This window comes from Neolamprologus brichardi, chromosome 6, assembly GCF_056152115.1.
Source record: "Neolamprologus brichardi isolate AB-2024 chromosome 6, ASM5615211v1, whole genome shotgun sequence".
NCBI lineage: Eukaryota > Metazoa > Chordata > Actinopteri > Cichliformes > Cichlidae > Neolamprologus > Neolamprologus brichardi.
The window spans coordinates 36,525,632-36,641,482 of NC_142109.1; the positions used below are offsets into that span (position 1 = coordinate 36,525,632).

The 115,851-nt window shown below is 43.3% G+C and overlaps 7 protein-coding genes across 10 annotated transcripts; 4 read left to right on the plus strand and 3 right to left on the minus strand.

Moving 5' to 3' along the window:
* Positions 1 to 22,205: 22,205 nt before the first annotated feature.
* LOC148102647 (uncharacterized) lies at positions 22,206 to 32,405 on the plus strand. The gene is made up of 3 exons (XM_087842665.1): positions 22,206 to 22,518; positions 23,182 to 23,189; positions 30,005 to 32,405. Exons 1-3 carry the CDS (start codon positions 22,249 to 22,251, stop codon positions 32,307 to 32,309), a joined length of 2,583 nt encoding a protein of 860 aa, XP_087698791.1. The 5' UTR covers positions 22,206 to 22,248; the 3' UTR covers positions 32,310 to 32,405.
* On the plus strand, positions 23,559 to 29,491 carry LOC148102648 (uncharacterized). Of its 2 annotated transcripts, XM_087842281.1 has the most exons (7): positions 25,707 to 25,817; positions 26,544 to 26,747; positions 27,055 to 28,097; positions 28,173 to 28,242; positions 28,651 to 28,825; positions 28,970 to 29,135; positions 29,288 to 29,491. In XM_087842281.1, the coding sequence occupies exons 2-6, from the start codon at positions 26,546 to 26,548 to the stop codon at positions 29,133 to 29,135; spliced, it is 1,656 nt and encodes a 551-aa protein (XP_087698407.1). In that variant the 5' UTR covers positions 25,707 to 25,817; positions 26,544 to 26,545; the 3' UTR covers positions 29,288 to 29,491. The 2 variants fall into 2 exon arrangements, with proteins under 2 accessions (XP_087698408.1, XP_087698407.1); XM_087842282.1 differs by lacking the exons at positions 26,544 to 26,747; positions 27,055 to 28,097 and adding an exon at positions 23,559 to 23,762 and having other exon boundaries at positions 25,729 to 25,817.
* Positions 32,406 to 33,734: 1,329 nt separating the features above from the next.
* Positions 33,735 to 64,389, minus strand: LOC102792367 (NACHT, LRR and PYD domains-containing protein 12-like). 2 transcript variants are annotated; one of them, XM_087842235.1, is made up of 15 exons: positions 64,278 to 64,389; positions 60,949 to 61,064; positions 54,760 to 56,671; positions 53,566 to 53,742; positions 53,185 to 53,433; positions 52,931 to 53,101; positions 45,288 to 45,461; positions 38,042 to 38,091; positions 37,407 to 37,972; positions 37,264 to 37,319; positions 36,409 to 36,623; positions 36,031 to 36,290; positions 35,792 to 35,908; positions 35,571 to 35,712; positions 33,735 to 35,437 (listed from the first exon to the last, which is right to left on the minus strand). In XM_087842235.1, the coding sequence occupies exons 3-15, from the start codon at positions 56,580 to 56,582 to the stop codon at positions 35,118 to 35,120; spliced, it is 4,320 nt and encodes a 1,439-aa protein (XP_087698361.1). In that variant the 5' UTR covers positions 56,583 to 56,671; positions 60,949 to 61,064; positions 64,278 to 64,389; the 3' UTR covers positions 33,735 to 35,117. The 2 variants fall into 2 exon arrangements, with proteins under 2 accessions (XP_087698361.1, XP_087698362.1); XM_087842236.1 differs by lacking the exon at positions 64,278 to 64,389 and adding an exon at positions 61,300 to 61,595.
* A 2,974-nt stretch (positions 64,390 to 67,363) lies between these two features.
* On the plus strand, positions 67,364 to 70,072 carry LOC148102649 (uncharacterized). The gene is made up of 2 exons (XM_087842267.1): positions 67,364 to 69,140; positions 69,630 to 70,072. Exons 1-2 carry the CDS (start codon positions 67,364 to 67,366, stop codon positions 69,962 to 69,964), a joined length of 2,112 nt encoding a protein of 703 aa, XP_087698393.1. The 3' UTR covers positions 69,965 to 70,072.
* Positions 70,073 to 76,926: 6,854 nt separating this feature from the next.
* LOC102790354 (uncharacterized) lies at positions 76,927 to 81,067 on the minus strand. Of its 2 annotated transcripts, XM_035915839.2 has the most exons (5): positions 80,998 to 81,067; positions 79,331 to 79,561; positions 79,157 to 79,264; positions 78,434 to 78,905; positions 76,927 to 77,606 (listed from the first exon to the last, which is right to left on the minus strand). In XM_035915839.2, exons 2-5 carry the CDS (start codon positions 79,475 to 79,477, stop codon positions 77,383 to 77,385), a joined length of 951 nt encoding a protein of 316 aa, XP_035771732.2. In that variant the 5' UTR covers positions 79,478 to 79,561; positions 80,998 to 81,067; the 3' UTR covers positions 76,927 to 77,382. The 2 variants fall into 2 exon arrangements, with proteins under 2 accessions (XP_035771732.2, XP_006808827.3); XM_006808764.3 differs by lacking the exon at positions 80,998 to 81,067 and having other exon boundaries at positions 79,331 to 79,634.
* Positions 81,068 to 81,097: 30 nt separating this feature from the next.
* Positions 81,098 to 96,243, plus strand: patl1 (PAT1 homolog 1, processing body mRNA decay factor). The gene is made up of 20 exons (XM_087842268.1): positions 81,098 to 81,202; positions 84,359 to 84,464; positions 85,523 to 85,750; positions 85,826 to 86,080; positions 87,010 to 87,086; positions 87,272 to 87,352; positions 87,481 to 87,675; positions 87,831 to 87,932; positions 88,479 to 88,565; positions 91,404 to 91,621; positions 91,700 to 91,841; positions 91,955 to 92,072; positions 92,151 to 92,248; positions 93,695 to 93,754; positions 93,848 to 93,993; positions 94,078 to 94,237; positions 94,310 to 94,435; positions 94,901 to 94,992; positions 95,620 to 95,769; positions 95,851 to 96,243. The coding sequence occupies exons 1-20, from the start codon at positions 81,188 to 81,190 to the stop codon at positions 95,870 to 95,872; spliced, it is 2,478 nt and encodes an 825-aa protein (XP_087698394.1). The 5' UTR covers positions 81,098 to 81,187; the 3' UTR covers positions 95,873 to 96,243.
* LOC102792548 (scavenger receptor cysteine-rich type 1 protein M130-like) lies at positions 95,945 to 100,599 on the minus strand. The gene is made up of 5 exons (XM_087842306.1): positions 100,432 to 100,599; positions 99,381 to 99,683; positions 98,142 to 98,474; positions 97,380 to 97,703; positions 95,945 to 96,813 (listed from the first exon to the last, which is right to left on the minus strand). The coding sequence occupies exons 1-5, from the start codon at positions 100,532 to 100,534 to the stop codon at positions 96,800 to 96,802; spliced, it is 1,077 nt and encodes a 358-aa protein (XP_087698432.1). The 5' UTR covers positions 100,535 to 100,599; the 3' UTR covers positions 95,945 to 96,799.
* Positions 100,600 to 115,851: the final 15,252 nt, after the last annotated feature.

Genomic DNA, 115,851 nt, shown 5'->3' on the forward strand with positions numbered 1-115,851 from the left:
GTGAACTACAGTTGTTAGAATTTGGATTTGAGGGCCAATTTAAAAATCAGGGCTCGCAAAATCGCTAGCCCGACGTCCCGGGGCTAGCGATGTCTCCGGTCGGGCGACCAAAATCTATCTCAGCCCTGATGAGCTATCATATAGCCCGATGAGCTATCATATAGCCCGGTGAGCTATCATATAGCCCGACGAGCTATCATATAGCCCGGTGAGCTATCATATAGCCCGATGAGCTATCATATAGCCCGGTGAGCTATCATATAGCCCGATGAGCTATCATATAGCCCGATGGGCGGGGCTGAGATAGATTTTGGTCGCCCGACCGGAGACATCGCTAGCCCCGGGACGTGTTATGGTTTAAATTTTGATTTGGTGCTAAAATTCTGCCTCAAGATGTTAAAAGAAGCAGGGCAGTGGGGGAAAGCCAGGATGGTGATTTTAATCATCGTTGGCTTTAATGCACCACCTAAAGGGCTTTCGCAGAGCTTTTCCCACCGCTGAAAAGAACCTGGAAATTTTGGATTTCTTTGGAGGACTGGGGATGACTCCCAGGCTGATTTTTAGATGCCTTATCACAGCCTCATCAAAAGATGAATTACTTTCCATCGCAGCATGTAAGACACGTTCTGGGGAGCCAAACTCCCTGATGAGGGATTTGGCTATTTTCTTCATGAACTGTTTCTGGTCATTGATGAGACTCGTGGTGGACTCTGTGCTGCTGAGTTCAGGCTTGATCAGGTCTCTCAGACGGTTGATGGCCATGTCTAGTTCTGCTGACAGAGACACAGAATGTTTGGTCTTAGATTTAGATTTTATAAGAACGCTCGCGAAGAGGAAGAAGGCGAGGTCATCGGACGTTTTCTCAACCTCGGAAGACACAGAACCATTCTCTGACATTTTAGAGGAAACCATGAGAGAGCCTGAAACACCTGCAGAGCATTTTTCTGGATGCTCTGCAGGTGCAATGCCAGATTTTGGCGTTGCAGGTGACTTTTCAGATGCCAGAGAGCATTTTTCTGGAGAAATGCTCCCAGATTTTGGCCTTGGAGGTGACTTATCAGATGCCAAAGAGCATTTCTCCAGAGAAATCCCAGATTTTGGCCTTGGAGGGGACTTATCAGATGCCATAGAGCATTTTTCTGGAGAAATGCTCCCAGATTTTGGCCTTGGAGGGGACTTATCAGATGCCATAGAGCATTTTTCTGGAGAAATGCTCCCAGATTTTGGCCTTGGAAGGGACTTATCAGATGCCAGAGAGCATTTTTCTGGAGAAATGCTCCCAGGTTTTGACGTTGGAGGTGATGGTACAGATTCCTCACCACTGCTCGCTGAATCTGTTTCCTGCTTTGGGGTCTGTGTTCTTTTAATAAAGTTTCGGATGTCATTCACAGCCTCAGACACCTTGTCCATTTGAATCACTTGATCTTTGTCTTCGTTGTCCAGCCAGAGTAAAAGCTTCTGTAGAAACCTTTCTACTGTGTCTTCTACGAGGACATAGAGGACTTCAGCAGAATAGGGACGCTTTGAGCCTTGTGTTTGTCGTGGAGTCCTGGAGATGACGGTGTCTGAGAGGGATCTACCCATTAGAGGTTCGGGGATTTCATACATTCGATCCGTCATCAGTAGATCAAACACTTTTGCCGTTAAGTCCACAGTAAAGTCTCTGGTTGCCCCACTATTTCTAAAGTTTTCCAAGGTTTTTTCAATGGAGAGCTCTTCTTTCTTAGTTAGTTTGTCAAACAACCGATTAACGTGGGATCTAATGGCGCCAAAGTCGACTGGAGAAAAACGAATGTACCGTAGAAGCATATTTTGGGAAGGGGCTTGATTTGCGCTCTGGGGACGAGGACTATGAGGCTCTGATAAATTAAACATTTAGTCTAATTTGAGGTTTTACCTTAAATAAGTGTTTGTGTTTTTATCTGAAGAGTAAATATCTGGTTTCAACTGTATATTTGATGATGTTGGTGTTTGGCTTGATTGAGACGTTATCCCTGGAGGGCTTAACCCGGGGGTTGTGTTCATAACCTGGTTAGTGGCTCTGGTCGCTCTCAGAGGGTGTTCTCCTCGTGGCTGCGTGCAGCGGGGCTGGAGGATGGTCTGTGCTGGCGGACGTAGGTTACTGGCCTGGTGGCCTGGCTGCCCCTGAGTGGATCCGGGGCGGGCGTGGGGGTTTGGGGTTCGGGGGTGCTTCGCCTCCGTGCTGGGGCTCTGGCTGGGCCTTGGGGGCTTCGGTCCTCGTCGGTGTGTCGCCGAGGTTGTGGGCGGGTGGGTGCACGGGGGCTCAGCCCTGGCGCAGGGGGCCTCTTGTGCATCGGCCTAACCGGGGGGCTCTTCAACTGGCAGGGAGGTTGTTCCATCTTTGCAGGAGTCCACTCTGCAGGTGGGGGAGAGACATAGGAGAGGTGGAGAATAAACTTAACCTGGGTGTCTGTGTCTTGTGTAGTCTGGGAGATGATTGAATGTTGGGGTGGGTACAGTTTCCTCTGCGGTGGGGTGGGGTGGGCTGCCCCGGGTCCTGTGGGGCTTGGCGGTGCTGCTGCCGTAGGCCCCGGTCTGGATGGGCCTGGGCTCCCTTGCCTTGGTGGATACCAGAGGACGGGGGTGCCTATTGGGGTCAGCGGGGGAGCTGGCCCTAGGGAGGGACACCCTCCCCTCCCTTCTTTTCCTCCCCATCCCCGGCTGCCTCCCTCTTCCCGCTCCACCACACCCACCCACACAGGTAGGGCTTAGGGGTGCGCATGTGTCACCAGGGTGCAGGGGAGACATTCCCCCCCCCCTCTGTCCTCTTCTGGCCACCTGTGCCTCAATTTTATCTCACAACTTAGACATCCACATTACTTACACTCTCATAACACACACACACATATATATATATATAGGGCCTTGAGGGTGGGCACGTTAACGGCGTCCAGTAGACGGTCTGTGTATTCAAACCTACCTCTGGCGCCGGTGCCCACCTCTCAATTTTAAATCCATGTAGACATTGAGGGTTCTCGGGAGGGGCCGTGCTAACACCTGCTGCTCTCTGGCAGCAGCACCATGCTCTCCCTTGTTTTAAACACACTTTAGAGCAACACGCAGCAACACTACACTTGAGCGGGAGGAGGAGGGTATGGGGTCTTAACACACCCCCGTTCTCTGCTAGCCATCGAGGCGGGGGGGCTGGGAAGAGATGCTGGCTGTCCGATTGGCCTCCCTGCTGCTGCGGAGCCTGGGGCGGTCTGCTAGCCTCCACCCCGGAGGGAAGGGTAACATCTCTTGGGTCTGGGTGCCGTTTCCCCTTCTGGGGGCGAGGATACCTGGACCCGGGGTATAGAGTATGTTTGGGGAGTGTGATTGTGTGTACATGTCCATTTACGTTTATTCCTACGTTGGGTGAGTGCTGAGTGTTTGTATATGTGTGCATGAGGGTGGGAATGCATGTCTGTGTCTGTGTGTGCCTGTTTGTCTGTGTCTATATGTCAGGTCGGGTCTTAGACTCCACCTCTCTGGGAACTCCCAGGCCCTCCAAGTGTGGAGGCCTATCTCCCCTCACCACACTCCCTGCCGGTGACTGATGCCCTCAGGGGTCGGTGCATTGTTGGTTCTTGGTGTCCGGGGCTGGGCGCTCAGGTCATGTGCCAGCTCACTCCCAGTGGCTACTTGGCGGGGCCTGGCGCCTGCTGCTCAGTCAGGCCTCTTCCGGGGCGCGGAGGGCCCTCGGGCCTCTGGCCTCTGTGCCTGCGGCTCGGTTCACTCTGGCACAGCTGGCTGCCGGCGGAGCCGGCGGGCACGCCGGTGCAGCCCCCTCTAGTTTCTGCCCGGTGGCTACTGGGTGACCCCTCGTCTGGTTATCCTCAGCCCTTCCCATGAAGGTGGCACGGATGCCCCTCCGGTGGTCCTCCTTGGGCTCTTGCACTCTGGGACCTCTGGATGTCTGGGGCCTGGATCTCCTCCATGCCTGCTTCATGCCCTGAGGGACAGGGCTATGGCTCTCTACATCCTCTTGCAGACCATTACATGGGGAAACCATTTGAATACAAGCGCGCCGACCCACACAGGTGTGCACACAGGTGTTCACTGTTTGTAGACTTAAATCACACCTTTCTTGGCTGCTACTTCAAAGCACATTGTGCGCTGTCTGTCCTGCGTGCTGCACAACAACATTCAATATTTAGTATTTACTGCTGTTTACACTTAGCTAGATTAATGCGATGGTGTTGTGTATAGTATGTTGCTTTGTTTTGTTTTTTTGTTTTTTTTGCTTGTTTTCTATTCTTTTTCTCTCAACAGGTGATCCCGGAGATATTTTTTTTCCCCCCTTTCTCACTGTCCCTCTCCCCTTCTGTTTTTCTTTTCCTTCCTCTTTCTTTCTCCCTTTCCTATCCCTCACTCATGTCTGTCCCGTCTGTAACAACTGAAAATAAAATAAATAATAAAAACAAAGGTCGATCAAATGGACCAATACGGCAATGCCATGATGATCCATTTGGCAAAATAAATCCATTGGGTATCCTTGTTGGTCTTCAGACAACAATTCTGACGGCTAAAGAACCAAATGGGACAGGCAAAAAAAAAAAAAAAAAAAAATAATAAAAAAAAAAAAATAACATTAGTGATGGAAGTACCAGCGAGAAGCTTTGACCAATTTCTTGATCAATATTGTAGGGACCTGCTTCCTTCATCCAAACCGGGGGCTGGTCATGAATGAAAAAAGAACAAGAAAAAACAAAAAAAAACAAAAAAAAAAACTGTCCCACGTGACTGCTATCGAGGTGCATCATGGGGAATTGGCGGTTAACGACATGCTCACTTTACTTGGACGTTTTCTAATCGTCTTCTTTGGAATATGCTTTCAAGGTGAGTAACATTGGTTATGACCAGTGGCGGAGCGGGGGGAGGCGGCTTACTGGGCTTAAGCCCGGGTTGTTTTTTCAGAAGCCCGGGGTCTTTTGGAGTGTAATTTTTTCATAGTTAGATGCCTGGCTGACAACTGTATAAAACAAAAACTACACACAATATTCGAAGCACATAGTTCACACTGTGGGAATTTACGACTGTGCGTAAATCCCCCCTGATATTGGTATGATCCGAGCTCAGGCACTAAGGACTGAGCGAGGGGGCGGGGCAGCTGCTGCCTGCAAGTGCGCTGTTGGAGAAACGCAGCGAGGCAGAGAGAGGAGAACTGAAGTTTGACCAGGTACCAAAGCAAATCATTCGTACTGTACAAATAATGTAAATATGACGGTGTATCTCGAAAGATTGATGTCAAACTGATCACTTGACTAATATTACGTTACTTGTTCTTCAAGTGAATCAACAAATGGCGAAATGAAAAGCCGAACAAATGCTATTTTTTTTTAGAGTCTTAGGCTACGTCCACGCGTACCGGGTATTTTTGAAAAAGGTGTGCGCATTTTTGACGTCACACTGTGCGCCACGTTATTGTTTCGGTGAAATGAATTTCTACAATACTGTTACTGTTAATTGTTCTCTCTGCAGTGTTTAAATGCTTACATATACACACACAGTTACTGTCCCTCCACACATACGACTCGGTTCTGCTTCTATGCGCCATCTTTGTTTACTATTTCCCGCCGATGCTTCTAGACTTCTGATTGGCCAACATTTCTACACGGTTAGGAATATAGCGCCACCTGCTGCTTTGGCATGTTCCTAGCAGCGTTTTCCTTCATTTCTGCCTTTACGTGTGGACGAGATTATTTTTTAAAACGAAAATGGAAAATCTCCGTTTTCAAAAATACCCGTGTACGTGTGGACGTAGCCTAGCTTACGTGTGTTTATTTCATATTTTCAGTTCTTACCCTCCCCGACTAAATCGGTTTCAGTTATGTACTGAAATATAAAAATGGACATTAGAGGCTTCTTTCAAAGAAAAAACTCAGGTAAATGTTATTTTATATATTATGCTTTGTATGTTGTTTAGTATATTTCTATGCAAAACAAGAGGGATTTCAGTACACAGCAGTATATTCACATTTGTAACCAGATATTTACATACACTTTAGGGAGAAAACATAAAAACATTTTACTGTACAACATCAATTTAGAGTAAACTTTTGTTTTAGATAAATATTGAAATATCTTTTAACCCTTGGATGCACAACCTAATGTTTGAAATGCACAGAAAACTATAAACAGGGCTGCACATAAATGGTCCACTGGTGCGCATTCGCTGTCAAAATAAGAGACGCGCACCAGATAAATGGTAAATGGCCTGTATTTATATAGCGCTTTGCTAGTCCCTAAGGACCCCAAAGCGCTTTACATATCCAGTCATCCACCCATTCACACACTGAATGTGTGTGATAAGAAGTTGGAACGGTCGTTTGCGTACATAAGATGTTCTGGAGGAGGACAGACATTTGTTCAGAACTCTTAAAGATGTTGAAGAAGCAAGCTCCGTAAGCAATTACTTTGGTGTTCCTCCACCACAAAAGAAGCGCGTATTCTCTGAATTTCAGGGAATACTTTTTTTTGACAGCCAATGCGCACCTGCACACCACTTATGTGCAGCCCTGAGTATAAATCATATACGTTACTGTGTAAAAATTAATTCCTGATCCTTTAGAAGTGTAAGTGGGTCAGTCAGAGTTGCTAAGAATGAAAGTTTCATAGAAGATTCCACAGGAACTGCTTGGGGTCATTTTCGACCCCACTTGTGGAAGAGTGGGGTAGTGATACAAAAACAGCATTTTCTTTAAATTAATGAAAAAATAAATAAAAAATGCAAATGGCATCGTGTTACAAACATATTTTATGAGGAATATCTGGAATATGAATATATTACAACTTTTCATTTTAAAGATTTTGAAGAAAAACAACCCGTGGGGTCATTTTTGACGTCAGACGTGTGCATCTAACGGTTAAATGAGTTAAATGTCAGAATAAAGAGAGACAGAGCTTCTATTTTTATCACTTTAATCAAATTTAGGAGCACAAATACACTAAGTTTATTGTTAATTAATAAGAAAACTCCAGACGATTTCATTCTGAGCTGAAGAAGCTTCTGATTGGTTCGTAGAGTCCATGTGAGTAAATTGGTGGCACAGCTGTGGATGCATATAAGGCAAAACACAGAGTCTGTTTCTGTGACATGGGAAAATCAAGAGATGTCAACAAAACACCAGGAACAGAATTGTGGAGCTCCATAAGTGTGGCTCAGTTTGAATACAATTTGGTGCCATTTACAATTAAGAAATACAGACAGTTTCTCTCTTTACTCTTAAATTTACCAAATATAAATTAAACATTTAGTCTAATTTGAGGTTTTACCTTAAATAAGTTTTTGTGTTTTTATCTGAAGAGTAAATATCTAGTTTCAACTGTATATTTGATGATGTTGGTGTTTGGCTTGATTGTCAGCACAGAGAGGGAGAGAGAGGAACAGAGAGGGAGATGGAGAATGGGGATGAGGACAGAAGAGAAATGGAACAAGAACCAGGTGAGACACACATGTTAGTCAAATGGTTGTTTGCCAAAACATCAGAACATGTATCTTGTACCTAGTGTATCTTTTTAGGTTTGTTATTTTTCAAATTCTATATTTATTAAGTTCTGCAGACTTATTTGCACAACAAGGCTAATTAGTTATATAAACTTTTCTGAATCTAAATAGAGTACTTTGGTAGAATTAAAAATAATATGGCACAAACTTGTAACTCACAAAGACAAATACAGAGGGATCATTAATTAGTAATGATTCTCTTTCTGATCATTCAGAGAGGTCAGGGGAAATCAGGAAAGTGAGAGAAAACCAAACCACAACAGCATTGAGTTTGAGTTTGATATGTTTATTGATTAGCATTCAAATATCTCAGTGAAGACAGAACAAAGATTTACCACAAAGCAAGAAAGCATGAGACAAGGCTAATCAAAAGGTATTGGCTGAAGCATTTGCTTATTACGCCAACCCTTTTAACAAAAGATCTTTTAGCATGCAGCTCCTGTACACAGGGCTCGAAGCAAATAATAAAATTCAATTCAATTCAATTTCATTTATATAGCGCCAAATCACAACAAATGTCGCCTCAAGGCGCTTCATAGATACAGAGAGAAAAGCCCAACAATCATATGACCCCCTATGAGCAAGCACTTTGGCGACAGTGGGAAGGAAAAACTCCATTTTAACAGGAAGAAACCTCCGGCAGAACCCGGCTCAGGGAGGGGCGGCCATCTGCTGCGACCGGTTGGGGTGAGAGAAGGCAAACAAAGCAAAAACAAAACAAACAAACAAACAAACAAGAAAAAACACCACCACCTTAGTAAGTAACTACATCAAAGCAAAAGAATCAAGAGGTTTTCTGTTTTTTGTTTTTGGTTTTTTTGTTTTTGCTCTTTTCATTCTTGATATATATATTTTTCTAATACTCTATTTTTAAACATATTTTTAAACAAGGAAAATGAACTCCACCTTTTTAAATCACTGTCATAACTATTCCACAGGTTAACTCCTCTAACAGAAACACATCTCTGCTTTATATTTGTCCTTATCTTGTTTTTTTTAAAGAAATCTGTTCCCCTTAAGTCATATTGACTCTCTCTGACTTTGAACAGCTTCTGAGTACTGGGGCAAAGCAAGTTATTTTGTGCTTTATACATTATCTGTGCCATTTTATATTCAACTAAATCATAAAATTTCAGGGTATTCAGATTAATAAACAAAATGTTAGTTGGTTCTATATAGTTTGATTGGTTTATAATTCTTATAGCTCTTTTTTGCAACTTGAAAATAGGAAGAGTGTTCGTTTTATATGCATTACCCCATATCTCCAGACAGTAAGTCATATATGGAAGCAACAGAGTACAATAGAGTGTGTATAATGATTTTTTGTTCAGGACATGCTTTGTTTTATAGAGAATAGCAACGGTTTTTGACATTTTTGTTTTCACATGGTTTATATGAGACTTCCAACTCAGCTTATCATCAATTATCACTCCAAGAAATTTATTTTCGTTCACTCTTTCAATTTCAATTCCATTAACCCTGATTTTAGATACATTTTTCATTTGTCTAGTGCCAAAAATAATCAATTTTGTTTTCTTTATATTTAATGATAACTTATTTACATCAAACCAGTTTTTTAATATATTTAACTCCTTTTCCGCTGTAGTCAGAAGCTGTTCCAGGTTTTTACCTGAGCAATACAGAGTGGTATCATCAGCAAACAATACACATTTTAACAGTTTGGAAATGCTACATATGTCATTTATGTATAATATAAATAATTTAGGGCCCAGCACAGAGCCCTGAGGAACACCACAAGTTACCTTCAACTGCTTAGATTTTACATTATTGAATTCGACATATTGATATCTGTCATCCAGGTAACTTTTCATCCACTTGTATGCTAACCCTCTTATGCCATATCTCTCTAGTTTATTCATTAATATAGAATGATCAATCGTATCAAACGCCTTTTTTAAGTCTATAAAAACACCAACAGTATATTCCTTATTATCTATAGCATTAGATATCCCTTCTACAAGTTCCATCACTGCCATCGAAGTGGACCTTTTCACTCTAAAGCCATGTTGGTTATCACTTAGGAGATTATGCTTCTCAATATATTTATCAAGTCTATTAACAAATAACTTTTCTAAAATTTTTGAGAACTGTGGGAGCAGTGATATTGGCCTATAATTGGTAAACTGACTTCTCTCTCCGTTTTTATGGATTGGAATAACTTTTGCTATTTTCATTTGTGAGGGAAATACACCAGTTTGAGAGGACAGATTACAAATGTATGCGAAAGGTTGCACTATATATTCTATAATACTTTTAACTAATATCATGTCAATACCAAAACAGTCAGTGGACTTTTTATTTTTAAATGTCTTCACAATGTTAATTATTTCTCTATGAGTTACAGCACCAATAAACATGGAGGACACATTCTGAGTAATATGTTTATTTAGGTCGTTATTATTTCTTGTCTCTGGAATTTCTTTTGCTAAATTAAAGCCAACATTTACAAAGAAATCATTAAATTCATTTGCAATGTCTTTAGTTTTATCAAGCACAATATCTTTATCTTTTTTAAAATAATCTGGATAATTCTTATTTTTTGAGCCCTTTTTGATTATACTATTTAATATCCTCCATGTTTCTTGTGTGTTACTTCTACTTTGCTCCAATAATTTGTGGTAATATTCTTTCTTACTTGTTCTTATAATATTTACTAATCTATTTTTATATAACTTGTACTTTATTTCAGCATCTTTTGTCCTCTGTTTTATGAATCTCTTATATAGATTATTTTTCTTTTTACATGCATCTTCTATCCCCTTTGTGATCCATGGCTTATTTGATCTGTGATGCTTTCTAGTGATTTTCATTAAAGGACAATGTTTTTCATATAGTGAAATTACAGTTGATAAGAATGCATCATATGCACTATTTGAATCTTCATTTGCAAAAACCTCATTCCAATTGTGTTCCTTTAAGTCCACCTGGAGGGCAGCAATGGCTCCTGTTGTTCTAAGTCGTATCATATCAAATATTTGATTCTTTTGTTTAGTTTTAATCCCAAAATAATTTTGAAAAATTGCAAAAACAGGAAGATGATCGCTTATATCAGTTATAAGAAGTCCACCTACTATTTCATGGTCAATTTTATTTGTGAATATATTATCTATCAATGTAGTTGTATCAATTGTTATTCTACTTGGTTTTATAATTACAGGGAAAAGGGAGTTACTATACATTGTATTTATGAAATCTGTTGTTTTCTGATGTCCATTTGGGTTTAGCAAATCTATATTAAAATCACCACAAATTATTTGCACTTTTTTATCATTTAGGTTGCTAAACATAGCAGCAAGTTTTTCATTGAATGTCTCAAGGCATGAACCTGGTGTCCTATAGATGCAACTTATAATTATATTGTTAGCTTTTTCAACATGGATTTCAATAGTGACACATTCCAATACGTTATCTATGGTGCTTGACATACATTCAATCAGACTACATTTCAAAACTTTATCTACATATAAGGCAACACCGCCTCCTTTTTTATTCACCCTGTTCATTGTAAATAATTCGTATCCTTCCAGTCCCATTTCACTAACTTTCTCATTATCGAGCCATGTTTCTGATATTGCAATTATATTAAACTTTTTTAACTTACTTAAACATTCTGTAATTTTAGAAAAATTTTTATACAGGCTTCTACTATTGAAATGTATGACCGACAATGCATTTGCCATTTTAATATTCATATTGAATTGGTCATCCGTATAGTACTCACAAGTATTATTGGTGTTATTGTAGAAGTGGGTATCTGGGTCAATGTTACTTTCAGGTCATGCATGTTGTGCTCTGCATAGTTAAACGTTTTGAAGTTCGTTTTCTCAGCGTGTGTGGCAAAATAACCACCTTGACAGTCCTTTTCATAATCAAATTCTTCCTCTTCAGTATCTCTGAATGGAAACCTATAATCTGTGTCCAAACTTGTCATTTATGTGTTTTTGTTTTTGTTGTTGTTTTTTGAGCCGTAAGGCCAGAAACACTTTCCATACCCATTGTTCATTATCCAATCGTCACTTTTCCAATAGATTCCAGAGCAGATTCCTGATTATTTATATTGCTCTAAGTCTTTGAGTTCTCTTATCATCACAACTTTCGCTTCTTCGGGATTGCCATTTAGTCTTATCATTACTTTGCAGTTCCTCGTCCATGTCGCTTGTATCTTATTTTGTTTTCTCAGGCTGCGTGCCTGTCTTGCAATTTCAGCAGTCTCACAGCAGGAAGCAGCAGGTGGATCGTTAAGGACAGCTGAAGGAGGTTTACTGGAAGGAGCAGCAGGAGATGATTTAGGAACTCTAGAAAGTGATCCAAGAAAAAATGTCCTCCTACAATATCCGCTGAGCCAGTTTGGAGGCCAGCAGAGGGCGTTCAATCAGAGTTGGTTTGAACAGTTTACATGGCTGGAGTATTCTGTTGTGAGGAACTTGTTGTTTTTCATGTTGCATTTTTGGGAAGCAGAATACTTTAAAAAAAGATGGCCTCAATCATTCAGGGTTCTGCAATTGGAAGACGGCTTTAGATGCCTTTAGGGAGCACGAAAAGACTTCCAGCCATTCGTCTTCTATGATCTGCTGGCACAGCTTTAAGACCACAAAAAACCAAGGTGACGTTGTTGAGCAACTTAGATCAGCAAGCGCAGCAGAGATTTCAGAGAGACGACAGTATCTCCACAGGATCTTAGCTGTAACAAGTTTCCTTGGAAAACAAGGAATGCCATTCCGTGGCCACGATGAGCAGGAATCCACCAGTCATAATCTAGGAACTTCCTTGAGTGCATGAAGCTGCTGAAAACATTCGATCCATTATTGAAAAATTACAGTCCTGTCTCACATACTAACTGATAACCAGTACTTCACATGAAGTAACTGGAAATACAGTTAAAGAGATGAAGGAAGCTGAGATGTACTCTGTTGTGGCTGATGAGGCTGGAGATGGGCACACGGAGCAGCTTGTGTATGTTTTGTGTCATGTAAAGGTCATATCAAAGAGTGTTTTCTTGGTCTACGAAACTAGAAAGGTTTGATGCACAGTGCATTACAGACACTATTGAGGAGCTGTTGCAGTATCACACGCTCAGTGACTCTGTGTTGCTCAATCCAATGATGGGGCATCTGTCATGAGTGGTGCTGTGGGTGGTGTGCAGGCCCGTTTCAGACAGAGACACCCTGAAGCAGTATATGTGCACTGCTAGGGCTGGGCGATATATCGGGTTTTTAAAAAATATCGATATATTTTTATACGAGATATAAGATGTGACAATATCCTTTATATCGATATAGTCTATGTTACATTATAATTATACTTGTGGAGCCACAAGTTTCCCTCTCTTTCGTCCACTTTTGTCTCAGCGCAACGTTACTCGGCCTCGCCTCTCCTTCACTGAACACAACTCCCCCTCCTCCCCCATAGCTTCACCTGCAGGCAACGACAAGATGGACACGGCAAATCTCCGTCGTACTAAAACATTTTTTGACAGATTGCTGAGCGCCGTGTACCACCTAAAATCGGTTCGCGGTCCCCCTCCTCTTTCATTTTCTCAAAAGTTGACAGCGCGCCTTATGTATGAATTCTGGTTGTGCTTACTGACCGCGAACCGATTTTAGGTGGTACACGGCGCTCAGCAATCTGTCAAAAAATGTTTTAGTACGACTTTGCTAAGCTACGGAGCTGCAGCGCTTGATGGATTGTCGGAGCATTACGGCTATCGTAGTCTGGAGCCTCGCGGAGTGATACGTACTGTGCTTCAACGTAATATTACCGTATTGTGTGTGTATAAGGGCCATAAAGAGGATTTCAAACTCAAGGCTGTTAGTTAGTCACGCAGTAGAAGTTGGGAACAGAGCAGCTGTGAAATCTGTCTTTGTTATTATGCTCAGCGTCTGTTAGTTTACATTTTGACTGCACAATTATGAGCTTTTTGTTGTGCACAAAAACAACATTGTTTTCTTTTATTTATGGAGCATGATTATTTAATAAATGCTGATAATTTATTTTTGAGTAATTTCTTCATGTAAATTATGCTGTATGTAAATAAAAATGCCTGTGTGACATCTGGGACACAGTGTGACTAAGAACTCTCTTTTTGTTCTTAACATACGGCTTTAAAACAATATCGAGATATATATCTTATATCGCCACCCAGCTAAAAAATATCGAGATATGAATTTTAGGTCATATCGCCCAGTCCTATGCACTGCTATGCATATGAGCTCAACCTTGTCCTTTGCCATACATGCAGGGCTATCCCAGCTGCTTCTGACTTCTTTGGACTTTTGGAAAATGTCTACACATTTTTCAACACCTCCCTGGTAAAACACACAAAGTTTAAGGAACTGCAAAAGGACCTTGGACTGTTTGCATCTGAGCTTGTTCAGCTCTCTAACACAAGATGGGCCTGCCAAGGAAATTCCGTCAAAGCCCTTCTCAACAACATTTCTGCAGTTTTAGCAACTCCTGAGGCCACAAACACTCCTATTGCTAAAGAGATCTTGTCCAAGCTGTCAAAGCCCAAGACTGTGTACATGTTAATCATGTTCTCACAGCTGCCTGGCATCACTGAAGGCTGCACCGCTACCTGCAGGGAGAAAGGCTAGACATGCGCAAAGCTGTGGAGTACAAGATGTCGGTAGTTGATACCCTAAGTAATCTGCGCGCAGAGGCTGCTGCTGAGGAAATATTTGAGAAGGCCATGGACATTTGTGGAAGCTACAACATCCAGATTCCTCAGGGAGCACGACACAAACAGAAAAGACTCGAAGGATTTGTACTTGAGTCCAGCTGTGGTGCAACACCAAATCTCACAAGCTCAGCAGAGTTTAGGTGTGAGATATTCTTTCCTTGTTTGGACCGAATGCTGCAGGAGCTAGCAGACAGATTTTCTGGGGCAGGACAGAAAATAATGGAGGGCGTTCAGGCATGCACTCCATCCTCCCCAACATTCCTTTCCGAAGATGCCTTAAAACCCATTGCGGCACACCACCATGTGACGATAAAGCCTGAAGAACCTGTTGTGGCAAAAAACTTCATGGAAAAAAAATGGAAAAAGAGGACATTTGCGACATCACTACTGCCTTCCACTTGCTTGACGAGGACATGTTCCCAACTCTGAAGGTCATCTTTAGAATTGCAGTAACCATTCCTGTCAGTAGCTGCAGCTGTGAGCGCTCTGTTAGTGCCTTGCGTCGTCTCCACATGTGGCTGAGGAGAACCATGGGACAAGAGAGGCTGAATGATTTGGCCATATTATCTATTGAAAAGGAATACTTGGATAATGTTGACCCTGAAAATGTCATTGATAGGTTTGCAAAACTCAAGCCTCGAAGATGCAATCTCATGTTAGCACAATAAATTGGGGTTGTCAGTGTAGTGCAGGTCTGTGTTGATTTTCAGTGCTGCTGTCATCTAGTTTTGATTTTGGTTCTTTGTTAAGTCCTAAAGTAGTCCTGATTTTGTTATTCTACTGTTTTCATTCCGGATCAGTTCTGTGTGTGGTTGAATTGGGGTTTAGTCCCCGTATCTTGAAACAGCCTAATTTCGTTCTGCCTCGCTGTTTAAGTAAAAAAACTATTTTTAAGCTGCATATGTGATATTTTTTTTTTCTCATATTAAGTTTTTTTTTTTTTTTTTTTAAAGCTTACAACACAGCCTAATAAATCTTCAACTTCACAGCAGGTTTTTTGTCATTTCCAAACCCCCCCACCCCCACCCCCACCCCACATGCGTATTACCCTTTAGGGCTAAGCCCCGGGTGTATACCATGTCTGGCTCCGCCTCTGGTTATAACTATAAGGAAAGAGAGCTACAAAAGTTGGAACATGTTTTGAATTTATGGCATGACGTGGGTTTTCTCTTTTACCGAAATGTTTGCTTTAGCTAATGTAAATTTAGCCGACAAGGTCCAGCTTGTGTGTCGTGACCAAACTTGACCTAATAAACTGACATATGACCTTTTTATGGGTTTAATGTGGCACTGACCAAACCACAAGTATTGTGCTGCTAGCTTTAAGGTTGTGCACTCAACCACTGTTGCGATATTAGCAAGCTAACTCAGCTAACTAATAAAGCTTATTTCATATCGTCTCTGTACTTGTAAATTTCTTTCAAGTTCACAGGTTGTATTTTGGTGGAAGTTCATTTTGGCAATATTTCCAATAACTGACTGGGTTCAAAAAGAACTTTTTGGCAGGACTGCTATGCTTGTTGTCATCTGTTTACCCCACTGTAATCACTTAAGTTGTTATTAACTGCTGCAGGCTAAGCTGCAAGAGTGCACTGAGGATTGAGACAAAATACGGTCTACAAACCAGCATTATATTAGTTTTTATCAGATAGTCCTCCAGTGTGTTTATTCTTTGCTTTTATTATATTGTGCAGTTATTTGTTACCCTGCAATGCTTTATGCTTAACAACAGCTCACTATTTTAACTTATTTTTGAACTCTTGTGATCAGTATGACTAGATTGTGTGAGTTTCCATATTAAAAGAGCTGTAGTGATAAAATAATTGGCATAAGAGACACTGATTTTTGGCATAATATACTGCAGATACCGCATATACTGCAGAAGTTTGTTTTTTGCATAATTTACCTTTTAATTAAACTGCATTCCCTGTATTGTAACAAAACTTACATTGTTTATATGTCAGAAAATTAGAAAACATGAATAAATGGTGAAAACAATGTAATTATAACATATATTTTTATTTTATGTATTTTATGTATTTTTAACTTGATGCTGGTGATTTATTTTTGTCAGTGGAGTCAAATGGTAAGTTTCAGTTTGTGCATTTTGTCATATTGGAAACACCACAGATTATATTGTAACTTAATAGCTCTGCAGAACAAATGATATAAAGATTGTAGTGTCAGGGTACTTCTTAAGAAGTAATATTGCACCATTGATGATCGCATGCAGGTGGCATAAACTAAATATTCAGACATGCTACCAACAAATGATTCATTAACAGATTAACTTGTGGTTGTAATAACATCCATACCTGCAGGTTTGTCATTCATTTATTTTCACAGGTCTAGATGATCACATCTGACTTTGTCATTTAAATGAGGTGGACTTGCAAACTTTGCACTCTTTTGGGTAAATTGCTGTCCACTACATATACACAGAAGGTGCACAGTATTTCAGACATAAAAGGGAGTATGTAATAGACAAGGTTATTATCGTTAACGAAAACTAACGAAATAACAAAAATTAGAAGTGAAAAAACATTTTCGTTAACGGAAATAAAAATTAAAACAAAAACAAAAAAAGGAAAACTAACTAAAACTATAATGAGTGTTGACAAAACTAACTAAAATTAACTGAATTTATAGCAAAAATGTGTTTAGTTTTCATTGATGTGTGCGTGTCATACAATAGTCAAGGGTGAAAATGAAGTTTAGTTTCCAGATTTTTTTCTTGCTGTGTCTCATTATGCCAGCAGGTGGCAGCACGTTAGTCGAGTCGTCTGTGTCGCTGCTCCGTCCACGCGCAGAATCATGTCAGGAAAAGGCGAGAGCCAGAGTCCAATTTGGGATTACTTTGAATATGACTGTGTTTTGGATAAAGCAAGTGTCTTGTAGTGGAAAGAGACAAATTATGAGGGACATTTCTAAAGGGAAAAAATCCCACAAACCTTAAAGTGCACTTGAAAAGCTCACACAAGAAGGCTAACCTAGCTTAGCTTGAGAAGGTAAGGGAGCACACTCAACCCTCATCCCCAGAAACAGAAGCTAACCCCAGGCAAGGCAGCGTGATGCATCCCGAGACAACAGGACGGGGATATCTACACAACTGTGTGAGTCAATTACCTTCAAAACGTTTATCAATTCACTTGAACCAAAATTACGAACACCCGGTGCTGCGAGAGTTAATAGTCTCATTGGGGCCAAGATGTACATTTTATAGTTGCCTGGTATCAATGGTTGTTCATCTGCCTTTATTTATTTATTTAAAGAACCCATAGGTGGGAATGTGAGTTGTCTGTCTCTGCGTGTTAGCCCTGCGACAGACAGGCGACCTGTGCAGGGTGCAGTATGGTAGCTGGAATAGCAACATACCCAAGGATGAGCAGAATGACTGATATGATGAAACTGGGATTTTGTTACACTTAATTATTGCAAACACGACTAAAACTATAACTGAAACTAATCAAAACTAAACTGAAACTAAGGATTTTCAAAAAAATAAAAACTAAACTAAACTAGCAAACAATTGGTAAAAACTAATTAAAACTGATATAAAATTGAAAATCTGAAGTCAAAACTAAATAAAAGTAAAAACTAATGAAAATTGCAAAACTATTAAAACCCTGGTAATAGACTTGCTGGCTTTAATTTAAAAAGCCTGTTGTGTAACTTTAATGAGGCAGTTGGACTAAAACAGTGTTGCTCATCAAGCTAAACATCTGAGGAATAAGGAAACTGTTACTTGTCCTTTTACTCAGTGTTCTTTTAATCGCACATTTACTAAAGTTTTACATCACATAAGTCATTTTCACAATCATTCTACTTTAAAAGATTTCAAGACAGAGCTTATTGCTCTCTGAACTTCCTTTCCTGTCAGGTAAAGTGCATCTTTTTGTTTGCTTTTGTGTGTTTGTGTTTTCTCTAATGGGCCTCAGATGACGGTTTGCTTAAATTTGGGTCTCAAAGAATCTTTTCTGCCTGTACTCCTCACCCCTCTTCTTCTGTTGCTCAGGTTGAAGCAGAATTTGCCCGTCTTACATCTGTTGACCTGAAAGTTTTCCTTTTTGCTGTGCTTGACCATTATGGACAAAATCAAGAGCGGCATAGGAGGGTAACTAGGCTCATAAAATGCTTCGGTGATGATGTAAGTGTTCAACTGCGAAATCTAATCCTTTGTTTAAGTTTTAGGTTATCCAGTTCAACTGATGAACTCATTGAAAGAAAGCTGATAAGTAAAGTCTGTCATCATATTTCACAACTGGACATTTAGCGTGGTAACTTTTACTGTGTATATTGGTGGTAGGTTGGATATCATATTCTACTTGAATGTCCTGATAAGCCTGATTCAAAATCTCCAATGATAATCACATATTGATGGAATTATGTATCAAAAAGCTGTGAATTTGGAGCTGCTTCATAAACACTGTTTAAAAAGTGTTTTTGTTTTCTTTTTCCTACACAAAGGAAGAGGACAGAGGGCCTCATTTTCTAAAGGAAGATCCCTCACACACTCTCAAGACTGTGAAGGTTAGCATCGTTTCTTTTAGTAAATTTAATAATGACAGCACCACAGTGGATTTTAAATTAAACATGTGGCATCTATGAAACAATAGATGCCACGTGATGTGTACTTCTTCCTCACCAAATGTATTATTACAAGATCTTTGACACTGGATTTGGGTTTCAGAGAAACTAACTGGCAAGCTAGCATCGATATTATTAGTGTCTTGTGTTTATTCATGTCTTCACCAGGGTCTTTGACATTTCGCTGCTGTACTGTTCACTTCAGCTTTATGTTTGATTTCTCACATTGTATATTGTAATGGCAGAGATATTAGGATATTTAAGGGCCTGCAGTGACTGCTACAGCTGTGGGGGGCAATACTTTGGTGAAATGTCCTGGACCCTGGAAAAGAGACTGTAGACTGGGTAAGCAATTAAAGGTCACTGGCCCAGAGTCATTGGGCAGCTGGGTAAAGGTGGATGTTGATGCCAATTATGCAACCTGTTCAGCCCTGTCTATATGCTCTTTTTTATGCTGTTAATATGGGGAAAAATAAACTTTAATCAATAAACTGATTAAAGAAGCATTGTCTATGGAGCCACAATCTGATCCTGTAGTGTAGCTGCAGTTTGCACATTTCATGTATTCTCAGCCAGATTTGGTTTAGAGCCAATATTTAGATTTAAATTCACACACTGGTGATGGCAGCTACATTGTAGCCACAGCCACCCTGGGGCGCACTGACAGAGCGAGGCTGCCGGACACTGGCACCATGTGTGTGAATGACTGAATGTGTAAAGCGCTTTTGACCTTAGGGTACTAATAAAGCGCCATACAAATACAGGCCATTTACCATTTAAATTGAAAATTTTGTTTGAATTCTGCAATTGAAGACATGCTCAGTTATTTATGAACATGGTCTTTGTTTAAAGCAAGAAATGGATTTGTAACACAGGGGTGCATATCTCATTCTGAAAAAACTTTAACAACTAATAAGTGTTACCCAAAGCCAATGACCATCATCCAAGGCATCAGTGTGGCTCTTCTTTGGAAAGACGAGGGATATTGTGTAATTTTATTTATTTTTTGTCTTTGAACCCTTTTATAGCCGACAGATATTGAAGACACGTTTTCTAAGAGGATAAAAGTTGGCATTGTGATGGTGAAAGAAGAAGACATCATCGATGTGTTGGTTGTCCTTGAGGCGGCAGTAATCCTGTCTAATCTGAGGGATGTCAGTGCCATTTCCATGCTGATGGGTCTTCTTTTTGCCCTCAACATAGACTATCCAAAGGAACTTGAGGGCATCTTTGAAGTCATTCAGAACGTCCTAATGAACATTGGTGGAAGGCAGTGCGTCTCAGTAGTGCAGGGTCTAAGAAACAGACTCTTGCAGAACGCCATGCAGAACTGTAATTGTATGCTCACAGCATACGCCTGAGCGTTAAGGACAGTTTTTATTTTACTGTTTGTTTTTTTATTCTTGCAAGTTCTCATTCTCACTTTTGTATGTCACTAAATGACTACACTTTACATTCCAGATTAGACAATTACTCATTTGTTCATGGTTTAAGAAACTTATGTGAACAACAATGGTGGACTCTGCAGATGCTTATCTCATGCAAGTCAGTAGTTTTTCCTTTGTTTTGCAATTGAGCCGACTCAAACTAATGTTTCTGAAATATTCATATTATCAAATGTTTCAGAAGCATGCACTCATTTTCAGAGATGTTGGTTCTGTGGAATTTGTTGCAATTGTAAACGAAGACAAATACAAGAGTTTGATGTCTTAGTTGTTATAAACTGATCTTTACTGACACTTATCAAAGGTTTTGTACTATTTTAATATTTCAAGTTTTATGCTAACAGGTGTGACTGAGCACAATGAAGTTTAAAAATGTAAAGAATAACTTTTCTAAAATAGCAAGTGTCCCGTTGATACATTACATTAATGCAAACTTTATGTTGTTACTTCACAAGAATCACTACTGCTCCTGGAGTATTGGTCAGATTTAATCTTCACCCAAACTGGGCTCAAGACCAAGTTCAAATTTATTGTTTCACAGGGAGCAGCCTTTGAGTTTTGATGGATTGTGAGCCTGATGAGCTACGTCACTGATTTTTCTTTCTCAGATGAGTAAGATGGCACAATAAATGGTGAATGTTGCTCATGAGTAATTGTCTTCTCATGTTCTTAAAACAAACTTTCTGCCTGAAATGATCAGATACACTTTAATGGAATCTGTGGGTTTTTATTTTCTGTAAACAACAGAAAATTAATTTAAAGGAATGTAGATATTTAAACCTGAGATCTAAGATAAACCTAACAGGTAGTTTTGCTGAAATGGATGTTGGAAAGCTAAAAAAATACTTAAGATGTTCAATACACATTTTTCTTTACATCCAGTCCATCAACTCTGACAATTAAAATGAAACTGATTTACGAGTTCACTCAGCTACCTTAAGGAGCTCAGTTAATTAATAAACTTAAATCATCTTAGCTAACAGATTATGTTAGTTAAGCTAAAATAGATTCCTAAGTTAAAAGAACTACTAAAGTATTTTAATTAACTAAAAAACCCAAGTCAACTGAACTAGGACAAGAGTTTAAACAATAGATTGTTTTAATTTAACTGAAAGGGTTTTCCCAAGTAAAAATGACAATTAAAGGAGTTGAACTGACTAACAAATCTCAGTCAACTAAACTAAGACGAAAGTTTAGACAACGTGTGATTTTTCATCAACATAACATTTGGTTGTGTTACAAGAACAAACTATTTCTTGACTTAACTTAAAATTTTAAGGCAGCCCTTTACCTGATATTTGTAAGTTGAAACAACAAGTTATATTTTACAGTGTAGGTGGCAATATATCAAAAACCACTCAAAATAACATTGAAATTAATGCAAAAGCAAAAACTTTATTTTTCTGAAACAGCTACATTAATAATAATGAACATTTAAAATGGAAAAACAAACTCATAGAGACAAACTGGATATGTAAAAAAATAATAATTTAGGTATACATGAATCACGTCACATGTAACTGACCGTTTCCCACAGGAACATTTTTTAGCCTACTTTGTGTCCGTTTCTGACCTTTCCTGTGAATAACCTGGTTTACTAAACTAAATATGCAGCAAGCCTAAAAAAAGTGGAAGTCTTCTATAACAGTGCAAACTCCACAGCTGCTGACACTCAGACACTGTTATACAGCACAGGCCGTAACAATTAAAATCGTTATATCTCGGAAACCGTAGCAGCACAAATGATCATTTTACTGCACAAATCAGCGCAAACGAAGCACTAACAGCTCCGGATATTTGCCTTGACGTTTCAAGTCTCTCTGTGTGTGTGTATACTGCTCAAATCAGCAGCTGTGAGCGCGCGCCAGGGGCTTCTATCGCTGCGTCTGCGCGTGCGTTCTCTGTGACTCACGTTCTTTTGCTTTAATCTGTCAGCCACGTCACAGGCAGGGAAACCCTTAAGTAGGGGCTCTCACACAGAAACGTCACAGCTCATCTGTTTGCAAATGTTCAACAGTCGGCGTTCTCTAAAGCAAGAAAACTCGCACACTATTCACTTCAATCTAGAAAATCACAGTTGCGACACAACAATGGCTCCACCCAGCAAAGACGAAACTTCATTCGTGGTCACACCAGAACAGATTATGCCACCAATCAACCGGTGCTTTGAAAGGCTCTCTGAAGTTCAGTGGAGCGAGATAGAAAATGGCACGTGCGACTCGGGCGTCCAAGCGGTGCTCGCTGATATGATTTCTGAAATCATTCAGATCGCCTCTGTCAGGATCCTTCAAATAAACCTTCCTCACTGTTAACCTTTGCTGTATTTTTCACAGTAAAATACCACAAAATGCCCAGTAACTTACCTGAAAACATTTCTACAGTTAATTACTGTAATTTGCTTTGCATTATGGGTATATTAAGGTTATTTACATTTACTTACTGTATTTTTTAAAATTGCGGTAGTAGTTATACCTACCGTTAACACATTAGCAGTAGTGCTACTGTATTATGTGATTTGAATGGTTCATCCTACTGTTTGTGTATTTTTACTCTTTCAGTGGTTGGTTGCAATAGTGCATTACATTTTAACTCTTTCACTGCCAACCATTTCCAGATTTTCCTCCAACCTATGCCATTTGTCAGTATGATACCAGTGAAAGTATTATGGTTTTGACTTTTTAGGGGACTTGCCTGTGTGTAAGGTTCAAGAATTCTGATCATCTAATCTACTGCATGCAGTTGTATGCACATGCACAGCTGCTGCAAATGTGTGCTTGCCACTGCGTTGCCACAGAGATCAATTCAAGTGACAGCTGCTCCTGGGGAGAGGGAAAAGAATGCAGAAAGGCCTCCTTGCAGGGAAATTTTATAAAGCAAGGTTCTCCAAATCTCTCCCAAAATTCTGTGTTTTCTTAATTGACTTCCATTCATATGTAAAGACTATAAGGTTAACTACAAATAAAAAAAGCAGAATTCACATTGCTGCATCTCCATCACTTATCTCTGATTAACCCTGAACAAGATTCACACTTCCTTTTGTTAATTTTTTTACTTGCTACTATTCTGTTGTTGGATTTCACTTAGGTTGTTGCTGCTGTCTGTTTTTGTGTAATTTTGTACTTGTGACAAGTAGTGAATAAAGTTATTTAAAAAAGACGCAGAAAGGCGAACTTCAGTCAGTGGAGAATATTGTAATAATTTGGCGGAGGCTTCTCAGTCGAGCAGTAACTGAATTGCTCATTTACTGAACGTGCAACATGTACAGAACTCTTCTGGGAACTAGTCAACCCAACTTAGTCAAACACACACTGAATGCATGCTGGCCCCTCCCACCCACCTACCTCTACCAACCACCACTCCATATCCTGACTGACATGACCTGTGATCCAGTGATTGACAGGAGAGGAAAGACAGGCCAACTTTGTTAACTCTTCGTTACGATATGCTCGAGAGGACAAAAGATTTTGCACCTCGTTATTGTTGGACCTCTGTGTGGAAACTGCAAACGGGACGTCATAAGGTAATGCAAAGGACTCTCCTACCTAACATACTCGTTTATTAATTTTTAAGAGCATATATATATTTTGTGTGTGGGGGGGGGGAGGGGGGGCTTAAAATCGGTGTTAGCTTGGTCGAAATAGCACATTAGCTGAATTATTCTGGAAAAAATAGGTTGTGTGTGTTTTTTTCTTTTCTTATTTAAATATATATTTAGATATATATTTTCCACGGGGAGGGGCGAGGAACACAGGCGCAACGACAGTCTTTGTCTTTTTCCCGCCGAGTGTGGTGCATTGTCCTCCTGCGCTTCTGTTCTATGACTATAGAGATTGACAGACCACGTGACTTTCGCGCATTGCATGCCGGTAACTCGTGGCAAAACAATCCAAGTACCGCATCAAATGCAAGCATTTGCAGCACCGCAAAACGTTCATTCTTCGGTTCCAATACCTTCTTGCTTTTTCTTTGCCCCCCAGAAAAGTTATGTACAAAACGAAGGAGAACAATGCCGGTCCGTACAAAGACGGACTTGATGAAAAGTCAAAGAAAAGATACGAGGAAAAAATCAAAGGAGTGAAAGGGTTAGACCCTTACGAGCACACAGAGTGGACAAAATACGTTAGCGTGCTGCCCAACTTTCACCGCGCTCATATTTATAATCATACGGTTCTTGGAGTGAGTGCATACACTCATGAAGTTTAGTAACTTCAGGTCACTGCAACAAGCCCAGGAACAGTTTACCGACGGATGGGTACAGGACCATGAAATGCACCGTGTAGAACGAAAGACCATCGTACGTATCATAAGTTTACCAGTCTCACAAATCGTCTTCATAAATACACATTCGTTGACCGTTTATTAATAGGACCTTTGAGCTCAACGGTAATTAATTAGTAGTGGAAATAATTTCTGGTTCGCATTACAGAAATGTAGCAGTGACAATAATATTGTATGCTGTAATCGTACTGGGCAATTAGTGATAGCATAGCGCCACAATTTCTGTTCAGCGCCAGACTTGCTTGTAACCTATATCACCAATTATGTTATGAAAAATGACTATTAACTACTGCAAAACACTGACCATTGTGGAAATGCTTGGAGCAGACTAACCTGTGAGCTGGAGTGTTCTGGGACGTTATATTTGGTCTTTGAATGGCTGCAATCCAGGCCATCTGTCGCCTCTTTTTACTTCGGAAACATGGCTCGAATAATTTCTCTTCAACGACGTAATCCGATAAAAAAAAAAACGATCTCTTTACCCGTCGGCTTCCCGTGGCTGTCATGCGACCGGCTATTGCAGTTAATAATACAACAGCTTCTTGACAGTTTTTTGTGTTTCTTTTTATCGCTGTGTAACTGATTTCAATTGAAAGCCTGCGTGCGCTAGTACCTCTTGCCACGAGTTCCCAGAATTCTTTGCGGTTTTACCCTTGAATGACGTCACATTTTCAATCTCTATTGAGAAGCTGGCCACGCTAACAGTGGGACATTTAGCTTCAGCTCTTTGAAAGACAAGACAAAGCAGCAGGTAAAAATACACATTTAACGATAATAAAGAAAGACAACTTTTTTTTTGGAAATTTAGAGACTGCTAAAACAATCTTATCCAGTTCTGAGCTTGCTCATGTAGGTTAGCCTGCTTTATTTAATTTTGTGTGAGCTGCAGTACACAACATTAAAAAGTTAATATAACATTAGGTTGGTGGCGCGAGGAACTCCAACCTAAGTTTAATATTTATTATTTTTTTAAGTGGGAAGGGGAGCATGTTTTTTTTCCTTTAATACAACGTCTTCCAGGGTCTTTTTCATAGGAAAACCATGTAACGTCTGTGTTAGGTTGGTCAAAAGAGCAATTAGTTGAATTATTCTGGAAAAGATGGGTTGTGTGTTTTTTTTCTTTTATTTAATTATGTAAATATATTTTTCAAGGGTTAAATAAATGCAACATTAAATTAACAATTGTCTCTCTGTCTTTTCCCGCCCAGTGTGGTGCATTGCTGTCCTCCTGCCCTTGCTGGCCGCGCTGACAGTGTGATGTAGCCTCAGTTCTTTGAGAGACAAGACAAAACAGCAGGTAAAAAGACATATTTAGTGAGAATAAAGGTAGACAACACTTTTTTGGAAATTTAAAGACAGCTAAAACAATCTAACCTAGTTTTGAAGTTTCTGATGCAGGTTAGCCTGCTCTAATCTCAACTGTGGTTTATTGTTTCATAGGTTCCATTTAAAAAGCAAGACCGTGTAGTGGTCTGTAAATTAGTCACAGTTAGTTGCAGTGCCATTGTTAAGGGGTTTAACGTCAGCTTGACAGACCCTCCAAAATTTTTCCTCCAGTGTTTCAGGGTCTGCATGGTTTAAGTTAATAACATTGATCTATAGATAGTTTTTCTTTTAACTTTTTCCCATTTTTTGATATAACCCAAGCAATGTAGATCCCTTCTTTAATAATAGAACAAACAGATAATAGATTGAGATGTTTTTCAGTTACTGTTGTGTTGTTGCCATGCTCTTTGCAAATTAAAAGTTAAGTCAAATTCAGACACATGCAGCCATGTACAGGTGTAAATTTTGTGGTGTTTGTAGTTCAGAATTAAGACAATTTTGTTATCATACAAAGAAACATCAGCACACAGCTAATTATCGATTCACATGTGGAATAGAGCAATGTCCTTCTTCCTATCGAACATTTTCTGCATTCAGATCTCATATGCACAGGAACCACCGCTATCAGTGTATATCGCTTCAGGTTTAACCGTTGTATCTTTGCATCATTCAATATCATCCTCTTAATTCATTGCAGATATGGACAGTGGCAGCCTACATCATGAAATTAACCTGGCATTACCTGACCTGCATGAAGAGACAAAGAGGGCAGTTATTGAGCACCTGACAGACATTATTGGTGTCAGAAACAGAGAAGATCTCCTGTTTGTTGAGCCTGATGATATCAAGCCTTTCTTGACACCAATTCAAAGTCGAAGACTTGTTCAAGTATTCAGAAAAGGTGAGAATGCATTAATGTCATAAATGGTTGCAGACCTATCTTGAAAATAGTTGTAAATTAGTTATTTTGAGAGTTATTTTGAAATTGTACTTTAATTTTCAATTCATAGTTCATAAAAAATCTAGCTTTCAAAACTAAAACTAGCTTTCATTGCCATTGGTATTATTTCTCCAACACTCTTGCTTTTGTGTCTCATATAAGAGTATTACTCAATAAATACTCAAAAAAAACCCATCTGTACATAGTTAATGTGGAATTGTTCTGCTGTGTTTATGTGTGTGTGTGTGTGTGAATATCGACAACCAAGTGGAGTCTGGCTCTTCAAACAACCCAAAGGAACCTGAAACCACCTGCTCAACAACTGTGCAAGTGCCACTACAGGGTAATTCACTCTGTTCTGCACAAGCATCAGGTCAACTCCCTTCCACACAACCAAATGTAAGCAACACCTCCTGGATCAGCAATTTTTCAGTTCCCTGGGAGAAGATGCCAACAAGACTTTCACAGGCCTTGGCATCTGGTGGAATGGCTCACCCAGAAGACAGGAGAATAATGATTAGGACTGTTGTAGAAGGAATGCGAGTACACTGCCCCAACCCTAACAGAGCTGCTTGTGGGGAGGTAGCTAGAGCTATTGTATCTAAGTATCCCGCTACCTTTGCAGATAAGACTGCAGAAGGTGAGCAATTAGGCTGTGGTTATTATTCCCTACTCAAACAGCTTAAAACAAGAGTTGAACATGTAAATAGAGACAATGTCAGCAGCAGAATCCAGCAGCCAAGGAAAAGGTCTACCAGGGAAAACAATGAGGGTGATGTTGCCATCAAAAGGGGGAGATCTGAACTTGATAGCTATGGTTGCATCAACTGGCAACCCACAACCCTACCAGAAGGAGAAACGACTGAAACTTTGGAGACAAAAAGACAGACTATGTCAACTGTCTTCAGATCAGCAGGTCCTCAAGCAATTGAAACAACAGATGTAAATACTTATATGTCTTTGACTTATATTTACCAGAGGCACATGCTTAATTCTTGGCCTGCCCCCACCTTATGTGAGGTTCAAGAGCATTGGCCATTTCTTTTTACTAAAAGAGGCCTCTGCACTCACTTCCACACACTCACAGATATTGAGGTAGAGACACGTCTCAGTGAAGCCCTTCTTACGAAAGGAAGGAGAATTTTGAACTTCTTTCAAAGCCAGAGACTTCAGTGGAACAAGGAGATTGAACATCTGCTACGTGAGTGCAACAGTGCAAAGCTGAACCACAACCAGATCGCCACAGCAGCCATCCTTCTTCTGATGAAGTACTTCCAAGAAAAAGAGGACTCAATCTTCATCTTGGCTGACGTAATTATATTTAAAATTTTACACATGCACTCTCAATACTGTCAACATAAACAAAGGAAAAATAATGTTTTAAAGGCTTTTTCCACCAAGATGTCTGTTGAGAGAGAGATGACCTTACCCATCACACCAAGGGTAATAGCGCTTGGTAAGTAAATAGTTTCAATCCTCTTGTAATATTTTTGTAAAAAATCTATGTAATTATTGTGGTATTTGTACCCACAACAACTTACTTAACAGGGGTTTGTCTGTTTTATATTGTATAAAAATAGAATACACACAGTTTGCTGCTGTTTCTCTTATTATTTATTATACACAATGACCAACAGGAAAAAACAGCCTAACATTTCAGCACAGGCCAAAATGCCAAAACATTAGGCAGTTTTTTCCTGTAATTGATCATAATTTTCATTACATAATAAATAATAAGAGAAATAGCAGCAAACCGTGTGGATTCTATTTTTGTACAGTGTGAGGCCTGCTATCCAGCATTCTTGTGGAAACCTTATTTGTAAGGGTGAGCACATTGTCTTATTGGACTCTTGTCTGTTTTTAGGGAATAATTTCATGTCTGCAAGCCGCTGGATGATCAGTTTGGAGGGCAAGGTATTTTATGAGCCTGAGCAGATGCATGACTTTGCCAGCACCCTTGCTGTCTTCTTTGCGTCATACTACGTTTTCAACCTTGAGTATCAGGAGTCAGCGTCCATCACACTGGAGATGATACAGAGGTAAATACTTTACACCATTAAAGCTTACACCATTTAAGAATGAAATATATGTGATAGCTTGACTACAGTTGCAGAAACATATAGGTGATTGCTGTAATGTATGTTTTAATTTTGAAATTAAAGCAGCCTTTTTTCCGTTAAAAGGTTCTTTGTGAGGATCAATCCAGACATGGGAACAAAATGCCCTGCAAAACTTGGTACAAGCCGCAAGACAGATCGTGTCGTAAAGAGGAAGGTTACAAGCATCAGCCCTCGGATCACCACCTTCCTCCAGCGGCTCTCTGAGTTTGAATGGAGGACTTCCAACTAGGTAAGAATACAGAGATGATAATATTTTTTACATAGCTGATAATTATATACATACCGTACACACATCCATACAACAGTATGAATGATCCCAGACAGATGTGAACAAGTGAATAACCTGAGCAAACATGAATATTGATGATGTGTCTTTGACAGGTGGTGATAAAGACTATGCTGAACCTGACCATCCTGGTAACGGAAATCTAAATCCCATGTCACATTCTATTTCCTGGGACCCACTGATAATTATTACATTTTGTAAATGATTTTTGTTTTACAATTGTAATAGTTTATTTAATGTTCATGCTGGTGGGTTTGTCCTGTTTTTAGTGGAATGAAAAACTGTTTTCCTTAAAAAAATCAGACACAGAATGGTGAAGGACTGTAGTTTTCATGTACGCTTCTATTTATTTTGGTTATTGACATTGTTTTTATTCAGTTGAAAAATGTTTTTCTTGTTAAAAAAAATTTATCAACAATAAATGTTGGTTTAATTCACTATTCTGAGACTACTTTATTGAATTATATTGTTTTTTGTAAATGTTCTTATATTGAATATGAATGTTAATATTATTTTATATGCTGTAAAACACAATTACAGTCTACACAAATTATACTGTACACAATTACAGTGTTATACCATAAACCACATTTGCAGTACAGTGATACTATAAAACTTAATCACGGTAAGTCTTTCTAACTGTAAACAACATTTACAGTAAAGCTGTTATACTGTAATATATGTTTACAGTAAAGTGGTTGAACTGTAAAACATCACAACAGTAAAGATACTGTAGATCAGTAATTACAGTAACTTACTGGCAATAGTGTTGCCAGTAAGTTAATGTAAAAATACAATAAAATGTCTAACAGTGCTGTTATTCAGGATCACATGACGAAGGAAGATCCGAAGCCTTTAGGTGCGGGGAAAATAAGCCCGTCCCTCGGAGACTCGATCTCAGCCGCCATCGCCAGCGCTCTTAACGTCCCGGAACAGCGACATGAGAGCGCTGACGAGCTGACACGGATGGTTGAGGAAGAGATCTCCGAAAAGGTCAGCTCAACAATTGCCCTGATCGCAGAAAGCCCTGATTTGCCGCAAGACCCCGCCGTTTATGTTAGCGGCAAATTGAGTAATATTAAAAAGCTGCGCCGCATGGTTTGCCACGCTGCCTCGTGCCTTAAAAGGCACGCACGTAAGCTGCGCTGCCGGTGCGTGTCAAGGGGGTCTGATTCCGGTTCAGAAAGCACGGATTCAAAGGTGTCAGTGCAATCAGCAATCACAGAGATTTCTGTGATTCTGTCATCAAGGAGCTCAGATGGAGAGATGACAGAAGGAGATAAAGGTTCAGATGATGAGGAGAAAGAAATTGAGCTCCCAGACCAATCAGCTCTAACAGAACAAGGCGAAATCAAACCCACTGCAGAGAGCCACAGTATCCGAGCTGCAACCCCAGTAGAACAGGTTGCAGCTGACATTGTAAATGAGATACTTGGAAACCTGGATTCAAGCAGTGAAGAGCTCTGTGACAGCTGTAGCTTACCCAAACCTGCCTTTAATGCAGGATTCATTATCAACAAAGTGAGAGACTTCTTTTCCAAATGTGTGCCGTCCACCTCTCACTCCGGCCTCAAAGCACGCAAACATCGCTTTTGCATGTTTGCAAAAACACAATTTGAAAAGATGAAAAACGAGCTGAGACAAGAAATAAAGACAAACAGGAAATATTTTGTTTGTCTAAAAAACGTTTGCAAGCAGCCCAAGAGTGACACGGTGCCCTCCGATGAAAGCATAGCTGTCAGCCTCTCAGGGTCAGAGCCTCATAGTCCTCGTCCCCAGAGCGCAAATCAAGCCCCTTCCCAAAATATGCTTCTACGGTACATTCGTTTTTCTCCACTCGACTTTGGCGCCATTAGATCCCACGTTAATCGGTTGTTTGACAAACTAACTAAGAAAGAAGAGCTCTCCATTGAAAAAACCTTGGGAAACTTTAGAAATAGTGGGGCAACCAGAGACTTTACTGTGGACTTAACGGCAAAAGTGTTTGATCTACTGATGACGGATCGAATGTATGAAATCCCCGAACCTCTAATGGGTAGATCCCTCTCAGACACCGTCATCTCCAGGACTCCACGACAAACACAAGGCTCAAAGCGTCCCTATTCTGCTGAAGTCCTCTATGTCCTCGTAGAAGACGCAGTAGAAAGGTTTCTACAGAAGCTTTTACTCTGGCTGGACAACGAAGACAAAGATCAAGTGATTCAAATGGACAAGGTGTCTGAGGCTGTGAATGACATCCGAAACTTTATTAAACGAACACAGACCCCAGAGCAGGAAACAGATTCAGCGAGCAGTGGTGAGGAATCTGTACCATCACCTCCAACGTCAAAACCTGGGAGCATTTCTCCAGAAAAATGCTCTCTGGCATCTGATAAGTCACCTGCAACGCCAAATCCTGGGAGCATTTCTCCAGAAAAATGCTCTCTGGAATCTGATATGTCCCCTCCAAGACCAAAATCTGGGAGCATTTCTCCAGAGAAAACCTCTCTGGCATCTAATATGTCCCCTCCAAGGCCAAAATCTGGGAGCATTTCTCCAGAGAAATGCTCTCTGGCATCTGAAAAGTCACCTCCAAGGCCAAAATCTGGCATTGCACCTACAGAGCATCCAGAAAAAAGCTCTGCAGGTGTTTCAGGCTCTCTCATGGTTTCCTCTAAAATGTCAGAGAATGGTTCTGTGTCTTCCGAGGTTGAGAAAACGTCCGATGACCTCGCCTTCTTCCTCTTCGCGAGCGTTCTTATAAAATCTAAATCTAAGACCAAACATTCTGTGTCTCTGTCAGCAGAACTAGACATGGCCATCAACCGTCTGAGAGACCTGATCAAGCCTGAACTCAGCAGCACAGAGTCCACCACGAGTCTCATCAATGACCAGAAACAGTTCATGAAGAAAATAGCCAAATCCCTCATCAGGGAGTTTGGCTCCCCAGAACGTGTCTTACATGCTGCGATGGAAAGTAATTCATCTTTTGATGAGGCTGTGATAAGGCATCTAAAAATCAGCCTGGGAGTCATCCCCAGTCCTCCAAAGAAATCCAAAATTTCCAGGTTCTTTTCAGCGGTGGGAAAAGCTCTGCGAAAGCCCTTTAGGTGGTGCATTAAAGCAAACGAGGATTAAAATCACCATCCTGGCTTTCCCCCACTGCCCTGCTTCTTTTAACATCTTGAGGCAGAATTTTAGCACCAAATCAAAATTTAAACCATAACACGTCCCGGGGCTAGTGATGTCTCCGGTCGGGCGACCAAAGTCTATCTCAGCCCCGCCCGTCGGGCTATATGATAGCTCATCGGGCTATATGATAGCTCGTCGGGCTATATGATAGCTCGTCGGGCAGGGCTGAGATAGATTTTGGTCGCCCGACCGGAGACATCACTAGCCCCGGGACGTCGGGCTAGCGATTTTGCGAGCCCTGATTCTTAAATTGGCCCTCAAATCCAAATTCTAACAACTGTAGTTCACGCCATCTCGTCTCCTTTTTGATTTCCATCCCCCCAACCGGTCGCAGCGGATGGCCGTCCCTTCTGAGCCCGGTTCCGTTGGAAGTTTCTTCCTGTTAAAGGGAGTTTTTCTTCCCCACACTCGCCTCGTGCTTGCTCAGAGGGGAATCATTTGATTGTTGGGGTTCTCTGTAGTACTGTAGGGTTTTGACCTTACAGTACAAACAGGGAGGAGACTTTGTGATTTGGCGCTTTTAAAATATCTAATTCGGCATGAAATAAAAAAAGAAATCTAAATGAAAATACATTCCAACTTTGTTTGTGTTTTTCTTCTGTTGTCAAATATGTAGAAAGTGTTGCACGTGTGATTTCAGTCATTTTGCATCAACATGTAGCCAACATGTGTCTGTTTGTGATCATGTTGCATCTGTTTTTGTCTGATTTGTGTCGTAGTTTAGTCAGTTTACATCTATTTTGGACCAATTTAGTTGTCTTGCATGTATTTGTGGCAGAATGTGTGGATCCTGTTGGACAGTTTTGTCTTAATGCTTCACTTTGGTTGTTGGTGTTTGTGCTCATTTTGCTTCTAGATGTAGACCTGCCATCTGAAAATCAGCACCTCGCCCACTTGGACCATTTGCTTTTGGTCCAGGGGTTAGCACCTTTGTTCTTTCACTGACCTTGTGGAGTAACATGAAAACAAGCACAAAGCAGTAAAAGCATCGTCAGTTTCATTGACCTGTAGACCCTTCTGCCCCCGCTCTTTTATTGCCAACATGAATTTATGGAAACTAAAAATAAATAAAAGTAGATGAATGATATAAATGTTTTGCCATTTTTAGTGACACTCATGAATTTTGAAGATGCTTCGTGGAGAAAAGGAGAGAGAGAAACATTAAACATAAATAAGTCAAATCAATTAATTATATACAAAGAGCAGTTTACGGCAGGATTGTTTGACCACTAGGGGGCGATAACAGACTACAGAAAGAGGTTGAACCTAATGCAGGTTCTTTCATTGACTGCACTGTTTGAATTCATTTTTAAAGGAAATAATCAGAGTTAGCGCCTCTGAACTTACACTTCTGTGTATAAAACCTGGCCATAATAATAATCAGCTCAATTATATATACTTTATCAGACTTCGTTTTTAGATGTGTACAGTTTTGCATCTTAAGGGGTCTAAGATGAGGGGAGAGGAGGTGAGGAAAGGAAACTCACCTGTCCTGAAGCTTAGCAATAAGTAAAAAACAAGCCTATAGACACAAGCTGCAGCGGGTGATAAACATGTGGCTTCTTCTGCTTCATGAAGCTGAAGTTGTTGCCATGACATCGAGAACAGAACATCCCAGCGTCTAACATCAGCGTGCAGGAAATAAACGCTTAAACCACAGAAACAGCAAACAAACACAATCAAAGCATTTTTATTGGAACTCGTGTGTTTAAATGTTCATATGAAATGTCTGGATTCTGTTATTGCGTCAGTTTACAGAGCACAGCTCACAGCTATACAAACATTTGCATATATGTTTGCATACATTTGCAAACTCCCGATACCTCAGCAGAGCTGGCAATATCATTAAGGACTACTCTCACCCCAGTAATCAACTGTTTGAACTGTTACCGTCAGGCCGACGGTACAGGTCACATAAAACCAGGACAAACAGATTCAGGGATAGCTTCTTTCCCAGAGCTATCACCGTAGTAAATAAGCACAAAACTATTAAACCTGCTTAACTATACTTGCCATTGTCACTATATTATGCTGCTATCCTGTATATATTGTACTTATTATTGTCTGAGTACTACGGTTGTTTTATTGTACTTTTTATATTTTACATTTATATTTATTTTGCATTTTGCACCAAGGGAGTGGCACTCCAATTTTGTTGTACTTTGTACAATGACAATAAAGGCTATTCTATTCTATTCTATATAGTGTTACGAGTCTTAATACTTCAATGATAAACACGATGAAAAACACTTCCTGCATCGTCCTGTTCATTCAGACTGAAAGTCCCAAAAACTCAGCTGATGGTTTTTTCTTTTCATCCACCTGCTGCACAAATAACTGAAGAACCTTTATAACACAAGTAATAACACGTTGCACTCAACACTGCAGGCATTCGCTGCATTTTATTAACCTTTGTGTTGTATTTCTATAAACATGGTTCACGAGCACAGGAGGAGCTCTGCTGGCTTCACTGATCTGAGTCCAGCTCACATTATTCACCAGTGCAGGTGTGTCTCACTCTTTACTCTCTCTGTCCTTTTGTCTAACAAACACTAACATTTAGAAAATACATTTCAGACATTTTTTGCAGAATTTTCTTCTCAGAACTGGAAATTGAATTTTTCTTTTCTGGATATTTACTGGACGTCTCCCCTCACGTCTAAGCTCATCTCCTTTCTAAGAAGTGTGATCAGTGGAAACATAATCGTGATTTTAAGAAGAAAGAAAGAACATTTGATTTCACAGATTTGTGCTTCACATTAAGCCGAGCTCTTTGCACATATACGGATCGTTGGCATAAAAGACGGCGATCATTTTTGAACTTGCTTCAGCTCCTTTCTTTCGCACCGTGTCGATCAGGTCTCGAGCTTTCTCGTCTCTCCGTTTGGCTCTGGCCGCTTCGCCCTCAGCATCAGTTAGCACGGTGACGCGCTGCAGCTCGTCCAGCAGCTTGTTCAGAACAGGATCCGACACTTTATCGACGAAGTTTGCGCGAGCGAGTCGCAGCTTCTCTGCTGAGGCGCTGTTCCCCATCTGAAGAGGACTTCCACCTGGAGAATCAGCCGAGGATGAAGCTGAAAAAGTACGTTTAGAGTCAGAAACACAGTGAGCACATTTCAGAGCAACATTTCTACAGATCAGTGAATCGAACCAGGACAGCAGCTTGGATCTCTGTCAGGTTTCAGTTTGTGCTGAGTTAAGGCTCACCGGGCAGATGAAGGTCGTGCTCCCACACTCGTGTCTCCTCGGGATCTTGCACCATCAGCATCACTTCCTCTGCGTTCGTTGTCAGGATGATCTCAAAGGTCGGGTGGTAATTTGGTCCGTAATTTTCAAAAAACTCTGCACGCTGAAGCGAAATGGAAACGCACAATTGAAAACAGCTTTGTGGACAAAGCGTCTGCTGACACTCAGCGACTGATACTCACTGCAGGCTGTATTTTAAAGTCGTGCGGGGCGCTGCTCAGACTGTACTTTTGACCTTTGTGGAAATAACAGAAGGACGGCGCTTCGATGTACTCTGAAGCAGTGTGCTGCACTTTCACCTTCAGAGACATCACAACATTTTCTTAGTGCATGAATCGTTTCAGAAAAGCAAACAGATGCAGAACAATCAGAGGATTTATTCATGCAGAAGCCATTTAATGATTTCATGATAAAGTCATACGTCGTGCAGAGGGACGTTTCCTGGCAGCAGCATCACACTGAGGATGGGGCGTGGCCTGTTTCTCAGGAAGAGCAGGACTTGGCCACGAATGGGTTTCGTCATGTAATTGAAAAAACGCTCAACGAGATCCCAGACGAGGCCAAAGGCGGAGAGGTGAGGGACGTCCACGACCACGTGAGTCTCAGTGATCTCCAGAGGCTGTATGATGCTCATGCCATCATCCGTGATGTGGACCACAGAGATGCTGTCAGAGACCAGTGCTGGGAAAACACACAGCTTCGTTCACTGCAACAGCCTCCAGAAACTTTCCATGGAAAGCAAATCAAAGCATTTTCTGCAGGTTTGATTCTCCTTCAGGTGTTTCAGTGGCGTCCTTACCCGGCTCAGGTTCACAGTGTGGGAGGTGCAGCTGACGTATAGAGTCCTGAGGACACTCGATGCCGAACAGCGGGCCTCCGGCCACTTTGTGCGCTGGTTGGAGAACCAGAGGATCCCAGATCAGAGTCTTGTAGGTGACCTCACTCTCACGAGTCACATCAAAGACCAGACCAGTCGAAGAACACTGGAACAACCCTGGACCGGGAAACAGGAACCTGAACGACACAACGGTTCAACATGGAGCTCATTTATGTAGCTGTTAAATTCAGTCTAATTTAATTTATAGACTGCAAGACTGTCATCACAATAGAATTAAATCCAAGGCTTTATGTTATTATATTAGTGAGAGAATCCTAAAAGAGGAAGAAACATCTATGGCAACATCCTCCTTCAACGTTAGATGATCACATTCTTCTCTTTTAATTAAAACTGCAACTTTACTTACTCGTGTGTAGGAGTTGATGGTCTGCCACTGCCTCTATTCACCATGACTTTGGTATTTTAACCAGTTAAGGTATAACTAACCAAGGCATCGTTAAAGTCTAAAGCAACATTTTAACAAATGTGTGTGTTGGGAAGTTGCAAAAATATAAGATATAAAACACTCAAACTGACATTGAACCTTGTAAACAGCCGTATATTAATTGGTTTCCAGTACTCCATCAATTGGTGACCACCATCTACTGTCATACACAATCTGACATTCAGACTCAACCACACATTTTAACACATTTGTTAAAAACAGTTTTTAATTGTTCCCACATTCTTCTTTGCACATGTAAAGCACTCTGAGCACCTCTGTGTTTGCAGAGGACATAATCTCACAGTGGCAACATCGAGGCTTGCGTGTCGTACCTGTATGAAATGCCTGTTCTTTCTTTTCTCATCTCAGGTGTGAAGCTTGATCGAGTCTAAAAATCCAGAAAAGGCAAGTAAAATATTTTTCCAGTCACACAAACTTGTGATGTTGGTGCTACTGAAGAACTAGAAATACTCACAGTTTCCATTTCCAGCTTCACCACCCTGCACAGGGTCAAAGTTCCATCATCAACATTGAATGCTGGGTAGAGAGGCTCGCTGAAAGTGGTGTGGAAGGTATGAATGAGAGTTTTTTTGTCACCAGAAAGTGAATAAAAGGACAGAACGCCGGCTGGCCAGTCCAGAAACAGTCCCAGTCTCTTGCGTCTGGTCAGGAAGGCTTGGACGTCGATGTGTGGGACCGGTATAAAAGTTTCCCTCAACCCGTGTCGGAAGGAGTAACCCTTTGAATTGGTGATACTGAAACACCAGCTCTTGTCAGTCCTGTCAATTTCCGTGTCCCAGTGTCCCTTCCTCGGCAGGCTCTTATATGCAACACCAATATTCACTAATCCTTCCCAGTCCACCTCCCAGTAGCAGCGCCCAGTCAGAGCCTCTCGACACAGCACCTGACTCACTTGGTCAAATCTCTCTGGATGATCAGGATACGACTGCTTTTCCTGAGTGTAGCTCACTTTCCTGTCACATTCAGACAGGACGAGGTTTTCATTCACCGTGTTGGGGTCGAATGTGAGATCACAGGCATCTATGAAAGAGATGCAGTGAGTTAAGCTTCAGCTCAGTCGATGTTATAGAGAAACTCAGTGACACTTACACTTGTTCAGAAGCTGTGGGTCGACCCAGTGCTCTTCATTGTGGTCCACACTGAGGCAGAAGAAGTCAGGCTGTTAATTATTAGTAAATAAACATGAAATAATCTAATATGATAAACACAGGTTTCGTCAAGGCACTCTGACAGGAAATTATTGCCTTGAGTTGATAAAATTAGTTCACAGATGGAGAGAAAACAACCTTATCAGAGGTACGAAACTCAATGAAAAAATGGTCAGAGGACAAGTAATGTGTTTTAGCGCCAGAAAGCAAACAACTCCTGTATGACAAAGGTGAAGCAGCACTCAGAGACATGCTCCACCCTGTGGGTTTGATCTGTGTGGAGAAGGATTCGGTCTTCTTTCATCGAGCAGTGTTGTCAAACTTTACTCCAGATAAGCATTTATAGGAGCAGGTAAACACTGATAAAGCCAAACATTTCTAACAGGAAAAGACGTTTGTTTCTGTATCCAATCATGGATTTCAGCTTTTAGCACTGCTGTGAGGTACATTTCTCAAATCTCACTTTGACCAACTCTCCAACTTCTGTCAGTACATGCGTGATGTCATGTGGTTGGTTGGCACTTACATTAGTTTATGTTAGCCAACTAGTGACAAGATCGATACCTCAGAGGAAAATAAGGACACTGAAACTAAACATCAGTGTAAGAGGATCACTTTAGTGTTGCAACAATGAGTTTAAACTCAGGATGTGCTGTCCACTTTACTGTCTGTCTTTAGCAGGAAGTGACTGTTCGGTATTTGGCTAGCTGCACTCAAACGGGCAAATCCAGCTGTTAGCCGTGATGGTGGGGTTTGTAAAGCACTTTATAAACGAGGACTGTGTGGAGGAGAGTCTGTTTGAGTCACCGGACTAACAAACTGGAGTCCGACACCCCAGCTTTTCCTCATCAGAAAGAATCAGAATCAGCATACTTTATTAATCCCTAGGGAAATTATGTGGGTTACAGTTGCTCCACCACAGTAACATTAACAAAAACAGACTAGACTATTTGACAGTACTATATGTTAAAACATGAGAAATAGCACAATATATACAAATCACCAAATAATAAATATCCAGGGTTGACAGATGTGATTATAAATAATCATCAAGAATAATGACAGCAACATTATCGAGTAAGAAAAGAGTGTGTGTAAAAAGGATGTAACTATTGCAGTGATTACAGAGTGTTAGATAGAGGAGTTGTACAGGGAGATGGCCACAGGAAGGAATGATTTCCTGTGTTGGTCAGTGGTGCTTTTTGGTAATCTAAAGCATGCAACAGCATAGAGGATAGCACTGACCACAACAGACTCATAGAAAATCCTCAGCATTGTCTGACGTTGAAGAACCTCAGTCGACTCAGAAAACAGATGACTCTGGCCCTGTAAAGTGCTGTAGTGTTTTTAGCCCAGTCCAGTTTATTGCCTATGTATACTCCAAGGTATTTATAGTCCTCCACAATGTCCAAAGCAGGTGTTTGCAAGATGCAATCAGCAATCAGCAATAAAATATTCTCTCTTTTCCCAAACACAACCAAACAGAACTTGCAATCCTCTGCTCCAAAGGCGTGTAGTCTAACCACTACGCTATCCAGCTGCATGGCTATATAGCCATATATATAGCCATGCAGCTGGATAGCGTAGTGGACTACACGCAAGTTCGATTCCCGCCTGGGGCGTCTGTATCTAGTAAGGGTCCTAAGGCTAGACCCCCTATGCTAAGCAAGCCTACCGCAGACATGAGCGAAACAGATATATATGAAGGCATGCCGGCTTGGATGTCGCCCGGATCAACAAGGTCCGCGTCAGATGTTGAGGAACCAGGGCACCCTGACGAGAAGTGGGCTACTGGAACAAGAAGGCGAGAGGAACTGACATGAAAGATAGGATCATGGCCAAGCTTGAAACCTAGACCCCCTGTAGCCGGTTACCAAGATTACGTGAAGTACCCTCAGAAGGTCTGCTAGATGATGTTAATGCAGCACTACGGACGATACCTACAGCCACGATTACCGACACTAACAAGCTGATCTACAATACGGCAGCAGTGATCAGTGAGATGCTTGGCTACAAGTTGAACAGTCACAAGGGGCAGTACCCTCCATGGAGAAGGAGGCTAGAGGCTAAGATGGGCAAGAATACCAGAGGCGCAAAACACCAGCTATTGGCAGACCAAGCAGTCAGCTGAGACTGCAGGACCAGACTGACCAACCTGTGCACTGCCTGGATTGATTACAAGAAGGCCTATGACTCAATGCCCCACACCTGGATCCTGGAATGCCTAGAACTATATAAGATCAACAGGACCCTGAGAGCCTTCATCAGGAACTCAATGGGGATGTGGCGGGCAAGACTGGAAGCCAACCTCAAGCCCATAGCACAAGTCACCATCAAGTGCGGGATCTACCAAGGAGATGCTCTGTCCCCACTGCTGTTCTGCATAGGCCTGAACCCCCTCAGTGAGATCATTGACAAGACTGGCTATGGATACCGACTACGGAGTGGAGCAGTTGTCAGCCACCTCCTGTACATGGATGACATCGAGCTGTATGCCAAGATCGAACGAGACATCGATTCACTGATCCACACCACCAGGCTATACAGCAATGACATCGGTATGTCGTTCGGGCTGGAGAAGTGTAGTCGGATGGTAACAAAGAGAGGGAAGGTAGTCAGAACTGAGGGGATTGAACTACCAGAAGGCAATATTGCAGACATAGAGGACAGTTACAAGTACCTGGGGATCCCGCAGGCGAATGGGAACCATGAAGAGGCCGCTAGGAAAGCTGCAACCACCAAGTACCTGCAGAGGGTCAGGCAAGTCCTGAGGAGTCAGCTGAACGGTAAGAACAAGATCCGGGCTATCAACACGTACGCCCTGCCCGTGATCAGGTACCCTGCTGGGGTAATAGGCTGGCCAAAGGAGGAGAAAGAAGCCACTGACATCAAGACAAGAAAGCTCCTTACCATGCATGGAGGGTTTCACCCCAAGTCCAGCACCCTGAGGTTGTACGCTAAGCAGAAGGAAGGGGGCCGGAGACTGGTGAGTGTCAGCACCACAATCCAGGATGAGACAAGGAACATCCACAAATACATCACAAAGATGGCCCCAACTGACAGCGTGCTCAGTGAATACCTCAGGCAGCAGAAACCCAATAAAGTGGAGGAAGGCGAGGAACCATCATGGAAGGACAGGCCCCTGCACGGTATGTACCACCGGCAGATAGAGGAGGTGGCTGATATCCAGAAATCCTACCAGTGGCTGGACAAAGCTGGACTGAAAGATAGCACAGAGGCACTAATCATGGCAGCACAAGAACAAGCTCTGAGTACAAGATCCATAGAGGCTGGGGTCTATCACACCAGGCAAGACCCCAGGTGCAGGCTGTGTAAAGATGCCCCAGAGACAATCCAGCACATAACAGCAGGGTGCAAGATGCTAGCAGGCAAGGCATACATGGAACGCCATAACCAAGTGGCCGGCATAGTGTACAGGAACATCTGTGCCGAGTATAACCTGGAAGTCCCGAGGTCAAAATGGGAAATGCTCCCAAGGGTGGTGGAGAATGACCGAGCTAAGATCCTGTGGGACTTCCAGATACAGACGGACAAAATGGTGATGGTTAACCAACCGGACATAGTGGTGGTAGACAAACAGAAGAAGACGGCCGTAGTGATCGATGTAGCGGTTCCGAATGACAGCAATATCAGGAAGAAGGAACACGAAAAGCTGGAGAAATACCAAGGGCTCAGAGAAGAGCTCGAGAGGATGTGGAGGGTGAAGGTAACGGTGGTCCCCGTGGTAATCGGAGCACTCGGTGCGGTGACTCCCAAACTAGGCGAGTGGCTCCAGCAGATCCCGGGAATAACTTCGGAGATCTCTGTCCAGAAGAGCGCAGTCCTGGGAGCAGCTAAGATACTGCGCAGGACCCTCTGGTAGAGGACCCGAGCTTGAAGGATAAAACCGCCCGCAGGCGCGTGCTGGGTAATATATATATGTATATGTATGTATGTATGTATGTATGTATATATATATATATATACGTATATACAGTGGGGCAAAAAAGTATTTAGTCAGCCACCGATTGTGCAAGTTCCCCCACTTAAAATGATGACAGAGGTCAGTAATTTGCACCAGAGGTACACTTCAACTGTGAGAGACAGAATGTGAAAAAAAATTCCATGAATTCACATGGTAGGATTTGTAAAGAATTTATTCGTAAATCAGGGTGGAAAATAAGTATTTGGTCAATAATTCAATTCAATTTTATTTATATAGCGCCAAATCACAACAAAAGTCGCCTCAAGGCGCTTCATAGATACAGAGAAAAACCCAACAATCATATGACCCCCTATGAGCAAGCACTTTGGCGACAGTGGGAAGGAAAAACTCCCTTTTAACAGGAAGAAACCTCCGGCAGAACCAGGCTCAGGGAGGGGCGGCCATCTGCTGCGACCGGTTGGGGTGAGAGAAGGAAGACAGGATGAAAGACATGCTGTGGAAGAGAGACAGAGATTAATAACAGATACGATTCAATACAGAGAGGTCTGTTAACACATAGTGAGTGAGAAAGGTGACTGGAAAGGAAAAACTCAATGCATCATGGGAATCCCCCGGCAGCCTACATCTATTGCAGCATAACTAAGGGAGGATTCAGGGTCACCTGGTCCAGCCCTAACTATATGCCTTAGCAAAAAGGAAAGTTTTAAGCCTAATCTTAAAAGTAGAGATAGTAACAAAATAACAGAGGAAATAACAAAAATACAACTCAATACTTTGTAACATAACCTTTGTTGGCAATAACAGAGGTCAAACGTTTACTATAGGCCTTTACCAGGTTTGCACACACAGTAGCTGGTATTTTGGCCCATTCCTCCATGCAGATCTTCTCAAGAGCAGTGATGTTTTGGGGCTGTCGCCGAGCAACACGGACTTTCAACTCCCGCCACAGATTTTCTATGGGGTTGAGGTCTGGAGACTGGCTAGGCCACTCCAGGACTTTCAAATGCTTCTTACAGAGCCACTCCTTTGTTGCCCGGGCGGTGTGTTTTGGATCATTGTCATGTTGGAAGACCCAGCCTCGTTTCATCTTCAAAGTTCTCACTGATGGAAGGAGGTTTTGGCTCAAAATCTCACGATACTTGGCCCCATTCATTCTGTCCTTAACACGGATCAGTCGTCCTGTCCCCTTGGCAGAAAAACAGCCCCATAGCATGATGTTTCCACCCCCATGCTTCACAGTAGGTATGGTGTTCTTGGGATGCAACTCAGTATTCTTCTTCCTCCAAACACGAAGAGTTGAGTTTATACCAAAAAGTTCTACTTTGGTTTCATCTGACCACATGACATTCTCCCAATCCTCTGCTGTATCATCCATGTGCTCTCTGGCAAACTTCAGACGGGCCTGGACATGCACTGGCTTCAGCAGCGGAACACGTCTGGCACTGCGGGATTTGATTCCCTGCCGTTGTAGTGTGTTACTGATGGTGACCTTTGTTACTTTGGTCCCAGCTCTCTGCAGGTCATTCACCAGGTCCCCCCGTGTGGTTCTGGGATCTTTGCTCACCGTTCTCATGATCATTTTGACCCCACGGGATGAGATCTTGCGTGGAGCCCCAGATCGAGGGAGATTATCAGTGGTCTTGTATGTCTTCCATTTTCTGATGATTGCTCCCACAGTTGATTTTTTCACACCAAGCTGCTTGCCTATTGTAGATTCACTCTTCCCAGTCTGGTGCAGGTCTACAATTCTTTTCCTGGTGTCCTTCGAAAGCTCTTTGGTCTTGGCCATGGCGGAGTTTGGAGTCTGAGTGGTTGAGGCTGTGGACAGGTGTCTTTTATACAGATGATGAGGTCAAACAGGTGCCATTCATACAGGTAACGAGTGGGGGACAGAAAAGCTTCTTACAGAAGACGTTACAGGTCTGTGAGAGCCAGGGATTTTCCTTGTTTGAGGTGACCAAATACTTATTTTCCACCCTGATTTACGAATAAATTCTTTACAAATCCTACCATGTGAATTCATGGATTTTTTTTTCACATTCTGTCTCTCACAGTTGAAGTGTACCTCTGGTGCAAATTACTGACCTCTGTCATCATTTTAAGTGGGGGAACTTGCACAATCGGTGGCTGACTAAATACTTTTTTGCCCCACTGTATATATACGTATATATACATATAGCGCAGTCCTGGGAGCAGCTAAGATACTGCGCAGGACCCTCTGGTAGAGGACCCGAGCTTGAAGGATAAAACCGCCCGCAGGGGCGTGCTGGGTAATATATATATATATGTATATGTATATATACATACATATATATATATATATATATATATATATGTGTTTATATACATATATATATATATGTGTTTATATATATACATATATATATACACATATATACATATAAACATATATACATATATATACATATACATATACATATATATATATATTACCCAGCACGCCCCTGCGGGCGGTTTTATCCTTCAAGCTCGGGTCCTCTACCAGAGGGTCCTGCGCAGTATCTTAGCTGCTCCCAGGACTGCGCTCTTCTGGACAGAGATCTCCGAATATATATATATATATATATATATATATATATATATATATATATATGTGTATATATATGTATATATATATATACATATATATATATATATATATATATATATATATATATATATATATATATGAAGGACGCGGCCCTTCTAACAAGAAGAAGGGCCGCGTCCTTCAGATTCTCACAATACACACACATACACACGCACATACATACGCACCAACATTCCTCTGTCTATGAACAGACGTATTCACTATTGTATTACTTTTGTATATAAATAAAGACAAGTGCAAGAACAGGGCGCACATCACAGGGCCCCCCACTCTGGTGTGAGCGCTCTGTGGCCGCCCTTGCAAGTAAAAACTGCAGCGTGTGTGTTTCTACTCTCTGACTCTCAGCTGAAGAAGTGTCTTTAGAATAAATCTCATGACAGACTGTTAAAGACAACCAAGAAAGTGAGAGAGAGTCTATTTTTTGAGTTAAACTACAAAACAATTCAGACTATTTAAGACAATTTAAAAGCATTTAATACATCAAAATCACAATTTAGTTCATTTTCAGAAAGGTTAAGCAGTTCTAGCTCTGTAGTTCAATATTTTGATGGTCAAGATGAAGAAAAACTTTATAGGGAAGTTATGAAATCATTTTCATAACTTAGTGTGGAAGCTACACAGTGTACTGACTTGAGTTTTTCCAGTCTACATTCTGGGTCTTCCAGTCGCTCAAACAGCAGTTTCTCTCCTGACACCCCAGGATGGTTGTAGCTCAGGTCCAACTCTCTCAGGTGGGATGGGTTGGACTTCAGAGCTGAGGCCAGAAAGACACAACCTTCCTCTGTGATCCCACAACATGACAGCCTGGAGAGAAAATAGCTCTTACTGAAGCAACTTTGAACTTGTTTTGCACATGCAAAAACAAGTATTGATAAAAATAAACTACATCCTTATTATTTTCTTTGGTTTAAACATAAGAGCATAATAATAATAACAATAATAATAATAATGTCCTGCAGTTTAACTAATTGGTGTGTGTTATCTGGCTTCATGGATAGATAGAGTTGGGTATCCTCAATGGTCTTTCAACAGTTTGAACTTGTATCTTTTCTGACACTTAGGGAAATAATAGGCCAACTGAAAAGCTCTAATTCTCGTCACGATGTGCTTCCCTCTCGCATTATCAATAATGCCCTGAACACTATTGGACCCTGCATCTTCTTCTAATGAATTCATCACTCTTATCAGGCTGCGTCCCTACTGCTTTCAAACATGCAATGGTGTAACCTGTTATCAAGAAAAGTAATCTCGATCCTAATGTCCTTTCAAACTACAGACTGGTCTCTAAACTTCCTTTTATGTCTAAAATCTTAGAAAAATATTTCTTAAGCAATTACAATCCTTCTTGGAGACAAATGGAATCAAGGAAAAATTCCAGTCCGGTTTCAAATCTCACCACAGCACAGAGACAGCTCTACTGAGAGTTTTTAATGATCTCCTTGTAACTGCTGATGCAGGGCGTCCTGTGGTTTTAGTTCTACTAGACTTGACTTCTGCCTTTGATACTGTTGACCTCAACATCCTCCTTTCAAGGCTAGAACATGTAGTTGGCCTTAAAGGCAAATTGTTTTCATGGTCCAAATCATATTTATCTGAGAGGACTTTCTCTGTCTCTATGGGCAATTATTCTTCCTCATTCGCACCCCTCTGCTGTGGTGTGCTCCATGGGGTCTGTGTTAAGTCTTACGCTGTTCTCTCTGTATCTGTTACCCCTAGGACAAATTTTCACAAACATAATATTTCCTTCCATTGCTATGCAGATGATATCCACATCTATTTCCCCCTGAATTTGGATCTTCAGTCCCCTTTATTGCCTTTGCTCAACCGCCTGTATGAGGTTAAACACTGGCTACTGAACAACTCTCTCACCCGTAATGAAAACAAAACAGAAATTATCATCTTTGACAGTCACATCCCCGTGGAACAGCTATCAGATACCCTGGGATCCTATGCCAGTCGTAGTAGTAGTAGTAGTGCTGGATAGTTCCCCTCATATTAGAAAAGCAAGTGGCTGCAGTGGTGAAATTCAGCTTTTACCAATTACGCCAAATTTCCAAGGCAAAGCCATGTATACGACGTACAGACCTAGAAAAGCTCATCCATGCTCTTATTACTTCGAGATTGGACTATTGCAATTCTCTTTATCTAGGCCTCCAACTTTCCCTCATCCAACACCTGCAACTAGTCCAAAAGGCCGTAGCACATCTTCTAAGCGGCACCAGAAGACATGATCATATTACACCTGTCCTAGCTAACCTTCACTGGCTCCCCGTCAAATACCGCATCGTTTTTAAAATCCTTTTGTACAATTTTAAAATTTTAAATAACTTGGCACCCAGCTACTTAATTGACCTCCTTGACCTATACATCCCCAAGAGAGCACTTAGATCCTCTAATCAGTGGCTATTAGTGCAACAAATGTCCCGACGGAAGACTAGGAGGGATCGTGCTTTTCCTTTTGCTGCTCCTAAACTTTGCCTGCTGATTGATGTCCGTGCGTCGGAATCCATTCAATCCTTCAAATCACATTTAAAAACCCACCTGTTTAAGCTAGCCGTTGAAATTTTTACCCGGTTCAGGTTTGTGCCATGCCACTTATCTGAAACCTTTCCGTAATTGATAACTGTATTTTCTTCGTCCCTCTATTGAAACTGAAACTGAAAACTGAATAAAACATTTGATTCTTAGAAACTGTCAAAATGAAGTAAATACAACATCAGATGAACAACATAACATATTACACTGATTTGTTATTTACTTTAAAAAATGAAGCAAAATGCAGAAGCAGTGTGAAAAATTGATTGATTGATTGATCATACTTTATTCATCCCAAGGGAAATTGGGTTAAGGCTGCCAGCTGTGCCAGCGCCGTCTTACCCTCCGACCATACATACATTACACAAACATCACATGGGGAAGACAGGTCAGAGAGGTATAACAATGGAAAATGCACGACATGAGGAAAGATAAGGAGAAAAAAATAACTCCCCCCAGACTGAGCTCCAACAGGGAGATCAGTTTGAGAACAGAAAAAAAACACCTCAGCACATGAAAAAACTCTTAATACACCAAAGAAACACATGACAAGCAACAGGGGTGGGTAAAGGGTGAGAGACAGCCGATTTAGACAGTACATCCGGGCCTGCATGCGCTAGTCTCCTTGATCTACTGTCAGCATCGGAGGGGAATAAGCGTCGAAGGCGTTTGGAGGTGGAGGGGGGGATGAGTGTATGTCTGCATGTGTATATATATGTCTGTGTATGTGTGTCCAGAGTTCAGCTGAGACAGTGTCCTTCGCCCTGCCAGGCTAAGTAAACAGTCTTCCAGCCAACCCAGGTGGCCTTGCATGGAATGGGAGGAACAGACTAAACACAGTCGTTATCAGGGTGTTGTTGTTCAGCTCCAGCCTTGAGACCGCAGCTGGCGCCGAGGGGGTACCCGCATAAGTGATGGTGCTTTTTACTTTAGTGCGAACAACTCATATGAATTTCAAAGCTGTTCTTACAGTCCACACTGGTCTCTCAATCTCCCGTTGGAGAGCCGCGAGCTTCTCCATGATGTTATCAAACTTACGCTCCGTGATGTTGTCATTCTTGTGCTCAAAGAGCCGATTCGGAGAACTCACGACTGCAGTGAGCTTCTCCAAGATGTGATCCAACTTGCACTCAGAGGTCTTATTCTGAGTATTCACGGCAGCTGTAAGCTTCTCCAAGATCTTAACCATGCTGCACTCAATGAGCCCATTTTGAAAACTCACGCCTCGTCCCATCGTTTCAATCCCAGCGGGCAGCCTTGTGGGGGTTTGAACAGCCGGTCACGCTTTCTTAATTCTTCGATAAGTCAGGGCCAAGCCAGCTCCGATCAGCAAGAACCCTGTTACCATGGTTCCGAATAGGTAGATATCTTCAGCACTCAGACTCACCCAAGCCCAAACCTCTCGTTGAGAAAAGGGGTGTCAATTGCATTTATGGACCAGTTGATCCAATCCATAATTCCTCTTTTAGATTTTAGAGAACAGACTGTGAGAGAGTGTTCCAGGGAAAAGTAATAGAAAAAACACGAGACTAGACAAGGACACAAGAGGCTAAGCAGGGAAGCTAAGGGAGAGGAGGAGGAGGAGAGGAGAAAAGTGCGACCGCCTTCGTCAAGAGCAAGAGAGAAAGAGGAAATCAAGTATAGCCTTACTGATTCTATTAGAATTAAGAAGGTAAGTAGCAGCCAGCTACTGATTATCAAATGCACTTGATTAACTGATCATCAGGAAATGTCACAATTTACAAAAGCAAATGTTTTGTCAGTTTCCTGGTCTAGAGCATTTAGGTGCATGTTCATGCAGTGCTATGGAGAAAAGACACCAGCATTTATCTTTAACAAGGAACTGTTTCCACCTATCAGTCTGGGATGAGTTAAAGGCCAATTCTGAAGTCCATCATTCTCAAGTGGAAGACACTGAAGACAGCTGCCATGCAGTGCTCTGATAAATTGCTTGCATCTGAGTTACCCCTCAGATGCAACAGGCTCAGTTAACATTTTTGAGAAGTTGCATCTGAAACCATAAGACTTCTGGATAATAAGTAATGAGTAAATGCAGAGAGGTGTATAAACATATAGTGAGTTAAGAACAAACACCCAGCGCATCATGGGAATCCTCCTGCAGCCTACGTCTATTGCAGCATAACTAAGGGAGGATTCAGGGTCACCTGGTCCAGCCCTAACTATATGCTTTAGCAAAAAGGAAAGTTTGAATCTTAAAAGTAGAGATAGTGTCTGTCTCCAAACTGGAAGCTGGTTCCACAGAAGAGGGGCCTGAAAACTGAAGGCTCTGCCTTATGGTGGACCACAAGATTTGGTGGTACATACCATACAGGGGCCTGCCCTTTTATTATAGTTCCTCTTCTTCCTCCTCTTTGTTGGGTTTCTGCTGCCTGAGATTGTCACAAATCCCCAAGCAGATAGAGCCCGAATCCCAAAAATTTCAAAGTCAGACCGCACGCCCAGCAGCGGTTTCAAAACAGTCCCCCTGTTGAGTGGTAACAGTGGTAAAACAGTTCAGGTGGCCTGCCACGGGCCCAATGGAGCAACATGGCAGCTCTGGTGGGCAGCCAGGGATCCGGTGGTGGCGAAACGGTTCAGGTGGGGGACTGTGGACCTGGCAGCGTCGACGCTGCAATTCTGGTGTCCAACCACGGGTCCAGTGGCGCCAGAGGGACCTGGCTGAGCGGGTCCCTCCGGTGGTGCCACAGCTGCAGACGGTTGAGCTGATGGTGATGGTGGTGTAACAGCCACTGGCGGTAGATTGGGCGATGATACAGCAGCAACAGGTGAAGTGATGGTGGTGTGGTTATAGCACGCAGTGAAGCGGGGGGCTCATTGTGAAACCTAACCCCACCCTATCATGTGATTGCCTGAGGTCAAGAAAGGTTTCACAGAAATGAAGAAGCTTCTTGGATGAGAGGTGAAACGTCTTCAAGCAACTTACAGAAGTCCAGACGCTTTTCTTTCCAAGCTCCTTAGACTACGAATACCTGGATGACTGAGAACCTTCACAGACAACGAGGCTTGATCCAATCTAGGTATGCGTGATGATCTTCAGGTGTGGCTAGCCAGCTGGCAGGGCCACACCCACCAGGCCTAAAGGTGCCTTTCACAGCCGCACCCATACACGCACACACACCTGCCTATACACACAAGCATGGACACAAGAACAGCAGCACAGTGCAGAACAACACATAATATAAAATTAGTCTGCAACTGTTCATGGACCCTGGGTCGCTCAGACCCAGGTCACTGACAGAGGTATTCACTGAGCATGACATTCCTGCTCATACATGCTTGGAACAATCTTGTCACTGAAGTGGATGCGCAATGAGATATCATAGAGTGGCTCAAGCACGTTCATCATATGTTTAAACCTCTTGTTTTGCACAACTGAATATGAATAAGCCTCATGTCTGCAGCTATAAACACCCCAATAGCTTTTGTAATGGCTTTAGCCCGGTCAGACTGGGCAGCAAGGGCTGCTTAAATGCCGCAAACGCCTCTGCTCCTCAACTTGGACCGCTAATGCTGGCCATGACTATCGCTTGACAGACTGACCACACGCACCATAAACATACTTTTTTTTTTCTTTCTCGAATCTTCGGATCACGTTTGTGCCAAACCGTGGGGTGGGATCGGTTCGGATCACGAATCAACAGCAATACTTGCACCACTAGTTCTAGGCATTACCAGGATCCATGTGTGGGGCACTGAGTCATAGGCGTTCTTGTAGTCAATACAGGTTGGTCAGCCTAGTCTTGCAGTCTCAGCTAACCGCTCAGTCTAAAAATAGCTGGTGTTTTGCGCCTCTTGTATTCTTGCCAATTCCTTTCTGTGCCCCACTCCTGTATTGAGCTATATGCCTGTCCATCTTAGCCGCTATGATGCCTGACAGGAGCTTCCATGTGATACTCAGGCAGGTTATTGGCTGGTAGTTGAATGGGACCAATGGGACCTTGAGGATCAGGAGTGTCTGGCTTTGGTTAGCCATCTCTCGTGGACTAGCAGCCGGTTCATTTGTGCTGCCAGACGCTCATGAAGTGCAGTCAGCTTCTTCAGCCAGTAGGCATGAACCATGTCAGAGCCTGGTGCTGTCCAACTCTTCATACTCGAGACCCTTTCATGGATGTCTGCCACTGTGATGGTTATTGGTAACTGTTCCCATATGCTCTTCCACCATTTCAGAAATTTGTGGGTGTGTGTTTTTGTTTGTTTGGCTGGGGTTTTTTTGTACTACTTGAACACTAAAGTGCCCCTCAAATGAGATGACAGTGCCAGCTGTTGCCCACAGCACATTTAAGTTTGTAATGGAATCCTGGCTCCATCGGCAAATCCTCAATGCCTGGGTGGAGCTACTGGGCAAAACATTACACCGTCAGGACTTCAGTAATGACTCTGATGAGGGAACAGGCGGTGGGCTCTGTGCTATTTAGTTATTCGGGCATGTGTGTGAATTGCAGAGTGAGTAGAGGTGAGCTGCCGATTATTTTGGGAAGTTTTGTTTTCTCCTGTGTTGTTAGACCAGGGATGTTAGACTTTGTCATTTCTTTTGTTGCTTTCTTGAAGAGGTCAAAGGGGGACCGAAGTTTAGATTTGGGTTTTGTTTGTTGTGTTGGCCTTGGCTCACCCTGAAGCCGTACACTCCCTCTATCGTTGTTCTGAATGCCATTCGTGTAAATAAATTGTTATAATAAGCCCGATGCTATGGCTGTGTCTGTTTGAGCATGGGGAGTTGCAGGACACCCTCCTCTTGTTATGGTCGTTCCGAGCCAGGTCATAACAAGGGGCTTTAAACAAGCCAACAAGGTCTGATATTTAAAAAAATCTTTACCTAAATGAGTATTATGCTTTTCTGAACAAGCTGTATGCTTACTTTTAGATTTTACACCTTAATTTAGAACTTAACTCTCTTTGAAGTGGCAGCCCAGTGGGGTTAGGTTGCAACCACTGGGCTGCCACTTCAAAGAGCTGGCTGGCATAAGCAAAAGGCGGTTCCCATGCCCCATCTGTCTCTCCCGGAAATGCCAGCAATACTCGGCACAATGGTACAAACCATACAACTAGCCCAATGAATGCGCCCTCCACCTCTCCTCCGCAGCTGAGCCAAAACCACACCCCAAGCCAAATCAATCTCTGGTTGCTGGTACTGCTGCTTACGCCAGCTTTCTGTAACTTTTGCACCCCAGAAATTCTACAACAGAATGACTGAAAAGAAAATAATCAAGATGCTACAATGGTCAGACTGAAATACTATATCGTGTCCTTAAGAGAACTGTGCATACAAAAATTCCTGCCAACCTCAATTAACTGAAGCATTGGTGTAAAGAAGGGTGTACCAAAATTACTTCAGAATGATGTGAGAGATGATAAATTAATACAGAAAATAGTTACCTAACGTTATTGCTGCTGAAAGTGGTTCTCCAAGCTAATGAATGAAGCCCCATTTACTTTTGGCACACTGCATCTGCACTTTGGGTCAATTAAAATTAAATTAAATTATTAAATTATTCATCCAGGTTGGTTTTTTTATTATTAATAATGCAACAATACCTGCCACCATGACGTGCTGGCCAGTAACAGGAGCACATTTAGGGAGAGTCTAAGATTACCCAAATGCACTACTGAACGATAATTCCTGCCTGTGGATATCTCTGTACAAAGAATTGAGTGTGCATTTTCTTTTTTACCATGACTATATCTGAACTACATTATGAGACCAGAGGGCGTATCAGTACCTCAGTGTTTCCAGCCTACATTTTGAACTCCCAAGTCCAACAGAGAGCAGTTGCACACCTGAATCCTGCAAGTCATTGCAACTGAGGTCAAGCTGCCTCAACTGGGAGTTGGAGCTGAGAACTGAAGCAAACACTTGACAGCACTTATTTTTCAGGTAACAGCCAGGCATGCTGCAGAGAGAACAAAATCATTTGAACATCATATATGCAAGAGAGCAAAATGTGCAGATGATCCCATCATTAATTGTATTTACCTGAACTGCTCCAGTTTGCAGATTGGACCGATCAAAGCAGAAGGAATCACAGTCAACAGAGTCAATTCATCAATGAATTCTTCATAGTTTTCATTTATTTTCAACTCTCTTGTATAATATCCACTGTAATCCTTTGGATAACTGTACATGCAGTTAGTGAAGCTCAGGACCTTCAGAGGTGATTGTTTTGATTGAAGGATTGAGGCCAGAATGTGACAATTCCTAAAGTCTAGAGAAAACCCAGATAACCTGTGCAAAACATATCAGGTATAAACAAAGGATACCAAGGATAATTTACTGCAATTCAGTTACTGCACATATTTTATCTCATGTTTTAACAATTTAACTAAAAAGCTTAGAGAAACAGTTATTTACACTGACCTCAGTATCTCCAGTTTACACTCAGGAAATCCCAGTACATCAATGAGAGCATGAGGAAAACCATCACTGACGTTAGAAAAACATACCAGGCACAACTCTCTTAAGCAAGAGTCTGCTGACTGAAGAATGGGCAGTAGTACACCCAGGCAATCATTGCTTATATGCTCACTCTTTAGTCTGTTGAATCAGAAGAAAAGTGGAGAATGGCATGTCATGGTGGGTTTCTTATTTTCCTGGGCAATGAGAAAACATAAGTAGCAATGAACACTGTATTAGCTAACATCGTATAATAGTTATCATAACATGTATGCAGCAACCAATACTATTGTTCAATTTCATACCAGGACGAACATAGGTTTAGATATAACACACCGATCTGGACAAGACAGAAAAGGAAGTGGATGATCCAGTCGGTATACTCAGACTTAAGATCAACAGAAATGCCTAAAAGTTCTTTGCACAATTCGCACCATGCACTGTTGTGTTTTTGGCACAATGTATATTTCACTAGCTGGGCCCACGTCCTCATTTTAGGTTTGACAGCGTTTTAGTAGGCAAAAGTGATGCTTTGACATGAATTGAGCTGCGGTTTGGGGAAGGCCTCGAAGGGGACTGGCGATGGCTCCTGGGCCTGGCAGATCCTCATGTACTAAATAGAAATGAAGAAGTTAGAAAATTGAGAACAAGGAGGGAGGGAGGGTGGGGCACGTAAACGAGAATGAACAGCTTGCAGAACTAGGGGAACCTATATAGATGACAACCGGAAGGAGAGTGTTTGGAGGCGTGGTCCTGCTCCTGACATTCCGATAGATAATCTCCAAAACATTTATATAATCCAAAATACTTCATTCACTTTAGTCATTAAAGAGTTCAAAGTCAGCAGAGTATATTACAATTTACCAGATTTTAACTAGGCCACTAGTATCTTCCAGATCCTCTCCTTGTTCCCTAGAAATCCCATTATGACTACTTGCAGGTGCACATTTGCATGCACACTTCATATAGCGTCTCTGATGTATCAAAATTGGAAACTTTCAACTAGATTATGTTTTGTTCTTCATATGTACTATCACTCACCAGTTATCCACAGCTGGGCTCACTTAATCTTGGCTATTTGGCTAAAAGAATTTTCTTCCCATTCTATCTAAACAAACTTTTATTCACCTACTAAATCGGAATATTTGTACTACTTACACAGCCTTCTTGCAGTTCTTCATTTGCTGGACAAGTTTTTGAGTCCCAGTAAACGGTGTGACAGAATTTGTCAGATCAAGTTCCTCGAGCACTTCCCCTGATATCTGCATCATGGTCGACAGTACTGCACAGTCAATAGGTGAGAGTCTTGCTCCTGAATCCAGATACATTCTGATATCATCCTGAAATCTCTCTTCCTTCAGCTCAAACTTGCAGAGGAAAAGGTTCATGTACCTCTCTCGTGGGATGTCTTTGACATGGAAATTCTTCAGGTATCCCTTCATCTCTTCGGTGGTGTCCGAGCTGCTCTTTACCTGTGGCAGTAAACTCTGCAGCACTGTTTGATTGGACTCCAGAGAAAATCCAAGGAAGAAACACAGAAACAGATCTAACTGACCTTTCTCACTTTGCAAGGCTTTATCCACAACCTTTTTCTGCAAATCCAGAAAGCTCAGATCTGTCGGGTCGACACCCAGGAAAGACTTCAAAGTACTGAAGTTGTCCGTCAGGATGCAGTGGTGCATGTAGAGAGCTGCAAGAAACTCCTGAAAGCTCAAATGCACAAAGCTGAACATCTTTTTCTTGTACAGGCCTCGTTCTTCCTTAAGAATCTCTGAGCAAAATCCACAAAACACTGACGCTTCATCAACATCGATGCCACTTTCTGTGAGGTCGTCTTCATAGAATATGATGTTTCCTTTCTGCAGCTGTTCAAATGCCAACTTGGACAGGTTTAAAAGCATGGCAGAGTTCTGGGCTTGAGACTTCTTCTGTTTGGACCTCTTCTTGGAGCTTTTCCCTGCATATTTCTGTCTTGTTCTTTGTGTTTGAATTAGTAAGTAATAAATGTACAGCTCTGTCATCGTTGTGATGCCGCGGCTCCTCTCATCACTCCATCCTTTCCTAAACACCTCAGCGATGATCCAGCAAAACACTGGGATATGGCCCATGAAATAGAAGCTGATCATTCCTCTAAGACGAGACAGGATTTCTTCTGCCTGATCAGCAGTGCTGAATCTCTTCCTAAAGTATGACTCTTTCTGTTGCTCAGTGAAACCTTGGACTTCTGTCATCTGGTCAATGCATTTAGAAGGTATCTGACTGGCAGCTGCAGGTCTGGATGTTACCCAGAGCAGAGCGCGAGGCAGCAGGTTGCCTTGGATGAGGTTGGTCAGCAGCACATCGACTGTTGATCTTTGATCTGTTTCACTTATTCTCACAGCTCCATCAAAGTCCAGTGGAAATCTGCTTTCATCCAAACCATCAAAGATGAACAGCACCTGCTTGTGAACAAGCTGCTGTGTACCTTCTAGGGGTTTTATTTCAGGGTAGAAGTGAAGGAGAAGCTGCAGCAGACTGTAGTCGGCATCTCTGAGCATGTTCAGCTCTCTAAAGGGGAGCACAAAGATGAAATCAATGTGCTGGTTAGATTTTCCTTCTGCCCAATTTAGAGCAAAGTTTTGGACAGCAAATGTCTTTCCAATGCCAGCGATGCCTTTCGTCATCACTCTTTGGATTGTCTTGTCTCTTGCTGGTTGTTGCTGAACATGAATTCTTCCCGGTTTAAAGATATTTAAGAAATCGATCTGTTGATAAAACACCTGTGAAAACGATGACTGCTGATCTGGGACATTAAAGTGATCTAGAATCTCATGTGGTCTGGAACCAAAATCCTGAACCTGCTGAGTGACGTAGAGCTTTGTGTAGATGCTGTCAAGTCGAGAGCGATTATCCGATGTGCCCTCATTTATCCAGGTAAACTTTTCCTGGAGATGGTCTTTAAGCTTTTGTTTAACACTCCCCACGACTTTATCCTGCTCCATGTTTGCAGCTCTGTCTTCTCCACACTGAACCTAGTTCTGCTGTCACTTGTTCTCTTTATAGGTGGAATCCTTCTGAAGGGATTAAACACCTGAAAGCAAGAAAATAAATAAAATGTCCCTTTTCTTGTAGTATTACAGTGCAGTGATATTCATAAGCATTTGCTTTTTTAAATCTTTTTGTCTAAATAGATTTTCCATTTTTACATCCACACTCAACACTTTCGCACTACAAGTGAAGAAAATGATTTCAGACTAGGACTGGGCGATATATCAAGTTTCTTAAATATATCGATATATTTTTATACGAGATATAAGATGTGACAATATAGTTTATATCGATATAGTATATGTTACGTTATAATTATACTTGTGGACCCACAAGTTTCCCTCTCTTTCGTCCACTTTTGCCTCTACGCAACGTTACTCGGCCTCACCTCTCCTTCACTGAACACAACTCCCCCTCCTCCCCCATTGCTTCACCTGCAGGCAACGACAAGATGGACACGGCAAATCTCCGTTAACGAGTTACCGCGCATCGCCCCGTGCGTGGGGCTGGACAGCGTCAACGTGTTAGCGAGCTAACTGCGCTAACAAGCTAACCACGCTAACGCCATGCAGCCCACAGGGGCTGCACAGCCTAAAATCCTTTCATTTTCTCAAAAGTTGACAGCGCGCCTTTCTGTGTGAATTCTGGTTGTGCTTGATGACCGCGAAGCGATTTTATGTGGTACACAGCGCTCAGCAATCTGTCAAAAAATGTTTTAGTACGACTTTGGTAAGCTACGGAGCTGCACCGCTTGATGGATTGTTAGAGCATTACGGCTAGTGATGTTCGATTCGTGAACGAATCGTTCAATACTCGAGAATCACTTTACTGACTCGTGAATCATGATTCACAAGCCCAACTGACTCACTGACTCATCCCTGTTGCTGTTAGCAAACTAATTCCATTAGTACAAATATATCTAGCTTATAATTAAAATTGTGTGTGGGGGGGAACAACAGCCAGTTTCTTAACAAAAGCATTTCTGCTCTGAACTGGAAGAAAAAACCCTGAGTAGAAGCTCACATCAAGAAAATAGCTCCTCGGTTCACAGTAGCATCGCTCTGCTAACATGCTAACAGCACATTTGAGCTACTCACCCCCTCCCTCCTGTGCTGAATCATAGAGCAAACGAATCACTCACTCACTCACCCCCTCCCTCCTGGCTCACAGCTTCTTCTTCTTCTTGGTTGGCAACCAATGTGAAGGCGCATTACCGCCCCCTGGCTCACAGCTCAGTGGACATTTAGATGAGAAAATATATATTTAACACATTTAAGGAAAATACTAATAAAATACAAATAAACAAAATAAATGTTTATTAAGCAATTTCGATAGGAAATTGCTTAATTTTAGAAATGTTTTTGCTCTTTTTTTGCTCTATAAAATAGAAATTAAGTTTGAGTGAAAATGTAAATTTTTTGCACTCTCTGGTCAACTGACTCAGTGAATCAAATGACTCAAAAAACCAGATTCACTTTGGTGAGTGACTCATTAAAACTTGATTCAGTAAAAAGAATCAAATTTACCATCACTAATTACGGCTACTGAGGAGCCTCGCGGAGTGATACGTAAAACTCCAAGCTGTCAGTCACGCAGTAGAACTTGGGAGCAGAGCAGCTGTGAAATCTGTCTCTTTGTTATTATGCTCAGCGTCTTTTAGTTTACATTTTGACTGCACAATTGTGAGCTTTTTGTTATGCACAAAAACAACATTGTTTTATTTATGAAGCATAATAAATGCTCATAATTTATTTTTGAGCAATTTCTTCATGTACATCTACGCTGTATGTTAATAAAAGTGCCTGTGTGACATCTGGGAAACAGCTTTGACTAAGAACTCTTTTTGTTCTTACTTTATGGCTTTAAAAATAATATCGAGATATATATCGTATATCGCCAACCAGCTAAAAAATATCGAGATATGAATTTTGGGTCATATCGCCCAGTCCTATTTCAGACAATGTTATAAATGCATAAAAATGACACAAGCCTTACCCTTTGACAAGACAGTTAAAATTTAGCTAAGGTGCCTTATAAAGTTTCTCTGAACTTAAAGACATTTCTACAAAATGTGTTAGTCCAGTTGTGGCAAACTCAGCTGACTGGACATGATTTAAAAAGCAATATGACAGTCTATGTAACATCTCCCAGATGACTGCACAGAACAGCGTAAAGAACCACACCCAAACTTTGTTAAAGACACATGAAAGCTAGTTTAGTTTCATTGTCTTATGCACCATAAAGATACCTCAAGCACTCTGTTCTCAAGAATTATCCATCAAAAAAACAATTTCTGCTTGTGGCTGGAAGGAGGCATGACGCAACCACGATTTTGGTAACATTTGACTTTATTTTGGTTGCTGCACCCTAGCTGCCAGCGACACAAATCCATAACAACAACCCAGTTCAGTCTTTTAACCCAGCGAGGTGTCATTGTGGATGCCCTGCAGGTATGTTTGCCAACCCTGCAGCGGCGCCACTGACCATGCCCTGCCACATACCCCCATCGCCCAACTGAGGCCGGGGAGCCATCTGGCCAAACCTACTCCCCTACAGAGAACGGGAGAGGGAATCAAACCGAACAGTCGGCACCCCCGGCCCCTGGCCCAGAGACGGTGAGTTCAGCTAGCTAGCCGCTCCCACCCGAGGAGTGGGGATGAGTGCAACGGCAGGCTGCGTCTTGGCTGATCGCACCCTGCAGGCAGTACGGGTGCATGAGCAGTTTGGACCTCTGCCACCACCATTTGGGCCACCAGGGCTTAGCCAGAGCTACAGCAGGGAGACGGAGCGCCCCCAGAACCCCAAGCCCATCCTGGACCAGATCAGCAAAGAGGCACAGAAAAGAAGATCAGACACCAGCGAGGGAGGATAAGAAGGACAGGCGCAACAACATTGTCATCCCCTATGTAGCCGGTGTATCAGAGAAACTCAGGAGGGTTTTCTCCAAGCATGACATCCCGGAGCATTTCAGACCCAGCAACACACTCAGACAAAAACTGGTTCACCCGAAAGACAAAACGCCAAAACACAGACTTAACAATGTGGTGTTTGCTGTACAGCAGCGAGGAATGCCCAGACCTCTACATTGGAGAGACCAAACAGCCACTTCACAAGCGCATGGCACAACACAGAAGAGCGACCTCCACAGGACAAGACTCAGCTGTCCATCTGCATCTAAAGGTCAAAGGTCACTCTTTCGAGGATGCCAATGTTCACATTTTGGACAGAGAGGACAGATGGTTTGAAAGAGGAGTGAAAGAAGCCATCTATGTCCACTGTGAGCGACCATCTTTGAACAGAGGCGGTGGTTTACGACACCAACTCTCTGCCATCTATAATCCAGTTTTGAGATCCCTTCCCAGACGCCTTAACGCCCACTCACATCCTGGACCATCTGACCTCAGGAATTCGCATGATAAGGTGGGGCCAGGTTTCACAATGAACCCACCCGAAACTCTGGCTGATTGGGACCCACACCCAGTTTCACACCTTGGCTCAGGCGATTAGAGGATCATCAGTGGTCCTTTTGTCCCTCTGTGGGGGGAAACTCCCACTAGGTTTATATCTGGGACTCTCCACCATTTGACCTTAGAACTGAAGAAGCTTCTCGGATGAAGGTGAAACGTCTTCAAGTAACTTAAAGAAGTCCAGACGCTTTTCTTTGCAAGCTCCTTTGACTACGATGACCTGGATGACTGAGAACCTTCACAGACATCCTGGACCCACCCAGGGGCAGCCAGGCCACCAGGGCAGTAACCTACATCTGCCAGCACAGACCCTCCACCAACCCTCCTGTACACAGCCACTAGGAAAACACCACCCAAGATCCACCACAGCCCCAACCAGGTTATGACCACAGCCCCCGGGTTGAGCCCCCCAGGAAAACCCCAGACACTCCAACCTCTAACCCCAAACCAACCACAATATCAAAGGAAGGACAAAACCACAATTTTTGAATTGTATTAATTGCAGACTAGGATTTCTAATCACTGTCACATGCAGGGCAAATCTGTGCGATATCTGAGACCAGAAGTTTCGGTCTAAGCTGACTGAGCTGAACAATTTTCATCAAAAACACACAAATCGTGGAGGACTGTGTCTAACAAGAGATCAGATCATCCGCCATTAGTCACTGTAACCGGTGAATAAGTAAGGCTGTTGAAATAAAACCTCTACAGGGCAAAGGTGCGTTAGACAGCACGCGCACTTATGAGTTTATGAATCTGGGTGTTGCTTCTTTTTAGCAGCAGTTCAACATTAAGGCTGTTTAGAAGCAGCTATTTTCATATAAAACTACATATAGATTTATCACAAGCTTACCTTTGCTTTCACAGGCTCTCAAATTCGCCATTATGAACTCCACGCTACTGGGTGGATGTTTGGATTGGGCTGATGCAATACAGTCCACTTCCTTGTTTCTGTACCTCTGTATGAGCCTGTGGAAGTAAAAAAGAAAAAGAAAAAAGAAGTTCATGCTAGAAAAAGATCCCAACCAGCAGATGTAACTATATAAAAGAACTGCTGTCAGCATAATAGGTAAATTACAGTAAGGTAACTTTGAAGAAGACAGTTTGTGCAGGAGCTGTGTGGATTGTAGCGTCAGGGTCAAGCAACACTGTAGACATGCCTGTCTGCACAGAAGAATAATCAGACATGAGAGAAAGATCATACCTGATCCAAAAAGCACTTCCTGTCTGAGCCAGCTCCTCACTGTGGACCACTGAGCTAACCATTCAATCTAATGCATTATTTCTATGCGCGCAGCGATGTTCCTGTTGAAGGCTGGAATTAGAAAAAATTATCTCCCCTGTATCCGGTTGTTCCTGTTAATGTTTAACCAGGCTGCCTCTGACAGGTGACAGTTCACCGACCCATAAAGCAGCACAGCGGGCCTCGCTGCTCAGATCCATCTGTAGGATGTGTGCAGATCCACTAAAACAGAACCAAACTACAGTTACTGACTCATTAACCTGCAGCGTCTACAACCTTCATCCCTCCAGCTCATTGTATTGACAGTAGGTCAGCCGGCAGCACAGCGCCCTCTTGTGTCTGCTGTCTGTATTACAGTATAATACTGTGTATGTGGAAACTGACAATTTAAATGCAGGGAATAAATGATTGAGCCAAAAAACATCCAGGAGTTCTGTTTATTGGAAGTTCAAGTATTAGTGTCAACTGCTGAAGCAAATGAAATCTTTTTTTTTCTCCCCTCTTTATTTATAAAGTTTTGCACATGTACTTTGACATATCAGGCCCAATACAGCAAGTACCAACCGATATAATGACATATGTCAAAACAAATTAGGCCATTAAAATTCAGATGATAACAATAAAACAGAAAAAAGAAAGAAAAACAAAAAAAACAACAACCCACGCACAGAAAACAAAACAAAAAAAAATTAAAAAAATCAACTGCCTCCCAAAACCATAACAAAAGGGAACCCTGTGGTACAAAAGTTTAGTCTGTTGTAAGTGTTTTCAGTTAAAGTAAATGATAAAAAGCTGCCACATCTGTGAGAACTTAACATTTCCTCTGAGTCTAAATTTTATTTTCTCCACTTTTAAAAAGAACATAACATCTTCCAGCCAACGTGATCAGGCTGGAGGGTGAGGAGCTTTCCAAGACAGCAAAATTCGACGCCGTGCCAGCAGTGAAGTGAAAGCAATAATATCCAGTTGCTTACGACTAAGGTTCAGGGTGGCGTCCTCAGAAACACCAAAAATGGCAACTAGTGGACATGGTTTGAGAGTAACGCTCAAAACATGAGAGAGCACTTCAGAGTAAAAAGTCCAGTATAATTGAAGTGACGGGCAGGCAAAAAACATATGAGTTAAATCACAGGGGGACGTGTTGCATCTGTTGCACAGGTCAGGTATGCTGGGGTATATTTTAGATAGTCTAGATCTTTAGAAATGTAATCTGTATACTGTATAAATTAAATCTTTTTAAATGACAGATATTTCTCCTGAATTCCTTCTGAAGATTTGGAACACGACAGACTCGTGGATGCACCACAGGCTAAACAGATCTGTTATAGAGCCTGTGGTGCACACTCGGGTAAATCTGCTCCAGAGTCACTTTGCTATCTGGGGAGAACCGAGAGAACCTAACAGCTGAAAAGCATGTATGTTAGCTGTGCCACTGCAGCTGCTCCCAGATAAAGATGATAACACTGCTACAAAACAGCACAAGAGAAGCACAATACGGGAAGTAATAGTCTTATTACGTCCCGTATTGATTACTGTAATTCCCTCCTATTTAGTCTCCCTAAAAGGTCCCTTCATAAACTCCAACTTCTTCTAAATTCTGCAGCTCGGGTCATAACTCTACTCCGTTAAGTGCTCATATTACAACAGTTCTTCAGCAGCTTCACTGGTTGCCCAGAGAAGCCAGGATAAATTTTAAAATCTTACTTCTTACATACAAGTGTGTCCATAAATCTGCTCCCTCATATTTGTGTGACCTGCTCCATATCACCACTGTTTCCCTCTCAGATCATCATCTGCTGTTCATCTTACTGTTCAGTCCTCACATCTCATCACTGTGGGGAACAGAGCTTTCAGTCGCTCTGGAGCTCTCTTCCTCCAGCCATAAGAAATATTGTCTCCCTCTCCGTATTTAAGACACAGCTCAAAACATCTGTTTAAACTGGCTTATTCGCTTTAATGCTGATTTTATCTGTTGGGGTTTACAATGAAAGTTAATCATACAGTTTTCAGGCAGTTGGATAATATTATTTGTTCTCTGTTTTGTAATTTTAACTTATTTCATGTATTTTATGACTACTGTTCCTTTTATTAATTGTGTTTTTTGTAAGGTGACCTTGGGTTTCTGAAAGGCGCCCTCAAATAAAATGTATTATTATTATTATTATTATTATTATAACACTACAAACATTTGTATAGTTCTGTTTTATCCTTGTTATTGTGGCATATTAAGTGTAGGTCCACTATGCAAACTTAGACAACAAAACACGTTAAAATGCATTTACCAACAAACATGACAGTGACTGTATCTCTCTGTAGGACCACCAGTGGGAAATTACAAGCTTCCCCTCATCATAAAATACATTTTAAAACAAAGTGTATTCCTATAAAAACTCCTGCTCCCACATGTAGACTATATCAGCTCCACATCTGTGAGGCCGAGTTAAAAACTTGAAGCCCCATTTTTGTGGAGAAAAGAGTTTGTGTCCACATCACGAGACCAGAGAAAAATCTTTTACTTCTGCAAACTTCTAAATGAGAGATCAAACCGTGAGCCGGCTGAGCCATCTTCACCACAAACACACTAATTGTGGAGGACTGTGTGTAATACAATACAAGTGTTATTTGTCACACACACAGTACCGGATATAACGAAATGCTTGGACAGGCTGCGGACGTAGCTGTGCCGCGTAAGAGCTTGTTTTTGTTTTTTTAGCATGGGGGGGTTGACTTGTGACACCCGATCCAAAGGTCGCGCCACTACACTATCCGGTGAGATCAGATTATCCACCATTAGTCACTGTGACTTGTGCACAAATGAAGCTGTTGAAATAAAAGCTGCACAGGGCAAAGTTAGACAGCAGGCGCACTTATGACTTTATGAATCTGGTGTTGCTTCTTTTTAGCAGCAGTTACGTGATTTAGAAATATCACAAGCTTACCTTTGCTTTCACACACTCTTCAAACTCTCAGATTTGTCATTATGAACTCCACGCTGCTCCACGTTTGGGTTGAGCCGATGCAATACAGTCCACTCCCTTGTTTTTGTAGCTCTGTACGAGCGGTGGAAAATAAAGTTGGGGGGGGGGAGTTGTAGAAACAGGAAGTGATGTTATAGTTACATTCAAACTTGGCGATGGAAGAATTTTACTCTGCTCTGTGGTGTGGCCAGGTGTTGGTGCTACTGTGACTGTTGTTGAATCAAGAGTGAAGATAAGATAACTTATTTTAGCGAAACATCTGTAGGATGTGTGCAGATCCACTAAAACTGAACCAAACTACAGTGACTGACTCATTAACCTGCAGCGTCTACAACCTTCATCCCTCCAGCTCATTGACTGTAGAAAACATGGACGACGCGACCCCGCCTCCTACCATTGTGGAAAAATGAAGCCAAAATACCCCGCTTGTGGAGGCTGCCATCTTGCAAATTTGGAGCCAGAGTCTGCGCAGTAGTGACTTGAGGTGGAGCGACTGTGTAACGCTCCCGCCCAAACACCCGCTGGACGTGACCGCAAACACGCCCCCCTACGCTTTTTACGTAGCCCGGCTGCTCGAGTTTTTTTGCTGGTTTACCGCGACTGACGACTCGTTTAATTAAGGTAAATACAACCATGTCACTGTTATAAAAAGACACACAGCTCATCATCTTATAGTTCTAAAATCACTCTGTTGTTAATTCGTTAGTTAGATTAGCCGCTAGCATACACACTGTGTTGGAGGCTTGTTGCTAGCTAGTTAGCGATGCTACACACCTGCTACTCTTAATAGTCTTCAACACTTATGTTTTTTTATCCATTTTTAGACAGCGACGAGATCAGCTGCACACTCTACAGAGGCCCAGAGTTACTGTTAATATCAAAAATATAATCTGTCCTTTGAGATTTTAACATAAGACTGTGAGTGTCATGGATCTAAAACTGTTTAAATCTCTACAGCCTGGTAACATGGAGACTTTAAAAACAGCAGCAGGTTTCAGTAGTGTAGTCTAATTTGTTCTTTTCATTTAATAATAGAGTCCATATTATATCAACAGCTACATTCACCCTGGAGAGAAACTAGTGAGGGAGACCATCAGGACCAAGCTGGGTTTCTGGGTCCAGAGGTTTGGAGAAACTTCTTCCCTTTCTTTCATCACAGCTGTCCTGTGCCAGATGTTCTGTTGACCCGCTGTAAGAGGCATCATTTAAGAAACAGCAGGAAGACTGAAGCTCATGGCATTGATCAAGCAGGACTCATGATCTTCACCAGCAGCTCCCTCACAGGGAAATCTTCAGCACTCCTCCGTAGGCCCGCCCCAGGAGATGGATAAACCCAGCATTTCATCAACACTGTGATGAGACCTTTGCTTTGTGTAATGTTATAAATACTCAGATACTCCCCAGAGGCTCCAGACTTTTACATAAAGATATTATATTCAGTCCTGTAGAAAGTTATATATTTAAAAATATGTGATCCTCTCTGGTTACTCTGGTATGAATAACTCTGAATCACTTTATGGTAAATAACACACTATGTGTAAAAAACTGTGAAAGAACTCCAGATGACAAGTTTGTAGTTCAACATACAAGTGATGACCTTTGACCTTCATCAGCTTTTATTTAATTGTGTTAGAAAAAATCTCATATGCTCTTCATGCAGCTGAGTACATCAAGTGTTTAAAACGGAAGCTGTGCAGGTCTGAGATACAAACTGAGGTCCTGTTAATGCTGATATATAGTGACACAGTTACATGAGTGATTAATCCTTTTGTTCTTTTGTCTTTAACTTTATCAATAAAGCTGCAGCCTTCACTACAGCACATGTGGTACTCTAACCTTTGTACTGTTTCCATCAGTTCATTTTGCAGTTAACATGTGAACATGTTGGATGATCTGTCTGCTGTCACTGGGTGGTGCTGAGGTCTGAATCTGAGGGCAGCTCCTGTAATCACAAAGACAACAGAACCATCAAACTCACATATAAATTTTATCCCTCAACATTGAAATAAAGCTGATTCTTCTGTCCTCACACACTCAGGATCTGAAGTTCTTCTCTTACATTTTTTCAGTATTACAGTACACTACAGTACTTTAATCCATAGTTCCTGATTAATGAGGAGTTACTGAAGTACAAGCTTTTAAAAAAATGTTACTGTCTTTACAGATGTGGCAAGAGACTGAAAACATGCTGTTTGCACATCTTTAATATTCAGCTCTGCACAGGAGCTGCAGCAGGGTGCAGCCTGTTGCTTTTACAGTATAATACTTGTAATAAAAGTACAGTAACAGTAATTAGTGACTGAGCAGCCCGGAGCGTTTCTCTTGATTTCTTTAGTAAATGCATTCACCTGCACAGATTAGCTAAACGAACCCTGACATCTTAGCTAGCTAGGTCTCAGGAGCTAGCTAAGGACGGTAGTTACGGAGTAGCTTACAAACACGTTTAACTTACCGAAACAGTGCAGCGGGGCCTCGGGTCCTTCTGTCGGGTAGTCCAGTTTACTGAAGAACACCTCAGGCTGTCAGGTTAAAACACTCGGTCGTGTTTTCGTAGCGTAAACGCTGGCCCTCCTCTCAGAGCCTACGCTCTATCTGCTATTCCCGAACAGAGATACGCAAGTTTCTCCGTGACTGCAGCTGTCACTACAGTCATTGGTGGGACATGACAACAGCGCCACCTGCAGGAAGATTTTCTCTCTGTCTGATAGCTCGTGTTCTGAGACCTGACGATGTCCTGAAATGTACACCGTACTGCGCTTACGTTGAAGACTTTATTTCTGCACCGCTTCACTTCCGCCATTTTTCTTCAAACTTTGACTCGCAATGAATCCTGGGATATGGAGGGTCACGAACGGTTTACCCGAGGCGTCATTCAAATCTGCTGCTGCGCAGTTGTGAGCGCGCGCCAGGGGCTTCTATCTCCGCGTCTGCGCGTGCGTTCTCTGTGACTCACGTTCTTTTGCTTTGATCTGTCAGCCACGTCACAGGCAGGGAAACCCTTAAGTAGGGGCTCTCACACAGAAACGTCACAGCTCATCTGTTTGCAAATGTTCAACAGTCGGCGTTCTCTAAAGCAAGAAAACTCGCACACTATTCACCTAAATCTAGAAAATCACAGTTGCGACACAACAATGGCTCCACCCAGCAAAGACGAAACTTCATTCGTGGTCACACCAGAACAGATTATGCCACCAATCAACCGGTGCTTTGAAAGGCTCTCTGAAGTTCAGTGGAGCGAGATAGAAAATGGCACGTGCGACTCGGGCGTCCAAGCGGTGCTCGCTGATATGATTTCTGAAATCATTCAGATCGCCTCTGTCAGAATCCTTGAAATAAACCTTCCTGTTATTCAGGATCACATGACGAAGGAAGATCCGGAGCCTTTAGGTGCGGGGAAAATAAGCCCGTCCCTCGGAGACTCGATCTCAGCCGCCATCGCCAGCGCTCTTAACGTCCCGGAACAGCGACATGAGAGCGCTGACGAGCTGACACGGATGGTTGAGGAAGAGATCTCCGAAAAGGTCAGCTCAACAATTGCCCTGATCGCAGAAAGCCCTGATTTGCCGCAAGACCCCGCCGTTTATGTTAGCGGCAAATTGAGTAATATTAAAAAGCTGCGCCGCATGGTTTGCCACGCTGCCTCGTGCCTTAAAAGGCACGCACGTAAGCTGCGCTGCCGGTGCGTGTCAAGGGGGTCTGATTCCGGTTCAGAAAGCACGGATTCAAAGGTGTCAGTGCAATCAGCAATCACAGAGATTTCTGTGATTCTGTCATCAAGGAGCTCAGATGGAGAGATGACAGAAGGAGATAAAGGTTCAGATGATGAGGAGAAAGAAATTGAGCTCCCAGACCAATCAGCTCTAACAGAACAAGGCCAAATCAAACCCACTGCAGAGAGCCACAGTATCCGAGCTGCAACCCCAGTAGAACAGGTTGCAGCTGACATTGTAAATGAGATACTTGGAAACCTGGATTCAAGCAGTGAAGAGCTCTGTGACAGCTGTAGCTTACCCAAACCTGCCTTTAATGCAGGATTCATTATCAACAAGGTGAGAGACTTCTTTTCCAAATGTGTGCCGTCCACCTCTCACTCCGGCCTCAAAGCACGCAAACATCGCTTTTGCATGTTTGCGAAAAAACAATTTGAAAAGATGAAAAACGAGCTGAGACAAGAAATAAAGACAAACAGGAAATATTTTGTTTGTCTAAAAAACGTTTGCAAGCAGCCCAAGAGTGACACGGTGCCCTCCGATGAAAGCATAGCTGTCAGCCTCTCAGGGTCAGAGCCTCATAGTCCTCGTCCCCAGAGCGCAAATCAAGCCCCTTCCCAAAATATGCTTCTACGGTACATTCGTTTTTCTCCAGTCGACTTTGGCGCCATTAGATCCCACGTTAATCGGTTGTTTGACAAACTAACTAAGAAAGAAGAGCTCTCCATTGAAAAAACCTTGGGAAACTTTAGAAATAGTGGGGCAACCAGAGACTTTACTGTGGACTTAACGGCAAAAGTGTTTGATCTACTGATGACGGATCGAATGTATGAAATCCCCGAACCTCTAATGGGTAGATCCCTCTCAGACACCGTCATCTCCAGGACTCCACGACAAACACAAGGCTCAAAGCGTCCCTATTCTGCTGAAGTCCTCTATGTCCTCGTAGAAGACGCAGTAGAAAGGTTTCTACAGAAGCTTTTACTCTGGCTGGACAACGAAGACAAAGATCAAGTGATTCAAATGGACAAGGTGTCTGAGGCTGTGAATGACATCCGAAACTTTATTAAAAGAACACAGACCCCAAAGCAGGAAACAGATTCAGCGAGCAGTGGTGAGGAATCTGTACCATCACCTCCAACGTCAAAACCTGGGAGCATTTCTCCAGAAAAATGCTCTCTGGGATCTGATAAGTCACCTCCAAGGCCAAAATCTGGGATTTCTCTGGAGAAATGCTCTCTGGGATCTGATAAGTCACCTCCAAGGCCAAAATCTGGGATTTCTCTGGAGAAATGCTCTTTGGCATCTGATAAGTCACCTCCAAGGCCAAAATCTGGGAGCATTTCTCCAGAAAAATGCTCTCTGGCATCTGATAAGTCACCTCCAACGCCAAAATCTTGCATTGCACCTGCAGAGCATCCAGAAAAAAGCTCTGCAGGTGTTTCAGGCTCTCTCATGGTTTCCTCTAAAATGTCAGAGAATGGTTCTGTGTCAGCGCCATCTTCCGAGGTTGAGAAAACGTCCGATGACCTCGCCTTCTTCCTCTTCGCGAGCGTTCTTGTAAAATCTAAATCTAAGACCAAACATTCTGTGTCTCTGTCAGCAGAACTAGACATGGCCATCAACCATCTGAGAGACCTGATCAAGCCTGAACTCAGCAGCACAGAGTCCACCACGAGTCTCATCAATGACCAGAAACAGTTCATGAAGAAAATAGCCAAATCCCTCATCAGGGAGTTTGGCTCCCCAGAACGTGTCTTACATGCTGCGATGGAAAGTAATTCATCTTTTGATGAGGCTGTGATAAGGCATCTAAAAATCAGCCTGGGAGTCATCCCCAGTCCTCCAAAGAAATCCAAAATTTCCAGGTTCTTTTCAGCGGTGGGAAAAGCTCTGCGAAAGCCCTTTAGGTGGTGCATTAAAGCCAACGATGATTAAAATCACCATCCTGGCTTTCCCCCACTGCCCTGCTTCTTTTAACATCTTGAGGCAGAATTTTAGCACCAAATCAAAATTTAAACCATAACACGTCCCGGGGCTAGCGATGTCTCCGGTCGGACGACCAAAATCTATCTCAGCCCCGCCCGTCGGGCTACATGATAGCTCATCGGGCTATATGATAGCTCATCGGGCTATATGATAGCTCATCGGGCTGAGATAGATTTTGGTCGCCCGACCGGAGACATCGCTAGCCCCGGGACGTCGGGCTAGCGATTTTGCGAGCCCTGATTTTTAAATTGGCCCTCAAATCCAAATTCTAACAACTATAGTTCAATTCAATTCAATTCAATTTTATTTATATAGCGCCAAATCACAACAAATGTCGCCTCAAGGCGCTTCATAGATACAGAGAAAAGCCCAACAATCATATGACCCCCTATGAGCAAGCACTTTGGCGACAGTGGGAAGGAAAAACTCCCTTTTAACAGGAAGAAACCTCCGGCAGAACCAGGCTCAGGGAGGGGCGGCCATCTGCTGCGACCGGTTGGGGTGAGAGAAGGAAGACAGGATAAAGACATGCTGTGGAAGAGAGACAGAGATTAATAACAGATACGATTCAATACAGAGAGGTCTGTTAATACATAGTGAGTGAGAAAGGTGACTGGAAAGGAAAAACTCAATGCATCATGGGAATCCCCCGGCAGCCTACATCTATTGCAGCATAACTAAGGGAGGATTCAGGGTCACCTGGTCCAGCCCTAACTATATGCTTTAGCAAAAAGGAAAGTTTTAAGCCTAATCTTAAAAGTAGAGATAGTGTCTGTCTCCCGAATCCAAACTGGAAGCTGGTTCCACAGAAGAGGGGCCTGAAAACTGAAGGCTCTCCCTCCCATTCTACTTTTAAATACTCTAGGAACAACAAGTAGGCCTGCAGAGCGAGAGCGAAGTGCTCTAATAGGGTGATATGGTACTACAAGGTCATTAAGATAAGATGGGGCCTGATTATTTAAGACCTTGTATGTGAGGAGCAGGATTTTGAATTCAATTCTGGATTTAACAGGAAGCCAATGAAGGGAAGCCAAAACAGGAGAAATATGCTCTCTCTTTCTAGTCCCTGTCAGTACTCTTGCTGCAGCATTTTGGATTAACTGAAGGCTTTTCAGTGAGTTTTTTGGACATCCTGATAATAATGAATTGCAGTAGTCCAGCCTGGAAGTAATAAATGCATGAACTAGTTTTTCAGCGTCACTCTGAGACAGGATATTTCTAATTTTAGAGATGTTGCGCAAATGGAAGAACGCAGTCTTACATATTTGTTTAATATGTGCGTTGAAGGACATATCCTGGTCAAAAATGACTCCAAGGTTCCTCACAGTGTTACTGGAGGCCAAGGTAATGCCATCCAGAGTAAGAATCTGGTTAGATACCAAATTTCTAAGCTTTTCAGCGCCGAGTACAATGACCTCAGTTTTATCTGAGTTGAGAAGCAGAAAGTTAGTGGCCATCCAAGTCTTTATGTCTTTAAGACATTCCTGCAGTTTAACTAATTGGTGTGTGTTATCTGGCTTCATGGACAGATAGAGCTGGGTGTCATCTGCATAGCAGTGAAAATGTATGCTATGTCTTCTAATGATGCTGCCTAGGGGAAGCATGTATAATGTAAACAGAATTGGTCCTAGCACTGAACCCTGTGGAACTCCATAATTAACCTCAGTGTGTGAAGAGGACTCTCCATTTACATGCACAAATTGGAGTCTATTAGATAGATATGATACAAACCACTGCAGTGCAATACCTGTAATACCTACAGCATGTTCTAATCGCTCTAATAGAATATTATGGTCAACAGTATCGAATGCTGCACTAAGGTCAAGAAGGACAAGCACAGAGATGAGTCCACTGTCAGAGGCCATAAGAAGATCATTTGTAACCTTCACTAAAGCTGTTTCTGTGCTGTGATGAGCTCTGAAACCTGACTGAAACTCTTCAAATAAACCATTCCTCTGCAGATGATCTGTTAGCTGTTTGACAACTACTCTTTCAAGGATTTTTGATATGAAAGGAAGGTTGGAGATTGGCCTATAATTAGCTAAGACTGCTGGGTCTAGAGATGGCTTTTTGAGTAAAGGTTTAACTGCAGCCACCTTGAAGGCCTGTGGTACATAGCCGATTATTAGAGATAGGTTGATCATATATAAGATCGAAGAATTAATCAATGGCAGAACTTCTTTGAGCAGTTTTGTAGGAATGGGGTCTAAAAGACACGTTGATGGTTTGGAGGAAGTAATTATTGACGTTAACTCAGAAAGATCAATTGGAAAAAAAGAGTCTAACTTAACATCAATGGAACTACAAGTAGCTGTAGATAATATTACATCTGTGGGATGATTATTGGTAATTTTTTCTCTAATGATAAAAATTTTATTTGTGAAGAAGTTCATGAAGTCATCACTAGTTAACGTTAAAGGGATGGTTGGCTCAAAAGAGCTCTGGCTTTTTGTCAGCCTGGCTACAGTGCTGAAGAGAAACCTGGGGTTGTTCTTATTTTCTTCAATCAGTGACGAATAGTAAGCTGTTCTGGCTTTGCGGAGGGCTTTCTTATAAAGCAACAAACTATTTCTCCAGGCTAAATGATGATCCTCTAAATTTGTGACACGCCATTTCCTCTCCAGATTACGAGTCGTCTGCTTGAGGGTACGTGTTTGAGAATTATACCACGGGGTCATGTACTTCTGATTAGAGACCTTAGTTTTCACTGGAGCTACAGTATCCAGAGTCGTACGTAGTGAGGAGGTGAAATTATTAACAAGATAATCGACCTCTGTTGGGGTAGCGTTCAGATAGCTGCTCTGCTCTGTGTTGGTACAGGGCATTGACGATGATAACAGTGGCTGGATTATATTCTTAAACTTAGTTACAGCGCTTTCAGAAAGACATCTACTTTGATAAAGTCCACTCTCCACTGCTGCGTAATCAATTATTGTAAATGTAAATGTTATCAAGAAATGATCAGACAGGAGAGGGTTTTCAGGAAACACTGTTAAATGTTCAGTTTCTATGCCATATGTTAAAACAAGATCTAGAGTGTGATTAAAGTGGTGGGTGGGTTCTTTTACATTTTGAGAGAAACCAATTGAGTCTAACAACAGATTAAATGCCATGTTGAGGCTGTCATTTTTAGCATCTACATGGATGTTAAAATCACCCACAATAATTATTTTATCTGAGCTCAGAACTAAATCAGATATAAAGTCTGAGAAATCAGACAGAAACTCTGTGTAAGGCCCAGGTGGACGATAGATGATAACAAGTAAGACTGGTTTCTGAGTTTCACAGCTGGGGTGGATAATGTTAAGCATCAGGCTTTCAAATGAATTAAAAGTCTGTCTTGGTCTTTCATTAATTAATAGACTGGTGTGAAAAATTGCTGCCACACCGCCCCCTCGACCTGTGCTTCGAGATTTCTGGTAGTTAGAATGACTCGGGGGTGTTGATTCATTTAAACTAACATAATCATCCTGCTGCAACCAGGTTTCTGTAAGGCAGAGTAAATCAATTTGTTGATCATTTATTAAGTCATGTACTAACAGAGACTTGGAAGAGAGAGACCTAATATTTAATAATCCACATTTCACTGTTTTACTCTTTGGTTCAGATGTGGATACTGTATTGTTCTTTCTTTGTAAATGTTTAAGTTGTTTGTTGCTGGTTTTTAGTTTGTTTTTTGTCTTTTTGGAAGCAGACACAGTCTCTATGGAGATGGGTTTTTGGGGGGGTAGCAGGAGGAGAGAAGCTGCAGAGAGGCGTGTAAGACTGCAACTCTGCTTCCTGGTCCCCTAGTTCACGCCATCTCGTCTCCTTTTTGATTTCCATCCCCCCAACCGGTCGCAGCGGATGGCCGTCCCTTCTGAGCCCGGTTCCGTTGGAAGTTTCTTCCTGTTAAAGGGAGTTTTTCTTCCCCACAGTCGCCTCGTGCTTGCTCAGAGGGGAATCATTTGATTGTTGGGGTTCTCTGTAGTACTGTAGGGTTTTGACCTTACAGTACAAACAGGGAGGAGACTTTGTGATTTGGCGCTTTTAAAATATCTAATTCGGCATGAAATAAAAAAAGAAATCTAAATGAAAATACATTCCAACTTTGTTTGTGTTTTTCTTCTGTTGTCAAATATGTAGAAAGTGTTGCACGTGTGATTTCAGTCATTTTGCATCAACATGTAGCCAACATGTGTCTGTTTGTGATCATGTTGCATCTGTTTTTGTCTGATTTGTGTCGTAGTTTAGTCAGTTTACATCTATTTGTGGACCAATTTAGTTGTCTTGCATGTATTTGTGGCAGAATGTGTGGATCCTGTTGGACAGTTTTGTCTTAATGCTTCACTTTGGTTGTTGGTGTTTGTGCTCATTTTGCTTCTAGATGTAGACCTGCCATCTGAAAATCAGCACCTCGCCCACTTGGACCATTTGCTTTTGGTCCAGGGGTTAGCACCTTTGTTCTTTCACTGACCTTGTGGAGTAACATGAAAACAAGCACAAAGCAGTAAAAGCATCGTCAGTTTCATTGACCTGTAGACCCTTCTGCCCCCGCTCTTTTATTGCCAACATGAATTTATGGAAACTAAAAATAAATAAAAGTAGATGAATGATATAAATGTTTTGCCATTTTTAGTGATACTCATGAATTTTGAAAATGCTTCGTGGAGAAAAGGAGAGAGAGAAACATTAAACATAAATAAGTCAAATCAATTAATTATATACAAAGAGCAGTTTACGGCAGGATTGTTTGACCACTAGGGGGCGATAACAGACTACAGAAAGAGGTTGAACCTAATGCAGGTTCTTTCATTGACTGCACTGTTTGAATTCATTTTTAAAGGAAATAATCAGAGTTAGTGCCTCTGAACTTACACTTCTGTGTATAAAACCTGGCCATGATAATAATCAGCTCAATTATATATACTTTATCAGACTTCTTTTTTAGATGTGTACAGTTTTCTGTAAGGCCAAACAGAACATCCTTCCAAAATAAGAGAAAATCTTCAGCAGTTTGTTTTGAAATCAGATCACAAATCTGACAGCGCGATTCAATTCAATTTTATTTATACAGCGCCAAATCACAACAACAGTCGCCTCAAGGTGCTTTATATTGTACAGTAGATCGCACAATAATACATACAGAGTAAAACCCAACAATCATAAGACCACCTATGAGCAGCACTTTGGCGACAGTGGGAAGGAAAAATGCATCATGGGAATCCCCCGGCAGCCTACATCTATTGCAGCATAACTAAGGGAGGATTCAGGGTCACCTGGTCCAGCCCTAACTATATGCTTTAGCAAACAGGAAAGTTTGTTCTTATTTTCTTCAATCAGTGATGAATTGTAAGATGTTCTGGCTTTGTTGAGGGCTTTCTTATAAAGCAACAAACTATTTCTCCAGGCTAAATGATGATCCTCTAAATTTCTGACACGCCATTTCCTCTCCAGCTTACAAGTCATCTGCTTTAGGCTACGTGTTTGAGAATTATACCATGGAGTCAGGTACTTCTGATTAGAGACCTTAGTTTTCACAGGAGCTACAGTATCCAGAGTCGTACGTAGTGAGGAGGTAAAATTAGTCTTGGTTGTTGTGTCCTTGGGCAAGACACTTCACCTACCGCCTACTGGTGTTGGCCAGAGGGGCCGATGGCGTGATATGGCAGCCTCGCCTCCGTCAGTCTGCCCCAGGGCAGCTGTGGCTACAACTGTAGCTGCCTCCACCAGTGTGTGAATGTGAGAGTGGATGAATAGTGGCATTGTAAAGCGCTTTGAGGGCCCCGAAAAGCGCCATATAAATGCAATCTATCATTATTATTTCTCCACACAAAGTTACAGAGCATCTTGTCGATGTTGTTTGAAGGATTTTTCTCTACACGGAGCGACGCTTTGGCGAACAGAACTCTTCCTCAGAGATCTCTCAGGAGACACTGTTTAGTCTGCGTTGGGTTTTCTGAATGATAGCTTCCAGATTTAAGGATGTTGTAGCCATACGTTCACACCTGTTAATATTCAGATCTAAGATCCAGGGAACAAATTTACTGAATCCAGAGCGGCAGAAATTTGGTTTTCGTTCTTAGGAAAAAAAGAGTGATGATTAGATTTCTGTCCAGCAGAGAAATACCTCGAGGTTTACTCGACCTGCTAAAAGTTGGGCGACCAGTAAAAAGAGGTACAGATATACAGAGCACCAGGAGTGACAAAATGAATTAATGAATCGTGTCAATAATTAATTAAAATTTGAAATAAATATATAATTAAACGAATGGTCATTTAATTACTTCTCAAAATATGTTTCATTAATTAATTAAACATTTAATCAATTATTTAATGGTGTATTACATTACTTCATTTAGTCACTCCTGGCCCTCCGTATATCTGTGTCAAACAGCTAACGCACTTTTATCCATGTTTGTGTGACCTGCCTTAAAGTTCTGCTCATCTCCGGCTCTCTGCTTCATTCTTGGACTTTACTGGAGTTACTGGTTTCAAAGCATCTCCATTTGTGTCGGCCATTCTCCGACACGATCGACAGAATCTAAATGTTCAACACTCGTGCTCTACGAGTCCTCGCACCTGGAGGCTGTGGGCAGTGAACTCACCTGTGTTAGTGTGTGCGCTCTGGTGCTGTGGTCAGAGCTGCTTAACTCACTGCTCTCTGCGCTTCCAGCCTCGGGAGTCAAACCTGTGGAGAGAAATCTGTGGACTTCCCAGCCCACGCCTCATTCCCAAGACCCAATGTGAATATTTAGTCTCAAACATGACTAAAATAACCTACAGACAGTCTGTAATCTGATTACATTTCATGCTGAAATTTTGAGCTCTAGTTTTTAAATTATGTCAAACAATATTTGATTCAAAGTTTGAGTTTATTTTCCACTAAAAACGACCAAAACCAGTCTCACTGCGAGCGTGTGATCCCCGTCCTGACACGCGCTCATATTGCTTCGTCTTCTGGATTAAAATCGCTGCCCTGCTCTTTGTTTTTCCGTTGCCGTGGCGAATCGTGGTATCGGAGCTCGATTGGTGATGGCTTTCTTTCTCCACTCGTGCTGATCTCAGGGTGAAAATAATCAGAGCTCACTTTGTGGAAGTGGAAACTGAATCATCTGGAGCTGAAGCTGCTTCCTGGAACAGGAACCATCACATGAATCCTGCACTGATTTTTAAAATGTAAGATTTCAGAGATCAGCACTTCAGTGTTTACAGATTCAGCTGGATGCATGATGCATAATGTGATTTTGGTCCAGTCTGTGTCAAACATAAAGCAAAAACACCTTAAAATCGTTTAAAATAATCATTTTTCCTCCAGTGTGGAAACAGCACAGGCTGGAGTCCAGGAAGTCCACAGCTTTGTGTGACATTTGATACCATGTGTGAGTTTAGAAGACGTAATCCAGCATGACGTGCGCGTGCCGATCGCTGGGAGCGCGGCGCCAAAACGTCGGAGTCCACTGTGGCTTCAGCTCCACGTCTTCGCTCCACCAGCTGCCGAGTAACCAGAACAGACACTTGGCTGCTAAGTAGAGCGCTCCAGCGCCGAGAAGAAGCTTCAGGAAGCCAAAGTCCTCGCCTCCATCCCGCTTCTTTGGTTTTCCACTGAAAGCTGAAGACAGAAATTCAGAAAGTCTTTAAAATGTTAATCTTACAAAGGAGAGACGGTTTATCAAGAATTCGATCACACAGTCAGAAACGATCCCCGTCACCTGCCAGGCACCGAACTGCTCACGTTTGAGTCTCTTTATTCTTTTTTCTTTCATGATGTTTGCTGATGTCTCAAAAACACGAATCACCAAAACAGAAGGAGGTGAACTGTCCCTTTAATTATCTAAAGCGTGAATGGGATCTGGCTCGCGATGCTAGCAGCTCTGAACACGTCTAAATATGAGAGCTTCATTTCACGTCCAGAACTTTTACAGGAGCCAATTCTTCAGCCGACCCTACAGGTGATACAAAAAGCTAAAGTAAAAGCACAGATATGACACCAGCTCGTTGTCTGTAGCGAAACATGACACACATGGTTTGATTTTAAATAAATAGTAGAGGTTAAAGGTCACATTACATCATAAAGTCCTGGTGTTTTATCAGGTGTGTACACGTTGTAGTTGCTGCTACAGCTCATGATCATCTGAAGCAGTTAAGTGGAAAACGACTGGACGTCTTTTTTTAGATGTTTCACCTCATCACTGAGACTTCTGCACATCTGGATAAGACGTCCAGTTGCTTCCAACTCGAGTGCTTCTTGTGAAAGAAAACAAAACGACAAATCATAAAAACAATGAAAATCTGGGGAAATAAAACCTCAAACGAAGCGCACATCTCAGCTTGAACTCGGGCGACCTGACCAAAGACGCCAGTCGGACATATTCCACATTTTCTGCCATTAAAAACGTTTACATCTGAAGCTAAACTGAACCCTGACTGCAGGTTTACCTTCACGAGGCAGCTTCCAGTAACTGTACGCCGGCAGTTTCCTGTAGTTAGCTGCAGGCCTGCTCTGTGCTGATGTGTTGTAGCTGTAGTGCCGCACCACGCTGCAGGTTTGCTGAGCTGATGGATCCGAGTAGGGGATCTCTCCTAAGCCCTGGAGCACATTTACGTAGTAGCCCATCTGGATGAGGAAGCCGGTGAGGTCCAGCTGGGGGTTCTGCAGGGCCTGGATCAGTTCACAGCTGATTTCAAAAGTCCTGTCGAATCTGAACCTCCCAAAGGCGGCGGGGTCGTGCTCAGTGATGTACACCGTCTCCACCACCCGGGTCCTCACCCGGTAACCAATGATGATGCGATCGATGTTGGAGTTGTTGCTTCTGACACCCGACCGATAGTTTTCCCTCACGTACGCCGGCAGGTTTGCAGAAGCAGGATACGTTTCTGTGCTCAGGTTGCCAACCTCAAAGTACGTGACCTGGAAAGAGAGTAAAGATGGAGGGCAGAGGCTGTTACAGTCGGAGTCCTACTCCCACCTGCACGCTCCCGCCTTTCCTCTTCTTCTCATTTCACTTATAATGAAATGTTTGCCCATTCAGAGTCCAGCTGAGAGCATGAAACCTCAAAGTGAAGCGAGTGTTTTCACTGAACCACAACCAGCTGAGCGGTTCCCCTAACAGGAAGCAGCCTGATCTCTACCTGTGAAACTACCAAACAAACACGGCACACCTGACTCCTGCTCCTCCTGGGCCTGCTCAGAACAGGAAGGAGCTCCTCCATGTTTCCAAACAGGTGGAAGCCGAAGTTCCCGATCTCCGGCTGACAGTCCGACACCAGCTGTGGAAACACATCAGGTGTTAGTCTGATTCACACACACACAGACACACACAGACCTGATCTTACCTTCATGGTGACCACCAGCTGGACCACGTCGCAGGTCACACACTGGTTGGAAAACCAAAAGAGCAGCTGGAGGCCGTGTCGTGGAAAAGGACGGCCGAACCCTGAATACATCAGGTTCTCCGGAGTGCAGAGCTGCCACTGGACCATGGTGGAGCTCAGCACGCAACACACTCACACACATGCAAGTATTCAGGAGCTCTGCTTTCACTGCGAGGAGGCACTGCGCTGTTTCTGGTAAAAATGCAAAAACTGCACTTTGATGTATTGTTTCAATCCCATGTGTGCATCAGTGCACAGCTGTTATTATGTAGAGACGCACTCGGACAGTTATAACTAAAAAAATAACAAAATAATCAGAGTTAAAGATAAAAAATGTATTTCAGTAAAATATTACAGCTCTACTGTGGGATAAAACACACACACAACAGCATCTCATTTTTGCACATTTACAATTTTACTTTTTCACTCAGAAACACACACACGTGTAAAACTGCAGATACAGTACTGTGCAAAAGTCATGAGCCACTCATTTCTTTATATTCTGCTGAGAAAATATAAATATTTTATTATATTATTATATTTTAATAATATCAGACTATTAATAATAATGTAATATAATATTATTATATATTAGTGAATTATTTAAAATAGGCAATTTACTGCAAAGTGCACATAAATGGATGAAAATTATTATACATAAAGCTAAAACAGAGTTTGTACAACTCTAATGAGGCTGGAGGTGTTATTGCATGAAGGATCAAACTCTGATTGTACGATTCTATTCTCATAATTCCAACAATTCAAAAAAATTTAAATGCACATTTCTATGAGCTCAACAAACATAACAAACACACAAACTGTTTGTCTCACAGTGTGTTGCAGCTAAAGGTCCAGCTGCTTATTTCACAGGGAGAGAAAAGAAAGAGCTAACATCACTCAGAGATGGAGAAAGATAAGAAAGAAGGACAGGAGAGCTTATAAGGAAGGATGCTCATTTAAAGCTCACATGGAAGTCCTCGTGTTGTTAAATCTGTACGTGTCACATTATGTTTGTTCATATAAACTGAGGCAGACTAAATGTTTCACTTTTACTCGAGTAAAGAATTTGAATCAGTATTTGAACTTTTGGTACAAATGACACTAAACAACTAAACAAATGGGAATGAATGATCTGTCAGGCTGCTGGTAACAAAGTGCCTAAAGAAGCAACTTAAAATGCATTTTCTGCTGAGCTGGCTGTGATGAGGCAGAGTTGGGCGGCTTAACAAGCCAAGAATAAAAAAATCATTCCTCTGAAAATGCTCAGGCACAAGCACAAGTGCAAAGTCTGTCTCGCAGGGAATAATCTAAAGGAAAAAGGGGTGGCTCGGGACTTTCGCACAGCACTGTATAGTTGTAATATTATTAATGTAATCATTCACATTATTCGCGTATTATGGCTTGTTTTCGATCACTGAGTTCATTGAAACATTTATTCCAACAACACAACACTGAGCTGAGCCATTATAATGCAGTTCCTTATTTCTAAAAAAAAGCTTTATGATAGTCATAGAATCGTGGTCTAGTCCAATGAAGCTCTTAAATAATGATTTTAAGCGAACGGCGAGCTGCAGTGCAGAGAAAATCGCTGCTGTAAAGTCTGATGTGCTGTTTTCTTCTTTATTTACCGTTTTTGTTGTTTTCTCGCTCTGTTTCCTCATTTTCAGGAGGCGCGCTACAGCCCGGAGCGCGAACGTCAAATGCGCGCTCGTTCACGTCGTTCCGTAACGTGGTTCCTAGAGGACGTCCTCTGCTGGCGTCATTTGCGCGCCGCCTAGCTTCCCATGCACTCTCCTTCTCCCGAAAGCCTGCGGATAGATGTTTCGATTTCAGGTGAGTGTAGCTTTGTGGAAATAATCAGGTGTGTTTTCCCGAGGAAGAGTTCCGGTGAGTCCCGGAGAGCTCACGGTGACCACAGAGCGCGCGCTGTACGTGCTCGGCGTTCACTATTGTTTATGCGGCTGAACTCGGTGCGGCCTGCGAGGCAGCCCGCTTTCCTGTGCTGAACCGGGGACGGCGAGCCCTGTCTCGGCCCGTGTGGGTTACAGTACTGTAAAGTAAACCAGCGTCCGCTGTGACAGTCCGGAGTGTCGCAGCGGCCCTGACTGTGTCGTATTCGGCCTCTGAGGACAGCAGCTAATCGACGCGAGTCATACGCGATATCACGTCAGCATTAGCATTGCGGCTAACAGGCGCCTCTGCTAGCTGCAGGGTGCCAGAGTGCTGTGATAAGAAACGTTATTGTTCCCAGCAGGTAGTTTAAAAATGGAAGGCTGCTAATGGCTTCTCTTGTCAGTACCGTAGTGTTCCTGTTTTGAGTTAATCTCTTCTGCGTTTCATGTTTTTCCCAGTGAAAGCAGGGTCATTGTCTCAGCTAGCTACTGCTAGCATTTGGCCAGTGGTCAATGCTACTCCTAGTATTTACTTACATGCTATAAATGCCAACTCAGGCTGAGGCATTTATTTTGCAGCTCAGTTTAGCACACTTTGACCACTCCAAGGCCCAGTGTCGGTTTGAATCAGACTTTCTGGCACCTTCTGGATGGGTTAAATAAAAGTAACTGTCATCACAGGTCCATGTGGCCCTGACAGCACACCGATGATCAGCCAGTTTATACAAGATAATGACGGTGCTGTAAGCTCCAGCAATTAGTCAGCATTTTATTCATAAAATGAACCGTCGTATAACAAATCTGTCAGTTGCTCGACAAGAGTGAATTTACTGCTGCCTCTGAGGACATGCGCAGTGTTTGGTAGGCGTGGATCCAGCTTTTTCCAGCTCCGTTTGGATCCAGATACCAACACTGCAGCTTAAGGTATCTGCTAGCTATCCACTGATCTGATACCAGTGCTAAAGGAAGTTGTGTTTCTCACTGCGAGGAAGAGACTGGGCATCACTCTCTATGCTTAAGACATCTGGATTAATTTTAAAATTATATCCTGACCTTTGTAAAGTGACATGGCCACCGTGATCACACCTATTGATTTTCAATCCTCGAAGTGAAGATTTTCACCGTGGGCTGTCTGTCACAGGTCCTTAAACAATAAGTTTGCCCCGAGTACTCCTCGTTCCTGACACCTAGAATGACCACATTTAAAAAGTAAACTTAACAGTGGGAACATAACCTCCTCCCTCACACGGTCCCAAGCTACTACACTTCCCAGCACAGTTCCTGAGCCTGGATAAAGTGGAGGGTTTCATCAGGAAACGTAGCACAAGACAGCAAAAAAATATAAAGAAATATTTCATCATTTACTTAGATTCAGAGTAAAGCGTGCAAGGCTGCTGCACCTGCATTGTTTGGTGCAATCGTTGCCGTTTCTGTGAATGTATTTTTGAGACCTGTGGGCCATCTTTGATACGTTTTTCTATATTAAGTGCAATCAAGCCTCTGCTGAGAAATTTGTGAAGCTCTTTCAGTTCCTGCGGTAAAGAGTAACGATGCACCCGGATCAATAACAAGATTTATTTGGCAGTATGGATGCTGCTGTTTACTTTCGGCTGCTCCATTAGTTGCCAAGAGGAAGCACAGATTTATGCCGAATGTCCTTCCTGGCACAGCTCTCTCGTTTATCCCAGCTGAGGACGGACACGAGGAGACCCCGAGCAGACCCAGAACGTCATGACAAATGAAGTCTTTTGGCTGCTTTGGGAGGATGTAGGTGTCCTCCAGAAGACTGGAGGAGGTTACAGTGGAGAGAGGAGTCTGGGAGTCTTTGTTTAGCTCCTGAGAACCCGTCTGGATAAGCATCGGAAAATTATGAACATTTTTAAAGGTCTTGATGCATCTCAATCATCCAGGAAAGTAAATCCCAAAAAGTTGATTCTGTTCATCTGGACGTAGCGTTTTGTTGGAGAAACATTTCATCATCATCAGGTGACGTCTTCAGTCTCAGCTGACTGCAGGTTTCAATCTTATAAACAGAACATTTGCATAATGATCCATTGTTCCTTCAGTGGGCTGAAACCAGCCCACTGAAGGAACAATGGGCTGGGAGGTCAGTTCCTTAGTCTTAATTATGCAAAATCTCATGACCATTGATCAACCACCACTGATCAATGGCCATGAGTACCATTCACAGATATGTACTGTTTATAAGATTGAAACCTGCAGTCAGCTGAGACTGAAGAAGTCACCTGGATGATGACGAAACGTTTCTCCCACAAAACGCTACGTCCAGATGAACAGAATCAACTTTTTGGAAACATTTTTAAATATCATTTTATTTCCCAATAGCAATATTCAGCCAATCAATCAATCAGCAAATGAGACGATGTTTAACAGTGTCAGCTTGTGTTTAATGTCTCATCAGTTCTACAGCAGCTGAATCAGGATCATCCCTCACATGGAGGAATGGCCCTGAAGCAGCAGCAGGACATATTTTAAGCAATAATATTTATGTGTCACTAGTAAAAACACGTCAGCTTTTTTGACTTGATTGTCGACTAATCTCTGATGAGACTCACTGAACTGGTTGTGTGTCAGATCGGACACACCCGGAGGATGCTTTTGATTGCAGAGCTCTGAGAATGAATACGATCGTGGATCTGATTTATTATAAATGTCTGATGGAGCCGTGTGTCGAGCAGGACCATCCATAGAGAGAGGGCTTTGGATGACAAAATATCTGCAGCTGTAGGAATTATAATAATATTAATAATAATACATTTTATTTATAGGCACCTTTAAGACCCTCCAGCTCACCTTACAATAGTACGATAACAGTAGCAATATTATAAAACATAGCAAAATACAAATTAAACATAAGGTTAAAAAAAGCATGAAAGTATAAAAGCTAAGCAAGATCAACACTAAGACAGAGTCATGGTGAAGGCTTTGCAGCTCTGAGTTTTCAGACGTGAGTTAAAAGTGTTGAGACATTATTTTATAGTCACAGATTATTCTGACGTCCCAGTCGCAGCTGTTCGGTCACCTCGTCTTTCACATCTGTAGATCTTTTCATCCCTCTTGTCCTCCTTTATTTCAGTCCCTGGATGAAGACTGTATGCTGGAGGAGGAAGATGATGGATTGATAGAAGACGAAGATGAAATCGATCAATTCAACGATGACACTTTTGGAGCCGGGGCCATCGGTAAGAAAGAAACATCTTTTTTTTTCCAGTCTGACTCTGTCGTCTAGACGAGGTGAGGTTGTACTGTGGATCTGTCCCGTCAGATCTCCTGGATGTTCGTATCAAACACACCTGGCTAGTTTTTTCCTGCTCTCAGGCCTGTTGGACACGTCGTGCACTGAGGCCTCGTGTAAGAAACACTTTGTGAACAAATTGCTCAAACACAGTCTAACAATAACAAAATGGAGTAAACCAATGAGCAACATCGGTTCTCACAATGACTGATAAAAGTTTCTTTGCTGTTGTGGAGCACACAGTGAAATGTTTGAACCATAAACTGAGTTAGCTCTGCATTAGCCGCATCAGCGCGTCAGGAACAGGGTCAGCTCCTCCACTTAGCTCGTAGCGTTTCTCTGACTCTGTTTGCTCTGACAGGCTGATGACTGAGAGGGTGACTTATACCCTGATTATCTTTGAGTATCTGCAACAACATCTGCTTTTTATTAGCGCAGAGGCTCAGCTGTTCTCACCTCCTCTCATTCAGTGAGAAAAGACTGAATGTGCTGCTGAAGCATTTAACCACGAACAAGTGAACCAAAGATGACATGTAGGCCACAGTTTTACTGGAGAGAAACTCATAATTATTTTATATATTACTGTGGAGCTAAATCTGTAGTTTATTGGTAGATTTGTATCACTAAGCTTTAAAATAAATGTTAAATCATTTAGACTCAAATCGGTTTCTGCTGTCAGCCTGGTTCTTTATTATAAGGAGCGCGGTGCTGCAGAGAAACCTTATTTTAGATCACATGAGCTCAGCGCTGCCGCTCGTTTACAGCCGTTTACGTTTATACTCTGACATTTTCAGAGAGGCCCCATAAATGAGGAGGTCACGTGTACGTGGGACCTCTGAGGGTTTGAAGGCACTCTGTGTGTTTATGAACACGGATTCTCATCCTCACATCTCTGCTTTTATTTTGTAGGACGGTTTGTGTCTTTGCATATTTGTCTGTGGTGACCTTTGACCTTTCACGTGTGATTTGGGGCTGTGCAGATTTGATGTTGCTTGTTTGTTCCAGATGACGACTGGCAGGAGGAACACAAGCGCCTCGCCGAGCTCGATGAACGGGACGAGTTAGGGGCGGGGCTGGGGTTCGGAGGAGGGGGGATGGGCGGGGACTCGGACTTGAGCACAAGCGAGCGCCCCTCCTCCACCCGAATCCCTTCTTCTGTAGTCCATCCCCCTCCACCATCATCCCTCGCTTCCCTCAGCTTCTCCTCTTCATCGTCTAGACTGCCGCCGTCAGGTAGGTGATGTCATCAGACGCTGAAGCATCAAGTGGAGGTCGGCATGTTTTAAAGTCTGTAACCTCCCACTTCAGATGTGGAGGATCGAGTGGGGGAGGGGGATTTGGCCGAGTCTCTGGCCAGGCTGATCCTGGACGCCGACCCGGCCATCGCTGGAGTCGGGGCAGCCGAGAGACCCGGTCTGCCCCCCGGCTCTGCAGGATCCGGCCTCTCCGCTCTGCGGGGGCTGGACCAGCCCAGAGTCCTGCCGCAGCCCTCCCCCATCCTCCCTCCCACCCAGCCACACCAGCATCCCCAGCACCAGCTGCCTCCCGGGCTCCCTGCGTCAGGTGAGAATGAGTCGACCGCTTCGCAGCACTGAGCTCAGTGGGTTTTATTTTTATAGATGTCACCAAGATTTTAAGTGTGTGTGTTAGTGTGCGCGCTCTGACTGTGGATCTGTTGTCACATGACTGTTGGTCACAGTTGATTCGTAGCGTCTGTCGTTTGGTCTCTTTTATATGAGCTGGTTCGTGTGAGCAGCTTCATTTTGGGGAATTTAAATGTTGAATAAGTCGATGAAATTTCATATTTTTAAAGATGCACTTGGTTGTTTTCTTCGATCGATCTGTTGTTCATCAAAGAGTCGTTGTAAGGAAGCTTGGCTTCTTAACCCACCGGCAGATTTTGGAGCCTAAAGGGTTGATTTTGAATTTGTGGCTGCGACGCTCAGAGCAGACCTACCTGCTGTTTGCTTTCTGCATGTCGGGAACTTAGCAGGTAAAACCAGGAGTCATTTTCTGCCTCATGAGGAACGCCGGTGTCCGAAATTTGGCCTTTCACACACTTGGAGCAAGAAAGTATTTGTCTTCCACAGCATGTCTGTATCCCGTCTTCCTTCTCTCACCAATCACAGCAGATGGCCCCGCCCCTCCCTGAGCCTGGTTCTGCTGGAGGTTTCTTCCTGTTAAAAGGGAGTTTTTCCTTCCCATTGTCGCCAGAGTGCTGCTCATAGGGGGTCATATGATTGTTGGGCTTTTCTCTGTATCTACTGTTGTGACATATAAATAAAATTGAACTGAATTAATGTTTGACAGTAAAACTGAACAGAAGCAGATCAAGTGAACGCCTCGTGTGAGGCTGCAGCGCTGCCTAGATTCCCGCTCTAGGATCAGGCCGGCGATGACTCCGTGTTTCTGCTGTTCGTTCAGTCTGCAGCTTAAGTTCACATTATCTGCAGAAGCTGTGTTTGTAACTGAAACCTGCTGTTGTGCTTCAGGCCTTCCTCCCTCGTCCATGCTCAGCTACCAACAGCAGCAGCACTTGCTGCGCAGAGGCACCGCCCCCATGGGCCAGGTCAGTGTTTTTACCTTCATGTGCTGTATCAGACTTTGCAGCGTGCCAAAATGTTTTTGAGGAAATTAAATTGAATCATCCACCAAAAAGCTACGAACAGGTGGATTTAAGGTTTCCTGTGTTTAGTCTGAACCAGTTTCAGCCTGATGTGCATGAACTGTTTGTTTCTTGAATCTGTCTCATAGATGAGCTCTCACAGCATTTGGGAGAACAGCATGGGCTTTGGCCCCGTGAGCGTCGCCCCGGGATTGGTCACACACATGGAGGTTAACCTTTACTCTTCTTATTGGATAGCTAACCGTTCATCACCAGTTTAGTTAATTCTAGGATCAAAAATAAAGAAACGAACGACTAAATACATGAATGTAGTTATTGTTCATATTTCTGTCTTCAGGATAATCCACTCATGTCGATAATCAAAGAGGTGGGCCATCCCAAACGAGCTCCTCAGGGCAGGAACGATGAGGATCTGTCAGAGAGGGCTCCTCCTCCACGCTCTTCTTCCCCTGTGATTGGCTCCCCTCCGGTGAGGGCGGTGCCAATCGGGACTCCACCCAAACAGCCGATGAGCCACGCGCTGAATCACCAGGTCAGAAACAGGAAGTCCCTCCCTGCTGCGAACACGTGTTTCTGTCGCAGGATTTAAACGTTGCCGTGGCGCCGAGATGTGCTTTTAGGCGTCCGGCTGCGTGTAACGGCTCAGTCTCTGTTAACCCCGCCCTCTGTCTGTGTGCGTTTGTGTAGATCCACCATCCCACAGCGGTCCACGTGAGAGCCCCGGTCCAGCACAGATACCCCGCCCCTTTCCCCGAGCGTCTGTCACCCAACACCCTCCTCAACATTGCAGTGAGTGTTTCCTCTCCACCCGCTGCCCCGTCAGGACGGTGCGCTGCAGTGTGTTTACAGGACATCACAGGTTTATTTTTGACAGGAATCATACTGCTGATGATTTTACATCATGTGGTTTTCATTTACGCATCGTGGAACAATAAAAGTGCTAACAGCAGCTGATTGTGTGGTGACCTCCACCAGCACCTGGATCAGGTGGTTCAGCTGCAGGGTGGAGCTGTGTGATTTGGTCTTTTAGTGATTATGAAAACAAAGAATCACAATATAATGATTGCACTTTGTAGGTGAACCTGCGGAGGCGGAGCCTCTCGGTCACCACCAGGGCTGTGGATGAAAATACTTGAACCTGTGACTGTGTGGACGGCTGAGCTGCTGTGTGTAGTCACACCCACAAAGGTCCAGGAAGGACCCGTCTATGTTTATAAAGGCGGGAATCATATTTACAGCTTCAGGCTGCTCTGATTTTAGTTTCCTCACAAACAGCGCGGTCATGTGACCTCATCACCGTGTTTTATTCTGACGTCACTTTTTGTGTGTTGTCAGAACTCTCCTCTGTGCCGCGGCCCGTTCCCCCCCAGAGTCGGTCCTGTGCTGTCGCAGATTCAACGCGCCCAGCTGCTCAACTCTCAGGTCAGACACACACACACAGACACATACTCAGACACACACACACACACACTGGCAGACCTGCATACACGCATGCATGCAACAGTTCAATTCCACCATCAGGGGTCTTTCTGTGTGGAGTTTGCATGTTCTCCCCGTGTTTGCTTCCTCCCACAGTCCAAAGACATGCAGTTAGTGGGGAAGTTAATTGATCAAATTCAGGGCTCGCAAAATCGCTAGCCCGACGTCCCGGGGCTAGCAATTTTTCCAGTCGGGCTACCAAAATCTAACTCTGCCCTGCCCGTCGGGCTGTCATAGGAAGGAAAAATATATGTCAATGCTTTTGTATTCTTTCAGAAATGTAGCTGGGTAATTATGTCATTGGCATCGGTGAGCTACTGTCAATATGTGACATATTGAAATCGCGTTTGAATTTGTGCTTGTTTTTTGCTTTCACTTTGCAATCGCGTGAACTGTGTATAGAGAGCGACAGTATTGATTGGTGAGTGATGATAATTTGCGCACCAATTCCTCTGACGTTTAATAGTCTTATCAATCGTTAATAAGACTATTAAAGATTAACATAGTAAGCTAACTGTTTTTGTTAGCTTACTATGCAAACATGACAAGTGAAATCTCCGCAGCTTAAACATGTGAGAGGTTGATCGCAGAGAATCGCTGAGCGTTATGTGAGTGCGTGTGTAAAAGCAGCAGGATATATATTTTAGTTCTGCTGAGCCAAATAAGACAGGTCAGGGTGAAGAAGTGACAGCCAAAGAAAAGCTTACCACAAAACGGAAAAGTTATGACAAATCAGACTATAAGGCAAAAAGAAAGTGCAGCTTTATGGTTTCATGGACAAAAGAATTTCTGTGGCTGCAATATGACGAGCTAAATAACATGATGTTCTGCCGGGTGTGTTGTGAGCAGAGATGGGCAGTAACGCGTTACTTGTAATGCGTTACTGTAATCCGATTACTTTTTTCAAGTAACGAGTAAAGTAAGGGATTACTATTGCAAAAACAGTAATTAGATTACTGTTACTTTCCCGTAGGAACGCTGCGTTACTGCGTTACTAAAACTGTGATTTTCTTGCGAGAACGTCTCATGACAGTGACGTAAGCGAGTGCGACGTTCGTGACAACAGCTGTGTGCAGATCAACAATGGATCATATATCGAGTGCAGAGAGAGTATGAGCGTGCAGCGTTTAAAGCGTGGAAGTACTGACCTTACTTTGAGTTTGATTCCATAAAAAGTGACAAAAACATTAGTGTCCGTTGTGCGTGGGAAGAAAACTTCTTTTTACAGCGAAAAAACCCTAAACTTCCAAACAAGCATCGAGTAGCTACGACGTAATGGGAAACTCACAGAGAAACTCGCGGATTCTTCCACTGACCGCTGCACACCTGCACCAGGGTAACCCTCCGCCTACCCCACTCCTGCTTTACAGGTGAAAATAGAGCAACAGAACCGCTAGTCTTTGACTTTATTTATTTTCTGCTGTGTTTTACTTGCATCTGAAAGAGTGAGTGTAAACACACAAAAATAATATATATATATATATATATATATATTTATTATGTGCTGGAATGTGCAGAAAATAGGTTTAAATGTTAAACTAATGTCTTCCAGTCAGAGAATGTTGCAGATAATTAAATGTTTGCTTGATGCATAAAGTTAAAAGATTAAAACGAATAAAACAAGTTTTAAAAAGAGACTTTTCCATTTGATTACATTTTGTATGATGATTATGCAGAAAAAGTAGAATTGGGCTGAAAGATCTATCACTTTATCACCTATTCAGGTTGTAAATCATGTTTTTAAAAAGTAACTAAGTAATTAATTACTTTTGAAAATAAGTAATCTGTAAAGTAACGGGATTACTTTTTTGGGGAAGTAATCAGTAATTAATTACTGATTACTTTTTTCAATTAACTTGACCAACACTGGTTGTGAATTTCATTAAATTCTGAGTCGACAAGCGTCTTTGTTACTGGGACCAGTCGTTTTAAGAAAGGCCCCCATTAGAACCCATGAGAAATGCAAGAAATGCATAAATGCTCAGTCTGCAATATCTTTCCCAGAACAAACACCAATTGCAAATAGAACAGCTACTATGTTGCAAAGAGTGAACTACCACTGGCACAATTTAGCAGTCTTTGCAAACTTCAAAAAGCAAATGGCCTCGATCTTGGTTCCACTTGCCTCTTACCCCTGACTTCAGTGGAAATTTCAGATTCAGGATCTGACACAGACTGATTCATGTTCACAGTTCTTACAAGTTCATAGAAATTTCTGTTCAATTAGAACCAAGTATTTGAGTTGATGATTGTAATTTTTATACAATGTTGTAATTTGTGTTTTAACAATTTTTTGATTAATGTTTTGTTTCCGTTACAATATTATACTTTAATGTGTAATACTGTAAAGGAAACAAAACAGGAAACAAAACATAAAAAAATTGCTCTTTTTTATTCGGGCTACTTAAATTTATTTTGGGCTACCAAAAACTGAAGAGTGCCGGCCCGAAAGGCTACCAGGGATTTAGAAATTTTGCGAGCCTTGAAATTGTCCCCAGGTGTGACTGCAGGAGTGAACGTGAGTGCAACTGGTTGTCTGTCTCTGTGTGTTGGCCCTGCGACAGACTGGCGACCTGTCCAGCGTGTACCCCGCCTCTCGTCCTATGACAGCTGGGATAGGCTCCAGCGCCCCCCGCGACCCTGAAAAGGAGAGGCGGATGGATGTTATTACATACATGTTGTTATTACTTACATGTTAGGCTACCCCGTTAAGCGTGATCGATGACACGTCAGCGAACGCTTCCTCACAGCTTCTCAGGTTTTGACTGTCCGTGTGTCCAGGTGGCAGGATTTCCCCGCGGCGCTCCTCCTCCTCTGCTGCCAGGCGGGGGAGGTTTCAGGCCCTTCTTCGGAGGCCCTCCTCCTCCGCACGGTCACCGAATGGGCCCCCCGCCACCTCATGGGCCCCCTAACCACGCGCCACCGCTCCGGCACAACACCACTCACCTTCACCCACAGCACCGCCGCATGCTCACCCAGCGCATGCAGAGCCGAGGAGGGTAAGCGAGCGCGCGAGAAACACGGCCTGCTCATTGGTCGATTCGACACGCGGTCATCGTGTTGTTGCGTCTGTGCAGGGACCGCAGGCCCGGGATGGACCGGCGCAGCAGAGACCCGTACAGCAACCTGATGACTCAGAAGGAGAAGGAGTGGGTGACGAAGATCCAGATGATGCAGCTGCAGAGCACAGACCCTTACCTGGACGACTACTACTATCAGGTGGGTTTCACCGACGCTCCAGGTGAAGCAGCCCCACACGAGTCAGTGTGATGGTTGTTCATGGTGTGTGTGTGTGTGTGTGTGTGTGTGTGTGTGTGTGTGTGTGTGTGTAGAACTACTATGAGAAAATGGAGAAGCGTCAGGAGAAAGAACGCGACAGCAGCAAGAAGGAGCACACCACCAAGCTCATCACTCCTCAGGTGGCCAAGGTGGAGCACACCTACAGACCAGGTAACCCACACCGGCGCTTCGCCGCCTGATGTCACATGCTCGATCAGCTGCTCAGCTCTGACGCGGGTCTGTCTGCAGTTCAGTTCGCAGGCTCTCTGGGTAAACTGACCGTCTCCAGCGTCAACAACCCCCGCAAGATGATCGACGCCGTGGTGACGACTCGCTCAGACGACGAGGTTTTTATTTCTTTCTACATTCAAACGTTTTATGACGACGCTGCACAGCTGCACTTTATTCTGAAAGTTTGCTTTATAAACAAAAACGGAGGCTCAGATGAGAGCGGGTTGTTTAGAGCAGGTGACGATCAGGTCGACCATGAAGCAGCTGCAGCATCACATCAGAAAGCTGCCTCGTGATCGAATCAGAAAAACAGAATTCTGATTAACCCTTTAAGACCTACCATAGAACCAAGTCCGCCAGAGCTTATATTATATGTTTACATGCTGTGGAGCCATTTTTGGGAGCATTTCAAGTTGCTATACATCAATACAACCATTACAGCCCAGATTTTAATAATATGTCTGCATTAAGTGCATAGTAATTACATAAATTGCAAAAAAGTGCAATAAACTACAAAAAAATGTAAAATCGTTTTTGTTTTTTTAACATATATTTCTAGTTAGAGAAATTTAAGAGGCTTATCCCTCAAAACTGTAAATACAAAAAAGTTGCACAAAATAGTTTCCCACCACAGGAAATTTATTTTGAGTGTCTTCATAGTTTTATTTTTGAAATACACCAATTTTTATAAACTGCAGAAAAAACAAAAATAAATATTATAATGCAAATTTGCAAAAAAGCAGCATATGCATCAAAATAAACTGTTTCCAGCAGTGCAATATGAGTCCTAAGCATCCCAGAAACCACACAGAAAGTCATAAAGTCAAACATAACTTTTAAAAACACCAGTATAGGCTCATGAGGCCCTGATGGTAAAAAACTACATTTCCGCGAAAATGACGTCACTTCCGGTTTCGGGCAGGTCATGGCGGACATGCGCGATGACATCTAATCCAATGTAGGAAGTGTTATGAACAGCTGATCGGATCAGCAAAGCGTGTTTCTGGAATATTATGTTTTTGTTGCTGCAAGTGCTTTTTATGCAGTTTTTGCAAAGTTATATGTGGAAGGAAACTGTGACCGAGGACAAGCTGATGGCATAAGATGTAAGTACAACTCCTCTGGTTTCATATGCAAAAAAAATTATTGTGCTAGCTTACGTGGTTGCAGAGCTACCGGGATTTAAAAATAGTTACGCAAAACAGAGCGTGCTGCTCTGACCGGCTTTACAGGGTTAAGAGTCGGCTGGAAATGAGAATAAATGAGACTGTTATGGCACTAAATACGTCAGTGTTTCCCTCACATGTCTGTCGCTCTGAGAGAAACCTGAGTCTTTGCCTTTAGCAGACGCTGCTAACAGCCTGTCGGCACAGCTGGCAGTCGGTGTTACAGTGGATCAGTGTCCCTGTGAAACGAGCTTCAAATTGTCCTGAATCCACTTTATCCTCCAAAGCCAGCAGGCAGATAGAAAAATGTGACACAGCAGCTGTTTGGTTTTGAATCCTGAAGTGTTTTATCAGGTTTCAGCTCCCGTTGATCTTTTTGTTTCTGTTTTCTTGAAGGAGAAACGAGAGAAGCAGGTTTGGAATAAGAGGCGACAAATCCTCTACACAGTGGAGAAGGTAGGACGAGCAGAGCGTGCACGACAGGATGTTCATGCAGACGGCAGGAAACGCTTCGAGAAACATAACCATGTCTCCCTCTCCGCCCTGCAGATGTACAGTTTGCTGCTGGAGGTTCAGGACTTCGAGAAGTGCTTCGTCCAGGCGCCGGAGGAGGACCGCGAGGCTCTGCTGGAGCAGCACAAGAGCAACACGGAGCAGCTCTGCAGCTCGCTGCGGGAGAAAGAGTGGGACGACAGGTAGGAGGGGGCGGTCCTTACTCTGTCCAATCAGCGCCGTCACAGGCGGCTCAGCGGTGTAACGTTTTCTTCTCCTCTGTGAAGAGTGAGTGACGAGCAGTGTGTGATGATCATGTCGGTGAGGAAGGGCAAGCGGCTCATCTCCCGGCTCCTCCCCTTCCTGCCCTCGACGCAGGCTGCTGCTGTTGTCATGGCAATTGCCCGCAACCTTCCCGCTTTAGCCAAGAAGGACAAACAGGACCAGGTAACCCTCGCAGGAAGTGACATCGCTTTCACCCGTGTGTGTGCGGCGTTAACGCCTCTGCTCTCCGCTCAGGTGCTGTGCTGGTTGGTGGAGCCGGTTTCTGCGGTGATCCAGTCGTTATCGAGCGCCTCCCTCACAGATCTGCTCCAGGAGCTCCAAGGCAGCGAGGGCCAGCTGGCCACAGTGCTGCACAACAAGGTACGCGCCGCACAGCCCGGACCAATCACAGAGCGCGCGCGTCACTCCAGGTCACCCATAGCAACAGAAGGAAATGCCGTTTGTGCCACTTCCTGTTTCCAAAGTTTCTGAACTAACGAGCAAACTCCAGATTTCAGCTGCTGCACCTGAGCGCTCGTTTCATTGATCTGTAAACCTAGCATCACCTGCAGAGACGCAGCTGTGCTCGGAGTCCCTGCAGGATGGACGGGAACGCTTACATCAGCGTATCTGCAGATCCTCACGCACAGTTTGTCCTTCCTGTTCAAACGTCGCTGGGTTTGTGTCTCTCTGGGGTTTTTATCCAGAGACCAAAGAAAACTTCTCCTTCAGTATATCTGATATTGTCAGAGTGATGCGTTGGCTCTGAGAGTTGTTTGTTTGTTTGTTTTAACAAACTGATGTTCGTCCACGCATGTTCACATGCACACGCCTGTTTCTGTCCAGTTTGGCGTGACGCTGCTCTACGTGATCCTGAGTGAAGGTGAGAGGATGCAGAGCTCCGACCCAAACTGTCAGCTCATGGACGACAATCGATGGTGAGCCGTGCACGTGTCGTTTTTAAAATAATCTACCATATAATTGTGTTCAGAGGATTCACTGACGCCTCTGCTCGGCTACTTTTCACGTGCTGTGCAAAAGTCTTGAGCCACCCCTCGTTTTATATTTTTAAATTGGTCTAAGCAGCACCTGGTCAAAGGTCAAAGATTTGAACAGTTCGTTCTTGTACCTGAATGTTTTCACTGTTTAGCCACATGATGTTCAGCCAGTGCTGTGTCTGAACAGTTCCAGGTTTTCTGTTACCAGCAGCCTGTCACAACACAGCCTCTCAGTATGGTGTGCACTCAGAACAGAAGTGTGCAGCTTAACATCTAAGTCAGCGTAAAAGGGTTGCTACATGTAATAAATTATATTAAAAGTAATTTGGAAGATTGTTTCAAATACTTTTGGTTTTTATTAAAAAGTGCAGCAGAGTTAACTGAACCTGTAATACCAGTTACCACCACAAGATGGTGCAGTGAGTCATGTGATCTGTGGGCGGGTCAGCTGAAAAAAGATGAACTCCTCTCCATGCAGCTGCTGGAGAACGGCGCCCCCTGGTGGGGAAAGTTTGATGTGATTGTGCTAATGACAGTGAGCGTGACCCCGCCTCTCTCCTCCCTCAGGACCGAGTTGGTGTTTTCGGTGACGAGGGAGCTGCTCAGCGTCCCCTCCTCGTCCCTCTCTCCCCCCCTCTTCACCCCTCCCAACCTGCTCTCCCTCTTCTCGCGCTACGTGGACCGGCAGAGGCTCGAGCTGTTACAGGACAAGCTACAGTAAGTGAGCGGCGGACGAGCAGCGGCGAGAACGCGAGAGGGGCGACGTTAAACTGACGTTGTGTCCTGTTTCTGTTTCAGGATCTCTGCTTTGTCCAGGTAGAAGTTACTACACGCATCGACGCAGCCCCTCCCCCACCCACCCGATGCAGACTTTTTGTTGTGTGTGTGTGTGTGTGTGTGTGTGTGTGTGTGTGTGTGTGTGTGTGTGTGTGTGTGTGTGTGTGTGTGTGTGTGCGCGCGCACGCGAAGTGAAGCCACAGTGGATGATTTTAATCAAGCAGAATCTTTAGTCACTTTTGTTTTTCTGTGTTTCGTGTGTGTGTGTGTGTGTGTGTGTGTGTGTGTGTGACAGCGACACTCAGCGTCTGAATGGGGACAAAAATTAATGAAATCTGCATTTTTAAGTATCTTGTTTACGAATATGTCTGTGATGAACCTTCAGATTAAAGAAAGTATTTCTATTACATAAAATCTCGTCTCTTTCTGCACACGTGCAAACGCTCCGGACGATTCCGTCCAATCACAGATCCAAAAAACATCAGTTATGCAAAAATGATGTTAAATGTTGTTGTTGTGGTTAATTGACTGATATGTTTGATTTGCATGAGAAACAATATCAGGAAGAAACGAGATTCTGCCAGGTGAGTAATTCACAGGTAAATCATACGAAGGTCACAGAGTGTGGGCTTTCTGTGAGGGAACCTCCCCACGTCAGTCACCTCTTATCAGGGTTTTAGATAAGAAACCAACAAACAGGCCCGATGCCGACTGACCAATCAGGTCTGGCAAACGGCCACAGGACAAACTTGGGGGAGGAGCACTTCATGAGCCCAGTACCTCTGACTCAGTTTATATGATTTAAATACCAAAAAGTCTTTTTTATTTTATCATGAGCTCTTTTTCTTGGTAACTTAGAGGGCGGATATTTCTCCTTATTAAACCCAGAATTTGAGCCATGACCCAGAATGCTGCGTCCGTCTGTCGGCGCCTCTGCGGTCGAGCTGGTCCAGCCTTGTGTCCTCGGCTCTCACCCGCGGCGCCCTGATGAACAAAACAGAAGAGTTTCAGTCTGATGTGGAACCACATCTGTGTTCAAGCGTGTCCATGTCTGTGACGTAGGTGAGCGTAGCTTCAGGCCTGACAGGTGGAGGGCATTAATGGGTCAAATGAAAACGCTGCTGTGGGGGGGGGGTTACAGTCTACGTTGAGCCAGAATGCATCAGACGTCAGGAAAATGAAATGTGATGCTTTCTGGTAACGACGCAGGAAGTATCTTAAAATTGAAAATGATCAAATGTGAAGTTTACAGAAGTTTTCAGACCCTCGGCTGAGAACTTTGGAGAAGCACCTTTGAAGGCTTGTTGAGTTTGCACCCTCGCTCGGATAGTTTATCCCAGACTTCCCAACAGATCAGAGGGAAATGTCTGAACTCAGGATGATGTCAGTGAAGCTGACGACTTCCTGTTGTGTGCTGCTCTACAAAAAACATCCTAAACTTCATTCAAATGTTGTTTGACATTGATGTGTGAAAGTGTGACAGCTGTCAGCCACGAGTACATCGTTTACCAGGAAACTGTTGAACGAGCAGACGACAGCAAACATCTCACCTGCACAGTTCACCTGAATGACCGAGGAGGAAAGCCGTGGATTCACAGCTCCGCACTGCATCAGCGCAGACTCGGATCCACGGCAGTCAGAGAAAAAACGCCACATCGGCGTTTTGTTGGGAAGGTTGACGGCTTTGGTGGAAACGGCCATGTCGCAGCCCAGCTGTCTGCACACTATGCCCGCGTGGTTCAGGTCCCAGACCGTGGACTCTGCGCTCACCGGTTTGGTTTCGTTCCCGTCGTTGATGAGAAGCTTCCCAGCACAGGCAGCGGAGTCCTCTCTGCCTCTGACCACGCCGTCGTCCAAACTCACATCTGAACCATCTGTTAGAGACAGACACGTCAAAATGAGGAGGGGCCAAAATGACCAACGCCACGAGGAAGAAGGGACGCTAACAGAGACAGGGAGAGAGGTGCCATTCAAAATTGTGTTTTAAATATGAACAAAATATTTTTACTAAAATGTAAAAACTCTAAAAAACATGTTTTTGTAAGTTTTTGAGCTACATGTGGAAAAAGAGAGACTTGTAGTCATGCTGATGTCCTTATGGGAGATCAGCACGAGAACAAAACAAACACACACATTCGCATCACAACACCATAAACCGCGTGACAAGTAACTGCGTGGGCAGTGTTGGGAAGGTTACTTTTAAAATGTATATATGTATATATGTAACATGTATTCCGTTACTCCCCAACACTGTGCGTGGGTGAGAGGTGAGCTGAAGCAGCCACGGCCGTCCAGCCAGTGTCTTGTCGTACCTTTGACAGTGAGCGAGAGCCTCCCGCCCTCAGATGAGAAGACTTTGTAGAAGACAGTGTTGTTATAGACGCAGGTGTAGGTCCCCTCGTGTGTTTGATTGGCAGCTCTGAACCAGAACTCGGCCGAGTAATTGAACGCTGCTTTGGTCAAGCTGCGGTGTTGGTGAGCGCCGGTGATGTTGAGGGTAAAGGTCCCGCCGCTGTATTGTGGCTCCACAGAGCAGCCGATGCCGAAAGAGTGGCCCTTCCACACCACGCCCTGCGTTTGATTCCCAGTTGGAGAAGTCCCACTGCCGTCAGTGTAGAAACTGAGGTCAGGAGCGGGCAGGACGTCTGTAATGACATCATCATACGCCTAACGAGCGCACACGCTTTAAACGCTCGAACTGTGTCGTAGAAAACAAAGAAGCGTCGGGTTTCAAGTTATTGGATCAGATTTATGAGCTGATGGTGCAAAACCTTTATTAGGGAGGGGCTAATGTGACTGAATGTGACCACCTTATTACTTATGTATTTGTAGGAGTTTCCCTTTCTGAGCAGAAATTTTGTGGGTGGATAGAATGAGTAATAAATCCTGCAGACGTTGAGGTTAACTTTACTGGATTTAACACCAGTAAAAACTTGTCTTATTCTGCGTCTGCTGCGATAATTTAATGAGACTGCAGCCGCCTTAACCTCCGATCATGACATGTAAATGCTGCAGGATGAAACCCACAAACTACATGAAACACTTCAAGCATTCTCACCAGCTTTAGGCCAAATCGGTACTTTGACATCAATGTTATGCAGTTATGTGGCGGAACGACGGGCGGCATCGTGTGAAGGTAACTCGACAATCACAGCGTGAGGCGTGAAGTTTGACCTCCTGACCTCATCAGCAAAGTGTTTACTGAAGTCATGATTCACAGATGTTTTTTATATACATGTAATTCTTTTTACAGCTGGATGAGTCGCCCCCTGGTGGCCACTGATGAAGACTACTGCTGGAGGATGGGTTAAACTCCGCCCACACCTTTGTGTGACTTCCTGTGTCACTGCCTCCCACTGTCTGGCCTACTCTCTGTACTATAATGTAAAAACATGTTTAATCAAAAGAAAACTGGTAAGACCATAGAGAGGAACCTTTACTGGCGGTCTCAGACCTTTGACCTTTGACCTATGTGAATAAAATCCGTCCATCGCACCTGCAGCTGAACTGACCCTCAGCTCACTGTACAACGAATGCCGTGCTGTTCTCACCTGAGCAGATCACCTCAGTGGTGAAATCTGAGATGCCCCTCTTCACCGCTCCGCAGTCCGTGAGCGCTCGCTCAGAGCCGTCGCAGTCCGAATAAAAGCTCCAGACGCGCAGAACTTTGGGCCGGTGCCTGACGTTTTTGACTGAAACAGCAGAGCCGCAGTCGAGCTGTCTGCACGCCACGCCGGCCTCCTTCAGGCTCCAGGTGCGCTGTTTGCTCAGCTGTCTCCACTCTGCCTCGTGCTTGAACCTCAGCTCGCCGGCACAACGGTTCCCTTTGCCAACCAACCTCACATCATTGGAAGCTGCAACGAAATCATCGGCAACAAGATTCAGTCCATCGACGAGCTGCGACACTGCAGGAGGACACGATGACTGCTGCTGGAAGTAAAACTCACCGAATAACCCTGAGAGGGCTGCACAGCGCCTCCATGCTGACAGAGGTTGATAGAAATCTAGCCGCTGTGCAACAACTCAAGCTGAACTTTATCAGAAATGTTGGTGTTGATTGTTCTAGCTCCCGTTTTTAAAATAAAGATGCTTTTTTATTTACTGTGCACGCTGCTCTGAGTACAGAATCGATTGAGTTTAGCGACTGACTCTGTGATGGAGTTTAAAGTGTTTGTGTTCAATGATTAACACACTGCTGTCGCAAACACTGACCCACTGACAGGCTTGTTCAGCTTTTAATCAGATCGGCCGTCCTGTAACTGTGGTGTACAGAGAGCATAAAGATGCAAAAGTACTGCTACATAACATAAGTCAGGAGTGTTTCCCCTCCAGCGTACTTTCCAAATAAAGCTCTTTAACTGGATGATAGATGAACTTAATTTATCCCAGAGCTGGAAAACTCCCTCGGTTTAGTTTTTCTGACTGTGCATCAGAAACAAAGAGGAAGGTGAAATGAATTTACTTCTGCCTGCAGGTTTTGCAGACTGTAGCTCAGCTTAGTGACAAACAGAAGAACAAACGACAGCCACAGAGAAAACGTCACAATGGAAGAATTACAGCTGGGAGACGTGTTTATTCGGATTTAAAGTGAAAGGGACTCACCTGTGGAAAATTGTGCTCCTGCTGGCCTTAGAGCCCAGCTCAGCATCAGCACACAATAAAACACAAGTGACGACCACGTGAAGACCCAGCTCTGCACTCTCATGTTGCTCTGACTTCACAGACCTGCACCAACACTCGGGTTTGTTGGCTCACTCTGCAAATACAGAGTGCGTGCTCTGCTTTAAACACAGCAGTGTTTGCTTTGAATGGTCAATGCTTCATGATCGTAGTTCATAGTTCATATGGTAAACATGTTTACAGCCTGACACAGAAACAGCTGTGGTCTGTAATTTCCCCGTCGTAGCAGCCGTACAAAACATTTCTATATCTGTTCACAGTGTTGTTCTCAAACATGTTGTCTGCCGTGTGCTTATTAGTGTTGAGTAAAATGAGTTTATCTTGATTGTGTTACGTATCAGTAATCGAGAGGTATTTGTGTCTGTGTTTAAGGATGCAGTGTCAAAGAGTAATTCAGAATCAATCACATTTCAATACAATAGATCAGTTTGAGGTCAGACACGGTATAATGTTGCATATATGTTCTACATTGGTAGTAAGAGGACTTTTTCATTAATATCCATTATTTTGCATTTTTTTTGTTCTGCTTGCTCAAGACTGTTTCTGGACACTAACATCAGCAACAGAGAAGATCAAAGACATTTATGTTGTAAACTTTGTGTTTCTTCAGTTTTCACGGTGTCTGAAGACAATAGAGAGAGAAAAATACATTTCCGAAGACATCAGTATGATGCATGCATTCTTTGTTGGACCCCTGTAGTTACATCAACAATGGATAATATGGAGTGCAGCAGAGAGTATGACTAGGGATGGGTACCGGTATCGGCACCGGTTCTGACATAAACGGTAGTAACCAGACCGAAAAGCAGCGCACATTTCGGTGCTTTATTTTCCTGAGATGTCAGACACTTTGGATTCTAGCCAATCATTTTACCTTTGCAAGCGTAGTAGGCGGGCCCGGGTACGTACGTTCTTTTAGAGCAGAGCTACAGATTAAAAACGCCCAAGGCGAAGCGGTCAAAAGAAACAAAAACCCAAGATCCTAGGAGACGACATACATATACATGCACACTCATTTGCACATTGATGGACTACAATCCTCTACTGTACAAGTAGTACGGTAGGACAGACAATCACACACACTCCTTGTCGGACGAATTCTATTGTCATACACCCATTTGTCATGGGCCCCACCGGTACCATTTGGACTTTTAAAAAAAAGACTAATTCTTTTACTTGTGCACAATTTTATTTTATTCTATTTTTTTGCTACTTTGGGGGAAATCTTTATACTTGACATGCTGTTAAAACCTGTTGAAATACTGTGTTGTTTACAAATTTAGGCTTAACATCACTAAAGTACTTTTAAAGCCACACAACTGTGTTTGTCTGGTTTCTCTGCCATTCGTGTACCAGAGCTCTAAGAGTCGTTCTTAATCTTCTGATACTAGCCCAAATTACTTATCACCTTGGTAATTATCCATCGGTACTTTATATAACTCCACGTAAGTGCTACATGTGCATTGTCTCTTAAAAATTCCCAGGGCTTCTCCCCTGGAGTAGCTTCACTCCAGGCCCTGTTGTAAGAAAAAACATTAGCCAGTGGTGTGTCCTGCTGTAAATCATGTGATTAGATCCCACGATTAACCCTCTGCTGTGGAAAAAGTGATATAGTTGTTAGCGCAGCGCATCTGTATGAGCACTTTTTCACAGTGACCTCTGCACTGTAAACAATACAAGGTCATGAATAACACACTGCTGATAAATTCACAAAGACACAGAAAGTGGTGATTAAAAGGTTAAATCAGCACGGCCCAAAAGCTCATGCAACCTGTTGCTGTCACCTTTCTGCTCCTGTAAAAAGAAACATACATACATCCACCCTTTTGTCACTCTGGGTGGAGGTGCAATCTTGCATAGTCAGTCCCCACAGTCAGTCTCCATTTTTTATTTGCTGACAGTAGAACCTCTCGTGACGCAATAAGTTTCTACTGCCAGCAATGACGTCATTTCAAAAAAAGAAAAAGAAAGAAATTAGACTGGATTACCTCGCTGAATCCTTTTTGCCAGGGACTTGTTTTCTGATTGTCCCAAATAAGTGGCTTTCTCCTGAGCCCATTTTAATTTTGGAGAAGCTCACTTGCGATTGATCAACATGTTGTGTAGCGCTTTCGATCCCGATCTTGCAGGCCTGCTTGAAAAAGAGAAAATTGCCAAAGAAAACATCTCAGTGCACTGTTAAAAATCAAAAAAATATGAAGGCCTAGTTTTAGGACTTGTCTAAGCGTACTCTCTTACAATGATAGATCAAAACACAACTAACTGGCAGGTTCAAAGTGGTACCAAAAGAAAATGCATCAGAAACCAGAAACTCAATAATCTATTAGTCCCCACTCATCTGACCCTCCCGCAGCATTCTGTTCATCCCTGCAATGATTCAATCATCCTTCCCCAAAAATAATACTAGTTCACTAGTCTATGTATCACTGCTTAACCCACTAAGTGAACCGAACAAGATGATGGTAACAGAAATGCTTAAAATGCTATTTGGTCTTCATGAGCTTCATTGCATGTGTGTTTGTGTTAGTAGGATTAATGCATTTTTCTGTTTGTGTAATTTTTTGTGTACCTCTCCTCTTTGCGGTGCTCCAGACACTTCTCAATTCTCCACGCAAGGCAGTCGTTTTTTCTTCCCAGTTTCCTAAACCCAAATTTTATTCCCACACTACAACAGCCTTCCTCCATGTTGTCCCCTTCTCCTTCGACTGTGGTCTCATCTCATCTCCCCCCTTGCAGCAGTCCAGTGAGAGTCAGTTGTCTTTCAGCTTTGTCCTGTGTCTTTAACACTCTCATTTTGCCATTTTTGCGCCGAAAGTGGCAAATGTCCAACTCAAGCAGTCTTTTCAAAAGTCCATTCACACACAGTGAAGGTGCAGCTCGTTGGAAATGCACATCCATCCATCCAGTCATGATGATGCCATTTTTCTCCTTGCTGTCGCTGTCTAGCACAGCTGCTGGACCTTTTCTTCACTGCTCAGGATGCTGCTGTGAGCTCTTGAGATCCATCTCGTTGTTCTGGAACTGCATTTCTAGTCTTCAGGGAGAGATTTTTGGAGCTTGTGTTCTCAGGGTGACAAACACATGGAAGTTAAGCTGTAAAACAATTCAGCCAAAACTTGGCTTGAGTGTTTCTAATGATGTTAACCTATAATTTTCTTCCGACTGCTGCACGTGGAAAATTGATCCAGGTCTGCTTTTCACCTGCAAGTGACACACTGAGACATTTTGATCATTAAACAGAAAAACCCTTTCTCTAATTTTATTGCTTATTTTTATCAACAATTCTGCTAAAAAAGAAATTTTCGTGTGTCCACCCTAGGGGAGCTGGTGGCCTGCAGTACCACCTTCTCCCTCTAGTTGGAAACAACTTTTACACACATTTCTACACTCCTCTCTTTTTTTTTCTTGTTTTTGTTCCATTTCCAACATTTTGAAACCCCATTTCTCACTGTTTTTACACACACACATCAACGTTTCCCACACAACCATTCTCTGCAATCTTACACACTACACATTTACTCAGTTCTTACCATACAGTCATGTATTGAGTTTTGTCTCTGGTCGCCTGGTGGAAGGCCTGCCGCTTTATCCAGTTTCCCTTTACATTCAGAGCGTCCTCTGCAATGGCCTTCTTCCCTTACCGGCAGAAAAGTGCTAAAATACCGTCATTTCACGCACTGTAGTACGCAGAAATGATTGCCGACAGTGTACCCGAACCGCCGTTCCTGTGGCGTACTTGGACCGAACACAGGTCTGGGCCGGCTTCTCCCCAACAGCGCACTCGAGCCAATGTCCTTGTGATGGACCGTACCCAACACAAGCCTGGGGCCTCAAACCGCCAGGATTTTCCCTCCGGAGACACGAACTCCAGAGTCAGCCAGCGTTGCCCCCCTTGGCCAGACAAAAAACTCCTCATAACTGTATACAAGTTAGCTACAACTCACCCATCTGCAGAAGTCCCCTCAAAATTGATGATCTCGGTGGTGGCTAAAACACACGGCTCCGTGACTCCTCCATTTCCTTTGCTTCAACAGCTGGTAGGACAAAGGTACCTTTTTCCTCAGGGGTGATCAGCCCTCTCTTTTGAATTAATCCCTTCTTCTGAAATATAAAAACCTCTCCTGGTTTTAATGGCACTTTGGATTTCCTTACTTTCTGTTCACCTCCCAACCCCAAATAGATGCTGACACAGTAACATGGAAGAGGGAAAGAAGTTGGAAAGGACTACTACACATAAACCTAATGCCTAACAATGAAAAAAAAGATCAATAATAATAAAGGTAAAAGATGAAGTAACAAGTTTTTAGTTTCTTGTTTATTCCAAATGATCATCCAGATGTCTGTGACATGTGATGACAAACACCATAATGGAAGACTTTTGTCATCTCGTGCTTGAAGGAAAAACTCCCTTTTAACAGGAAGAAACCTCCAGCAGAACCAGGCTCAGGGAGGGGCGGGGCCATCTGCTGTGATTGGTTGGTGAGAGAAGGAAGACAGGATAAAAGACATGCTGTGGAAGAGAGACAGAGATTAATAACAGATATGATGCAGAGAAGTCTGTTAACAGGGGTGCACATAAGTGGTCCAGGTAAGAAGTTACAACGCACGTTTGCGTACATAAGATTTTCTGGAGGAGGACAGACATTTGTTTATTCATTCATTCATTGTTCATTTGTTTCTTGTGCCTCTGAGTTTTTTGTATTATGTTCTTAGTTCTCTTTGTTGTCCCAGCTTATTCTTTAGTGTCTTAGTTTGGTTTTCTTGTATTCTGTTTAGTTCTCTGAGTATTTAGTAGCTGCCCTCTGTGTCTCTTTGTTGTTGGTGTTGTCTGTGTTTCTTAGTTGCTCTGTCTCCCCTAGTCTAGTTTGCGTCTGTGCTAATTCCTGTTTTACTTTGAAGGTCTGTGTCTCATGTGAATGTATCCTACTTTGCTCCCTTGTCTCGTCAGTTCTGATTTCTCCCACCTGAGCTCTCCTTCTGTGTCTCATTCCCCTCGTTACTTCCCAGTGTATTTAAACCCTGTGTTTCTCTGAGTCAGTGTCGTGTCGTCCCTCTTGCTGTGTGGATCTTCCTGTGAGTTTTAGTTCATTGTTTCCCAGTTTAGCTTAGTTTACTTTGTATGCTCGTTTTTCTGTGACCAGCAAATAAAGCTGTGATTTTGAGTTCATCCCCTGAGTCTGTGAGTCATGCACTGTGAGTCCTCATCTCCTGCCTGCCACACAGCGTTTCATGACAGGATAGGCTTGAATATTTTATTGGAGTTACAAAAAATGTTTTATCATGGCTGCGATTTTACTTGTCTGGGAGGTCTCAGACTGTTAGTTTTAAAAACGATCTCTCCGAGACCTGTGCAGTGAGGCATGGGGTCCCTCAGGGCTCTGTACTTGGACCATTTCTGTTTTCTATGTACCTGCTGCTGTTTGGTGTTCTTTTACTTTCTTTTAATGTAACTTTTTATTGTTACGCTGATGACCTGCAGCTTTATGTTCCTTTAACCATTGGAAATTGTGCTGAGGTCTCCAAACTAGAATCTTGTCTATCTGCGATTAAGGGCTGGTTATCGGATAATTTCTTGCTCCTAAATACTGATAAGACAGAGTTGATGGTCATTGGGCCACAAAAATTTCAGCACTTGTCCCAAAATTTTATATTGAAAATTGATGACAAAGTCATAATTTGCAGGGACAAGGTAAAAAAAACTTGGGTGTGTGGTTCGATATGGTGCTCTTCTTTGAATCTCATGTAAAAGAGATAACAAAGACCACCTTTTATCATTTGAGGAACATCAGCCAGAATCAGACAAGTTTTGTCAAGTGACAGCAGAGGTTCTTGTCCATGCATTTGTGTCTTCATGTATTGATTATTATAACACTCTTCTTTCTGGGCTTCCAAAGAAAAGTTTTAGAGGTCTACAGATGGTGCAAAATGCAGCTGCTCGCATTTTAACAAGAACTGGGAAATTTGAGCACATTACCCCTGTACTGAGATCTCTTCACTGGCTACCTTGTCAGGTTCGAGCAGATTTTAAGGTCCTGCTGCTCACCTACAAGGCTTTAAACGGATCGGCACCTTCATACCTCTCTGACCTTTTACACCTTTATGTTCCATCTCGTGCTCTACGATCTTAGGACTCTGGTCTAAAGGTTCCTAGAGCCAGAAAAAAGACAGTTGGAGAGCGTGCTTTTTCTTTTCATGCTCCATTCTTGTGGAACAACCTCCCTCAAGATATTCGGCAGGCTGCTCTGTGGAGGTTTTTAAAACTAAGTTGAAGACACAAGTGAAGTTAAGTGACAGGAAACAATTTGTGAAGCTGGGTGTCCATTCCTCATCATGCTTGGACATTGCTTGTGGTGTTCCACAAGGCTCTGTACTGGGTCCAAAATTATTTATTATTTATATAAAAGATATTTGTAAGGCATCTGATATATTAAAATTAGTATTATTTGCAGATGACACAAATATTTTTTGTTCTGGGGGGAATCTAAAGGAGCTGCTGGATACAATTACTTCAGAAGTGTGCAAAATTAATAAATGGTTTAACAGGAACAAACTATCGCTAAATCTAAGTAAAACTAAAATAATCTTATTTGGGAATTCCCTTAGAAATGCAAGTGCAGATTCATATAGATGGTGTGGAAATTGAAAGAGTACTTGAACATAAGTTTCTTGGTGTGATTATAGATGATAAATTAAACTGGAAGTCTCATATAAATCATATACATAACAAAATTTCAAGAAGTGTCTCAATCTTGAGTAAAACACATTCTCTATTGTTCCCTGATTGCACCGTATGTGCATTACTGTGCAGAGGTTTGGGGCAATACTTACAAATGTTCGCTATCATCAATCTTTATATTACAAAAAAGGGCCATAAGGATAATCCATAAAACCGGTTACAGAGATCATACAAATCCACTATTCTTAACATCAAAACTTCTAACATTCCCAGATCTGGTTCATTTTCTCACTGCACAAATTATATATAAAGCAATAAATAACCTGCTTCCTGACAATATTCTAAAAATATTTTCTAAAAGGGAACGGGGATACAATTTGAGGGGGAATTACATTTAAAACATCCTTGTATCCGTACAACATTAAAAAGTTTTTGCATCTCTGTGTGTGGAGTGAAGCTGTGCAACAGACTAAGTAAACATATGAAGCAATGTCCAAGCATGGCGCAGTTTAAACAGCAGTTTAAGGAGATGGTTTTTACAGGGTACAGGGAAGAGGTAGAGATTTGATAGGGTGTCCTTGTCCAATATTTTCATGTGTGTGCGGGTGCACGGGTATGTTGGTATGGGTATATATATATCTGTAGGTTGTGTATCCTTTGAGGTGTTACTGGGGTTATTGAATATGTGTATATACGTATGTATGGATAGATAGTGTTGTGTTCTGTAATGTTTATATCATATTGTACCACTAGAGGGTGGTGTCGCAAAATAAGAGTAAAGCGGAGTCGGTAAAGGTTTAGAGTTAGAATATAGTTAGATGGCTAGCTGATAACTGATGTGTATCACTGCTACCTCTTCGATGTTAGTCTGTGCTGAATTCATTAAAGAGCACTGTTCTTCATGAGGACTGGTTTATTACCGGCCGCTACTACATTTTGGCGACGAGTAACCCCTGCGTGTTTTTTTTTTTTTCTGCTTTGAGTTTTTTGCTGAGTCATCATGGCTGCAAACGTCCATCCGCCGCCGATGTTTTTGCCTTGCCCTGGAGATCCTGCTTTGCCATTCAACATGTGGATGCGTATGTTCAACAATTATTTGCTTGTGATCAATGCAACAGGGAATGCTTGGCCTGAAGCACGAAGAAGAGCTACTTTACTTCACTGCTTAGGAACTGAGGGACAAAGGATTTTCTACTCACTGCCAAATACAGGTGACACTTTCGCCTCTGCTGTTACTGCCCTAGAACAGGAGCTGCTCAGTGCTGTCAGAGTCTCCTGCATGGGGTGGGAGATGTTGTCCAACAGCTTAGCCGCCGTTCTCCTGTCACTCACCACCTCCACTGGGTCCAGAGGGCAGAACAGAGCTGGCTCTTCGGATCAGCCTGTTCAGTCTCATCCTGTCCCCGGCAGAGATGTTGCCACCCCAGCAGACCACACCATAAAAGATGGCTGAGGCCACCACAGAGTCATAGAAGGTCTTCAGGAGTGGGCCCTAGGAATATTACATGAAATTGCTTGCTTGGCCAAGAATGGGTAAATAATGTCATTTGGTAAAAAACATTAAAAACTGCAATTTTCATGTGTTGAGTTTAGAATGAAAGCAGTTTTACCTAAATTGTATGATTTAGTACTGTCAATAACAAGGAATATAAAAAAGGTGGTTATAATGGGTTTCAATTGAGCCAAGAGGAACAATTTGGTGTATAGTGTATATTATTGACATTATTAAGGAGCAGATATTGAAAATTAAAAAATTTTGAAAAAAGAATATAGACCTTTGGGAAATTTCATTCCATTTGCATTAACAGAATGAAAATTGTTGAAAAAAGAAAAGTGAAGTGGCCACAAATGGCCAGGATAGAGGGTTAGGAATAGTCATTTTTATACTCAGTCCCCATCTTCAGAGGTTTAAAATAAAAGGTCTGATCACAGAGAAGAGATTCGGATTTAGTGAAGTAAGACATGCAGAGGGTTGGCATGACAGAGGAGGATGCTGGAACAGGAGGCAATGAAGGCAGTTGATCCACTATGGCGACATCTAAAGGGAGCAGCCAAAAGAAGAATTATTCATTAACCTCCTAATTAATGGATTATTTCAAAGTGGGTTAATTGTCTAATAGGTTTTCCATAATTTGAAGGTGATGTCCCTGTAACAGGGCAGCCTTAAGTGGCTGGATTTACATGAGGCAGACCAAGACAAGTGCAGTGGAACAAGAAGTATTTATTTGCCATACAGCTCTCCTTACAAACAATTCACTCTCTCTAATGACAACTGGTAGCCTTAATACCTTCAGCTGTCACAGACTATTCACAGTCTAGCATTTCATTAAATTAATATACTGTGGTGAGCTCAGACAAGGAGGAGACAGAGGTATCGTTTGGTCTTGCTTCCCCTGAGTTAGCCAGGGAGCACAGCCGTTTATTAGCATTCAACAGAAACACAACGCCACTAACTCCACTGCTCGGCATAGCTCTAGCATAACAACAACAAAAAGGCACTCTCTCTACCCAGAAACACACAGTCGCAGAGAGAGAGCATCACCTGTAACCATGGCAACATAACGCTGCCACCTGGAACAACAGACCATAGCTGTCAAACCCCAAACAGCCCTGACCGGCTACTTAGCCCCCACCTAAGGGGTCAGTCGTCCCCGACAACCCCATTACCCAACACAAAGTCCCGCAAATGTCCAGGTGTCTTCTTACGGTGCACAGGCCGACCTCAAACAGCAAGGGAAGAGTCACTTGGATCAGAACATCGGGTGCCACCAGCATCCCCTGCCCCGGCGGTTGCTAGAGCGGTCGTCGGTATGGTGAGAGTCTGTCCTGGTGCAACACCACCATGCGCCCCAGGCCAGATTGTTGTACTGGGAGTAGTAGGCCTTCACTTCAAGCCCCTGTCCTGACACCCCCATCCAGCCTGGGTGTTGCGCCGCCTCCAGCCAGGCCCCCACCTGCTCCTGTTTCAGCTGCTGCGTGGTCAACGTGAGCCCTCCGCTGGCTGTGGCCTGAGCAGTAGCCACGCCTGGTGCCTCCTGAGCCCGCTCCTCCTGTCGTTTCGAGAGGGGAAGCCGGTGTGGGCGCAGACCGATGGGTTGAGCAGAGCCAGTGTCGATGGTGTGCTGAACCAGCCGTGTCTGCCTGCAGTCTTCGTCACTAGCGGCAATGATGTCCACATTCTCATCCAGGAGGCACTTCAACCCCTGGCGCTGGTCAACGGTTAGACCTACGCTGCTGCGCTGCCACAGGTCATCAACAGCTTGGGTTGTCTCAGTCGAGGGAGGTTTGTCGGGCCTAGAGGCTGGGGCTGAGGCGAGTAGAGATGGTCCAGAGCCACCGGCGTCCGAAGTCTGTTGAGCGGCAGTTGCCTGAAGCCCAGCTTGTCTGTCTCTGGTCCCCTCTGTTCCCTGCTTTTGACTGCACTGGAGGGCCAGAGTCTCTGTACCAAGAGTGATAGCCAGCTTCGCGGTGTCAACGCAGGCCCCCAAGCGGGTCAGCAGATCAAGGCCGATGATGCACTGGTCTTGGATGTCAGCAAGCCAGAAGTCGTGCACCAGCTCCAGATCCTTCACTCGGATCCGCAACAGGTTCTTCCCCCACATGTCAGTTTTCTCCCCCGTCACCGTCATCAGCTGGGTGTCGGTGGGCGACCAACCCATCACAAGCGGCCCGGACATTCCAGGGAGCACACCAGGTCGTATTAGTGAAATGGTAGACCCCGTGTCCACCAGGGCAGGGACACGGCAGGGCTGGTCCTCAACACAGCAGCTCAGGTAGAGTCTCTTGAGGTGCCCAACTAGGTCCACCACCGTGCATCGTTCTTGGAGGGGGGCAGGAAGCTGGAGCGGTGGTCCCCTCGCTACACCGCTCCCCCTCTCGTTTCCCTGAGGCCATGTAGTTCTGGTCTTCGGGGCAGGCGCCAGGCAGTCGCGCGCCATGTGGCCAGGCTCATCGCACTGGTAGCAGTGGTCGGTTGGTCGACGGGGACGCCTCCGGGGCCAAGGGCTGCAGCTGGCATATCTCCGTGACTTCCCCCCTCCTGTCACAGTCTGCGGCTTTGATTTGGGGGTAGTTTGGGGGGTCACCGGATGGTTAGGTCGCGAGGCGAACACCAGCTCGGCCCTTTCAGCCTCAAGGAGTGCCTCGAGTTTGAGGCATGGCCAGCCTGTGTTGGCGCAGTCACTCTGGAAAGAGTCCTTGATGAAAAGCACGCAGGCTAAGCTCCTCACGGGCTGCTGCTGGGAACTCCGGGTAGCCACGACGAGCATATAGCAACACATCAGCTGCAAAGGCTCCCAGGCTCTCCCCTGCCTGACGGCTCCGTTTGGTCAGCTGCTCCCTGCTCTGTGGAGTGCCATGGTGAGGGCCTGGAGCTCATGCTGCTCTGCCGGGGCTAGGTCAAGCAGTACCTGCAGTGCATCTCCTTGCAATGCTAGCGCTAGGTGCGTAGCAGCCTCTTCGTCGCTCCAGCCACTATGCCTCGCTCCTAGCCGGACTTGTGAGAGGTAGGGATAGCGGAGTTAGCCCGTTGTATTTTGGTACCTTAGCTGGTGTTGTGAGGTACCGAAATACACAATAAATATTGAATAAATAATTACATTTCTTGTGAGCAAATGTTCTTCATGTGCAAATCTATGCCTAAAGTGTGATGTGTTAAATAGCAACACTTCCCCAAGTTCTTTTGATTCCTCATAGGCATCTGATGGAAGACAACACACTGCTCAGTAGACCATTTTACACTTTATTACTTCCAGAAGGGAGATGCATCCTGCATGACACGCTGCCGCAAGTTCGATAGCGCACAGTGTGCTTTGAGGTAGGAGCCAAAAAGGGTGTAGTTTGTGTGTGTGAGCACCCGTGTGTACACCTGTGAGCATGAGCGCGCTTGTGTTTAAAAGGTTCCTTCATGTAATGATCTGCTAGAGGGTGTGGGGGGCCACTGCCCCGTCCTCCAGGGCATGAAGCAGGTATGGAGGAGATCAAGACTCCAGACATCCAGAGGCCCTCAGAACACAAGAGACCAAGGAAGACCAACAGAGGGGCAGCCGCGCCACTGTCCCAGAAAGAGCTGAGGAGAGTCCCAGATGAGGGGTCACTCAGCAGCCACGGAGCAGAAGCCCACCTGGTTGCAGTGACGTACCCGTGAGCCCCGCCAGCAGCCAGCTGTGCCAGAGTGACCAAGCCCCAGGCCGAGAGGCTCAGGGCAACCCACCCCCGAAGTGGCCCGAGCGAGCCCCAGGCTCCAGGCCCCGACAAGCAGCCACCAGGAGTGAGCCGGTGTGTACCTGGACGCCCACCCTGGACACAAAGAACCCCCAACGCACCGATGTCTGAGGACGTCTGCCACTGGCAGGGGAAGTGGTGGGGGGAGATAGGCCTTCATACCTTGGAGGGCCTGAGATGTCCCCAGAGAGGTGGCGTCTGATACCCAACCTGACATATAGACACAGGCACACACAGATACAGACATCCATTCCCACCCTCATGCTCTCATATGCAATTACTCAACACTCACCCAACGTGGAGACAGACATAAATAGACACTGTACACACAATCACACTCCCCAAGTATACTCTAAACCCCAGGTCTAGGTACCATTGCTCCTGGAGGGGGAAACTGCACCCAGACGCAGGTAGTGTTACCCTCTTCCCTGGGGTGGAGTGAAGCAGACTGCCCCGACTCGGCAGCAGCAGGGAGGCCCCACATTCCAGACCCCAATCGGACGGCCAACTCCCCCTCCCAGCCCCCACCCCACCCCACCCCACCCCACCCCCCACCCCGCCCTAACAGGCAGCAGAGAACGGGGGTGTGTGAAGACTCCAAACCTCCCTCTGCCTGCTCATATGTAGTATTGATGCATGTGTGTTCTAAGGTGCATTTAAAACCCAGGAGGGCATGGAGCTACCTGCCAGAGAGCAGCAGGTAAGCGCATATCCCCTCTTGATAGCCCTCAAGGTCTACATGTATTTAAAATTGAGAGGTGGGCAACGACGCCAGGGGTGAGGTTGTACACCCTGATAGTCTTTTGGATTCCGTGTAGCGTGCCCACCCCCAAGATCCTATATGTATGTGTAATGAGAGTGTGAGTAATGTGAATGTCTAAGTTGTGGGATAAAATTGAGGCAGAGGCAGCCAGAAGGGGACAGAGGGGGGGATGCCTCCCCTGCACCCTGGTGACACACCTTTACCCCAAGGCCCTGCATGTGTGGGTGATTGTGGTGGAGTGGGAAGAGGGAGGCAGCTGGAGATGGGGAGGGAAGGAAGGGAGGGGCAAGTGACCCCTCCCTGAGGCCAGCTCCCCCGCTGACCCAAGTAGGCACTAGTGATGGGATTTCCGGCTCTTTTTGGTTCGGCTCACTAAAAAGAGCCGGCTCTTTCGGCTCCGAACCGGCTCTTCAGGTTGTTTTGTTGCTTTAATTAATTTATTATTAACAATAATATAAAATTATGCACAAAAGGAATTACTAACGTAAAAAAAGTGGTTTTATTTATATATGTTTATATATAAATATTAGGGGTGCAACGATACACAAAATTCACGGTTTGGTTCGGTTCGATACTTTGTTGTCACGGTTCGATATTTTTTCGATTAAAAAAAAAAATGTTCATGCCTTTTTAATTTGTCATTTATTAAATTTTCACGGCACATTCTGCACCACATCTGTGCGTTCATCATTTGTTTGAAGCCAGCTCACCTCCTGCAACCACTTTTCCGAGAATACGCGCTTCTTTGGTGGTTCGGACTCCTTCTGACATTTCTTTGGAGGTGGAGGAACACCAAAGTAATTGCTTAAAGGAGCTTCTTCGACATCTTTAAGAGTTCTAAACAAATGTCGGTCCTCCTCCAGAAAATCTTATGTACGCAAACACGCGTTGCAACTTCTTATCTTGTGCGCGTTTTTTATTTTGACAGCGAATGCGCACCTGCGGACCACTTATGTGCAGCTCTGGTTATTTAGCTCGTCATATTGCAGCCACAGAAATTCGTTTGTCCATGAAACCATAAAGCTGCACTTTCTTTTTGCCTTATAGTCTGATTTGTCATAACTTTTCCGTTTTGTGGTAAGCTTTTCTTTGGCTGTCACTTCTTCACGCTGACTTGTCTTATTTGGCTCAGCAGAACTAAAATATATATCCTGCTGCTTTTACACACGCACTCACTTAACGCTCAGCGATTCTCTGCACGATCAACCTCTCACATGTTTAAGCTGCGGGAGATTTCACTTGTCATGTTTGCATAGTAAGCTAACGATTGATAAGACGATGTCAGAGGAATTGGTGCGCAAATTATCATCACTCACCAATCAGTACTGTCGCTCTCTATACACAGTTCACGCGATTGCAAAGTGAAAGCAAAAAACAAGCGCAAATTCAAACGCGATTTCAATATGTCACATATTGATAGTGGCTCACCGATGCCAATGACATAACTACCCAGCTACATTTCTGAAAGAATGCAAAAGCATTGACATATATTTTTCCTTCCTACGATAGCCCGACGTGCAGGGCAGAGATAGATTTTGGTAGCCCGACTGGAAAAATCGCTACCCCCGGGACGTCGGGCTAGCGATTTTGCGAGCCCTGTATCTGATTGAGGAATCACTCATCTTTGGAAAAGAGAGTTTATTACAGAGAAATGGCTCTTTCCAAAATAAAAGCTATACTATACGCTTCTTCTGGGCTATATTCTCAGCAGCATATTAAACATATCAGGTCCCCATAAGGAGAATCATGTGCTAACGGCTGTCTAAATGACTCGGGTAAAGTTTGTAGCATGCCTGCTTGTTGTTTTTCTCTACTTCCACTTGTTTTTGCACTAGGATGATGTCGGCGTAAATGTGCAGTCATATTTGTTGTGTTCCCACTAGTGCTGTCAGCGTAAATCTCGTTGAAATGACGTTAACGCCACAACACGGCAAATCTCCGTTAACGAGCTTCCGCGGATCACTCCGTGCGTGGGGCTGGACGGCCAACACGTTAACGAGCTAACTGCGCTAACACACTAGTTTCCACCCATGTAATTGAGCATTGCTGGCACATCCGATACACTGTTTTACTTTAGTCCATGATGCGCTTACCTTCAGGGTCATACGTCACATGAAAACCAAAATAGTTCCAAACGCCAGATCTGAATGAGGGTGCAGGAGGTTCAGTTGCCATGTTGCAGCGAGAGCTTAGCTTCTGTCTCGCTAGCTTGCCCTGCGCTCAGTGAATCTGTGTTCGACTACTCTGCCTAGGCTGCACTGTCGAGCGCAGATCCGCTGAGCGCTCAACACAGACAGCATCGTCAGAAGGAAAGTTGATAAAATAAATTAAAAATTTTGTATTGTTCGATACATATGCATACCGAACCGAAATCACTGTATCGAACGGTTCAATATCGATACGAGTATCGTTGCACCCCTAATAAATATATGCAGTGGCCCCTAGAGACAAAACACATACAAACTCCAAAACACATTTCTAGCGTGAACTGAACTTCCAAAGCAGAGCTACTAGATCACTTAAATTACACAATTGAAAGCATGTGTGTATTGTTTGTGTATTTATACACAGGCACTCATATATATTCAAATAATTTAAAAAAAAGTTCATTTACCTGTTACTACCACACACCAAATCCGGTCGTTGGTACTTGCTGGCTTGTGTAGCCACGAGGTAACAA

Excerpts from the sequence above, each read along its gene's own strand:
- LOC148102647 (XM_087842665.1), top strand. The coding sequence starts at position 22,249 with ATGTTCAACAGTCGGCGTTCTCTAAAGCAAGAAAACTCGCACACTATT.
- LOC148102648 (XM_087842281.1), top strand. The coding sequence starts at position 26,546 with ATGGACAGTGGCAGCCTACATCATGAAATTAACCTGGCATTACCTGAC. Across the intron at positions 26,748-27,054 it reads TGTTCAAGTATTCAGAAAAG|TGGAGTCTGGCTCTTCAAAC; the intron begins GTGAGAATGCAT and ends TCGACAACCAAG. Across the intron at positions 28,098-28,172 it reads CAATCTTCATCTTGGCTGAC|GCTTTTTCCACCAAGATGTC; the intron begins GTAATTATATTT and ends AATGTTTTAAAG.
- LOC102792367 (XM_087842235.1), bottom strand. The coding sequence starts at position 56,582 with ATGGAGCAGGATAAAGTCGTGGGGAGTGTTAAACAAAAGCTTAAAGAC. Across the intron at positions 45,462-52,930 it reads TGTAGGCTGGAAACACTGAG|GCTGTCATGTTGTGGGATCA; the intron begins GTACTGATACGC and ends TTTTCTCTCCAG. Across the intron at positions 37,973-38,041 it reads CCCACAGCTTCTGAACAAGT|ATGCCTGTGATCTCACATTC; the intron begins GTAAGTGTCACT and ends TCTCTTTCATAG.
- LOC148102649 (XM_087842267.1), top strand. The coding sequence starts at position 67,364 with ATGTTCAACAGTCGGCGTTCTCTAAAGCAAGAAAACTCGCACACTATT. Across the intron at positions 69,141-69,629 it reads AACAGATTCAGCGAGCAGTG|CAGAACTAGACATGGCCATC; the intron begins GTGAGGAATCTG and ends TGTCTCTGTCAG.
- LOC102790354 (XM_035915839.2), bottom strand. The coding sequence starts at position 79,477 with ATGGTCCAGTGGCAGCTCTGCACTCCGGAGAACCTGATGTATTCAGGG. Across the intron at positions 78,906-79,156 it reads CCAGGAGGAGCAGGAGTCAG|GTCACGTACTTTGAGGTTGG; the intron begins GTGTGCCGTGTT and ends CTCTCTTTCCAG. Across the intron at positions 77,607-78,433 it reads CTGGAAGCTGCCTCGTGAAG|CTTTCAGTGGAAAACCAAAG; the intron begins GTAAACCTGCAG and ends TTCTGTCTTCAG.
- patl1 (XM_087842268.1), top strand. Across the intron at positions 91,842-91,954 it reads TGGACGACTACTACTATCAG|AACTACTATGAGAAAATGGA; the intron begins GTGGGTTTCACC and ends GTGTGTGTGTAG. Across the intron at positions 95,770-95,850 it reads CTGTTACAGGACAAGCTACA|GATCTCTGCTTTGTCCAGGT; the intron begins GTAAGTGAGCGG and ends TTTCTGTTTCAG.
- LOC102792548 (XM_087842306.1), bottom strand. The coding sequence starts at position 100,534 with ATGAGAGTGCAGAGCTGGGTCTTCACGTGGTCGTCACTTGTGTTTTAT. Across the intron at positions 99,684-100,431 it reads AGGAGCACAATTTTCCACAG|CTTCCAATGATGTGAGGTTG; the intron begins GTGAGTCCCTTT and ends ATTTCGTTGCAG. Across the intron at positions 97,704-98,141 it reads GCTCTCGCTCACTGTCAAAG|ATGGTTCAGATGTGAGTTTG; the intron begins GTACGACAAGAC and ends TGTCTCTAACAG.